Source organism: Panthera tigris, chromosome A2 (genome assembly GCF_018350195.1).
Source record: "Panthera tigris isolate Pti1 chromosome A2, P.tigris_Pti1_mat1.1, whole genome shotgun sequence".
Lineage (NCBI taxonomy): Eukaryota > Metazoa > Chordata > Mammalia > Carnivora > Felidae > Panthera > Panthera tigris.
In genome coordinates, this window is record NC_056661.1 from 6216865 (window position 1) to 6356085 (window position 139221).

At 54.1% G+C, this 139221-nt stretch overlaps 4 protein-coding genes across 9 annotated transcripts; 1 reads left to right on the forward strand and 3 right to left on the reverse strand.

Annotated features, from left to right (window-relative positions):
- Window positions 1–2139: 2139 nt before the first annotated feature.
- Window positions 2140–8345, reverse strand: TEX45 (testis expressed 45). Of its 3 annotated transcripts, none has more exons than XM_042978074.1 (9): window positions 8198–8345; window positions 5930–6515; window positions 4801–4907; window positions 4612–4712; window positions 4249–4361; window positions 4058–4167; window positions 3485–3689; window positions 2894–3036; window positions 2140–2308 (listed from the first exon to the last, which is right to left on the reverse strand). In XM_042978074.1, the coding sequence occupies exons 1-9, from the start codon at window positions 8210–8212 to the stop codon at window positions 2162–2164; spliced, it is 1527 nt and encodes a 508-aa protein (XP_042834008.1). In that variant the 5' UTR covers window positions 8213–8345; the 3' UTR covers window positions 2140–2161. The 3 variants fall into 3 exon arrangements, with proteins under 3 accessions (XP_042834008.1, XP_042834007.1, XP_042834006.1); XM_042978073.1 differs by having other exon boundaries at window positions 2140–2389; window positions 2894–2979; window positions 8198–8344; XM_042978072.1 differs by having other exon boundaries at window positions 2140–2389; window positions 8198–8344.
- A 134-nt stretch (window positions 8346–8479) lies between these two features.
- PEX11G (peroxisomal biogenesis factor 11 gamma) lies at window positions 8480–20141 on the forward strand. Of its 3 annotated transcripts, none has more exons than XM_042978098.1 (5): window positions 8480–8553; window positions 14853–15041; window positions 17760–17938; window positions 18816–18878; window positions 19485–20141. In XM_042978098.1, exons 2-5 carry the CDS (start codon window positions 14997–14999, stop codon window positions 19717–19719), a joined length of 522 nt encoding a protein of 173 aa, XP_042834032.1. In that variant the 5' UTR covers window positions 8480–8553; window positions 14853–14996; the 3' UTR covers window positions 19720–20141. The 3 variants fall into 3 exon arrangements, with proteins under 3 accessions (XP_042834032.1, XP_007090734.1, XP_042834033.1); XM_007090672.2 differs by lacking the exon at window positions 8480–8553 and adding an exon at window positions 13415–13558; XM_042978099.1 differs by lacking the exon at window positions 8480–8553 and adding an exon at window positions 13471–13558 and having other exon boundaries at window positions 14963–15041.
- Window positions 20142–21931: 1790 nt separating this feature from the next.
- Window positions 21932–77313, reverse strand: ARHGEF18 (Rho/Rac guanine nucleotide exchange factor 18). 2 transcript variants are annotated; one of them, XM_042978064.1, is made up of 20 exons: window positions 77016–77313; window positions 42428–42566; window positions 41257–41369; window positions 40986–41126; window positions 38945–39195; window positions 37876–38001; window positions 35563–35680; window positions 34459–34707; window positions 33365–33441; window positions 32079–32257; window positions 31198–31289; window positions 28961–29143; window positions 27607–27744; window positions 27143–27264; window positions 26572–26628; window positions 26431–26478; window positions 25849–26319; window positions 25183–25516; window positions 24204–24329; window positions 21932–24123 (listed from the first exon to the last, which is right to left on the reverse strand). In XM_042978064.1, exons 2-20 carry the CDS (start codon window positions 42493–42495, stop codon window positions 23981–23983), a joined length of 3036 nt encoding a protein of 1011 aa, XP_042833998.1. In that variant the 5' UTR covers window positions 42496–42566; window positions 77016–77313; the 3' UTR covers window positions 21932–23980. The 2 variants fall into 2 exon arrangements, with proteins under 2 accessions (XP_042833998.1, XP_042833997.1); XM_042978063.1 differs by lacking the exon at window positions 77016–77313 and having other exon boundaries at window positions 42428–43162.
- Window positions 77314–77338: 25 nt separating this feature from the next.
- On the reverse strand, window positions 77339–106238 carry LOC122233190 (rho guanine nucleotide exchange factor 18-like; the record flags this gene model as incomplete). The annotated part of the gene is made up of 11 exons (XM_042964855.1): window positions 77339–77537; window positions 81185–81326; window positions 81471–81573; window positions 83088–83165; window positions 83657–83701; window positions 84008–84065; window positions 85006–85120; window positions 85718–85868; window positions 86614–86873; window positions 94488–94609; window positions 105740–106238. Coding segments are annotated over 11 exons (1647 nt in total), but the record flags the coding sequence as incomplete, so codon positions are not given.
- Window positions 106239–139221: the final 32983 nt, after the last annotated feature.

The following is a 139221-nucleotide window of genomic DNA, read 5'->3' on the forward strand; positions in this document are numbered from 1 at the left end:
ACTGAAAATATTTCTAGTGGAGTTCTCATTCTTTCCCAGCAACCCATCCCAGGGCTAGTCAATTCCATTGTTAGAAAATGCTTCAATTTGTGCAGAAATCTGCCTCCTTGTAACTCCTACCCATTATGTTTCATCTGGTGTCTGGGTTGTTGCTTCAAACCACTCCTAGAACTAGGTGGGAGCACAAATAATCCTGCACCCAGAGCTACATGGAAAAGAATACCAAAGTAAGCTTTCTCAGCTTCCTGGTAGGCAAGGCAAAAAGGAATAGCCTTTTTGTTAAGAGTAGTCAAAAAAAGGGGCGCCTGGGTGGCGCAGTCGGTTAAGCGTCCGACTTCAGCAAGGTCACGATCTCGCGGTCCGTGAGTTCGAGCCCCGCGTCGGGCTCTGGGCTGATGGCTCGGAGCCTGGAGCCTGTTTCCGATTCTGTGTCTCCCTCTCTCTCTGCCCCTCCCCCGTTCATGCTCTGTCTCTCTCTGTCCCAAAAAATAAATGAAAAACGTTGAAAAAAAAATTGAAAAAAAAAAAAGAGTAGTCAAAAAAAAAAAAAAAAGAGTAGTCTTGTCAACAAACAGACCAGCTTCATCAGGAGAGCCTGATTTTGTCCTGGGGATCTTTGTAGGCTGGGTTTATTGCAGTGGTTGTCAACCAAGACAACTCTTCCCCCCAGGGGACATTTGGCAATGCCCAGAGATATTTTCGGTTGTCACAACTGGCTGGGGTAGAGGGAGAATGCTGCTGGCCCTTAGCGGGTAGAGGTCAGGGATGATGCTAAACATCCTACGATGCACAAGAGGGCCTCTAACAATAAAAAATGATCCCATCCAAAATGTCAGTAGTACTGGGTTTGAGAAATCCCGGTTCATCAGGAGGTAATTCACAAATGTGTCATGTACATCTTTAGTGAAAGCAAGAAGAGGTGTTTTGCAGCTAGCAGACCCTTGCATGGCTAATATGAGTGCAGCCAAAAGGGCCATCTTATTCTGTAGGACCCAAAGCTGGACTCCTGCCCTTCCTGTGTAAATGACAACCTGGCCTCACAGGATTGCTGCCCATGGGGAGAGGGCTCCTGGTTGGGCTTGAGGTTGGCTCTCAGTGGCTCGTTGGATGGGAGGCCTTGGTCTTTGAAGGTCTGACTACGGAGTCAGGGAGCCATGTTCATTCCCCAAAACCAGATTGGCAGCAGCCCACTGAAGCAGGCCCTGGGCATGGCCACCAATGCCCATTTTTTTTCCAGACAGAGCAATCTCACCACACCCGAGACCTTCAAGATGGGGGCGCTGTCCAAGGTACCATTTGTTGACCTGCTTGTCAAGCCCTGTCAAGGACTGGCTTCAGGGCTCCAACCCAGCCTCCTCCTTTCCACCCTCTTCATTTTGTCCCTGGCTGGACATCTACCCCCTTGAACTTGATCATATCCTGATGGTTTTCGTTCGTCTGTCCCCGGACCCAGCTCTGACCTGGGGGCCAATTGCCCAGCCAGCCAGGGCATTGTGGGTGAACCACAATGGAGAAAATCGCTGGGCCACTCTCAGCTTCCCCACCCCTTCATTGTCCCTCCTCTGAGCCCCACCCAGCCTCTCAACGATTGAAATCTCCTTTCCATACCTTCATCTTCCTCTTTCCTCGTCACCTTCATGCTCAGAAGGGAAGTGCTCTCCCTCCTTGACCCTCAGGCACACGCATGGACACGTGTGCACATTTCTCATTTATAACATTCTAACGAGAGGACTGCCCTGCATCTCCGCGTTACAGATGAGCAAACAGATGAGGCTCACAGGGATGAAGTGACCTGCCCAAGACTACTATCCAGGACAGAAGAGTTAAGATTTGGAGCCTGTCCATTCAGCCCTGGGAGCCTAGGTTCTCAACACTTCACCTCAGTGCCCTGTTCAACACTATGACTCCACTCTCTCCACATAATTCAGATTTGGTGGTGCACCTGACACCTTACACTGAGTCCAACCGCCAAGCCCTTGTACAAGCTAGAGTGGCCTCCCTGCCCAGAATGGGGTGACCTTCAGGGCCCACGGAAGTATGTGTTCAGGTTTTTTTTTTTTTTTTTGATGGAGTCACTCTCTCCTGTACAGTCTCCATCCCACCAAGCATCATCTTTCATGGCTGACTGATGAGGAGGGGTGAGATGTTGCCAAGGTGGTGTTTATTGCTGGCTAGGGCATGGGTAAGTAGGGGGCTGGGGGGTCTGAGGGTCTACCTTCCCAGCCCCACAGACCCACTGGCGGGGGGAGCCCAGAGGCACATGGCTGTCCTGGAGGTTGGCCGATCTCAGCACCGCTGGGCCCTGGAACTTGAAGGCAAACTCATCCTCGTATTGGGTTGAGAAGAAGCGCTGTCCACCCAGCGGGGGCTCAATGTGGTTATACTTGCACTGTGGAGTCAGGGCGGGGAGCCTGGCAGGACAGCCTGAAGGGTGGTTGACCTACCTGGCCCACCCCGTGGTCCCCATATGACCCTGGGAGCAGCAAAGGCTGATGATTGGGCTCTGAGGAGGTAGGCAAAAGGTGTCCCAGTTTGGGCTGCCCCAGGAGCTGGATGGGAAGCTGGAGAGAAAGCGGGGGACCCCTGGAATGACCCCAGGGCTGTGGTGACCTTAGGCAACTCTGAGCTACCCCTCAGCTGAGAGTATACCTGTGGCTGGTGATATAAAGATGTCCTCGAGCTGACCCTGAAATGACCCTGGAGGTGAGCTAGGGATGACCTTGAGGCTGGAGTGACATTAAGATGACCCTGTGCCTGGGGTCACTGTAGAGTGATCCTGAACGAACTTGACACTAATTCTGGGCCTGAGGTCACAGCGTTATCATCCTGGGACAAAACTACACTGCTTTGGGGGGGTTACCGGTCAGGGAGATACCCCTTCCCCCTCCCTCACCCGCTGTAGCATCTCGTCAGTCACGGAGGCGGGAGCTGTTCTATGCGGCTTCAGCATCTTCTGGTTCATGGTTAAAAAATCTGTTTCTGTAGATTTGGGTGGGAGTAGTCGAGCTGAGGGGCTGAGGGAGGAGGGGCAGGGCCCTGGGGCAGGAACAGGTGAGATTAAGCACGGAGTAGGAGTTCAGGCGAAGCCTGAGCCCAAGGTGAAGTTAGAGCGAAGGAAGGACTAGGAGGCGGGGAGAAGGGAGGAGCCAGGTGCGGGGTAAACACAGAGTTGTTGCGGGGGGGGGGGGCAGGAAGGGTAGTCTAGTAGGTCAGGGGGCGGAGCCAGAGTCCGACTGAAGAGCAGGGGTCAGGGTTCAGGTGCGGACAGATACGGGGAGGGGCGGGACTATGGTCATGCAGGGGGCGGTGCCTTGGCGGAGGTGGGGTGGGGGGAGGGGGCAGAATCAGATCCTCGACGGGACGAGGTTGTGGGGGGGCAGAGTTGGGATATCGGTTCAAGAGGTGGAATCCAGCAGCTCAGAAGGCGGAGGTAGAGTGGGGCGGTGGGCGGGGCGAGAACGGCGGGGGCGGGGTTAGAGCTCACCGCCGGTGCCCTGGGGCAGGTTGCTAGGCAGCAAGTGGAGAGTGGGCACTCTCTGCGGCTTCTGGATGGTGCCCGGGGAGCAGTAGTCCGTGCCCGTGGAGGTCTGGAAGAACTGTCCGAGCAGCGAGGACTCCCCTAGGCCCACGTGACTCTGCAGTTTCTCGTGAGGCACGTGGCGGCTGGGTGGCTTGTTCAGGGGCAGTGGCTGTAGGACCACATGGCATCTGGGAAGCTCCCAAATGTGCGGGGTGTCCCAGAACTCGGGCGGGAGAGAAGAGGTGAGCGCTATACGACCTTGGACAGCTCACACCCTCCTTGGGCCCCACGTGCTGGTGCTGGGAGTTGGCATTGTATCTCATTTTGCAGACAGAGCCACTGAGGCTGGGAGTGGTTAACTGACTTAACCTTAGATCCCGCAGACAGATCCAGGAGATCCCCCCCCCCCACCACCCCCCCCACACACACACATGTCCAGCTCACTCTCACCTCAAGGCCTCTGCACTTGCTATCCGTACTGTCTAGGGAACCCTTGTCCCTGATGAGCCCTGTGGCCTTCTCCCCCTTCCTGCTGACCTGGCCGTGGAAGAAGTGCACCGAGGTGGTGAGGCTGCCCGGGCCGGGGCACCGATTTCCTTCCAGGATGTGCGATGCCGGAGTCTGGTCGTGGTGAAGAACAAAACGCTCTGCCAGTGACAGAATAGGTGCTGAGCCAACCTGGGAGGCTGCTGCGGAAGCAGGGGGCAGGGTGGGCAGCAGACTCCCACCTGGCTCTCGGGGGTAGAAGTGTTCAGCCTCGGTGGTCCTGTCACGGAAGAGCCCATCTCCAGGACGAATATTCACATAGTGGATGTGGGCCGAGGCCTGGGCCTTGTCATACCTGCAGGTAAGGGGGGATCCGCTCTATGATCAGATAGATCTGATCTGGGCCCTTGCAACTCCCAGGAAATGGGAGAGGGGCAGACTTCCCAAAGGCCAGGCTGTGGGGTGCTACTGGTGGGAGATCTGGGCAATAGTGGGCCTTGCTTGGAGGTGAGGGGCACCCACAGTACTGGCTCGAGAGCCTCAGGTGGTACACTCCACCTGTCGCTGAGAGGCCTTTGCTCCATCCTGGTGGAAGGCCACAGTACCTGTCTGGGGGCAGACCCTGGGGCCCGTAGGCTTGTTTCTGCTCGGAGCACACGGGCCCATAGCCAATCTTGGAGTCTCCCAGCTCCACACTGGAGGAGGCCTGTGGGTGGACAGAGTTGGGAAGAGGGCGGCACCACCCAGCCCCCATCACTGCCCTCCCCAGCAGCACCAGCCCCACCTCGATTTACCCTCTTACACATCGAGGCAGGTGGGCCTGGCAGGGCCTGAAACTGTCTCTGGTAGGAGGTCCCATCGTCCTGTGTCCTGTGATCCCACTGGAGTGCGTTGCTGCCCCCTGAGGAGGAGCAAGAGAGAGAGAACAACATTGGTTCCACGCAGCCTCGGGCCCACTGGGGTTCGATTCCTTGCCTGGAAAGGGGAGGTGGGCAGTCCTGACTAGCCCCCCCCGCCGAGGGCTGTTGTGGAAAAACAGCCAAAATAATACAAATAATAGTAACAAGAATAGCTACCAACATACCTGACCAGAGCCAGGAATCTAGGCTAAGTGCTTCAAACCTCATTTGAGAGTTAGTAAGATTCTCCCCACTCTACAGCCTTCCTGAGGCCCAGAGAAATCAAGTCACTTGCCAGAAGTCACGGAATTCAAAACCAGAACTGAGTCCAATCCAGATCTGACAATCCCTGACTCCAGCTTGGAGGGACTCTTGCCTAGTGATGTCCACCGGCAGGTCCCCGAGTCACAGAATTGGAAAATCACACAAATGACAGCTAGTCTTTTTTGAGCGCTCACTCTATGCCAGTTGCCTCATGCACTCCGGGCTCTTTTGTCTTCACCAGCTCCTATAAAGTGGGGAGCTGTTGTTGCACCCATTTTGCAGAGGAGGAAAATCGAGACTTGGAGATGTCGACTTGCTCAGACTCACATAACTACTATGGTGGCGGGCCTGGGATGTGTGTGTGTTGGGGGGGGGGCACTTAGCAGATTTGTCCAAACCACCATTCATGCCTTCTGCCCAGGGCACAGCCCCTCGAAAAAATTCAGGAGCTATGCCATTCAGTGAATGTAGAAACTGAGGCTCAGGAAGGTTCTAGGTTTTCTCAGGCTCGGCACTATTGACATTTGGGGCCCCGTAATTCTTTACTAGGGCCAGCTGTGCCGTGCACGGTAGGATATATTCAGCAGCATTCCTGGCCTCCATGCATTCCCTGCTAGGACTACCCCCTTCCGCGGGTCGTGACAACCAAAACGATCTCCAGACTTTGCCAAATGTCCCCTGGGAGAGGGCGCGGAATCCCCGCGGGCCTGGAGAACCTAGGGGTTGGCAAATCGCGCGTGGGGCGCGTGGGCGCGCTCACCGAAGTGGCTGCAGGGCGCGCGGGGCCGCGGGCACGCGTCGTGGGGCGGGAAAAGCGCCTGGTAGGTGGTGGGCGGGATGCGCAGCTTGGCTGGGTCGCCGGGAGGCACCGAGTCGCGGTCGAAGATGAGGCGCGCGCCGCGGATCTGCTCTCTGGCGCGCGCCGGCAGCTCCGGCCAGCCAAAGTCCGCGCGCGCGGTGGAGAGGCCGGTACGGGAGCGCGCGGGCGCGTACACGCGCAAGTTGGTGGCCGGCGTGGCGAGGGTGCGCTCCCGCGTCCCCGACGGCGCGGACGGCTGCGGCGCCAGGGGCGCGAACGCGCGGTGCGCCTCCGACTGGAGCTCCGCGCCTGCGGCGCGGGTGTCCTGTCGGAAGAAGGACCTGACGGGCGGCTCCTGGCACGACAGCGCGCGGGTGACGCCCGGGTAGGCCGGGAAGTCCCGGTGCGACGTGGGTTGCATGGCGTCCACGCGCAGCCGCGGATCCGGCCCTAGTGCAAAGTGCGAGGCCTTGAGGAAGTCCAGCCGGGACATCGGGCATGGCAGGAGGGCGACCGCGGCCATCGCCATCGGGGGACAAGGCGCCACCTGTGAGAGGGCGTAGATAATGAGACTGAGCAAGTGCCCGCCTGAGGACAATGCTGGTTTTACTCCTTCCTGTGCACCAGGCACTGGGCATTGGGGAGGGGGGGGGGGTCTGAGGACTTCCTAAAAAAACAGGCTCAGGGGCGCCTGGGTGGCTCAGTCTGTGGGGCATCCGACTTCGGCTCAGGTCATGATCTTGCCGTTGGTGGGTTCGAGCCATGCGTCCGGCTCTGTGCTGACAGCTTGGAGCCTGGAGCTTGCTTCGGATTCTGTGTCTCCCTCTCTTTCTGCCCCTCCCCTGCTCATTCTCTGTCTCTCTCTGTCTGTCTCTGTCTCTGAATAAAAATTAAACAAACAAAACAGGCCTAGCCCCTGTGCCCCCCGGGGAAAGTAGAGAGCATAGAGATAAAAGCATTCTTTGGGCACTTACCATGTGCCAGGCCCTGTTCTAGGTCCTTGGCAGGGGGAACATCAGGTAACAAAACAGACCAAGAGCCAGTGCTCTTGTGGAGGTGACAATGGGGGGTGACAGACAATGCTGAAAAAATACAACACTACAAATTGCAGCGGCATTAGTAGAAGGAGCTGAGTGCTGTGCCTAAAAACATCACACAGCATAGGAGGGTGGTGGTGAGGGGACGAGGGTTGCAATTTTAAATGGGATGGTGTCACTGAGATGACAGTTGAGAAAAGACCTGGAAAATGTGGGAGAGGAGCATATGGGGACGGGGGCGGGGGGGGAGTAACATTCCAGGCAGAAGGAACAGCAGGTGCCAAGGCCAGTGCAGGGTGGGCCACAAGAAGGACTGCAGAATCAAGCACTGCAGTCTAGTCTCTTTGATACGGGAGCCCCTTCTCCTCACCCTCAGGTAGTGGTCAAGGCCATGGCCCTCCCCTCATGTGGGATCTTCCATCTCTGCTCAGTCCTGGCCACAGTCTCTGCCACCCCTCCCCCCCGTGGGTCTTCCTGCCCTCTGCAATTGTCCTGGGTGCCGATTGTTCTCCCGGATCTCTTCCTATCCTGAAACTCTCAGAGGCATAGACGTCTCTCTCCACTCCTCTGACCTCCAGCTCCAGGCTCCCGGCACCCCATTTAGCTGACCGGGACATTCTTGCCTTTGCTCTGAGCAGGGGAGTCTCCCCGACCCTGCTCCCAGCCCCTCTGAGAGCAGTCCCAGTGTGTGGGGGGGGTACCGCAGGCTCACCCCCGCTCAGACCGAGTCAGCTCAAAACCGGTCATGTCGACCTGTTTAGGAAACAGGGCCCATGGGGCGCCTGGCCGGCTCAGTCGGTTAAGCATCTGACTTCGGCTCAGGTCATGATCTCATGGACTCGGGGCTGACAGCTCAGAGCCCGGAGCCCGCTTCGGATTCTGTGTCTCCCTCTCTCTCTCTGCCCCTCCTCTGCTCACGCTCTGTCTCTCCGTCTCTCAAAAATAAATAAACATTGAAAACAACAATAAAAAATATTTAGAAAACAGGGGCCAAGCATTTTAACCAAACCACAGGTGTTCAGAGTCTTCGTTTGCTTCTTTGATCAGTTTGGCGCCTGAAATAGGTGAGAGCTGAGAAGTCTCCAATAGCCTACGGAGAATCTAACAATTGAAATCAAGGTCACCTCGGAATAAGCAATCGGGTTCCTGTGAGCTTCAGTTTCCACACCAGGGATGAGCATGTGGGACGTACCTCAAGGGGTGGCATGGGGACTGATGAGTCTTAGGAAATGCCCTTGGCCACCGGCCTGACCCTCTGGACTCCCTGTGTCCCCGGTCTCCCAGAAGATGCTCATATGTTCCTTCCGAGGCTGTGTCCCCGCGTGGTCCAGTTCTGCCCATTGTGACCAAAGAGCTTCCCTCACCCAGCGTTGTCACAATGGTCCCCAGCCACTCTGAGGGCAGCTGGGAAGAAGAACGGGAGTGAGGCCAGAGGATCCTGCCTCCGGAGAGCTCAAGAGAGCTAGGCAAGTGACTTGACTTCTCGAAGCCTCAGTTTTGCCATCTGGAAAATGGGGCTTCAGAAAGCAGGAGTGAGGATTGGAGGCAGTATGTTCATTATTATCATTTTCCAGAATTTTCCTGCTTGTCTGCTTCTCAGCACTCCCCACGCAGGACGAGCCAACGTCTTTGGTCGTTGAGTCACTGCACTGCTTAATGTCACTCCAGGGCTCGCAGACCTCCGAGGTGCCCTTAGGGACACCAGTGCCCCCCCCAGCCCAAAGACCGCCAGGAACATACCCGAGGCTGACCAAATCCAAGCTTGTTACTTGTGACCGCGAGCGAGAGCACACCCTCCGGGGAGCTGTGGGTATGAGCTGAGATGGGCTTGTCTTCACCTGGGCTTGTGTCCCTGCTTCTGGGAGGTTCGAGGCAATGGGGGTTCGCGTTGCAGGTTTTTACTGCTGGGAGATTTGGCTTTCTTTGTTGAGATGACCTGACAAATGAAAATAATATACAAAACAATAGGAAAGAGGGAAATGGGGAGTCAGGGTCTCATGGGGACAGAGGTTCGGTTTGGGCAGCTGAAAAGTTCTGAAAGAGGGCAGTGAGGACAGTCTCATGAATGTGCTTAATGCCACTGGGCAGAACATTTAAAAATGGTTAAGATGGTCGATTTTATGTCATGTGTATTTTACCACAATGAATAACATTTAAAAATTAAAAAAAAAATTTAATGTTTATTTTGAGAGAGAGAGAGAGAGAGGCAGAGTGCGAGTGGGGGAGGGGCACAGAGAGGGAGACACAGAATCCCAAGCAGGCTCCAGGCTCCGAGCTGTCAGCACAGAGCCCGACGCGGGGCTCGAACCCACCGAGTGTGAGATCACGACCTGAGCTGAAGTCGGACGCCCAACCGACGGAGCCACCCAGATGCCCCTCAATATAAAACATTTTTTAAATGGAAAAACAATTTCTTAAAAAAACAAACAAACAAAGCAGATGAAGGGGCGCCTGGGTGTTTCAGTCCGTTGAGCATCTGACTTTGGATTTCAGCTCAGGGCATGATCTCACAGCTGGTGAGTTCGAGCCCTGCATCGGCTCTGCCCTGACAGGGCAGAGCCTGCTTGAAATTCTGTCTCCCTCTCTCTCTGCCCCTCTCCCTCCGCCTGCTCTCTATCTCTCTCAAAAAATAAATTAAAAATAAAATGAAATAAATGTATAAATATATTTATATAAATATGTAAATTTATATAAACATATAAATTTATATACATATAAATAAATTATGTAAACATAAATATGTTTATATAAATAAATAAAGTTCATGACCCCGAATCAGCTACTAAATAGGCTCTTTCCTTCCTCCTTCCTTCTTTCTCTTTCTCCCTCTCCCCCCACCTCTCTTCTTGAGATATAGTCGACATATAACATTGCCTATGTTTGAGACACAACATATTGATTTGATACATTTATATTGCAATATGATTGTCAAGGTAACATTAGCTAATACCTCCCCAGGACCTATTCCCCGAGTGGGTTTCTTCTCACTAAATTGAAGCAAATTGTTGCATTGTCCTCTGGGGTGAGGCCCCATCACCGGCTCCCCCACCGGGAGGGTAGGGCAGGGCGTTGGGCACCGGCCAGGCTGATGCAAATACAGTTTCCGCCTGGTCCTTCTGTCTGCTGGGAAAAGGAGGGGGTGGATCCTGGATGCTGTCAGAAAGCAAGGGGGGGCGGGGAGAGAATTCTGTTGTTGAGGATCTTAGTTTTTCCGCAGAAAGTCTCGGGAGAGAACGGCAGCGCTCAGACTCTCCAGGAAGAGCGAACGCCTGGTTGTTGCTGTGGTTTGGACAATGCTCATGTTTTGCCTGCCTTCGGCTTGTTTTGTCTCGTCCCACCACGGTCACGGAGTGGCCTTGTCCAACGCCGGCGTTCTGTGAAATTATTTATGTCTCGCAGGAGCGCACCAGGGCCTAGCTGGGGCTGCCGGGCCAGCTCCTAGCGACCACAAGGCCAGCTGTGAATGCCAGTCTAGCTCCCGTCCCTCTCTCAAAGGTCAAGCTCGGCCCTAACTGATGGTGGAGGACGCTGGGAGGGTTGGCCAGGGCCCCAAAGACTCTCTGCTGTGTGCTTGGGGCCTGGCACGGGGCCGGCCACCCAGCAGGCATTCGGAGAAACGCACTGTGCTGTCACGAAGCAGTCAGGGACAGCCTGCGCTCAAGAGAAGGGACGTAACCACTCATTCAGCAGCAGGCTCCATAGCCCAAGATCCTCGTCCCTCTGCAGGCTTTGGGCTTGGCTTGGCTTTTGTCGGCGGCAGGAACAGTGTCCCGAGTTTTAAGCAAGGAGGGCTGTGGTCAGATGTGGGGTTAAAGAGTGTCCTGAGATGTTGTCGGGGAAGGCAGATCGGGGGAGGCGGGGCTTGGGGTCCAGAGAGAAGGAGGGCTGCCTATGGAGGGGGCCGAGGGCCGGGAGGAAGTGATCCTTTGGTGACTGTTGGGACGTGGGAGGGATGTGTGGGGGGAGAAAGAGGAGACAGTGATGACCGGTCTGTGACTGGGTGGCTCAGTGGCTGGCGGGGGAGCCCTGAGATGGGGACACGGAGAGCAAGACGTTAGGGGATGATGCTATGATGCTACAGTCGGTCTGGGACTTGCCGAGCGTGGGGATGGGGGTTGTGGGATGAGTAGGGACATTGTCCACGGGGCAGGTGGGAACAGGATCAGGTCAGGATTAAAGAGGCATGAGGAAGGGGGCGCCTGGGTGGCTCAGTCGGTTAAGCATCTGACTTCGGCTCAGGTCACCATCTCAAGGTTTGTGAGTTCAAGCCCCGCATCGGGCTCTGTGCTGATGGCTCAGAGCCTGGAGCCTTCTTTGAATTCTCTGTCTCCTTCTCTCTCTGCCCCTCCTCCACTTGTGCTCTGTCTCTCAAAAAATTAATTTAAAAAAAATACTAAAAAAAAAAAAAGAGTCACGAGGGAGAGGTGGCCAGGGAACTCGTGGGAGTGGACAGGGTTTCCTGGGATAGTGTGGATGGAGCGCACACACAGAGCTTTGGGCAGGGAGCTGAGCCCTGCAAGCTATGGCATTTATTCAGAACCTATTTTGTGCCAGGCTGTGGGGACGTAGCTGTGACCAAGACAGATCAAATTTCTCACATTCTTTTGAGGCACAAATAGACAGCCAGACAAAGACACAATATAGTTATGTTAGTACTACAAGCTAAGGAGAAAAATAAGGCATCAGGACATGTGGGTGGGAAGTGCCCAGGACGGTGTGAGGGGAGGTCCCATGAGAAGACAGATGATGTTCTAGTAAACATGAGGAAGAGGTGAGGGAGGGATCCATATGGGAATCTGGAGGGAGAACATTCCAGGCAGAGGGCACACCGATGCAAAGGCCCTGGGGCAGGAGTGCACTGTAATTTCAAGGACCAGGAGGAAGGCAAAACCGCCAAAATGTGGAAATAACCCAAGTGTCTGTCGATGGCTGAACAGATACACAAAATGTGGTCAGTCCATACAGTGGAATAGTACTCAGCCACGGAAGGAATGAGGTACCGATATAAGCTACAATTTGGATGAACCTCGAAAACATTACGCTAAGTGAACGAAGCCAGATATGTGACCAGATATGGTCACAAATCGCATTATTCCCTTTATATGAAATATCCAGAATAGGTAAACCCACAGAGACAAAGCAGAGGGTGGTTGTTAGGGGCCGGGGTAGGGAGGAACAGACGAACTGCTTGCCAGAATTACAGGGTCTCCTCTGGGAGTGATGAAATTATTTTAAAGCTAGAAAGGGGTGATGTTTGTACAACATGGGAGTGTCCTAAATGCCACTTAAAATGGTGAATCTTTAAAAAAATTTTTTTTTCATGTTTATTTACTTTGAGAGAAAGAGAGAGGGAGAGAGAGAGAGAAAGAGCTTGAGAAGGGTAGGGACAAAGAGAGGAGAGAGAGTCCCAAGCAGGCTCCACACTGTCAGCACAGAGCCCAACAAGGGGCTTGATCTCAGGAACTGTGAGATCATAACCTGAGCCGAAATCAAGAGTCAGAGGCTTAACCGACTGAGCCACCCAGGCGCCCCTTAAAATGGTGAATCTGAGATGAATTTTACCTCAATTAAAGCCTGGGTGGCTCAGTCGGTTAAGCCTCCCACTCTTGACTTCGGCTCAGGTCGTGATCTCACCATCAATCGAATCCTGTGTCAGGCTCTGAGCTGGGCATGAAGCCTGCTTGGGACTGTCTCTCTCCCTCTCTCTCTCTCTGCCTCTGCCCCTCTTCCCCACTCACTCTCTCGCTCGAAAAACAAACAAAAAAAGGAAATGAATCATGTTCTTTTTGAAAAATGTCATCTTTTTGATGAGATTATACATGCATGTCGCACAAAATTCAAAAGCTACACAATTACAGATGACTGTTAACTAAACTCACTGTAATCATTTCACTGTATCCGTGGCTCAGGCCTTTAGGCCCTACACCTGAAACTCCTACAGTGCCGTCGACCAAACTGGGGGGCGGAAGGAAAGCTACAAACTGGTACAATGTGAATAATTTAATACCTTCTTCCCGGTCACGCAGTTAATTACGCCCCTTGGAGCAACTCCAGTCACCAGACTATCGCCTTGTCTAGAACGGTTGCAGTTTCCTTGACTTTCTAGCAATGCCTTCTCTGATATTACACCAGCTGCACACGGTCGCTATAGACCAGCAGACAACAGGCGAAAGGGTGAAGCACAGAAATTATAAAGAAAAACCCCTTCTTGAACCAGGGCAACTTGGACATTTTTGTGGGCAGCTGGTTAGCTCGGAAAAGACCAGCCGTCGCGGGGCAGAAGGCAGCGGGTTCCGAGCCATCCGGGGACACACGCGGCCGTCACTCAGCTGCCAACTCCGACGCTCCCTGATGCAGACAAAGGGCCGGACCGGGGACAAAGGGTCGCGGCCGCGCCTGCGCACAGCGTCCCCCCGGGGGCGTGGCCTCGCGCCTCGCCCCCGCCCCCTGGCGCTGCGCGCTCACGTCACGGTGGCGTCACGGCGGAGTTGCCATGGCGGCGCTGAGCGGCCTGGCGTCGGCGCTGGAGTCTTACAGGGGCCGCGACCGCCTGGTGAGGCTGGGGCGGAGCGCGCTCGGAGGTCTCGGGCCAGGGCCAGGGCTCAGAGACGGGAAACTGAGGCCGGAGAGGGGCGGGGTCGCTCAGGATCCTCCGTCGCAGAGGCCCTCCCCGGGCTGGGCTCCGACCCTGTCCCCTAGCGGCGATCGTTAGGTTGTTCCTGCTAACCCGTCATGGCTGGATTATTTTCACTACCAACCAAATCCGCACATTTGGACGTTTGGGGTCCGACCAGACCACTGAAGATGGTCACTGGGTTGTCCCAGTCATAGCACTTAGGATTTAGGACCAGATCCCCTATAACTGGGCATTGAGGTTGTTCCAGCCATTTCAACCTGGCTGGACATTTACAAGGCAACCAAGTCCACGTTTGAACATTTAGGGTCTGACTAGGCCGCTGCAGTTGGTCCCTGGGTTGTCCCTAACAATCTTCTACGGGGATTTAGGATTTTTGTAGGGCTTTCCCTGTGTTTGGATGTTTAGGTTCCTACCACATACCCTCTGGTTGGGCATTTAGGGTCCATCCAGGCCCTTGAGGGCAGAGTCTCTGCGTGTTCCTATAGAAGCTTCCTTCTTTTATAGGTAGGAATTTAGGTTGTACCAGGAAATGTACCAGTGGTTGGGCAGTTGGGTTCCAACCAAATCCCTTATGATCGGGCATTCAGGTTTTAATCAATTCCCAAGCTGGACGTTTTACACTGCAGAGTTTTGCTGTTAAAAGGGACTGAAAAGAAATCAGTAACAATAATATATAAAACAGGAAAAAGCAATTTCTGAAAACCAGATGAAACACAGGTAGAAGGTATAAAGCCGACCCAGTTCTCAATGGCCCCAGTCAGCCACTGAGTTCCTTTGATCACTGAAGTAATTCAAGCATATGACCCTTTTGCTCACTGGGCTGAGGCCGGATCACTTCTCCCCTCCCCAGCCCGGCTACAGACTTTGGTCCAGCTGGGTAGATGCAGGTATACACGTCCGCCTCGTCCTCCAGCTTGCTGGGAAATGGTTTCATTTTCTTGTTCCCATCACATCTGTCTCCAAAGGGAGGGTGACACGAGCCAGCCCTCCCTTCGAGTGTCCACAGTGACTTTTGGACAAGGATGCCATGTTTCTCCATTTGGCCCACGTGCAAGATGGGCCAGCACATGTTCAGCTCTTATTGGAAGTGTGTTGATCTAGTCTACCGACCCTCCCCACCCAACTTGGTCCCGTGGGATCCACGGCCACGGGGGCTGATCCAGCCTAGTCCGGGAACGCGGCCGTGCTGACTGCTTCTGGTGTCCTGCAGATCCGAACGCTGGGGTACTGTTGCCAACTGGTTGGTGGGGTCCTGGTGGAGCAGTGTCCAGCCAGGTCAGAAGTGGGGACGCGCCTGCTGACACTGTCCTCCCAACTCAGCCACTGTAGGACTGTCCTGCGACTCTTTGACGACATGGCCATGTTTATCTACACGAAGCAGTACGGCCTGGGGGCAGAGGTAAAGGGGCCGTAGAGAGGGAGGCACAGACTCTGGGCAAAAACTGGTGTTTTCTGGACTTGTCTGAAGGCTGTTGTGTGGGCAGTTTATTGTTTTGTTTTTTAAAGTTTATTTATTTTGAGAGAGACAGGGAGAGTGGGCAGGGGAGGGGCAGAGAGAGAGGGAGAGAGAGAACCCCAAGCAGGCTCCACACTGTCAGCACAGAGCCCGATGGTGGACTTGAACTCATGAACCTCGAGATCATGACCTGAGCTGAAACCAAGGATCAGATGCTCAACCGACTGAGCCACCCAGGAGCCCCGGCAGTTTAATGTTTTTTTAAAAAAACTTTTGCTTTCTTTTTTGAGATAATCATATGTTCTCGTTTTAATTTAAATTAAAAAATAAGTGGGGCGCCTGGGTGGCTCAGTCAGTTAAGCGTCCGACTCTTGATTTTGGCTCAGGTCATGAGCTCATGGTTCGTGGGATCGAGCCCTGCGTCGGGCTCTGTGCTCTCTCTCAAAATAAATAAATAAATCTAAAAAAACAGCTTCTACATTCATACATTCCAAAAGGCTATATAGGCTGTATGTAGACTAAAAAGTCTCCCTCCTTCCTGATCCCCCTTCCCCAGTTTTCCTCCTCAGAGGCAGCTGTTGTCGGCTTTCTGTGATTGCTTCATGAGATCTGTACACGCACAGGCAAATACGCATTGTTTATATAATGAGCTGTGTGCCATTTTCACCGTCCCGCCACTTGCTTTTTTCGCTTAAACAGCACAACTTGGAGGGCACTCCACATAGGTCCAAACAGAGCTCCCTCCTTCGTTGTGGCCACCTAGCACTTGCTATGCAGCTGGCTGGTCCCCTGTTGAGGGACATGGAGGTTTGGCTGTTATAAGGGGACTGCAGCATTCTGCAGGAAGGCGCGTCACCTAGAGCAGTGTTCCCTTGCCTGGGGCCATCTTGTCCCCCCAGGGGACATTTCCCCAGGGGATGGGCTCAGAAGCTGCCTGGGGCCAGCCTGGCCAAGTCATGCCCCTCCCTGGGTGTCCTGCCCAACCCCTCTCCTGTCCCCTCTCTGAGCCACTCCATGTTCGCTCCCATCCTCGCTCCACCCCAGTGCCCCATGGCCCAGTCACCCCAACTTCAGGTGCTTTCCTGGACCGTCCCCCTGTTTTGACGCCCATGTCCTATCTTCTTCTTTGATTAGGGCATGCTTCCCATGTGCCCCCTGAGGACCCCTCCCCCCACATCTCTGCGTCCCTAGACCAGGGGCCCTGTGCACCTTGTCTCTCCCTTGGCCAGAACAGGAACTCCTTTGTTGGGTCCAGTGTTTCTGTGTCTGTGCCCCCTGCCCAGTGAGCATCTCCTCCCCGGTGTAGGGCCTTGACCTTGCTGCTTCTCTGGAGACACTGTGGAATGAGCACACTGGGGAGGGGCGAGGAGGGGCGGGGAGGGCTCTGTTCTCATGGAGGAGTGGAATGTGCCAGCACACCAGAAGGTCCCAGGCAGGATAGGGGAGCTGGAGTGGGGTTCAAACCCAGAGGGAGGCAGGGTCACAGCTGGCTAGTGGGAAGGAAGGGGGCATTGGTGGGACTCATGAGGGGGATCCTGGGAAGATGGAGAGGAGGGAGGGGGTATGGCGGGCAGCTTGGAGGCCCCCAGGGGCCCGGATCCTGGGGGGTGGGGCCCAGGCTCCTGCAGCCTCAACTGGATACAGGCGGTGGCTCAGAACTCAGGCTTGAAGAGCGTGGGTTCTGCTGTTTGAAGGCCTGAGGCCTGTCCTTGTATGAGAAGGGGCACACGGCAGCTCACCCCAGGCACCCCCAGTTTGCCTGTTTGTGGGGATGTGCCCCCTCTCTGGTCTGGGGAGGCGACCCGAGCCTTGCAGCCTCGTGCCCACTTACTGTCAGCACTGAGTGCGGAAGCCTGGTGGTACCATAGCACCCTGCCTGTGGGGTCACGGTTCCCTCATGGGAGTCATCTGCGAACTTGAAAGACATTTCTGGGGGCGCCTGTGTGGGTGAGGCTGTTGATCGTCCGACTTTGGCTCAGGCCATGATCCCGCTGGATTTGAGCCCCGAGTAGGGCTTTCTGCTGCCAGCTCGGAGCCCGCTTCGGATCCCCTGTCGCTCTCTCTGTGTCCCTCCCTGGCTCACGTTCTCTCTCAAAAATAAATATATATGTATATAAAAAAACATTCCTGGTGCCAGTGCCCACCCCAGACCTAGTGAGGCAGAAACCCTGGGGATAGGGTTTTTTTAATTTATTGTTTATTTATTATTGTTTTATTTATTGTTTAATGTTTTACTTATTTTTGAGACACAAAGAGAGACCAAGCATGAGCAGGGGAGGGCCAGAGAGACAGGGAGACACAGAATCCGAAGCAGGCTGTGCTGACAGCTCAGAGCCCAGTGTGGGGCTCAAACTCACGAACCGTGAGATCACGACCTGAGCTGAAGTCAGAAGCTTAACTGACCGAGCCACGCAGGCACCCCTAGAGGTGGGGGTTTTGAAGCTCCCTGGGGACTCCCGACACCTTCTGTTCCACTGGGCGATGACCACACTGTTGGGAAGCAGAAATCAGGCCTTTCTCCTGCAGTGGCCCAGCCAATGGGCCAGCCTGCTGGGCCTGGACATTGCCCTGTGACTGCCACCTGGCCTGGTCTGGGTCCCTAAAGTGGACCTGGGTAGGTCTGACTCCAGGCCCATCCCCCGCTCTCTCCTGGTCCTGCAGGAGGAAGACCTCTTTGTCCGCTGCGTATCCGTCCTGGGCAACCTGGCAGATCAGCTCTACTACCCCTGTGAGCACATCGCCTGGGCTGCCGATGCCAAGATCCTCCGTGTGGACTCTGCCCGGTGGTGGACACTGAGCACGGCCTTCTGGGGCCTCTCCCTGCTGCTGGGCATCGCCAGGTAAGTGGTGTTAGCACGCACCGGCAGGCTGTATGGGTGCCCCGAGACCCGGGCCGATGGGCAGACAGGCTGGAGGTGCGAGCGTCTTGGCCTCTTCCCACAGTCCTCCTCTTGTTGCCCCCTCCCTGGATCCATCCAACGGCCGCCCTAACAGATGCCCACAAAGCCGGTGACTTCAAACATCACACGCTGACCGTCTCGCTGTGCTGGAGGGCGGACGTCCAGTAGGGACTCCCCGGGCTAGAAATCCGGAGGCTGCAGGGGACAATTTGTTCCTGCCTTTTCCGGCTTCTAGAGGCCACTGCCCTGCTCGGCTCGTGGCCCCTCCTTCCATCTCAGAGCCTGTCCCTCCAGCCTGTGTCCCTTGTCACATCTTCTCTAACTCCAACCCCATGCGTCCTTCTTCTGGGTGTCATCCCAGGGCCACCTCGGTCACCTCCCATTTCAAGACCCTTAACTCGGTCACATCTGCAGAGTTTTTGAGCATGTAAGGGAGCACACTCACAGGTCCTAGGGACTAGGATGTGGACATCTTTGGCACGTGCGTGATTGTTCCCGCCGGAGCCAGGAAGAATAAGTCCAGGCCTGGACCCGGTCTCTCCGTGTGCGTGGTCATCGGCGCACATCCCCGGACAAAACAGCCAGGGGTTTCCTGTCTGGCTGTGTGCTTCTGAAACCCGTATCGTTTCTAGAACTGTGAAAGAATGGTTTCCTCCCAAACATTTTCCTCTCTACAGAGAGTCTGCTGAGTGGGTTTGTTCAGAGTCCTCTGCCCAGAAAACACAGGCAGAGCGTCCCCGCCCCCCGCCCCGTACTGGCGTTTCCCGGCAGATGGGAATGCCCCTCTGGTGGCACATCCCCCCCTCTGTTGATGCAGGTCATTGTGGATGGTCCTGAAACTGAGACAGAGGCTGAGGGACCCCACGGTGGCCTTTACCAGGTATGACATCCAGGGACATCCGGGGTTTGGTCGGGAGAAGGCTGACTTCGTCCTGCACGCTGGGGACCCGGGTGGGAGCCAGGAAGCTGCTTCCAGTTGCACCAGTTACGAGCCTCGTCCTCTGCAGGCCTGGGCTGGGGCGGCCGCGTGTGCTAGATCATGGGGCCTACGGCAGCTCCAGGGACTGGCACAGGTGGGGAAACTGAGGCCTGCTTGAGGCCCCGTAGACAGGAAGTGGCTGAGCCTTCATGGCGGCGCCCCCAGCAGGGAGACTGATCTGGGACAGTCGTTTCTTGAGGACTGTGCTCACCGTCCATGTTTCATCCGGGCTGGGAGGGAATGTGGGGCAAAGCCGCACCCCGGCAGGCCCAGAAGCTGGGCCCCCACCGGTCCCCCCACCCGTCTCCAGTGGCCAGACGACCGAGGTGTGGATTTGAGACTTTTCCTGCCAGTCTGTGCCCTTTTCGTGCCATGAGCTCCCTGTCGGGGGGTGTGACAGGGACCCAGTCCCACATTTCCCTCCCTGTGCTGTCACCTCTTCCGGCCTGTTTGGGGGAGTGAAGACACTCGTGGGTCGTCCCCAGCACCTTCTCTCTGCTCCCACAGCCGGCTGCCGCGGAGCAAGAGGAGGGCCTTGGAGGCCCAGGTTCAGTCGGAGGTGCTGACTCTCCTGAGCAACCTGGCCGATCTGGCCAACGCCGTGCACTGGCTGCCTCCGGGCGTCCTGTGGGCCGGCCGCTTCCCCCCGTGGCTGGTGGGCCTCCTGGGCACCGTCTCCTCCCTCCTCAGTGTGTACCAGGCCGTCCGGGCCGGTGACTGGACCGAGGCCACCGCCCCCTGACGTGGCCCGGGAGGTGTGGATGCAGCCGGAACCCCACCGGAGGGCCCCCTCCCACAAGGCAGAAATCACCGGGGCTGGGGCTGGGTCTTTAATTGAGCGAGTCAATGCCAGGTGTAGGGAGGTACGGCCCAGAGAACGCTCGAGCAGCCTTGGGGACAAGGCCAGGGTGGGGCAGGATGTAGGCAGGGGTGAGGTCCCCTGAGTGCTGAGGGCTAGGGCCTTTCGGGCTCAGTGGGGGAGGCTGCTCTCAGGTCCAGAGTAGGGGTCTCCAGGCCTCACGTGCAGAGGAACCTCAGCAGACCCTCGCGCGGCCTGTGGCCTGCGTTCCAATCAAGGCGAGCAGGAGAGCCCGGGCGGCGTGTGCCAGGCGGGCCTTCGGACAACGGAAACGAGGATCAATTAAAGGGTGTGCTGGTGCCAGGCCCACGTGTGAGCTCATTCCTGTCTTGCTGGCTCCTGCCCCTCCCGCCCGCAGGCCCCCTGGCTCACACCAGGCCCCTGGGCCTTATTTTCCGGGGTGTGTAAGCGCTGCATGGATGTGGTGGGTGCCTGGAAACCACACCTCCCCGGCCTGCCTCCTGGAACGTGCTTGGCTCAGTGGGTCCTCTCGGACTCTGTGAGCACAGCCCACCCGGCCCGGAGCAGCCCTTGGCCGAGGCGGGCGGCTGTCCCGCCCCCACGCCTGGGTCTTGTCCTCCTGGGTATCGCTGGGGTGCTTGTGGCAGCTGAAGCATTTCACGCTCCGACACGGCCAGGACCCAGGGCCGGTCTGAGCGTGTCGTGGGCGCCAAGCTAGGGCTGGGCCACGCAGGCTCCTGTCTCCCTCCTCGTGGGGATCAGGGTGCAGTGGGATGCATTTACTGTTCAGGCTGACATTTGAGAGCCACCGCCCCCCTGTGGCCTCAGGCAGGCACCTGCAGGTGGTGGCCAGCCCACACCTGCCCCTCCCCGTGACAGGTGTCCTGGTGGGAAGGCAGAGGGGATCATGCTGTCTCTCTGGAAAGATCTAACAAAAATGGCAGTTTGCGGCCCCTGGGGCTTCAGGGGACACCCACTGCATCTTGTTTCCCAAGGAAGGGACGTGGTGGGAAGAGCTGGGGTGGAGGCCACTTTGGGTGGACACGGGGCACAGGAGAGACCCCCCTTGGAGCACCCTGCCCCACCTGTCTGTCCCTGGGGTTCACAGGTGGGGGGTGGGCCAGGCTCTGGGCCCTTAGCAGAGGCCCCCTTCCCAGCACTCGGGGCCACCAGGGAGATTGGGGGGGGCGGTCACAGCAGCACCCACTCACCTGCCTGGAGACTCAGTTAATACTCACAAGGCACCCAGGGCAGGGTGTCTGTGGGCAAACCACGTGAGCACCTGGATGCTAACGTGTCAGGTCACGGGTGCCCCAACAGGCTGGTGTCCCTGTGGGCCTGGGCTGTGTGGGAACACTGCTGGGTGGTCAAGGAGAAACCCCACCTGCAGTGTGGCCACACCCCCTGCTCAGCCTCTTCAGGTCTTTGTTCCCAGGAGCTGGGCCTCAACGGGCTCTCTCGGGACCCAGGGAGTACACATGGCAGCAAACTGGGGAGCAGGGAGGTTGGTGGGCCTGGAGGATGGCCCAGAGGCCAGCCATGGCTCCTTGTCAAGAAGGCTGACGCCCCAAGACCACGGGGACAGGCCTGAACGGAAGGGGGCCGCGCTGGAGCGGGGAGGACTGGCGGTGCTCCCACACCTCAGTCCCCTGCGGAGGGCTGCTTCTCCCCGGGCCACGGGCGCCCTGGCCTCGCCACCGCCCCCAGTGTGATCATCATCTGGACCATCCTCAGAGGGGACCAGGGCGGGCTTGTGGGCTGGGCTCCTCTGTGCGGGGCCACATTGCTTGCCCAGGAGGAGCCTCAGCATCCCTGAAGCCACCACCCCAGCTGCGGGGAAGGGGAGTGTCCTGCACTCTTCCACAGGCCTGACCCCTGCACGCAGCAGGTGGGAACATCAGCTCGGGGGGCTCCTACGGCATCCCGGCCACGCAGGCCCTGTGGAGGGGAGTCTGCGGGGCCCTGAGCGTGGCGTCCAGGCCTCCCCCAGGTCCTACTGCCGCAGGGGGTGTGGCGGGGGGGCCCCGCCTGGGGAGGGTTGCCACGGGAGTCTCCCCGTAATCCACCATCACAGCACCGGCGTTGGGCAGATGATCCTCAAACAAAACCCCAAACCCTCAATACGAACACTCCGTCCGCTCACCTCCGAAGCTTTTATTGCTGGAATCAGGTCTTCAGTTCTAAGACGGTTCTGAAAGATCCCGCGGTGAGGAAACACAATCATCGTAAAAGCAATTGTCGGGTGGACTAAGATTATGGTCACGATTAACAAAGACGCGCACAGATTCCACAGAAATAGTATCTGTTCAGCCACCGACCACACAAGGAGAACTGGGCTCTACCCAGGGGTGACCTCCTGCTGGCCAGACATGTACTGGCACTGCCCCGCTGTGTGGCACGACCGAGAAATGCTCTCGGCCCCGTGGCGGGGAGCCCCGACTCCTGCCACGTGGCTGAGCAGAAACTCCTCACCGCGAGGGGCACCTGGCGGTCACATCGCCCAGCACAAGGGCCCAGGAATGTTCTCTTTACGACAGGACAGGGACCTAAAGTCAACTTTTCTAAAGTGCTCCGATACGTCTCGGTACGACACGAACACTGATTAGAGACGTGGCACAGGTCAGCTCCGCTGTGTCACAGGACCGAGGGAGACCGCTTTTCCTTGCTCCTCGAGGAGGAGGACACGGTCAAGAGCAGGGGAGAGGAGGGAGCAGGCGGGGCTTCTCGGAGAGGCCCGGGAACGTCACACCATTTCCTGTGCTTGGGAGAGGTTCACAACCGCTGCTTTCGGTTCCTCCGTCAGGAATGCCTGTGTCGCTCCACCCTGCAGCGCCCCCGCTCCTTGGTCAGCGAGGGACCCAAGTCCTCCCGCCAATGCCTTGGAAGGGACTGGGCTCTGGGCTCGGTGGCAGAGCCAGGGGTGCAAAGGCTGCGGGATCCCCACTCACCCACCTGGCACCCAGAGTTCCTCCAGAGCTGAAGTGTGGCTCCGACCCATTTGCCACCCCTGACCGTTCCTGGACATCTAACACCCCCCCCCTGCCCTCCACAGCTGTGCGGCTGGACTGTGGGGTGGGGGGGAGCTGCCCTCCAGGGAAAGTGGACAGTAAGCTAGCATGGCTCACTGGGCATGAGGCACCCACGGCCATCTGGCCACCTAAGGTCTCCTGGCCACACGTGACCCCTCTAGCATCTGACCCTTGTCTGCCAGGGCAGGGCAGCCCCACCACTCCATTCCCTAAACCAGCACCTGCCCCTCAGTGAGGGACACCTGTCCTGGGGGCTTCCTCCCTGTGGCCCCAGGAACACCAGCCCATCTCATGGGGGCTGGGGACCCTCTGCTAGGAGCGGGACCCTCAGGAGTGCACTAGTCCTGCCTAAAGCTCTCGATTTGCCTTCTCCGGACAGGCTGAATGCTCAGAGAACAGCTGGTGCCCTTGAACCCCACAGAATCATGCCAACTGGGTGAGGTTCCTCTGGGAAGCACAAAGTTGAATAACAGCAGGTTTTAAAAATCTCTGTCAAATTAAAATGAGTTATGGCCCACCCCTTCCAGAACCTATAGAACCTGTCTACGGTGCCACTGGCCATCCCCTTCATACGCCCTGCCCTGTGGCCCTCTGTCCCCAGGCGGGCTGTGTGCCACCCCTGGTCTGAGCTCACGCCCTCGGCCTTGAGGTTCACCGTGAACACATGTAGGTTTCTGCTTTGGAAGCTGTTCTGCTGACACCACCCACCCCTCCTGGTGCCCTAATGACACGTTCCAGCGTCTCCTGGGGGCTGCGGAGCCTGGCCAACGGCCAGCACCTCCTCCTTAGACTGGGGTCTGGCCTGTCACCAGGCTTCTTGCGTTGGGCAGTCCCTGGGAACGATGGCGTGGAGTTGCTCTCTCCCTATTCACATGGGGTGCTACAACTGAACACAGCTCCTTAGGTCAGCTCTGGCTCACCCTTCGATTACAAACTTTCCTTTCTGTATCAAAAAAAGAAGTTTAGAAAGTTACCCAGGCACCATTGCTAATCCTACAGAAAGAGCCTCGAGACGACAGGCCCGCCCCGGCCCAGACCCCAGCCCCAGCCATGCGGTCGCTGGTGTTGGTCTGCTAGGGAAGGGGGGAGGGACAACTGGGCTGCTCCCCAGAGAGCAGGACAGGGAGGGGTCTGCACCTGGAGCCACAGCCCCTCTAGAAGAAGATGACGTCTTCCTTGCCGGCTTCTTCCTTGTCCAATGGCGTGGTGGGCAGTGGCAAGAAGGATGGGGGCACGGGCGCGCCCCCGGGCTTGGAGCCCTCAGGGGGCACGTCGGCTGGGGCTGAGCCGCAGGGGTCTGGAAGAGAGGGGGGGTGGCGGGTGTCGGCAGCTGCCGGGCATCACGGCGGCCCCGCTGTCCCAGGGGGCCGGGCTCACCTGGGAGAGGCGTGGAGCCGTGGCTGCCTGGCAGGACGGGGCTCAGCGACCGGCGGTTCCGAGAGGCGCCCTCGTCCTTGCCCATGAGCTTGCCGAGAAGCAGCTGCTGCTTCAGGTCGAAGGAGGCTGAGGGCAGAAGGGCACGGCCCCGGGGTGTCTGGCCTCGCTCCAGGCACACAAGCAGCCCCCCTCCAACCCCTCCTTGGCTCTTCCCCCAGACGGCCGAGGGAGGATGCCGGCACCCATGCCCAAGGACGGCCCCAGGGACAGCGAGGCCTGACCACAGTGCACCGCTGGAGAGAGACCCCGTGACCCCCGAGCCCCAGCCGTCCTGGGACACAGGCCCTGCTCCTCAGGGAACACCCCAGGGCTGGCTCACCTTAGTCAGAGCCTGCATGCTGACAGCACCCAAGGGAGCCCCCCCGGGCTTTCCCTACCGGGGACCATTTGCTGCAGAGTGCTCTGTGTGAGGACCTCAGTGTCCCCTCTGTGGACCGAGGACCCCGTAGAGATGTGGGTGCTAGTGTCGGCACTGGCTGGGGGCTCGGTGGGAGTGTTAGCACTGCTTGCCTCGACGTCCCTCAGTGACCCAGGCTCTCTGACCTCTCCTCCTTGGTCACCCCTTTGCAGGGCCCCTCTTTCTGAACTGCCAAGAGGTTCCCTCATCCCCAGTCCCAGTGTGAGGGCCGGGGTAGGAAAAGGACATGGGGTTTGATGTTTTAATTTTGCTTCTTGGGCCGGAAGACCACACGGGGACAGGTCGTCTCTGTAGCCTGGTGTCACCAGCTGTGCCTTCTAGTTTCCTCCTGGTGCCCCTTCCAGGGAACAGCCCTGGGGTCCCATTTTGGTTTGCTCCCAAGAAGCCGCTTTAGTCTCAACAAACGGTGGTGACTGGACCGGGTGGGCACCTGAGATCACCCATCACCTAGAGCCCACCAGGACTCCGCGGCCTCAGCTCCGCCCCCCACTCCGGGCTCACCCGAGCTGTCCCAGCGCTGGGAGCCCCTGCTCTTGCTGCCCTTGTCCTTGCCGCCCTTGGTGGAGGCGGCCAGCTTGGTGGGGATTTGCTGCTGCACCGCCGCCTGCCTCTGGATCTGGTTGGTGGCGCTGAGCAGCTGGATGGGCACGTCGCTCTTGGCCGGCCGACCCTCCGCCGGGGTGCTGTCTCGGCGAGCCACCTCGGGGCGCTCTGGGAACTCGGGGCCCGAGCTGGACAGCAGCAGGCTCGCCCGGGGTCCTGGCGCTTTGGCGAGGCCGGTGGGCCCTTCCAGCCCTTCCCCGTTGAAGCTGGGAGCGTGGCTTGGGGGCTGGGCCTGAAAGAGGGACAGACGCCACATCCCAGAGCTGTCCCTCCTGCTGGAGATCACGTCCCACCCCCCAATCCCCCCAAAGCCGCTGTCCCCAGATCTGCAGTGTCCAGGGCCGGCCTCGCCCACTTGCCCCACCCAACCTCCTCTGGGTCCCGGGGTCACCTAAGCGTGCGCGGCTGGGAGGTTCTGTTTGAGGGCGGGGCCGGCGCCGGCCCCGGCCCCCGGGGGTCGCCACTTACTGCTGCAGGCGCACGCACCCAGGGTTACACTTAGTCGCGCCCGCGCGCAGACACGCGCCGGGGTTCACGCGCCCGGCGCCCCGCCCCGCCCCTCACCTCGGCCTGCGCGTCGGGCGGCAGCGCCCCGGGCGCCGTGTTCTGCTTCTTGAGGCGCCGCTGCTGCTCCAGCTGCTCGCGCTCCCGCTCCACGGCGCGCTGCGCCTCCCGCAGCCGCTCCAGGTCGTGCTGGTAGGCGCGCCGCTGCCGCTCTAGCTGCTCGCGCTCCTGGCCCAGCCGCTCCTGCAGCTGCAGCGACTCTTCCTCGCGCTGCCGCAGCCGCGCCGAAGCCACGTCGAGCTCCTGCCGCTGGCGCTCCCGCTCGCGCTCCCAGCGCTGCTGCTCCAGCCGCAGCCGGCCCTGCTGCTTCTGCACGCCCGCCAGCTCCTCCCGCTGCTTCTCGAAGTTGCGCTGGCGCTCCTGCTCCAGCAGCAGGTTCCCGCGCGTGGACTGCAGCCGCAGCTGCTTCTCGCGCTCCTGGAGGGCGGCCCTCTGCATCTCCACGTAGCTGTCCTGCTGGGCGATGACGGCCTGCGGGGGGCGAGGCGGGGCGTGGGGGGAGGCCCCGATGTTAGGAGGCGGCTGGCCCTTCCCCAGACCCTAGCCTCCCGCAGGAAAAGGGCCCGGGCACAGCCCCTGTACCTGGAGGCTTAGCAGCAGCTGGGACAGCGTCTGGATCCGCTGCACGAGCTGTGGAGAAGGAGAGAGACGCGGGCTCCCTGCACGGAGCGGCGCGGGGCGTGCATGCCGACCCCCGGGGAGACAGACGAGCCCCGAGCCTACCTCCAGCTCCAGGACGGCGGGCAGACGGGGGCCAGACTCCGCACCTGGCACTGTGACCTGTGGAGGCAACAGAGTCAGACTTGAAGAGCTAAGGACCTGCTGATTAGTGACCAACAGGCCCTTCCCCTCCCAGCCACGCCTGGTCCTGTGACTCGCGTTGAGTCTTGGCGTCTGGAAAACGACTGCACAGGGCAGCCTGCCTGGAGGCGGGAAGGCGGCTGTCGTGGGCTCACCCTGCGGAGGCTGGGGGCACACAGCGGGCAGTAGAGGGAGCCTCAGCCGCAGCCCTGCTCGGGCCCCAGTGCACCCCAGCCTCCGGGCACCAGGACACTTGTACAGACCCAACGCTGGCGGGCCCCGCAGGGTCTCTCCTCTGCTGATGCGGCTACAGCTACTGCCCTGGGCCTGTCCCCTCTCTCATCCCATTCCCGGCCACCGTGGGCCACTCCCAGGGACAGCGTGTTGCCGCTAGATGGAAAAACCAGACCACGCAAGCACAGGCTGTTCACACTTGGCAACGGTAACGGAAAGGGCTTGGGCGGCCCTGGACCTGGCTACGGGAGCGACATACCCCAGGTGGTGGCTCCTCAGAGGCCCCCGGGGTGTCGCCGGGCCTGGAGTCTGGGCTGCTCACTGGGCCTTGCCAGTCTCGGGGGCCAGGGTCGTTGCTGCAGACCTTCTTAAAACTGCCGTCTGAAAACCCCAAGCCAGGTGCGTGAGGGGGCTGGACGTCCCCCAGGAGTCCGGATGGGGCACCACAACCCCGGAACCCAGGTAGGAAATTGTGGCCAGGCCGCTACCCTTGGGCTTGTGCCAAAATGGCAGCATCGGAGACACACGCCAGCAGGAAAGGGAGGGGCTGGTCTGTGTGCCGCTGTCGGAGCATGACCGACAACACCCTGAAGGTTCCAGAACCTCACCACAGAGGGTTTATAATCGTTGAGGGGAAGCAGCAGCAGAGACACCCAGCAATAAATGCCTTGGCTTTGCAATGCAAAGGGAACGTTCCAAGCTGTCCCGAGAAGCCCCACTCACTCTTGCCAGGGCTGCTCACGGTGTCGCCGCCCCCGAAGGTGTCTGCCCTGCGGGGCAGGCCCGCGGAGCCTCCCCCGTCTTCTGCCTGACCGTTGGCGCTGGCCAGCTGCCTGCAGAGCAGGTTCTGGATGTCCTCAACTGTGGAAGGAGATGGGAGGAAGCGAGTCGCCCTGTGGAACCACGAGGGGCACGGGGATCGGGGCCTAGAAGCTTGCAGGGCCTGGGTCACGGTCTTCTAATTCCTGTTGTGGGACTTCAGCCCCCCGCTCTATGCATTCCCCTAACTTCAGGTACTGCAGCCAGGACAGGCCAATGCATGTCTGCAGGTCAGGCTGGACCTCGGGGCAGCCTGTGGGAGGGGCCGGGGAAGAACTCGGGTGTGCGCTTGTGTGTGAGGGGTGCACACAGAAGGTCGGAGGCCACGGGAGGGTGGCCTCTGGGGGCAGGTCTGGTCACACAAAGTGCTTTAGGACAAACAAGCTTTGGCCAGTGAGGCGGTGGGGAGAACATTCCAGGCCCAGGCACAGGATATGAGAGGGTCCTCAGGGGGCCAAGAACAATGGCCCCTGAAGAAATGTGAGGAAGCAGAAGGTCGGTGTGGCCGGAGGACACGAGGCGGAGCAGAAGTGGAGTCCACAAGGGACCCCTCTGGTCTCCGTTCCCTTCACTCTGAAGGAAAGGTCTGGAGGGCAGCTGTCTCTCTCGTTTGTCGTTGAGAGAGCAGTTGCCAGCTGTCCGTCTGGACCCAGTGAGCACTGGCTGGCTGGCCTGACCCAGGCTGGGCCTCGTGCAGAGCTGGCCTAGCAGCTGTGTGGGGGCCACCGGGGGCTCCAGCAAGGACCCTGACAGCTCCACGAGGCGGGCCTGGCAGCAGAGTGCTCACGGAGGGCAGGAGACTGGCCAGCGCCCCCCTGTGGTCGCTGTGTTCAGAAGCCTCCTCCCCCCAGAGGTGGGGTTCCAGGCCCAGGGGCAGGAGCCCTCTGAAATGACCCACCAAATGTGGATATGTGCGTGATCTCTGGGGAGATCACTGGTGCCCCACTTCTCAGAGAGGAGGGCCCCTTGAGGGTGGGGAACCCATCTCAGTCGACTTCAGATCCCAGGGGCCTGGCATGGTGCCTCGTGTAGCAGGTGCTCGGGAGAAGGTGCTGAGTCTGCCGGGTGTCAGCGCTGCTCCTGGGAGAACGCCCGCCCCAGCCAGACAGAAGTGCGTCCCAGCCAGGGTGGCGAGTTGGCCACACTGGGTCAAGTGCCGTCCTGGGGTCCCCCCGAGAACCATCCCCCACCCCGGGTGGAACTGTGGCGGCAGCAGCAGCCGGGTGCCCAGTGAGGGCCCCCAGGCTCGGCTCCTTACTCTCACTCATGGCCGACTTGAGAATCAGCTCCCCCTGCACGGTCTCGGAGGGGTCCCCTCCTCGGAAGAGGAGCCGTGGCGGAGCGACGTCTTCCAGCCCGCTCGTCTCGGCCATCTCCAGGTAGATCTGCTGCTTCTCGCTGAGGCTCTGCGCAATCTGCTGGTCTTTCAGGTTCAGTCGCTCTGCAAAGGGATGGGGGGCGGGGGGGGGGGGGGCAGCGGTCGGCCTTCCAGGATCGTTTCTCCCAGGAGTGGGCTCTGGGAGGCCCCTGCGGGGGGGGGGGGGGGGGGGGGCTGGACTCTGGGGACCCCGGCTGACCCGCGGCCCACCCTTCCAACAGCCCACGGGGAAGGTAAGGGCACGGGCCTGCCTTCTGATTGTTTGCCCCAGCTATGAAAAGCTAAACACCATGGGGTACACGCGAGGACTTTCACGGGCCGATTTATTAGTTTGGGCCAAAGTGAGAATCTTCAAAGACTTAGTTTTCCTATCCTGAGCGTGTTCTGTCGGGCATTTAGGACAAACTCCTTGCAGGTCTCTGGGTTTTATGCCTTTTTTGTAGTTGCGGCCACAGCACAGCTCTCACTGGTGACTGCTAGAATACACGTGTCACGTTCAGCTGCATCTCACAGCCTCCCATAGTTTTCTAGTTGATTCTATTAGATTTTCTAGGCAAATAATCATGTCACACGTGAAACACGATTCTGTCCCTTCCCTTCCAGTCGTGATCTGACTTCTGCTCCTCCCCTTACCACCTAGGCTGGAGCTTGCAGGATAAAGGTAATAATGGTGACAGGGGCTGGCCCAGCCTTGCTTCTGATTTTGAGGAGTGTCCCTGAGATCCCAGTGTTAAAGATGAGATCAGCTTTTGATCCAAGATGGGAACGAATATCTCCATAAAGAAAGCACCTATTTCTAACGCAATCTTGTCACGAACGTGTAAGGAATAGATATCGTTGTAGGACTGTGGCATCCACAGAGGTGTGTCCACGGAGATGTGCCTAGTACAGGGTGTGTATTACATAACCATCCCGCAGAAATAAAGAGTCTGAATGAATACGGCATTAGAATTGTGCTCCGGGGGTCAGTGGGATTCTCCACCCCTTTCTTCTGGACATTTTTATTAATCAGTGCCCTCAAACGTATGCCTCTCCCTACAAAAAGAAATAAAATATAAACTGCCTAATTTTACGTGCTTACTGTCTAAATGCTACCTAATTTAAAAATAAGTGACTCAGTGAGAGGAAGGAGAGAAGCCGATTGAGACCACAAAGCACTGGGAACCGTTGTTGGCAGTGACCTCACTTCAGTCCCACAGGAGTCTGTTAAAGCCGGGAGAAGAATGGATAAGCACATAGGTGCATCTGTACAACCCAACAGTATTCAGCCTTAGGAAGGAAGGGAACACACACCCTACAACACGGCTGAACCCTGAAGCATCGTGGTCCGTGGAATCAGCCAGACACAAGAGGGGAGAGATCGCAGGACTCTCTATACACAAGATCCCCACGACAGGCCAATTCATAGAAACAGAAAGCAGAGCAGAGGTTACCAGGGGCAAAGGGAAGAAGGAGCAGGGAGTGACAGCTAATGGGCACGGGGTTTTTTTTGTGGAGAGCTGAAAATGGTCTGAAATTGTGGTGACAGTTGCACAATCTTGTGATATACACCCAAAGCCACTGCATGGTATGCTTTAAGTGGGTGAACTGTGTAGTGTGTGAATTATGTCTCAATGAAGTAGCTGGGAAAAAAATTAAAACAGGGCGGGGGGAGCCGAGGTCCCCAACCACAAAGCCAGGGCTGGTCTCGGTCTGCCAGGCTCCAGAAGGAGGCTGTGGGGTCCTGTGCTATTCCAAGTCCCCTTGGGGCTTTTGTGTATGTGACCTGGGACACCCACAGCGAGCTCCTTCCTGGACAGGGACGGAGGGAGAGGGCAGTGTGTGTGGCGAAGCGCGCATGTCTCGAGGTGGCTCAGGGGCCCCGAGCGCCACCCTCTTCCTTTCTCATACCCCCTCCTGCCGATCGCCAGCTCGTGACAAATCCTCACTGCAAAGGCCCCACAGAGCTGTAGGACACGAGACAGCCCACGGGAGTCACTCCGTGGCCAATCCCAGTGGGAAGGAACAGAGATGCCGCTCATGGCCCCTGGCCCACTGCCTCAAGACGGTGCTGTGGAGCCTTCTGACCACACGAGGGACACATGGTGGGAGTCAGAGGTCCAGACTGACTCCCTTACCTTGGAAGTCCCTCAGCCTCAGGGCGCGGGCCTCGACCACCTTCCTCTCCTCTTCGGCCTCGCTGAAGGGCCCCTCCTCCTCGTCCGGACAGCTGCAGGGAAAATGGGCAGATGGGTGAGAATGCCTCACGGGCAGGCTGGCCTCAGTGACGGGCCCTAAGAGCTCTGTCTGCAGAACCGGCTGCCGAGAATGTCTCGTTCTGTGGGTGACTTAGCTTGCTAACGGTGTGGGAGAAAAATGAGGGAGGAGAGAACGGCAGCCACCGGCATTCATCCTGTCTCTCAGGGTCCACACGTAACCAGCCACGGGTTTACGTGCCCGGTCACGACGCGGGAGAGGAGGAGACTGAGGACAGCTCACTTCCGGGGGACCTGCAGAACCGGCATTGGGTATGGAGGGAGCTCTGGGCAGGCTAAGGGTCCGGGAAGCTGCCAGGTGCAAAGAGAGGGAGCCGCAGGCTGGCTGGGTCCTGAGGGGTCCCCTGGCCTGAGGAAGAAGGACGGGACGCCACAACCTGCTCCAACAGGCCCGGCCCCCTGTCGGGTGTCATTCGTCGCATCCCACCAACACCCAAAGTTAGAACCACCTGGGCCCGCACCCCCCGGCCAGCAACGTCGCGGCCCCTTTAGCAACTGACAGGTTGGGCTGTTGTCGGAAGGTGCCAGAATGGTGCCACGTGTCCCTTTTAGACGAGGGGGATGGACAAAGCACCGAGGCGGAATGAGGGAGAGGAAAGGAAGAGGGGTCTCCGGCCGACCTGTGACCTCTAGTGCTCTCTCAGGCCCTTCAAGGCCACAGCTGACTGGGTGGCTGTCAAAGCCCAAGGCTACACGGCTGGGGGCTCGGGTCGGGAGGGCGCGCACACACGGGCACTTCTCACTTCTCAACGGCCCTTCTGATGTGAGCCATCCAGGTGTTCCTCTCCTCTTTGGAGCTGGTGTAGATCTCGTACATCTCCGGGCCTCGCAGGGAGACGCTGATCAGGAACATGGCTTTCTCCTCGTTGGCCACTTCCCTCACGATGAGCTTTTGTAATGAGATGACCGGGCGCTTGGAGTCCTGTGTGGGTGCAATGCGGTGCCTCGTGAGGGGGTAGCTTCACCCTGCCGTATCTGAATGGCTGTCGCGCGCCTGTCTGAGGGGGAGGGGACGGGGGGCGGCAGGTGCCCCATCTATTTTCAAACAATGGAAAGCAGAGATATTTTGCCACGTGGGGAAAAAAGACACGACTGCAACGATCTCCTCGTATGCTCTGTTTATCATGCTTAAACATGTGTTTTATAACCAGTGATGCATGCCACTGGGCAAAACTCAAGAGATACAAGGGTAGGTAGTGTATGATCACAAATGAATCTTCCTCCTGACTCTGTGCCCCAAACCGCCACAGCCAGGCAGTATTTCTGTGATCCTACGAGAGACGACGCTCTGACACAGCCCGGTAAAATGCACGCTAACTGGCGGTGATGGGCTGAACTGTGCCCCCCAAATCCTGATGTTAAAGCCCTAACCCTCCTGGCGCCTCAGAATGTGATTCTGTAGAGGTGGGGCCTTTACAGAGGTGCTTAAGGTAAGATGAAGTCATTAAGGGAGGGGGTCCCAACCAGTAGGACTGGGCTCCTACTAAGGAGAGGGGACGGTGCACACAGTCACACGGAGGGGACGCCATATGAAGATACGGGGAGAGGATGGCAAGCCAATGAGAGAGGCCCCAGGAGAAACCAGCCCTATGCAGGCCAGGCTTGGCTCCCGTGACAAGGGTATCCCGGGATCAGAGCGCCATGGGGCCAAGATGCTCACAGCTCCCAGGGAGCAGCTGCCTGAGCTGGGGTCTTTGGTAGGGAAGGAAGGAGGGGATCTCCTGGCAAGGATGCGGGAGCCCCCGAACCCCCAAGCCCCTGAGAGAGGAAGAGTCACGGAGACAAGGAGGCTAAGACCAGACAGGATGTCAGCCCAAGGCCCTGAGGCCTCCTCAGGCAATCAGACAGGACCCTGGGTCTCGGAAAATTCTACTCCTGCCCTGTTGGAACCTCCTGGCCCCTGGGAGGACGTGGGACAGCGGGTGAACTTTTGGATGTGTCTTCCTGGCCGCCCTCCGATTCAGCTTCACAGCCACCCCCTAACGTCCCAGAGGGCAGGACCCAACATCTGACGAGATGGGATACGTACCACGGAGGCAAAGACGTATTTTTGATCCTTTTCTTGTAGCAGCAAAAGCACATCAGTCAGAAGGACAACGAGAACATCTAATGAGAAAGCACAGAAGGAAATGTCTCACAGGGTCGCAGGGCCACATGGGTCCTGCCAGGCAGACCCATGCGTCCAGGGAAGGCTCTAGCCCCAGGGCAGGGGGGCTGGTCGCTCAGCCTGGTGCCATGATGCTTCTGCAGGAGCCTGAGGGTTTCCGTCTACCTCACGGCTCTCCATCACCTCCTGGGTTCCAACATTTGGCACAGATCAGTGGCTGGAGTCTCCTCCTGCAGGTTGTTGAACCTGCCATTCGGTCCCTGTTGTGATGGCACCTGCAGGCCTGGCCTCTGAGATTCTCTGGCTGATTCCTCAAACATGAATTGTGTCGTCCCCCCCCCCCCCCCCCCCCCCCCCGCTCCCAGGTCAGTGGGGACTTGAGCCAGGGACGTCGTGGCCTGCCCTCAGGCCCCTTGTCCCTGCGGGGACATCTGACAGCAGAGCCCTGGAACATCCTGCACGGCGTGTCCAGCCGGAGCCCGTGTGTCTCAGCAAGCAGGAGCAGTACCCTCTCCAGACACCCAGACCAGACGCCTCTCCCCAAGAGTCCTCTCGCCTGAGGCCTGCGCGCTCCTCCTCGCAAGCATTTACTGCACTTCTCGCTACTTTTGGCTTCCTTCCTTCTTTCCCCCTTTCTGCCCACTGGCTGGAGCCCCCGAGGGCACAGCCCTCCCACCACCCACCTGGGTGTCGTGGACCCAGGAGGCGCTAAATTGCCTGCCGGATGCTCGCCCGTGCGAGCTACGAACAAGCACATCTGATCCCTGGCCACCTCAAGCACTCCCCACCAACGATCTTGAAAGATGCTGGCGTCAACAGACAGGTTAGGAGGTTTCCAGAAGCTCGTGGTTTGGCCCGGGAAAACGCGGGCCGGAGGCCAGCGTGCTCTCTGGTCTGGAAGTGCACTGTGGGTTTTGGAGGCGGGGCCCACAGTAGCCCCCGGGCAGTGAGCGGGAGGCTCGGGGACGCGGGGGCCCTTCCGCGGCTGCCCCCCGGAGGCGGGGGCCCAGCCTTACCTTTCAGGCGCCCCGACGTGGTCTTCCAGCACAGCGTGCCCTCCAGATGCAGCTGCCGCTGTAACATGTCCTCCTTGCGGAAGGTCAGGCCGTTCTTGAGCTTGCTGGAGGACTTCAGGTCCACCCTCCCCGCGATCTCCCGGAGGCGCTGGCCTCTCTCGAACTCGCTGACCTTGGCGTCCACTTGCGAGATGATGTCTCTGATGAGCTTCAGGGCCTGGCTCAGGTCTCTGTGGTCCTCGCTGCCGGCTGCCACACACCGCAGGGTTAGCGCCTTCCTGTGTCCCCGTTCACAAACACGACAGAGGCGGACGTGCTATGGGCTCTACGAGGTGCGCTCCCTGAAGCCACTGCTCAGAGGACCCTCAAGAATCACCTCCCAACCAGCGCCTGAATGTAAATGCTTCTCCAGACAAAGGCGGCGGCATCTGGTTCCCGCTGAGACAGCCTCCGCTGAACGTGGAAGCCGACGCGTGACTGAGAGACAGAAGCGGCCCTGCCTAGCCCTGCTGCCTGCCCCTCCTCGGTGAATGCCCCCCGCCCCCCCGGCCCCAACCCCGTGCCCACCAGCTCTGCCCAGAAGACTCCCTCCACCTCCCGCCATCACCCAGAGCTGGCCCCTGTAGCTCCAAGAATCTGCTCGTTCTCACAGGGCCCGAGTCTCCTGGGGGTGGGGCTCGTGTGGTCAGGCCCTGGCCTCTGAGAACCCCGGGCTGGCCCGTGGGCCCTTTCTCCTCCGCCCGCCCAGGTTCCAGGCACGTGACACGAAGGCCATCTCTGTGCCTGTCGGGACCAACATTCATCCGCTCCCTGGATGACGACCCAGGGCCTTCTGTGGCCCAGCCTGTGCCAGGGGCTGCGGGGTGACAGCGGGCAAGTAAGACCGGCACCCCATCTTTCTTGAGTCGGAAACCCCACAACCCAGCACGGCGGATTCGGCATGGTGGCAGCTCGGCTAATGACTGCTGAGCCGCGATGGCTCCAGAGAACCAGGGAGGGAGCACAGAGGGGGTGCTTCTCCAACCCACTGCTAAAACGGGGCAGGAAGACCGAGATCGCCCCTCCAAGCGGCAGTGGGCGAGGCCGCGAGGAGAGCTACTGTACCTTCTGTGTTCTGAATAATGCGCTCCACCAGCACCGGGTACTTGGTTATGCGCTGCGTGACCAGGAGGATACATTCCTGCACACCAAGCCGCCGCACGATGGAAAAGTTGCCGATTTTCTAGGCAATGGGAAACAAAATGCCCCGCTGGCACCCTGGCTCCTGCCAAATCAGCTGGGGGCACCTTCCTTTTTCAGGTCGCCAAGGCCTTTTCTCTCTGTTGCTTCACTGAGTACTTGAAAGGGGGGCTCATCTGCTGTGCGCAGAAAGGCCGCCGAAGCAAAGGCAGTGTCCCCTCTTGTAAAGGAGGGCCTCTGTAAAACCCAGGAAGAAGAAACCAGAACCAGGGTGCCTGGGTGGCTCCGTGCGTTGAACATCCAACTCTTGATTTTGCCTCAGGTCATAATCTCAAGGTTCCTGAGTTCGAGCCCTGCGTTGAGCTCTGAAAGCACAGAGCCTGCTTGGGACTCTTTCTCTCCTTCTCTCTCTCTCTGTCCCTCAAAATAAATAAATAAACTTTAAAAAAAAAAAAAAAAAAGAGGGGCACTTGGGTGGCTCCGTCGGTTAAAGCGTCTGACTTCGGCTCAGGTCATGATCTCGTGGTTCGGGAGTCTGAGCCCCGCCTCGGGTTCTCTGCTGTCAGCACAGAGCCTGGAGCCTGCTTTGGATCCGCTGTCCCCTTCTCTCTCCCTGCCTCTCCCCCCCTCCCCCCCCGGCTTGTGCTCTCTCTCTCAAAAATACAGGGGGCGGTAGGGAATCACCCAGAGAGCTGTATATCACACATGCCCACATACACATGCGTGCATATACACACAAGGACCCCGACTGACGGCTGCCAGAACCATCTGGAACTACCCTGAGCCTGTGCCTCTGAGGCAGCCGCCTGCTGGCACCCGACGCACACCTCTGGCTAAGAACCCAAGAAGCAGTCACCGGAAGCCAGCTCCTGGCAGGGCGGAGCACGGTTGCTGGTGCCCTCCAGAGCATACCACACATTCTGCTTCTCTGCTCCCTCGACACTCAAGCACTCCAGGAATGCAGCCATTGTGGAGCCACTTTTGAGGAGGACCAGAGGAGGACTCTGGGGTTTGTGAAGTTCCAGGGACAACCTCAAACGGACCCTCTGCCTTTCCCGTCTACATCCACTGCAACTGCAATGGGGCGGAATTTAAAAACCTGTCATTCTTTTTTTTTAAAGTTTATTTATTTTGAGAGAGAGAGAGAGCATGCGAAGGAGGGGCAGAGAGACAGGGAGAGAGAATGAGAGGGAGAGAAAATCCTAAGTAGGCTCCACACTGCCAGCTTAGAGCCTGACTCGGGGCTCGAACTCACGAGTCATGAGCTTGTGACGCGAGCAGAACTCCAGAAACGGATGCTTAACGACTGAGCCACCCAGGTGCCCCCAAAACCTGTCATTCTTAACTCTAGACCATTAGTTATTGGCTATCACTTCCAACTAAAGTCCTCGGGGACCAAGCTACAGAAGGCATGCTGACAGCCAAGTGACCTTAACCCAGGTGCACTTGCAAGGATGCGGGAGACAGGGGCTTGCCCCTCCCCGGGGACTCAGGTTGGATGTTGCATTTTTGGTTCTGGGCTGTGAGCACCTGCACGTGACTAGGCAGAAGGCAGGTGTGGGTCATTTCCCAGGCCTCAAGGGACAAATGGGACCAGAGAGGGAAGGAGGCGAGGTGGGGGGGCAAAGGTGTGGAGTAAGTTATGAAGGCCGAATGGGTGGCTCCAGAGGGGTGGTTCCCAGGACGAGGGAATGACACTTGTGTCCCCTCAGCAGTCTGAGGAGTGGTGGTCAGCAGGTTCCACGCCGTGGCCTGCTGGTGTGGCCAGGAACAAAGCCCTGGGTGTGCTTTGCTTTGTTTTACATCTCGCAATTCTCCAGATTTCACTGACGTGCTCCGAACAGGTTTGTGGTTAAAATGAAAGAAAAACTTGGGGTGCCTGGGTGGCTCAGTGGGTTAAGCGTCCAGGACTCTTGGTTTCGGCTCAGGTCATGATCTCACGGTTTCGTGAGTTCGAGCCCCGCATCAGGCTCCAAGCTGACAGTGCAGAGCCTGCTTGGGATTCTCTGTCTTCCCCTCTCTCTGCCCCTTCCCCACTTGCACTGTCTCTGTCTCTTTCAAAATAAATAAATAAACTTGAAAATCCCTGGTTTATAACAGGTACCTTATAACCTTAAGCTCTTCAAAGATTACGGTCCTGTGGAAAACAATCCAGAGCAAAGAGGATGCATTTTTTAATTAAAAAAAAAAAAAAAAAAAAAAAAAAAAAAAAAAAAAAAAATTTTTTTTTTTTTTTACCTTGATCAAGCTTTGAAATTTCTTGTTTTGCTGCAGCAGCAACTTATAATGACTGACCGCCTCGTTGTGGCCGCTACAAAAGACACCGTATTTTTCTTTCATTCTGTCCCCATTTTCGCCTGAAAACTGCAGAAAGACAACGGAGACGTTACTGAAAGGGAGGGTGCAAACCACCAGGGCGTGTTCTCGTCTGGCTCAGTTGATTCCGTGAAAATGTGTCTCGAGTTGACTTGGGATTCCCCTTTCTTGTCTAACATACACGCAGGCAGAGAAACGCTTCAGTACGGGGGCCTCCACGCAAGGTGCAGTGAGGCAAAAGGAGAAAACCTTCGAATGGGCTTTACTACGTCACAGTGCTGTAACATTTCCTGAAATCCAAGAAGGGAGCATCAATTTGAGCTGCAGCACGTTAGACAGATTTCCAAGCAAAAGGGGTATTCTTCTAATTAGCTCTTGATTCGCGGACTCGGGATGCTTCGAGCACCCCGAGGGCAGACGGGGACTGACGGGTCCCCTCTGTCAATCCTGGCTGAGGCTCACAAGTCGACTCAGGAGTCAGGTTAGGCTTGGGGCCCTTTACCACAGATACGCTTCTTTTTTTTTTTTTTTTAATTTTTTTTTTTACCATTTATTTATTTTTGAGACAGAGAGAGACACAGCATGAACGGGGGAGGGGCAGAGAGAGAGGGAGACACAGAATCGGAAGCAGGCTCCAGGCTCTGAGCCATCAGCCCAGAGCCCGACGCGGGGCTCGAGCTCACGGACCGCGAGATCGTGACCTGAGCCGAAGTCAGATGCTCAACCGACTGAGCCACCCAGGCGCCCCATACCACAGATACGCTTCTAACAGCCGGAGACACGGAGGTCAAAACCGGAAAACAAGACACAACACAACACAACCCAGCCAGCGAACCAGACCAAAGCCCCGCCTGCAAGGGCGGACATGTTCGCACAAGCGCGCTTGGCACGCAGGCGCCTGCTTCTGACCACGAGCTGCACGCACACCCGTGACGGCCCAGGGCCACGGCCTCTCAGTGAGCAGAGACTGGCCCGGCCCGGCCGTGCCCACCTGCTGCACCAGGAGGTCCCCGATCTTCTGGATGACGTAGTTCCGGTCACTGCCCTCCTCCAGGGACTCCCGGCGGCGCTCCTTCAGCCGAGACAGGAAGTGGCTGTGCAAGTCCAGCAGGTCGTCCACTCCCGGGAAGAGGCGGCTGACGGCCTGGCTGCTGAACTGTAGCTCCTCCTGCAGGGCCCTGGAGTAGACCTTCAGCATGATCTTGAGCGTCCGTACGTGGTGCACCTCCGTCTGCACCAGCTCTGCGGGGACACGGACCAGGGGACTCACCCGCGCCGGGAGGGCGCCCACGGTGGCATCACGCGGGCCGCCGGCCCACCGCGTGCCCGGCCGGCTGCTTCCAGCTCGGCACCGGGGCCCTGGCCCTGGGGGTCTCCCCGCCTGGGGGCAGGCTTCCCCTCCCCCCGCCCCGGGGCCCAGCGCTGCGGAGGTCCTAATGTAAGGGAGCAGCCAGGGCTGGGGTGATATCAGGAAAGAGAGGACCCGGGACGTGTGCTGGGACCCCAAATTCACAGGAGGATTTCACGCCCGAAGACATTTCAAGGCTGTTTTAGGCAGGAAGATTGTTCTGTGTTCTTTTTTTTTTTTTTTGATTTTTAATGTTTATTTTTGAGAGAGAGACAGTGAGTGAGCGAGTGAGCGAGTGAGCGGGGGAGGGGCAGAGAGAGGGAGACAATCCAAAGCGGGCTCCAGGCTCGAAGCTGTCAGTGCAGAGCCCGACTCGGAGCTCGAACCCACGAACTGTGAGATCATGACCTGAGCCGAAGTCGGACACTTAACCAACTTGAGCCACCCAGCCGCCCTATCAGGAAGACTGTTCTGATGAACACTATTCCTTCGGATGTGAAACTCACACGTCTGTGCACGTCACTGACCAGACCCAGACTACAACTGACAAGAAAGCAGAGCTCAGGTGAGGAATTTAATTCTCTGTGAAAAGGCAAAGAAAGATCAGGTTCTGTGTTGGAGTTTACCTGTTGTTTAAATCACGGCCTTGATGCTGTTAGGAGACCAAAGGTCAACACAGCCCGGCCCAGAGCTGCCGGCCATGGGGGCTGGACGCAGACTGTGTTTGCCCAGAGGGTGAGACAATGTGGCAAAGGGCTGCCTGGATGGAAGCATCCAGACTGGTCCTCTCTGCACCTCCCTGCATAGTCTCTGCCCTGCTCTGGAGTCCTGAGGCGAAGCATCTATCAGGGTCCCCTCCTGCCCACACCCCAACCCCCTCCAGCCTGGGCAGAAAGCTCAGTGTGTGACACGGGAGGGACCCAGGTGTCAGGGGACACCACCACCAGCCGGACACCAGCGAACGGTGAAGACCCGTGTGTGCCAGAATCTCCTCACAGAACCCCGACGAGGGGCAGAAAATGCCTCCTCGGACGACATAACGGTGTCAGTCCTGGTGAATGATTCCCATGGAGGGAGAATCGTTAAGAACAAGCGAGGGCTTTGGGGAGAGAAGGGCCTCAGATTCCAGTGTGGCTGTCTTGGGTTTTTGTCATCCTGCTTATAGAAAGTCCAGAGGCCCAAAGGGACCTACGTAGGGCACCCAATGCGGCACCTGGCCTGGGGACGGGCTCTTGTTTGAGAGCCACGCTTTGCACAGTGACCTGTAACCTCCCATCTCAGGACAGCGGCTGTCCACAGCCAGGTCCTCCAATGGCCAGCGGGAAGGGGTGTCCCAACCGGGAGCCAGTGCTACGTCACATGTCTCCCAACCCCCTGGGGGGGGGGTGTTGTCTGTGGTCACCAGGGATGGCTGGGACAGGCCTGGGGGAGTCTTCTCTCTCAGGGTCACCAGCAGGGTCAGGATGAGTCAGGACTGGGCACTCGGCCACGCTCGTCCTCAGGGATGCGTTCCCACAAAGCCCTCCCTGGCCACCTCTTCCCTGACTGGGAGAGCAGGGCTGCCCTGGGGGAGCAGACGGAGCCGGAGGTCCCAGCGGAGCCCAGACTCCCAGGCGCAATCAATCAAAACAAAGATGGAAAAGAAGGAGGTAGAAGGTCAGCGTGATGGTGCAGAACTTCTCACCATAGAGCACATCCTGCCTCTTTACCACCTCTCTCTTTTGTTTCTTTGCATACGCGGCATCCACAGAGAGGCTCCAGGACTCGGCCTCGAACTCGCGGGCATCTGACTCGATCTCACTCCTCAGCGAGGCCGTGCAAGGGTCTGAGGGAAGAAAAAGCGGCCACTGCTCCACTGGCTCTGGGCCGCCCCAGGCCGTGTCCCGTGGACACAAGGATAGGGGTCCCGGCACTTTCCCAGCGTGGCACCTGGGAAAGACGCAAGAGGGCCGTACCTTCTACAAAAATGGGCTCGGCACTCGAAGATGTAAGCGAAAGAGAGTCATCAGCTGCCTGCTTAAATTTTAAAAATACGGAGTCGGCTTCATCCATCTCTCCTGTGACTGGTCTAAATAAAAATCATAAAAACCATTATTCAAAAAATCTCAATTAAATACACATACACACCCTTTCTAGGAAGGCAAATCTATTTGAGAACTTTCCAGATTTCTATATGCACTTAAACTTTGTCACAGATCTTTTTGTTTTTAAAAGAATTGATTTTACCTTTTTTTTTTTTGAAGTTTACTGAGAGAGGGAGAGAGAGAAGGAGGGAGGGAGGGAGAGCGAGTGAGCAGGGGAGGGGCAGAGAGAAAAGGAGAGAGAGGATCCCAAGCAGACTTTATACACTCTCAGCGCGGAGCCCGACATGGGGCTTGAACCCACGAACCGCGAGACCATGACCCGAGCCGAAACCAAGAGTCGGACGCTTAACCGGGACAGAGTCACCCAAGCTCCCCACAGATCCTTTGTAAAAATCATATCATTAGGACGTCCCCCCATCATAACTGACTTCAATTCAATGTGCCGGTATGTTCTCAGGGTGAGTTGGATTGTACGCTTCCTTTAATGGCCACTGGAGCCCACGGAGCCCCCGCAATTCTTTCGAGTGAGAGTTAGGTGGACACAGCCACACTCACAGGTGAGGGTGGAGAACCCTTCTTAACGGAAAAAGATAATCAGCCCCCTTCCCCGCCAACCCGTGCAAGGACCACCGTGATGACATCTGTTAGCATTAGGTTTTCAACCGAAACGCCGCTGAACGGAGAAATATGGGAACCACCTTGAGTCCACGGAGGACAGGGTTAAGGCGTTAGTAACGGGATGCCACCTCCACGGCAACCTCAGTGGGACTTCTACCATCATCTCAGGCTCGGACAGAAACCCCGCCCAAGGGCCCTTCAAGGGTATGAACCCAGCTGGCTGCAAGAGGCCAAGTACACCCAGAATCTCGGAAGCAAGTGTGAATAGGAATTTCACCGTGTGGCTGGGGGCCTACGATCAGATTCACACGGACCTGAGGGTCTCCTTTCTGAGAGGCCATCTGCGGGGTCCCAGGGGAATGTCCCATCCTGCTCCCTCCCTTCACCTGTAGCTGCCCCTGGCGCAGAGACGGACCCGACTTACCCGAGCTGCGTCCCCGTTCCCGCCGGGCTGGGTGCTGGCTGTGGCCCCCCCTTCTGTGAGACCGTCATGCCGACATTCCTGGACAGGGCCGGGCTGCCATCGGACAAGAGGGTGGCCCTCGGGTGCTCCTTTAAGGACGCTGCGACAGAGGCAAACACAGAGTTGGTGCTGAGAAAGCGGGCAGGGTAGTGGAGCTGGCCCGTCCGGAAGCCCCGTTCCGACTGTGGCCGCAGCACGGACAGGATCTTGGAGGTCAGCAGCTCGTTATCCAGAAAGACGTTCTCGCTCCATTTCCGAGGAAAAGAGCTGTAGAAAGACAGCTCGGGGCGGCCACGGAGCGCGTCGTCTCGGTCACTGCTTTTGGAATGCGTGTTCCCCATGCTCACGGTCCGGGCTCCAGGACCCGGCGTGGTGCGAGGCCGGGCTGCGTCGCTTTTATGCCTCCGTGTGATCCTTCTAGAAATGTAAAGCCGCGTCTTCTCCTACTGTATTGGCTGAGACAGCGGGTCTGGAGGGCAGGAAATTGGTCCCCACTGTGACCATTTAGTGTGGAAATCGCACAATATCTTCTCCTTTGGTAAAATAACAACAAAAAAACCCCGACACCCCTTCCATCTTGGCAGGAGGTAAAAGGTGGAGAGTAGTTTATATTCACTGTAAATAATCTAAAATCACCAAGAGCTCTGCGCTTGGCGTGGCTCGTGCCGACATCACACACACACACACACACACACACACACACACACACACACACACACACGGCTGTAATTAACCCGAGATCGGATGTCAGGATGACTCCGAGACCCAGAGACTGCAGGGCACGATGTGTGGCCACACGCGCCCCTGACCGTAAAAGCACTCTGATAGAATGTGAGCAGCAGAGCGGACAGACGAGAGGTGCCAATCCTATTTTACGCTACGACTGCAAACCAACCTGACACTCGACAGGGGCTCCAAAGGGTTCTTCACACTCATCTGCTCGTTAATGTAGGAAACGAGATGATAGGATGTGTGTAATTCTCTGGTCACCTTTCCCACTGATGGAAAGATGAAATTCAGAAGGCCAAACTCTCACCCTCTTCTATTTGACAAATCAAGTTGAGCTGAGATGGGCTGCTTGGCTAATTCATTCTCAGGGTGAAAACCACACTGAAAGCTCTATTCCAGGCGAGGACAAAGAGCAACGTTAGGAAGAAATCTGGAGGCGACTGTGGGCGCCTGGGTGGCTCAGTCAGTTGAGTATCTGACTTTGGCTCAAGCCATGATCTCACAGTTCGTGAGTTCAAGCCCTGTGTCGGGCTTTCTGCTGTCAGCACAGAGCCCACTTCAGATCCCGTCCCCCTCTCTCTCTTTTCCTCCCAGTTTGCTCACGCACTCTCTCTCAAAAAAAAAAAAATAAATAAATAAATAAAATAAAATAAAATAAAATAAAATAAAAATTTTTTTTAAAAAAGGAAGAAATCTGTCCACTAGCCTTTCTGACCTGGCTCCTGGGTCCCCCCGGGCACCCAAGCTTCATTTTCTGTTTTTGTTTGTTTTTTTTAGTTTATTTTGTTTATTTTTGAGACAGAGAGAGAGAGAGAGAGAGAGCGAGCAGGGGAAGGGCAGAGACAGAGAGAGAGAATCCCAAGCAGGCTCCACACTGTCAGCATGGAGCCCAATGTGGGGCCCGAATTCAGGAACCATGAGATCATGACCTGAGCCAAAACTGAGAATTGGACGCTTAAACCCACTGAGCCACCCAGGTGCCCCCACCCCAAGCTTCGTTTTTTGTCACACAGGGAAGTAGTGGGGACCGTGGTTCTCTGCCGCACGCAGACCATGACGTTTGGGGTGGCTAAGGGACCAGCACTAGAGGAACATGTACTTAAGAGCTTTTCTGCACAGTGGGATTCTGCATTCTGAAAGTTTTAACTTAGATGGAAATTCAGGGTGGTTGGAAACATGCAGTTGGGTACATGTCGGAGAGAAAACTGGTCCAGGAGTAATGAACAGAGCTTATCAGCTGAGACTTAAGCACTAGGCGGCGTGATGCCATATTCCACACGGAACATGTATCCGTAGCCGTTCATTCTGTAACACAGCTCTGTATGGTGGGGGTGACATTTGCCCAGTGACCCCAAACACCCCAGCGTCATGATACTAACTGGCTTACCACTGCTATTATCATAAAGACAAAGGTGATGAGGCTCTCTCTCATATATGAACACCCATTCACCAAGGTGAAAGTCATAAATTGAGGCCTCTGTGGTCCAGGGCAGGCATTTCCTGCCATTTCGACACCACTGTAAACCCCACCTAGGCAATTATGATTCAAATATACAAATATGGGACCAACCTTGAAATGTGTCCTTTGCCTGGCTGACTGATTGTTCCTGTGACCCGACATCTCACCTGAAGTGAGATACATTCTGCTTTAAAAATATTTTTAATGTTTATTTCTGAGAGAGAGAGAGGGAGACACAGAATCTGAGGCAGGCTCCAGGCTCTGAGCTGTCAGCACGGAGCCCAGTGCAGGGCTCGAACTTGTGAACTGCCGAGATCATGACCTGAGCCAAAGTTGGATGCTTAACCGACTGGGCCACCCAGGTGTCCCACATTCTGCTTTAACCAAAGAGTCTGCAAGAGAAAAAGTCACCATAAACATCTTCTGAGCATCACTAGTCCCCAAGAAGTTTAATAAATGATGGACACACTAAATCTACAGTAACTTAAATCTTCCCTTGATAATTGAGAAGATACTTTGAGGTATTCATGGCTAAGCGTCATGACTAGGGACACCAGGTACTCAAAGGGGTACAAGGGACAGAATTTCAGCTGAAAGAACAGTAAGGTGGTCTCTCTCACATATGATACAACTTACTTATTTATTCTGATCGCTGTTTCCCGAGTAGAATGGAGGGCAGTGCCTCCCGCAAAACGGGTCAAGAAATCATTGTTTTATGGAATATTTTTCAGCCATAAAGAGGAAGGAAATCCTGATGCTTGCTACAGCACGGACAAAACTTGAGGACATCATGCTAAGCAAAATAAGCCATACACAAAAGGATGAATACTGCCCGAATCCACTCACAGGACGTCCCTAGAGGAGTCCCGTCCAGAGACAGAGAGTAGATGGTGGGAGCCAGGGGCTGGGAGTCCATGTTTCATGGGGACAGAATCTCAGTTTGGGGAGATGAGAAAGTTCTGGAGACAGAGGTGGGGGTGGTTGCACAACAGTGCGAATGTAGCTAATGTTACTGGAATATACTCTTAAAAATGGCTAAAATGGGGGTGCCTGGGTGGCTCAATTGGTTAAGCGTCTGACTTCGGCTCAGGTCATGATCTCGCAGTCTGAGTTCGAGCCCCGCATCGGACTCTGTGCTGACAGCTCAGAGCTTGGAGCCCGTTTTGGATTCTGTGTCTCCCTCCCTCTCCCTCTCTGCTCTTCCCCCACTCATGCTGTCTCTCTCTCAAAAATAAACATTAAAAAATTAAAAAAAATTTTTTTAAACGGTTAAAATGGTCAATATTATGTTTACGTATTTTTTTTTTTTAAGGAGTCACTGTTTCCTTGGGATGGAACACTTCTGCCCTTTGACAGTGGAGTTGGGTTACTCAGATCTCTACATACAAAGGATAAAATTTCCTAGAACTATTCACTCCCTTTCCCTCACCAAAGAGTGCAGGTAACAACTGGCAAAACCCAAACAGGGTCTGTCCCCGAGTTAACAATACTGTACAGATGCCAGTGATCTGGTTTTGACCACGGGCTGAGGTCATGTCAGATTACCATCCCTGGGGGATGCTTGGTGAAGGACACCTGAGACTCTGTACTAGTTTTGCAACTTCCTGTGAATTTTAAGCTATTTCAAGACAAAAAGCTGCAGCGGCCTCTCATTATTCCCCGTAGTGATGTTCCATAAAGTTGCAGCGAAGCCTGCTTTAGCCAATACCGAATCGCCGCTCCTGGGGAAGCTACAGGGCTAGGTTCCCGGGACCTTCTGCCCACGCCCGTCATCAGCCCATCAATACGCAACCTTGCTTTATGTGTGTTTCTCTTGAAGGATACCTTATTTCATACATGCTGTTGATTTATTACCATTGAACTCATGGTCAGGAGGACTACAACTCATGGCTGAAGGGAGCGGAGTGTACCTAACACACGTAATTCCTCCTCCGAAAGACGCATCACAGCCTTTTTGCACTCAGTAATGCCCGACAGCACCCCAGCACGATGCCCGGGGGCCATTTTATGCGTGTATGTATGTATGTATTTACAGCTTATTTTTATTTGAGAGAGAGAGAGACAGAGAGCAAGCAGGGGAGGGACAGAGAGAGGGATACGGAATCCCAAGCAGGCTCTGCACTGCCAGCACAGAGCCCCACGCGGGGCTCGAACTCACAGACCACAAGATCATGACCTGAGCCGAAGTCACGAGTGGGACCAACTGAGCCACCCACGCGCCCCACCGGGGGGCCATTTTAAACAGCCAAATCACCGACGGAGAGCACAAAAATGTGAAAAACATGGCATTAAGCACACTGCAAAAAGGACGCTTGTTCAAGGACGAGATGAAGTAAGGAGGCAGAAGGTCACGTCACCTTGTTGGATAGGAACACGCGTGCTGGGGGACTTGTATTTTCACTGGACACGTCTGCTGCACGTGACTGTGAACGCCCCACAGGTACTGATTTGGGAGTTACGTATAAGATTTTTTTTTAATGTTTATTTACTTTTGAGAGAGGGACAGAGACAGAACGTGAGCAGGGGAGGGGCAGAGAGAGAGGGAGACACAGAATCCAAAGCAGGCTCCAGGCTCTGAGCTGTCAGCACAGAGCCCGACGCGGGGTTCAAACTCACAAACCGCGAGATCATGACCTGAGCCGAAGTCGGACGCTTAACCCACTGAGCCATCCAGGCGCCCCCAGGTTACTTATACGTTTCAGCGAGGAAGTTAAGTTTGCAAATACAGAATCCGGGAATAAATGAGGGCAGGCTGTACGTAAGAACCCTGTTGACTGAGAAATTACTATTACATTGCAGAACACCCTTGTTTGCTCAGACACACACGCTATTTCTTGAGAGCTCACACTCCCCAAAAGTCTCCGAGCTGGGGGGACTTCTTACAGAAAAACAGAATGCTGTACATCTGACAGCAATATGGCCTCTGGAGATAAATCATTCTTTTTCCTCTGGAGGAACTAACCACGACTGCCCCTCTCACGCCACTTAAGACTTTTAAAGTAAGGGGTGGACAATCACTAATCAAGTCTTTCTAGAACATGTGCAGCCACGGAAATGAGTGCCTGATCAAGACACGAGTGGGGGGCTCTGCGACAGACCAGCTGCTTCAATCATGTCGTTTTATTCTGTATTTTTTTTTAAGTTTATTCATTTATTATTTCTGAGAGAGAGAGAGAGTATGTGCACAAGCTGAGGAGGGGCAGAGAGAGAGAGAGGGAGACACAGGATCCGAAACAGGCTCCAGGCTCCGAGCTGGGGCCTCGAACTCATGAACTGCAAGATCACGACCTGAGCGGAAGTCAGACACTTAACCGACGGAGCCACCCAGGCGTCCCTTACTCCGTATTTCTGACGATCTGACAGGTGGCACCTTGCCGACCCAGGAAAGCCTGCCCCTGCCAGGGCTGGCAGGTTCCTAGAGACAGGAAACGACTCGCTGTGTAAGAGCACCTTTCACATGCACACCCAGCAACCCAGAGCCCACGCTTCAGCCTCCTCGTCCGTCGGGCTTTCACTCGGGGCCACCGTCCCCCTGCCCCGATTACCCCAGGGCCCGGGGCCGGACAACCAGGGCCAGCGCCTGCACCCCAGAGCCCGCTGGGGTTTTCAATCCAGCCAGTCTTAAGCCTGTTCACCCCGCCCCGACCATTCCTTCCCACGGAAACCACCGTGAAGGCTCTTGCCCACATCTTCCACTCATGCCCGCCCTCTGGCTCCTGACCGACCCTGGGGCATCCGGCAGCCCCCTGCGGCCCTGTGAGGCGTGCCCCGCCTCCTGCTCCTGGGGGCCGTGAGTACAAACTTGTCTCATGGCAGTCATTTCCAGGTCTGCTGTCTTCCCATACCTGCTTCAAACAAATCCTGCAGACCCTGAAAACACCAGCCACCCAGGGGCCCGGGGGCGTGCCTGCCAGGGCCGGGGCCTCCAACATTCTCAAACACACGCAAAACCGCGGGGCTGCTGGTGGGAACGCAAGGCGGTAGAGCGCTTTGGAAAACTGGTGCTTCTCCAAACGGTTAAACGTGGAGGTGCCATTCCCTCCAGGTACACGACCGAGAGAGGCGACAACGGGCACCCGCACAAACACTTGTACGTAAATGTTCACGCAGCACTCTTCGCAACAGCCAGAAGCGGAATCGGCCCCAGAGGTCTGTCGACTGATGGCTGGAAAAACACAACAGGGTCCATTCACACGATGGGCTATTACTCGGCCCTACAAGGAACCAGGCGCTGCTTCAGGCTGGATCCTGGATGAACCTGGAAAATATGCTGAGTGAAAGAGGTCAGACCCAAGTGACCACATACTGTAGGCGTCCGTCTCCAGGAAAATGGGCAGAAGAGGCAAGTCCATGGAGACAGAAAGGAGACTGACGGCCGTGTGGGACTGGGGGAGAACAGAGGGCGACAGCTAAGGGGTATACGCTTTCTCTGTGGGGTTCTAACACTGACTGTGGTGACTGGGACCCCACTTACGTGGGGGAGCCGTATGGTACGTGAGTTATAGCTCAGTAAAGCTTTCATTTTTTATTTTTAAAGTTTATTTATTTAGAGAGAGAAAGAGAACGAGTGGGAGAGGGGCGGAGGGAGAGGGAGACAGAGAATCCCAAGCAGGCTCCGAGCTGTCGGCACAGAGCCCCATGTGGGGCTCGAACCCATGAACCGCGAGATCACGACACGAGCTGAAACCCAGAGTCGGACGCCCTTCCGTAGAGCCTTTGAACCAACCAATAAACTCGTTGAGGTACAGCCATCTTTCTGCAGGAGCAGAACAGATGTTGTGGGTCAGTCACTCTGCCCTTGGCAGAGAGAGGCAGGAATGGGCGTTCGTCCTGCCCTCGTGTCTTCCTAAACCAGACAGCCATGGTGGGACGGAGGGGGTGGCGGTGCGGTGCTGGGATCGGGGCCACGGAGCAGAGGTGAGCACCCGGCCGCCTAGCGCTGTCTGCACACCGCCACGACCGCCACGACCGCTGCTTCGGGGCCTAATTAGCACCGTCTGCCCACTGCTGAGAGGGGCCATCGATCGGCGTGCACCGGGCCCGCTGCAGAGACTGTACCACAGAGCCGTTTGTGCGCGGGGACCTGGGGAAGAGGCAGGGGCAAAGACAGGAGGCCAACAGGGAAAATGTGAAAAGTTCTTTGCCCAGAGGAAAAAAATACACGCTGTTCTCAGCAACAAATTGCAGCCTGTTCTCATGATGATTGTTTTTTAAACGTTTATTTATTTTTGAGAGACAGAGAGAGCGAGCGAGCGAGCAAGTGGACGAGGGGCAGAGAGAGAGAGAGGGAGACAGAAGATCCAAGGCAGGCTCTGTGCTGACAGCAGAGAGCCCAATGTGGGGCTCGAACTCGCGAACCGTGAGATCATGACCCGAGCCGAAATCGAGACTTGGACACTTAACCGACTAAGCCACCTAGGCGCCCCGTGATGATTATTTTTTAAAACCTGTTTTGTCTTGGTGGCTTGAAGAGCGGTCTCTGTGAGCAAATCAGACGACTAAGTTGTGTGACGGATATCACGACCCTACTTACTTACACACCTCGGAGATACTGTGCGTTCGGTTCCAGACCTACCACAATAAAGCGGGTCAAGTGAGTGTTCTGGTTTCCCAGCGCATATAAAAGCTATGTTCACACTACGCTGTAGACTATTAAGTGTGCAACTGCATTATGTCTGAAAATTCAGTACCCATCCCTTAATTTAAAAACTTTTTTTTAGTTGGGGAATTGGAGTAACTTACAGATGAACACAGGGGAAGGGAAGGAAAAATCAGATAAAAACAGAAAGGGAAGCAAGCAAACCATAAGAGACTCTTTTTTTTTTTTAAATACTAAAGGTACTTCTTTTTAAACTTTTTTTTTTTAAGTTTATTTATTATTGAGAGAGAGAGAAAGAGAGAGCACAAGCTGGGGAGAGGCAGAGAGGGAGGGAGACACAGAATCGGAAGCAGGGTCCAGGCTCTGAACTGTCAGCACAGAGCCCGATGCGGGGCTTGAACTCACGAACCGTGAGATCATGACCTGAGCCGAAGTCAGACACTTAACTGACTGAGCCACCCAGGTGCCCCCATAAGAGACTCTTTCTTAAATACAGAGAACAAACGGGGGGTTGCTGGAGGGGGGCTGGGGGCTGGGTTAAGTGGGTGGGGGGCATTAAGGAGGCCCTTGTTGGGATGAGCACTGGGTGTCCATATGTAAGAGATGAATCACTGGGTTCTACTCCTGAAGCCAAGACTACAGTGCATGTTAACTAACCTGAATATAAATAAAACAAAAAGGAAAAAAAACCCTTTTTTAAAAAAGTTTACTTATTTTGAGAGAGTGAGTGAGTGAGCGAGCAGGGGAGGGGCAGAGAGAGAGGGAGAGGGAATCCTAAGCAGGCTCTGCTAACAGCATGAAGCCCGATGCGGGGCTTGATCCCACGACCCTGGGATCATGACCTGAGTCGAAATCAAGAGTCGGACACTCAACCAGCTCGAGCCACCCAGCACGAATTTTATGTTCTCAATAGCAGATCCCTCCAGCTGCTCAAAGGCAACCGGGAACAGCTTGGGAAGGCAGATGGGCCCTGGCACAGAAGTCCCCCCAGTTTTCTGGAAAGGGTCGCATAAAGGGACCAGCCAAGTGACATCATTAGGCGGGAACAGCCGCCCCCTGTTGCACAGCGGTTTCAAAAGCTTGGCTTCAAAATGACTGTCACTTTTCTCATCTTTACTGAGGTCCTGCGTCCCGTCCCTGTCCCTGCCCCCACTCTTTGTCTCAGTGCAGACTTTCCCTGCAGGCTGAGATTGGCGTCTGTCTCTGGAGAGTTCTGGCAAGCACGCGCTTTGGGCGAGTGTTCGAGAGACAATTAAGAAAATCTGAGACAAGATGAAGTTTTCAGTTCACAGTTCCTGGCTCTTCAGCCACCTGAGAATAGACTAAATCAAACTAAATCGATGCCAAGACAGCTCATTGATTTCTCTGCCCTGCTTCATTTCGATGTTACACAAGTAAGACAGTATAAAGAATAAGCCTAAAGAAGGAAAAAAAGGCAAAACACAACAGAAAACCTTAACCCCGTGCCTAAGGGGCAAAGGGGGAAAAAACAAGCATCTTGGGGCTTAGAAGTAAGTGTGTGCCAGAAAGAATACTCTTCCTGAACCTGATTATTACCCAATAAAAATAATTCACAACCCTCTACTCCCAAATTACGTCAAACCTAGCAAACACTATTAAAACAAATTGTGGGTATCTTCTTGACTACGTGTGTAGAAAACTTAGAAATCACGAAAAGCCATAAAAGTAGAAATAATCCATAATGCCACCACCCACAGTGAGTTGCTCCTGGATAGAAAATGGTTGAGAAATAATGTTTAAAGTGAGTAAGATCATGGGGCGCCTGGGTGGCTGAGTCGGTTAAGCGTCCTACTCTTGATTTTGGCTCCGGTCATGATCCCAGGGTTCTGGGATCCAGCCCCAAGTTGGGCTCCACACTGAGCGTGGAGAGAAGATTCTCTCTCTCCGTCTGTCTGTCTGTCTGTCTCTCTCTGCCCCTTGCCCTGTTCATGTTCTCTCTCTCTTAAAAAAAAAAAAAAAAAAAAAAGCAACTGATCCTAAGATCCATGTTCAAAAAAATCCCTTCCACAAAGCAAAAGAATGTTAATATCAAATATATGCTTTTAGCATGAATACCATACAGGATGTGCGGGTTATGACACTACAAAATATTCTGTATTACTCTGTCGATCATTCAGGAAGTTAAAAACAGGACAATAATGCCTATGTGTGCCTGGAGAATAAAAATGAACCTTGACCTGAACTTTCACACCCAAGAACTCCAAGTGGATCAGACTGAAACGGAAAACGTCACATTATAAAACATTTCACAGGTAACAAGGGATACAATCTTCAGGAACTAGGGCTTGGTTCATGAAGAGTTCTTTGATAAGACACCAAAAGTCTGATCCACAAAAGACAGGGGGAAAAAAAATCTCTAAATTGACCTCAGCCTAATTGGAAACTTTGGCTCCTTAAGCTAGAGAATGCGAGAAAATACCCGCAAGCCACCAGCTCACGGAGCATTAGCATGCAGAATATGTAACGAGCTATCAAAACTCCACAGTAAAAACACAAACAACCCATTCAGAAAATTAGCAAAAGAGCTGAAGATGCACATCATCAAAGAAAATATACAGATGGTAAAAAAGCACACGAAAAAGTGCTCCTCCTCACAAGCCACGAGAGAGATGCAGGTCCTGGGGGAGGGTGCTCTCTCCAGCTGGCAGTCAGCCAGCCCAGGTCTCCCGTGTGTGTTCCAGGGGTGGGGACAGGGTGAGCAAGCTCTCTGGGCCTCCTCTTACAAGGACTTAACCTCGTCCTGGGGGCCCCACCCTCGTGACCCTGTCTGAACCTAATTACCTCCCAAAGGTTCCACCTCCAGATCCCATCACTATGGGGGCGAGGGCTTCAGCATGAGAATTTGAGGGGGGACACAATTCAGCAGCTCAGAGCACCCAACAACGAATAAAACCATGTTTCCTAAGAACGCATTTAGATATAGAACTCTTGGGGCACCTGGGTGGCTCAGTCAGTAAAGTGTCTGACTTTGGCTCATGTTGTGATCTCACAGCTCCGGGGTTCGAGCCCCGCGTTGGGCTCTGGGCTGACAGCTTGGAGCCTGGAGCCTGCTTCGGATTCTGTCTCCCTCTCTCTCTGTCCCTCCCCTGCTCATGCACTGTCTCTCTCTGTCTTTCTCTGTCTCTCTCAAAGATAACTAAACATAAAAATCAATCAATACGTATAGAACTCCTACTGCTCCCCGGATGCCTCAGCAGAAAGAACAAGCACCTGTCTCTTCCTTCCCCTCACCTCTCGGAGGGAAGGCCAGAGGGCATGGCCTCCCAGACAGGATCACTGGAGAAGGTGCCGGACACCATGGAACCAAGACTTCAGAAAGCAGTTCTGATGGCCAAGCAGAAGGTCGGCTTCAAAACACTCAGAGAGGGTTACTGCGGAAAAGAGACATGGCCAGAGGGCCTCACGGCAAATTACCTTAATCTGGGGAGACAAACGTGACTGTGACGGGTTCTAAAACTCGAAGAGAAAACATGAGAAGATAAAGTCAGTGATCCACAGGATGTGGGGCCACCCTACAGAGAGCTGGGCCCAGCCGGCAAGGCCTCCTGGGTGGGAACCTGGGGACTTTGTGCAGCGGCCCCTCCAGGGGGCCACCGTGTAAAACAAAGGGGCAAACGCGGGGACCTAGGGAGTGATCCTGGTCGAGAGAGTTACCAGATGGCCCTGGGCTCGGTTCAGTAGGCTCGCAACCAAGGACCCTGGTCTGGGCTGTCACGTTCTGTCCCCTCCTGCTGGTGCAAGACACCTGTGGCCAAGAACCCCTGGGCCCACCTGGCCTCTCACAGCAGTGCTGCTCTTTGCCAGCCTGGGGGTCTCTCCTGGACCCGAGGGGGCTGGGACTGTAGGCGCTCCTGTTTTCTTTCTCTTCTTTATTAATTACTATCATTATTTTGTACTGTGGTAAAACGTACAGAACACTTATCTTCTTGACCATCTGTAAGCGTACAATCCAGCAGCACTAAACACACTCACAATGTGTGTAACCACTGGCACTGTCTCTAGCCAAGACTTGTCCCCAACAAAAACCTTGTACCTGCTAAACAAGAACGCCCCTCCCCCAGCCCCGCACCCACCACCCTCCTCCCTTCTCTCTACGGGTCTGTCCTCACATATGTGGAATCACACAGCGTTCATCTTTCCGCATCTGGCTTATTTCACTTAGCACAACGTTTTCAAGGTTCATCCATGTTATGGACTGAATGTTTTGTGTTTGTGTCCCTCCAAAGTGTGTCTGTTGGAGCCCTAACCCCAGCGTGGCTGTGTCTGGAGACGGCGTCTCCAAGAAAGTAATCACAGTTAAGGGGGGACATAAGGGTGAGGCCCCGATTTGGTAGCATCAGTGTCCTCATAGAAGAGACACAGAGAGCCAGATGCCTCCCTCCTTCCACCCCCTCTCTTGGCATAAAGACAGCGCTCACCAGAAACCAAATTTGCTGGCACCTTGACCTTGAACCGCCAGCCTCCAGGATTGTGCGAAATGAGTTTCTGTTATGTAAGCACCCCACCTTTCACGGGGAAGGGTCAGAGATATGTGCGTAGAAGGGCAGGAAGGAAGGTAAAAGGGGGGAGAGAAGGACACGTAGCTAACCTTGGCTGCTCAGTGCTCAGCCCATGCCAGCCGCTCAACGCCACACTGCGCAAGTTAAAGCCGCCGGATCAGAAGTTCATCTCATCTCAGACATGAAGACAGTTCTAGGTGAGACTGTGTGTGCCTGTATGTGGCAACTCTGGGGAGCTGGGGAGGACAGAAGCGACGAAGGTGGCAGGAGGGCGAAGCGACCGTGGATGGCAAAAGAAGAAATTAATCTTAAAAACTCAATGTTCAACTGTGGCCCCCCCGCAAAAAAAAAAAAAAGAAAGAAAAAAGAAAAAGGCCTGTGAGCCATGAATCTGAGAAACAGGCCAGGAATCCGGGCAGCCCAAGCGTGGAGCAGACCGAGGTGTTTACAGCCATCACAGTGAGTGGGTGGCCTGTCCTGGCAGGTGCTGGCCATGGTAGGGGCACGGAGCATACGCCAGCTCCTGGGGTACCAGCAAGGTGCCGGCTGGATCCCACAGGACGCCCGTGTAAATCTGAGGGAGAAGGAAGAACCGGATGAGGACAGGTTGGGCGACTTTGAAACTGACTGAGCACGCACACCCGAGCTTGGTAACGGCCCCACCTCAGGTAGAAAGAGGATGGCCAGCGGAGCACCCACTGGCTCCGGCCTCCGTCTTGCCTGAGATGGGAATGCAGACGGCTTGCTTACCAAAGTCACCTGGAGTAGACGAGTTGCTTCAAGTTACGTGTGGAAACAAAGGCAGGGAGAGGAGTTAACACAAAGCTAACTGGACAGGCTACAGTAAAGGAAACATCAAGAGACTCCGCAAAGACGGCCGGGGTGGGGGGCAGGGGGGGGCAGCAGCGGGCTCAGAAAATCAGCAGTGTGGTGCTCACAGGGCTGGGTCATCTTAGGCCGCATCAACATCAGTGTGATGACAAGAGTCATGAGGGCTGAGCCACTGGCCAGCCACGCCTGCCCGGGGGTTCATCTCAGGCCCAGGCCGAGCTCAGTGCGTGGGTGGCTGGTGGTGACACCGGCCAGGAGGGCATCCGGAAAGCCGTATTCTGACAAGTCCCGCGGAGGGTCAGAGGCAGGAGGGCCAAGGAGCCCGTCCGGGCCAAACGCCGGCCAGGAGGGGCACGCCCGGAGGCTGACTGAACAACGGAGATCCCAGCTGCGACCTGGGAGGAAGAGCGTCAGAGCGGGGACACTGGCCAGAGAAGACGACCCAAGGATGGTCCTCTGGAAGGGCTGGCCTACTGGCAGGCCTGGAAGCAAGCAGGCTCTCCCTCGAGGCTCACAGCACAAGGGGTGGGGTTACTGCAGGGGAGGAATTTCTAGCTTTAAGTACGAATGAAACAGCAACCACCCAGTATTTCACAAACCAGAGAAAACCGCTACTCCTGTTTGAGCACATTCCATCCCATTCTTATTTCTACTAGTTCCATTTAATGGGACCCTTGCTAATAATCAACCATTCACAGCCTACAGAAGGGTCCACCTAACACATGGGTGCAGACACAATTTTGCATCTTGCCTTTCTGTCCAAGGTCATGCCATGAACATTTCACTCTACTGCGAAGTACATTTCAGGAGCCGCTTACAATTCCTTTCAAGCTTCTTCCATCGGCACGTTCCTGGGTTGCTTCCAAGGTCTCACCGAGTTCATAACTAAGACTGACGGACACATGCATGAAATACTTCATCTGTGGGGCGCCTGGGTGGCTCAGTCGGTTGGGCAGCCGACTTCGGCTCAGGTCATGATCTCGCGGTCCGTGAGTTCGAGCCCCGCATCGGGCTCTGTGCTGACAGCTCGGAGCCTGGAGCCTGTTTCGGATTCTGTGTCTCCCTCTCTCTGACCCTCCCCTGTTCATGCTCTGTCTCTGTCTCAAAAATAAATACACGTTAAAAAAAAAAAAAAATTAAAAAAAAAAAATACTTCATCTGCACTGGATACGTTCTTGGGCTAAATTCGTACTAGTAGCTGGGTCCCCTGCCCCGTGTTTCCTCAGTCTCATTACCCCTGCCACTGCACAGGGGGTCAGTGTTCCCCCCAGCCGGAAGCTTCCTGAGAGCAGGCCAGTCAGTGTCTGCCTGGCCAAGCACCGTATCTCCAGCTTACTGGAGAGTGCACCGGATTGCGCTCTGCAAGTGGGGCCGAGGGTCCTGATCCTCAGATCCTTCAGCATGTGTTTGACGGATTCCTACCAAGCACTCCTGGTGCACAGGTCCCCTCCCCCACCCCCCCGCCAGGGAACTTGACCTGGACGCTCACTTCCCAGGAGAGGCGCCCTCCCTGCTCTGTATATGATTCTCTCCATTTTCACTGAGGCCCCTGCCCATGCTCGTCTGGAACCTCCTTCATCTTCCTAACACCTTCCCCACATGCACCAGCTCCTGAGTGGGGGGGTCTCTGCAGTACAGCCTTCTGCACCCCCCAAGTCCAATGGGTCACTGACCCTGCCTTCTATGTAACGGGCCTCATGCCTGTTCCCTGACCAGTAGGCCCAAGCTGCAGCCCCTCTGGGTGGCCGGCTGTCCGCTCCCTCGCTGTCCGCCCTGCTGCGTGTCTCACCACACACTGGTTAGCATCTCCACGGCTCTGGCTGGGACCCGCTGGCCTGCTCCTGCACCCCAACCATGCTGACACGTGGCACTGGAAAGCCTCAGAGCCCTGGGTGGCTTGGCCCAGGCACCCCTTAGCCTGGCCGGCTTTGGGGCCCAGCCAGAGTCCCTCTGGGTCGCCCTACCTGTTTCCCAGCTCCCCCAACAGCCTAGGCCCTCCCGTGCCCTTCCTCTACCCCTGTGCACACTGCTGGTTATGCCTTTTAACACACTGCCTCATGCCTCACTGAACCTTGACCTCTTGGAGGGCAAGGGTCAGGTGTCACTTGTCTCTGGGTGCCAGCACTGCTTTGATCTATGTGTTGGGACAGGCCACTCCCAGCACAGGTACGCAGACCTCATCACTGCTGGAAGGACGCAGGTGGGGAGGGCAGTGGGTGGACAGAGGAGAGGCAGGGGGAGGGCACCCCAAGGCGAGGCCTGCTATCTCACGGTGAGGGCGGCCTGCTGCCTTCGGGATATTACCTCTGGTGGGATTTTTAAAAAAGCTCCACGTAACAGGCTGCATGGTGCCTGGATTCTGCCGGAAGGTGTGGGAAGGACACGGTCAGGAAGGGAGTGACTGTCCCCACGGTGCTCATATCTTAATGGGCTCCTCTGCCTCTGGGACTTCATGTGCTGCTTCACCCTCAGAGACGCCTCGGCAGATCGAGCTCCCGCCCCGACAGCATGGCCCTCTGCCCCCCACACTCTGCAGCGGACCTTTCCCTGCCCACTCTTCTCCTTGGGTCTCCATGGGACTCTGGCTCCCTGGCGGACTTCACAAGGACAGTCTTCCGCCTCCTCCCGGCACCCAGAGCGTCCTCATCCTTGGGTGCTGCACACGTGAGCCTGGCCCTGACCCCAGCACGTGGGCTTTCCTGTCGGGTTTTTGTGTCGTGTGACTGCAGGAAGGCCAGGCAGAATATTATTTGCCTGGAGGCGGGGTTACGGGGTTACAGACCTTGTGGCCGCCAGCCTGTCAAGGGATCAATGAGGGCAGGGTGGTTGGTGTTCTCATCCCCAACCCCCCAAGAGCAGGACCCGATCTCCCTCGGCCTCCTCAAGCCCTGGATTTCTCTGAGTTGCGTTCCTCTGAGACGCAGAAGGCTCTTCAGGACCTTTCAACACCGCTAGGTGACCCATGATCAAAGTGTTTTGCCAGCACACTACAGAAAATCTCACGGTCCATGGTAAAGAAACCCCACAAGTCTAAGCTGCTTCTCCTTCTGGAATGTCTAAGAGTCAGGGATGCTTCATGGTATGTTGCTTACCAGAAATATTAACGCGAGGCCTCTATCCCGGCAGAAGTGGCCTGTTCTGCTCTAATGCTCCCTCAGTCTAGCATCATTTCTGCGACAGGTGCAGGAGAGTGTCACTCTGATTTTGCATAAGAGGGAAAATGAGGCTGAGATGGGAAAGGCAGGCAGAGAGCTAGGTTTTAGGATCCAAACAGCCAGATGTTAATTAAGTACCCGCTATCCCGCCTGGGGGTGAATTTTTATTCTTAATAAACTTAATTTCAAAGGGATTTTTTTTGGGGGGGGGGAGAACTGCCAGCTTATTTATTCTATTGGTAAATAAGGCATTTCTGCAAAGTAATGTCTAATACTGAGATGGCATTTCTCTAAATGGTTGTTGTTTAATAAAGATAAGAACTAAGGCAGGTGAGTCATCTCAGGGGAAGGAAAAAAAGCGAACAAAGGAGAACATGCTGGGGCCTACATCCAGCCGGCTGCATGTTAAGGTCTGGAGGCACAGAATGACGTAGGAACTCGTCACCTGCAAAGATTCCTGGCTGATGAGAAACGGTCCTCAATGAACACTGATAAGGGCACATGAGAAAAACGTCACCTATGTCACTGTTACCTGAAGGTGATCCCTCTTAATGAACAGTCCAAGAGTGAACTTGAATGTTTAAAAAGAAAAAAAAAAAGAGAGAAATTAAAACGGAAACGAATCAATATTCTCTCCACCACTCACCAGTGCCTCCGCACCCTGGCCTGTATCACGTGGGCGTTCACGTTCATTAACCACAGCAATCAGACACACGTGTCGCTTTCTCACGTTGCTCTGGTTCTCGTAAGTTCTGCTTTTCCGACTTTGCTGTGGTCAGACCTTTGACCCATCCCAATTTTGGACGCGTGTCTCAAAGAGACAGCAAAGAGTTCTCAAAGAGGAAAAGGTTAGATACGTTTTGCGATGTTAGATTGGTATCACTAAACTGCTTTCCCAAAGGACTGCACCACCGAGGACAACCTCGCGGGACATCACGGACAGAGACAGAAAATCCTGGAAGGCGACGAGACAGAAGGATGGCTTACTGTAGTTGTGTGGGTGTTTCCCTCGTTTCTCTAGCTTCCAAATTTGCTGCAATGCTCGCGTGACTTTTATCATAATAATGAAGAAAAGTCAGCATTAGGAGGAAGCTGGGTGCAGGGTGCGTACAGGAACTCTCTGTACACTCTCTTTAAAACTCTTCCATAAATCTAAATTTATTTCAAAAGGCAAGTTTGAGAAAAAGCTCAAAGCAGATGGTGACAATTTCTGACGCCTGCTTCTATTAGGTTATGTAAGATCCACAACTTTAGTTTCTTTCCCCAAGTGTGGGCTTGCAGAATTAGGGACATTCTGGGACATGACTGTTCTCTTCCAAAACATCAGTTCTGGAGTCAGGAAGAACGGGGGTTTGAATCTGGACTCTGTCACCTGCTCTTACTGCTGCTGCGATCTTGGCTAATTACTTAGTGCCCTTGAGGTTGCTCGATCATCTGTGCAGAACGGTAAATGGCGCCGACCTCACAGGGCTCTGGGGAGGACTCGGTGAGGAAATGAATCTGAAGAGCGTAGCTGGCAAGGAGGCCAGCTGGTGGCTGCCTCATGCCTGTCCCTAATGTCCAAGCACCTAATTAAAGAAAGACTGACAGCATCTTCCTGAACAGACAACACGTGGGACGGGGCTCGATACCAGAATGCACGAAATCTTCACACACCGGCAACTGGGGAAACTGGGGCTTGGCTCCTCCCACAGAGCCCTGCGCTGTCCAGTCACACCCCACAAAGTAATAATAGTAAAAAGTTTGCAGATCTGTTTAAAAAGCATAAAACACAGCTTTCCACGGGAATAATGGTGTCTGAGTGAGACAGATCCCCAGCCCCAAGGAGCCCAGGTGATCAAGGAGGTGACATGTTAGCAAATAATTATGGGATGTCTAGTGCTGGGAGTGTCCCAGAGAGGAAGATGAGTCATTCTTCCCGGTGGGGGCAGGGAGGGGAGGAAGATTATGGGGTCATCTGCCCTGGGTTTCGAAGGATGAGTAGGAGGTCGTTAGGAGAAAAGAAGGGAAGGGGAAGGCCACTGCAGGAGAGGCGGTGGGGGTCTGTGCAGGGTGGGCAGGCAGGGGGCATGAGAGTGTGTGGTGTTTCCTGTGTCCCTCTAGGGCCCTGTGACTTCCTGATGGGGAATCACAGGGGATTTCAAAGACATGCAGGATGAGACGTGCGTTCCTAGAGAGGATGGTGGGCGACCAGAGGAAGCAGAGGGATGGAACCAGTTCAGCAGTCTGCGTGCCAGGGACGATGTCCTTACAGCAGGCAGAGGGTGGGTGGGAGGCAGGCCAGGGCAGGGGGTGGCTGTAGGAGCCTGGGAAGATAGAGACACCTGGTTTGGGCCACTGGGTGGTGCCCTCATGGGCCGGGACTGGAAGAAGCCAGGGAGCAGGTGCAGCGGAGAGGAAGGCGGGAGCTGTCAATGCCCCCAGGACACTAGGTCACGAGTCCTGAAGGCAGCTGAAAATCCAGGGTGACAGTCAAACCTGGGAATATGGACTCGGGGGCAATCCATGTGTAGAAATAGCCAGAACGTTCAAGGGGGAAACAAGATGAGAGTAGCTGAAGACAGAGATTCTGAAGAACGATATTCAGTAAAAACCACGTTTTGCTACTAGCAGTCTGCTCTTCGTCCTGGGTGAACAGGTACACTCTTAAGCAAGTTGCATTTAACGGGTCCACCCTGACAACAGAAGCCTCTTCTCCATCCAGGTACACAACTCAGGACGAGGCAAATGAGGCAGACGGGACGCTCTGCGGCCATCTGCCTGCAAACGTCTGCTTAACTAGAGCCATTTCTAGTCGTTTCCGGAGGTTTGTTGTTGTTGTTGTTGTTTTTTTTTTTAACATTTATTTATTTTTGAGAGACAGAGAGAGACAGAGCATGAGCAGGGGAGGGGCAGAGAGAGAGAGGGAGACAGAATCCGAAGCAGGCTCCAGGCTGTGAGCTGTCAGCACAGAGCCAGAGGCGGGGCTTGAACTCACTGGGAGACCATGACCTGAGCAGAAGTCGGACGCTCAACCGACTGAGCCACCCAAGCGCCCCTCGGAGCTTTTACAGATGCATTCTTTAACAACACAGTGCTATTTAAACTCTTGAACCACCAGTGCAAAAGAGTTATTAGTGTTCCTAAAACTTACAAGCAAGTCCTTTAAAAACAAGCAAACCAAAATGCCATCTGATGAGAAGGTGATCGTTCTAACAACCCCCACCCTCCAGCCCAAATGAGGGGAAACCCATCAAACCAATCACAGAATCTAGGCTTCGGGTTTTCTTTGGATTTTAAAGTAATCTTTATACCCAACGTGGGGCTTGAACCTCAGTCCTGAGATGAAGAGTTGCACGCTCTATGGACTGAGCCAGTCACACATCCCTCTCCAGGCCTGGTTTGAAGCAAGAAAGATGACAGGGATTTCTATTCTCAAAGGAAAGGCTGTCGGGCACCAAAAGATCAACAAATAAAAGTACATTTATTGGGGTGCCTGGCTGGCTCAGTAGGGGGACTCTTGATTTCATGGTCGTGAGTTTGAGTCCCATGTTGGGTGGAGAGATAACTTTAAAAAAATCTCAAGGGGCGCCTGGGTGGCTCAGTCAGTTAAACGTTAAGCGTCCGACTTCAGCTCAGGTCACGATCTCGCGGTCTGTGAGTTCGAGCCCCGCGTCGGGCTCTGGGCTGATGGCTCAGAGCCTGGAGCCTGCTTCTGATTCTGTGTCTCCCTCTCTCTCTGCCCCTCCCCCGTTCATGCTCTGTCTCTCTCTGTCTCAAAAATAAATAAACGTTAAAAAAAAAAAATTTAAAAAATCTCAAAAAAACCCACACTTATCTACTTTAAGTTAAATAAAGTATTTAAGGCTTATAACTTAAAAATTGCTGGCCTTTTTCAGTCAGGTGACTATCTCAGAGCGTGCACAGACTGCAGCCGGGGCCTGGGGCTGGCTGGGCTCACTCCTGCAGACAGCCACCTGCCTTAGAGCACGTGTGGTCCAAAAACCGCTGACTCGGTAAAGCCACCTGGGCAGGCTCCAGGCTGAAAAGCCTGTACCCAGAGAAGAGGGCCCTGCCCAGACTGCCCGTGTGCCTCGTTCACACGTGACTAGAACCTGTCCCTGAGCTGGCTGGTCCAGAGCCTGCGGAACAGCGCTCCTCCGGGAGGCCCTGTGCACAAGGGCTCCTCAGAATGAGTCTCAAGTGAAAAGGGGCTCGGGGGTGGGGGATCGGAGAAGTCCTGGGGTGTGCTCCCAAGACAGGCTGGGGACAGGCCGTTCCTTTACTAGGGATGGGGCTCCACGGGCTGCCATGGCGGGGGGGGGGGGCAGGGACAAGTGTGGGTTGGAGGGAGGACACACGGGCAGTGCAGAAGTGACGGGAATTGGGCTGAGCCCAAGCTGAGGGGTCTCTCTATCACCAGTGCTGGGAGAGGCCCCCAGACACAGGTATTTGGGGAAGCGCAAAAGACCCACACCCCACGGTCTCCACTTCCTCTCCTTCCCATGTCCTGGGAGCCACAAGGATCAGATCACCTCGGTCCTAACATCGTTAGGGTCTCGCGCGCTACGGACAACCGACACTCTGGATTTGTGGCAGATACATCTAGAAAGGCTGTCGACACTGAGTTAGAATTCTAGGGAATTCGGATTTTATTTTCATCAGCGCATCAACACAGAACCCTGTTTTCTGTGTGTTTCAGTCAGAAGACACCTTAGTTAACATACACTGCTGCACCATAGACGTCGTCTGGATGAAGTCCGCCTGATACGCGTATTTTCTCCTGTAAGGCTCAGCACGGCCTTCCTGTGCTCAGGAACTCTACGCAGCACTTTGACACAATGCTTGGGGGCCATTTCAACAGAAATAGAATGAGCTCAAACAAGAAGGCGGCGTGGGAATACGCACTTTGTTTTGCCACTCCCCGTGTTGTCTAACGTCCAAGAAAGCACTCTGAGTATCGACTTGGGGGTTACGGATGAATTTCAGTCAGTGGGTGACTTTGTAACTATGGAATCCACCAACAGTGAACTGTGCTGTTTCCTTAGATAGGAAACGCCACACGCCAGGGGAGCTCTATTTGTTGTTTACTGTTGGCACAAGGCCCGGGACAGGGTGGATGCTCAGTAAATATTTGCTGAAGGAAGGGGCAGAGGGAGACATGGTCTGGGGTAGGTCAGAGGAGAGATGAGACATGGAACAGGCAGAGAGGCAGGTGGAGGGGACGGCTCGTGTGTGAGGGTTCCACAGGTTCCAAGGCCTTTGGGATCCTTGGGGTTTATACTTTATCTTGGAAACTAAAGCCACCGGCAGCTTTATGCACAGAGTGGTCCATCACATTTGCCTCCGGAAGCAGTGGCTGTGGTGGGGGATGCAGGTGGATGCAGGGAGACGGGTGAGAAGGGTGTCGGGACTGGACACGGGCGACCCAGGAAGGGCAGAGATGGGGGCCGGGAGCGGGGAGAGGTGATGGGTTTGCCTTCTGTGGGGAGTCACCCAAGCTGCCCCAGAGGGCTCAAGGTGATGGCAGGTGGCAGCTGACGCAGGAGGCTGGCGCTCAGGACAGAGGTCTGAACAGGGAAGGGAAATCTGCGTGAGACCTGAAGGCAGGCTTAGGGAGAGTGCTTCGCAGAGCTCCTTGGATAAGACACGGAATTAACTGTCTTAGGGCCCTGGCTTTGACTGTCTTGGTACCAGAAGGGCCTAACTTAATTACATTAGTTTCCTTTTGGGGGGTGGGGAGAAGAGGGTAGGACTGCGGTATCACAAACGCTGGCCCAAACGATTACTATTCACTGAAATCCCTGAGCTGTCCACCTAGGCTGTCATTCAGCTCTAATTCCCCACCCTGTTTCTGTTTCTGTAGTTGCTTATTCAGACTGGTGGTGCTCAACCGGGGTGGTGGGGGGGGGGGGCGCGGGGTGTTTCCCAGGGGACATTGGGCATTGTCTGCAAATATTTTCAATGGTCGCGATGGCGGGGGTGCTCCTCGTATCGAGTCCCCCAAGCACAGGATGGCCCCACCACAGAGAATCACCGGGCCCCAAAGGTCCACAGCGCCAAGGCCGGAAGCGATGTTAGAGGCAGGCACAGGAAGTGAAATGTTCTTCGCGCTCATGTTTTACCTCGTTTCCGTCGCTGAGATCTCTGGGTCCTGACTCCATGACACTGTGACGACGCCCCCCCCCCCCCGCCCTCCAGCTGTCACCTCCAGCTTTGATAACTAAACCTTACACACCTTTATCTTTCTAAATGACACAGTAAATGACAGGGCAGAGCAGAGGATGGAACCCAGGAGTGGCCTCCCTCTAGGCTGACCGCGGTGCTCTAATTAACACCCTTTGGGAACTTTCATCTCGCTAGTTATGAGTCTGGCTGCAGGACGGCTAGCTCAGAATTACCCTGACCGCCCCCCCCCCCCCCCCCCGCCCGAGCACTTCTCATCCTGCCCCAAGAACATCGTGGGGGACCCGCTTAGATGCCTCTTGCTTCCACACCTTCCCCCTGGTCTCCCTGCTCAACCGGGCTACCTATCTGTCATCAGAAGAGGGAAGGAGGTTGATGGGGCCCGACCTCCTCCTAATGATTCACGCTGCCTCTTTAATAAACCCACCCTTCAGATGGGGAGTCGGCTGGTCTGCGGCTGGCAGGCCCTGCGATGCCAGTGTTCCCGCCTCCTTCCCAGATGCCAGCCCTCTGGTGGCAGGCCCCAGGATGTCCAAGGTGGCAGGTAACTGAAGCTGGCTTTTCAGTTTGTGCAAGGCTCCACGGTGTCAGACGCAATGAGCACAGAGGACCCTCAAGACTCAATGAGGAAGGAAACACCCCAATTCAAAAGTCGGCAAAGGACTTGAACAGACATTTCTCCAAAGAAGATAACACGGATGGTCGACAGTCACCCGAGAAGATGTGCAACAGCACTCATCCTTGGGGACATGCAAATCAGAACCACGACGAGCAGCCACTTCAGAAGCAATAGGACGATTTAATTTTTTAAAATAGGAAATAACAAGGGACACCTGGGTGGCTCAGTTGGTTAAGTGTCTGACTCTTGATTTCTGCTCAGGTCATGATCTCACGGTTCCTGAGATTGAGCCTTGCGTCGGGCTCTGCGCTGACAGTGTGGAGCCTGCTTGGGATTCTGTCTCCCTCCCTCTCTCCCTCCACCCTCTCACTGAATAAACAAATGAATAAGGTTTAACAAATAAAAAGTAAAATAAAAAGGAAGGCTGTGCCGACAACTGCTACAACGTGGATGAACCTTGAGGGCATTATGCTCAGTGAAATAAACCCGGCTCGAGGAGACACGCTGTGTCTGACTCCACCTCTGTGAGGTCCCTAGAGAAATCCATCCCTAGAGACAGAAAGTAGATGGTGGGAGCCAGGGGCTGGGAGCGTGTGTGTGGGGGGGTCAGTGTTTAACAGGGACACAGTTCCAGTTCAGGAAGATGAACAGGTTCTGGAGACGGATGGTAGCACGACGTGAATGTACCGAATGCCACTGAACTGGACACTGAAAATGGTTAAAATGTTTTGTTGTTGTTTGTTTTTTAAAGGCACAACTAGGGCTGCAGAAGACTTGACTTTCAGAGCAGCTGCTACTCAATCCTCCTGGATGTAGATTTTCTCCCTGGAACCTGGCATTCCCCAAGACGGAAGATAAACCCAGGCAGCACTTAGGAACTTCTGTCCTCTTTCACTACTGGCAGCTCTTGGCCCGACAGGACCTACTAGCTTCATCAGGAGACTGGCTCCAGTAGGCAGGCGACTCCGCAGCGCTCCGCAGCGCTCCCCAGCGCTCCCCGGGTGGTCTGGGAGGGGCCCGCCTCTGCCTCTGGGCGCCCACTCCTCAAAACGCCCTTCGCAATTAACGAGGATGGTTAATGAAAATGCGGGAACAAAAAACCCTCTCCACCGGGTGTTCTGACTCATTCTGATGAACAAGTTTAGCCAGTACACAGGGGCCAGCTGCCTGCAGGTGGGTCTGGAACATTTCACCACGAGAGAACTAGGAAGGATCACTCCTAAAGGATGACATGGACATGAGCGGTGTGGGGTTAAGAAGGGGCCAATCTGGTCAGACGGACAGAGGGGTCAGGGCTGGAAGGTGACTGCTTAAAGAGAGAACTAGATCTGACAAAGAGTGTGCGAAACCAAGGATGTGGGGAGGATGCCCTGCGCGACTCCCAGCTCCCCTTTGCTCGGTGGAACTTCGGCATCATCCATGGGTGACTGTTCAGACCCTGAAAAGCCATGTGCCACGTGAGTGTTTCTTGTGACCTGGGTCCAAGGCCAGGTGCTGAACTGTAGGGGCCCCAGCAAAACAATGCCTCCCACTCCCCCAGGCCTGGCCAGGAAGGGCAGCCTGGTTTCCTCTTTGGTGTTTTAAACAATCACGTTAATTCAACGGACTGTACAGAAGTCAACATGACGTGGGTTGCAAAACATTTCAATGAAAACAAAGGATTTTGAAAAGATTAATTCAGGTGTTGCCACTGCACCTCTGAAATCTTCCAGAAGATTTCTGGATAACTAACATTATTATTAGCTATTAAAAAAAAAAAAAACACTTTTATTCAGGGGATGAAGAACAAATGTTAGCAGAGGTGGCTATAAGGAGGACAGAGGAAATCAAACACTGGACCGAGCCCAGTGGGTTTCTCTTTCACCAGATAAAAAGCATTCTGTTAAAGGCGGAAGGCAGGAAAGAAAAACATGCAAATACCATGCCAGAAAAAACCTGTTTGCTTTCAGTGGCTTGGGGAATTATTCAAGGGCACTGCATCTCTGTAAAAAGGACAACAGAAATGGTGTCAGGGGTGTTGAAGGAGTTCCCAGTGCAAACTTGCAGCTGAGAAGATGCCCTGTCCCCTTCACTTGTGTCCCTCACCAAATGTACAAAATCAGAGTCGCAACCCTAGAACCAGAATGGTAAAAGTCACGAGTCTTCTGCAGTAGTGGGCAAACTCCAGCCTGAGGGCCAGCCACCTATGTTTGTGAATAAAGTTTTATTGGAACGTAGCCATGCCCATCTTGTCTCCCTGTTGCCTGGGGCTGCTCTTGGGAGCAGCCGAGACAGAGGCTGTGTGGTCGAAAATATTTACTATTGGGCTCTTTAGAGTTAAAGTCTGCTGATCCCCGGTCTACCTTATCTGTTTGGATTGTTCTGGAAGGGAAGGCCTATTCCAACAACCCAGCAGGGCTCACTCATGTGGCATAAGAAGCACCCATTTTTAATCCCTGACACACAGAAGGGAATGGAATAAAGGAAGCAATGAAGCAGATTAACTGCGTGAAGTCATTACTGAATTCCAGAGCCCTGAAGCAGCCTATGTTGGTAGCAAACAGGTACGAGGTTGGTTTCTGAGCATCTCAAGATCTCCACACTGCTAAGAGCGCCGGCTAGAACTATTAACGTTAAGTCAGCAACCTGCTCGTGTATTAGGAAAATTCCAAAACCTTGCAAAGACCTTCATTAGTATTCCTTTTAGTACTGCAACGGTGTGAGCTTGAATATATTTTAATGTATTTCATGTCTCAAGGTCGGGAAGAAAGCAATCACACATACTTATGTCAGCCAGGTGCAGGGCCAGGCAGAGGGAACTGTTTTTTCCTCTCCAAATTGACAAGACTTTTGTATTTGATGCAGGTGGTTTTTGAACGCATGGGGAAAGACGAGGGTATATGGAGACAGGCACACAAGCAAACAGTGACATACTGTAGTCTCAGGCACCTGTTTATGCCGTATAGCAAATGATATTCACAGGAGATTCAGATTTGGAAGCTTTTCAAGCAAGAAACTAGCTCCCCTTAAGATCTCTTATTTCCTCTCTTCACTTACTGGGTTCCCAAGAGTGGGCCGAAGTTCAACGCTTACTTTTCACTTTACGATACCTGAAGTTACTGTGTTGTAAAGAATCTAAGAAATGAGTATCTGTAGCTCTCATTTACGACTCACTAGAAATAGGAGGCCCTGTGGTGGGGTAAATATGGTCCCCTCAAAATGCATGGCCACCCAGAACCTCACAGAACGTGCTCTCCTTTGGAAAGAGGGTCTTTGCAAATGGAATTAACTTAAGGATCTCGAGATGCCATCAGCCCGGATTAAGGGTGGACCCTAGATCCAAAGACTGGAGTCTGTACAAGGCAATGAGGGAGATTTGGATGCAGAGGGAGACGCAGACACAGAAACACACACAGAGGTGAAGGCCAAGTGAATATAAAGGCAGAGACTGGTGTGATGCAGCCGTGAGCCAAGGAAGTCTGGCCTGGGCAGCCTTCTAGGACCCTTCCCTAGAGCCTTCAGAGGGAGTGCGGCCTTGCAGACACCTTGACTTCAGAGTTTTAGCCCCCAGAACTGTGACAGCATACATTCGTTATTTTAAGCCAGTCAGGTTGTAGCAATCTGTCACAGTGGTCCTGAGAAACTAGTACAGTTCTTAAAAGTCACAGCCATTAATTGTGTCGCCAAGTGCCACACCCTTCGCTGAACATTTTCCTCCCGTATGTGTTGGGATCTGAAGGCAGCGTTCTGACACTGAGGATCATGACCCCTTAGCGAGCTGGGGAAACAGCTTCCTGCAAAATACAACAGGAGGGGCGCCTGGGGGGGCTCAGTCGGTTGAGCGTCCGGCTTCAGCTCAGGTCATGATCTCATGGTCCATGAGTTCAAGCCCTGCGTGGGGCTCTGTGCTGACAGCTCAGAGCCTACAGCCTGCTTGGGGTTCTGTGTCTCCCTCCCCTGCTCTCTCTTTCCCTCTCAAAAATAAACATTAAAAAATTTTAAAAAGAAATAAAAACTAAAAACATAAAACAACAGAATATGCCAGTTTATCATGACTAATAAAGATGAGTATTTAGTAAAACTTTGGATCCCGTCGCACATGCACATATGTATGTGTGTGTGTGCACGCTTGCTTACCCATGCTTACAAGGTTACAACGTAAAACATTAGTTTTCATTGTGGTCATGGTCAAAACCAAACATACTATAGAGTCCCAGAAGCCCCTATCTTTGGGCCCATCTACGTGGTGAACCTTCTAGACCAATGGAAAGCTACCTACTTTGGCAAATCTTCAAGGACAAAGTTACTCGGTGTTTGGTTAGTTTTACCAACTAGAAGGCCATCAGATTTCACTCTACCTCTTGTCTCTGCTTATTTTGACTGTAGATCAGTTGTTCAATTGACTTAAGTATTTATGGGACAGTGTAAGGACGATCCAGATGGGGAGGCAGTGGCCAAGAAGCCCCCAGAGCATGGAGCCAACCACATCACCAGAGACAGGGCAGAAAACACTCCCATCAGGTCAACAGATTAAAACAGGCCAGTGTCCCTGGGGCAGTCTGTGCACACAGTGGCGTGGCCCATATCACCATTCTTCTAATGCTCATGTTGCCACAGATTAAAAAACAGATTCAGGCTACAACACAGATGAACCTTAAAAACATTTATATATGAGGGGCACCTGGGTGGCTCGGTCGGTTGGGCGTTAGGACTTCGGCTCAGGGCATGATCTTGCAGTCTGTGGGTTCGAGCCCCACATCGGGCTCTGGGCTGAGAGCTCAGAGCCTGGAGGCTGCTTTGGATTCTGTGTCTCCCTGCCTCTCTCTCAAAAATAAACAAACATTAAAGACCCCCCCCCCCCGAAAAAACCCCACATTTATATACGAAACGTCCAGAACAGGCAAATCTAGAGACAGGAAGTAGAGTCGAGGTCGCCAGAAGCTTGGGAAAAGGAAATGCGGAGTGACAGCTAATAGGTACTTGATTTCCTTCTGGGGTGATGAGAATGTGTGGGGTGATGAGTGGTGATGGTTGCACAACTCTGTAAATATACTGAAAACCACTGAATCATCCACATTAAAGGGATGTATGTTATGGTATGTGAATTATAATATCCCTGTTTTCAAAAGCAGCAGCAGAACGGACGACTCTGTGAACAGCAGGGAGGTCCCAGCAAGCAGGGGACCAGAGGGCCTTCCCTGGGATCAGACCTTTGGGAACATTCTAGAAGAGGGAGGTTTTAGCTTCCTGCTAATAAGCCGGGTGGAGCTAATGACACTGGTGAAAGCACTAACTTTCAAGATGTGACTTATAATTAACCCTCAAACTTCCAGAGCCGGCCGCGGTGGCTGCCCTCCACTTTTAAAAATTGTTTCTGTTTATTTATGTGTATTTTCTGCACTGTTAATGAAGTATATATATTTCTGAGATTAAGAAGGAGGAGGAGGAGGAGGAGGAAAGAGCTAAGTTGTGTTCACTCTTGCCACCCCGGAAGCTGGTACCGAATGACACTGCTGAGCCCCTCACGACAGTTCCAACCCTACAAACTAAGGAGGCTGTTAAGCTTCTAGTTTGACAGACAGGGAGCTGAGGATCAGAGTGTTCACGGAGCATCTCTGATGCCTCGGAAGCCGACGTGAGCCCTCTGCTGCCACCCTCCTGCTCTGGGCGCTCACGTGTGTACATGTGCGTGCGTGAAGTGGAAACCAGAGTGGCCTGAGGGAGGCCTGCAGAACGCTGAGTAAAGCCCGGAGCGCCAGAAACTTCCATAGTAGAAGGAAGTGCTGGAAAGGGCTGGGGGCGGGTCCCGAGTCAAATGAGAAGCTTGGGCTCTCAAGCAACGGAGATGGACACTGGGCGTAGGGGGTCCCCCACGGCTGCTGTACCAAAGGACCGGGAACCCTGGCCTGGCCGAGATCAGCACAAACTATTCCCCGAGGGCGCTGGAGGGCAGAAGGCGGAGGGCGGCCGCCTTCTGGAGGCTCCAGGGGAGAACCCGTTCCCGGCTTCGAGTGGCACCTGCACGACCTGGCTTCCCGCCCCTCCTCCATCTTCCAGGGCAGCAGCGAGTCCCTTCCAACCTCCCTCTGACCCCTGCTTCCACCGTCACACCTCCTTCTCTCACCCCGACCCTCCTGGGTAACCCGGGCTCATCCATCTCCAGATCCTCAGTCACACCTGCAAAGTTCCTTTTGCCACAGAGGGTCACATATTTGCCATCTCGGGGGTGACCCGGGGGCCCTCGTCCTGCCTACCGCACCTAGGACGTTTTCGGGACATCGGCGTGGGGGGAGAGGTGGGCTATAAATCACCTAACGGAGGAGAGACGCAGGCGGCCCTCCGGTCCCCCAGGCCACAACTCTCCACCCAGAACATACAGCGGGGAGGCCGAGGGCGGCTGATTCCTGCTCAGAGCGGACAGAAAAGCACCAGAATTCCCAGGGCTTCCACCTCTGGTCCCACGAGCACACTAATCAGACCACGGCTCTCCAGTCACACTTGATCTCTGATGGGTTTTGCATCACTCAGCTGCCAGGCTGTCTGCCTCTCTCCCTCTTACCTCCAACCTCGGGCAGGGAGTGAGTACTGCCCCCCCCCGCCCCCACTCCATCTCACAGGAGTGCAGCCTCAGGGCCCCTGATGCTCATCAAGGCCTACTTTTCTTACCGTCCTTAGACCCTGGAAGCCTTGGGATGGGGTGGATGTGGGTGGTGGGGGGGGAGAGGCTCTGATTGGAGGGCAGGGCACACGGCTTCCCCCTCTCCAGCACAAGATATACTTGAGAGAGGGCCAGACTGGTCATACCAACAGCACCTACAAGCCTCGGGTGCCCCGGCTGCGTTAGAAGAGTTCCCCTAGCTGATGACCTCAGGGCCCGCTGCCCGCCTAGTCACCTACATCACACTCTCTCCCACACCGCCACATGAGCCCTGACACACCCACCTTTGAGCAGACCCGAGTCTGACCTCTTCCCCACTGTCCCTGCTTAGGCCAAGGTCATTTCCCAACGTGCCTCCCCGTCTCCAGCCTTGGCCTCTTCCAAGCTAGCCTCCACCCACTGACAAGCAAGGGCCATAAAGTCCTCCAGGGTAACACCCCAGCCTGCAAAATGCCCATCTCAGCGCTTCCTGGCTAGCACGTCTTTCCCGACTCTGCCTTTCACACATGCCGTCCCCCTCTGTCACTGCTGCTGAGTCTCGGCCTAACCCCCGCCCCTCAGGAGAGAGAGGACTTTCCTGCCCGTTCTGACCCCACATCTCTGCCTCAACCCTCGTCACAACGGATGGCACACGGGACTCAGTGACAGGGAGCGGTCTGTAATCAACTTTAGGAAAGCAAGAATCTATTAGCGTCAACAATCCAACCCAAGCTATTTGTGTTGGAGCGATGTTCCCTTTTTCTTTAGGGTTTTCTGATCCTGCCCCGTTGGATTTCTAGCCACCTAGTCTCAAACCACTCCTTACAATTCTGTCCCGTGACCATTTCCGCTGTGCTTCTAGTTCTTATCCCGTGGCTTTTCCTTTTTCTCTTATGCCACAGCTTTACTGCGATGGAATTCATGTACCACACAACTCACCCTTTTAGAGGGTAAGGCTGGATGGCTATTAGTATATTCAGTATTGTGTATCTATCACCACGGTTTTAGAACATTCTCATCATCCCCGCAAGAAACCCTGCGCCCCTTGGCTGTCACTCCCGGTGCTCCTCTTTCCGGCCCCCCCCCCCCCCCCGCAACCACTGCTCTATGTTTGGTCTCTACAGATTTGCCCATTCTGGATAGTTCACATAAATGGAACCATAAGACACGCAGCCTTTGGGGACTGGCTTCTTTCCCTCAGCATGCCGTTTTCAAGGCTCATCCGTGTTGTCACCTGTAGCCGAATGTCATTCTTTTGTTGTGGGTGAAAAATATTCCACTGAATGGATGGATCACATTTCACATTTCCGTTCAGGGGACGGCCATCTGGGTTGGCTGTTGTGAATAACGCTCCTGTGAGTGTGCCTGTTCTGTGCGGGCCTATATAGTCACCTCCCTTAGGCGCAGATTCCCTAGGGGTGGAATTTGGAGATCATATGGTAATTCTGTGTGACTTTTGGAGGAACTGCTAGACGGTTTTTCCACAGTGGCTGCCCCATTCTACAGCCCCGTCAACAGTACATAGGAGGGTCTCAATTTTTCCACCTCCCCATCTCTCTTTCATTTCTCTGATGAGAAGCCTCCAAATGGCCACTGCAAAAGATCGCAAGGACCGTCACTGACCATATCCTGGGGTCATGAGTGCCACAGAGCTGGCTCCCTCACTGCTTTGTAACCCACCGGTCCACCACTGGTTTTTTGCTCTACAATATGTCCGGTCAGTTACTATCCATTTCGGTCTTGTGTGGGGACCGGTGAGCACACTGGCCCCTGCTGCGGACGACTTCACGATTTATTATTCTTTCTAAATTCACTTGTGCTCTGCAAGGTCATCTCGGCAAACTAAGAGTTATCCATAAACAGTGCCTAGTTGTCCTTATGCACAGGAACATGCTGGATTCCAGCCAAGTAATTTGATGTGGTCCTTCCTTCCCTCTGTCCCATGTGGCAATGGAGTCATGGAGCCCCTGCGTAGGCCACCTCTTTCTTTTGCCTTTCTCTCCTCCTGAAACTCACCCACAAGAATAACCAGATGATAAAACGTTCTGAATTAGATAGTGGTGACAGTTGCACAATTCTGGGAAAGTACTAAGAATCACTGAAGGGGGCAGCTGGGTGGGTGGCTCGGTCAGTTAAGCACCCGACTCTGGATTTCTGCTCAGGTCATGATCTCAAGGTTCACAATTTTGAGCCCCACAATGGGCTCCACGCTGATGGTGCAGAGCTTGTTTGGGATTCTCTCTCTCTCTCTGCCCCTCACCCGTGCACTCTCTCTTTCTCTCTCAAAATAAACTTAAAAAAAAAAAAACCACTAAATAATTTACCACACATTAAAAGGGTGAATTTTATGGTAGGCGAATTCCATCTCAATAAAGCTGTTACATAAAGAAAAAGGGGGCACCTGGGTGGCTCAGTCAGTTAAGCATCTGACTTTGGCTCAATTCATGATCTCGAAGTTGTGTGAGTTCGAGCCCCGCATCAGGCTCTGTGCTGACAACTCAGAGCCTGGAGCCTGCTTCAGAGTTTGTGTCTCCCTCTCTCTGCCCCTCCCCTGCTCGTGTTATCTCTCTCTCTCAAAAAATAAATAAACATTAAAAAATTAAAAAAAAAAAGTGATAGGAGTTTAAAATGTAACCACACAGGATACGTTAAATCTTTAGAATATTGATTTCAAGATATGATGTAAATCAGCTGGTGTGTTTGCTACTTTGAACATAACCAACTGCAACTTTATACTCAGTTGAAAACTAAGCAAAAACAGAGAAGCAAGCGGGCTGAGTTTTACACTCACGGGCAATTTTAACAACAAACACGAAGCACAGCAGCAGGGGTCCCTCCACTGAGGACATTATTTTAATCACTTTGCTCCCTCCCCCCAACAGTCACATTCCTCCTCCAGAAAATTCCTACGGGCAGCTGCGGAGCTGTGACCGGAATTGTTCTGCACCTGGAGAAAGGGTTTTCAAAACACGGCAGGCAGCTCTCCACCGCTTTCAGGGGAGAAGTAAAACCCAACTAATAAATAACAAAGAAACAAACTATTTGGACTTCATAAAGGTCTCTGAGTTTTAAATTACTTGAGAGAGCCGAGATGAAAACGTTTTCAAAGTCTTGAAGAAATGGAAACGGGACTTAGGATGAATGAGGAAGAAAGGAGACCTTGACACAAGGATCAGAAATATGCTAAACATGTGGTAGGTAAACACCCAGGGAGGCACAGCTGGTGACCACAGCCCTAGTCCCAGGGGCTGGTGACAAGGGTAATGGCCCTGCGGCCAGCGGTAATTGCTACTGTGTGACAAGAATGAAAATTATAACACAGCTTACACCAGAAACAATGTACATGCCACTTCAGCTTTCAAAGTGAGGGCATTGTAAAGTCAATTTAGGGAAAAAAGAGAGAGAGAGAGAAAGAAAAGAATCAAAGAATCGCTTTTTCCATTTCTCTGTGCATGCCATTTAAAAATGAAATAAGCTATTCAAACCCCCAAATTATGTTTACAAGAACTGCATTTATTATGCCTTCTGGCACTATGCTCCTATTCCCTTTAGAACAACCTTTTTCTCAAAAGGGCTTGACCCAGAGAATAGCCAACTACTGATAAAGTATACACTTTGACCCAGTCCAAACAACAACTGAGATGCTCGCGTTTTCCAGGCTCTTTATTATCGTCAACCTCAAAATACAAGTCTGGGGGCATGCACATATACACGGCATAAATAACATTTACTGAATATTCACCATAAGCCAGGCACTCTGCTATGCACTTTACCCGTATTGTCTGGTCAAATCGCTAACCAATACTTATTCCCATTTTAAAGATGGGGAGACTGAGGCTTAGCAACGTTACAGGGCTAAAATGTGACGGCCCTGGGACCACAGCCCAGATCTGACTTCACACTCAGGCCCGCGCTCTTGGCACTTCTCCACACAATTTCAGGGTTAACCATTCACCCAGCCAGATATGCAATGTATCACCTGTAAAATCATCTCCAAATTGCCCGAGGCCATGGGGCTGTTTATGCTGTCCTGAACTCTCTCTCCTCGACCAGAAAAAGGCCCTTTAAGGCTTTTGGCTGGATGGAGTTCCACTCTCCCCAAATGAGGCGAAGGGGGTAGAGCTATGTCCTTCACTTCTCGGTAAAACTTAAAGAGGACCCCCCGCCCACCAAGAAAACTTTTTACGCTCTGCGCCAGCCATCTCTTCTAAGGCTTCCATCCCAACAGAGCAACAGGTAAAAAAGATCGGGGGACGGTAACGACCACAGACCATGCAAAGATCAAGGGCCTCTCGTTCATCCCTGCAAAGAAAGCAGCACCGCAACATCTAAAATTCTTCCATAAGGAACTGGAGGATGATCCAAAGCACACATTCTTGGTATAGTTTTGTTGCCCAGACGCTCTCTAGCTCGGAGGGCGTCCGCCCCACGGAGGGAGTTCTGCACAGAGGCCTGAAGCACCACAGAGCTGGTCACTGTTTATGCTTATCACTATATCCCCAGTCCCGCCCCGGGCGCTCCAGAACCTGGACCCCGGAGACCTGAGCTGGGGGGAGGCTGCACCGCCCGAGGGCTGGAGCTCGGATGGCGCCGGCGGGCACCGTCTGCACCTCTGCCTTCGCCAGCTGGAGCCCACATGCACTGAAGGGGCAGCCTGAACGGCAGGACCCGCCCTCCGGTTTGGAAGACTCCAGGGGGGCCCAACCCGAGGCTGAAGCAGCTCCGGGGGTCCGGCGCCCCAGGCCATCCCCGGGGCTCGACGGCGCGTTCCCGGGGCCCGAGGCCTCCCTCCCGAGCTCCGTTCTCCTCGGGCCCGGCCCGCTGCCCTCACCTGGCCCGGTCCCCGCTGCCCTCACCTGGCCCGGTCCCCGCAGGCCGTTCGCCGCCGCCTCCGCCGCCGCCGCCGCCGCCGCTGCCGCCCGGCCTCCTAGGATCCACCGCAGCCCGCCGCACGGGGCCGGAAGTGGGAAGCCGCGCGGGAGAGCTGCGCACGCGCGTGCCCGCCCCGGGGGGCGGGTCAGAGGGCGTGGGCCCGGAAGGGGGCGTGGCTCGCGCGGACTTTGCTTCAGGCTGAGGCTGGAGCTGCGGGGAGGGTCCTCCGCCGGCACCCCGGGACCGAACAGGGAGGGGGGACCCCGGGACCGAACAGGGAGGGGGGACCCCGGGACCGAACAGGGAGGGGGGACCCCGGGACCGAACAGGGAGGGGGGACCCCGGGACCGAACAGGGAGGGTCCCTGCGGTGAGGGTGAGGGCGATCCTTGTGGGGGCGGGTCAGCGGGGCTGGGGGGGCATCTTGAGGGAATCAGGGGTGCCTGGAACCGGGGATCGGCGGGCGCCGGGGGACGTCGCAGGGGACCGAGGCCCAGGGCGAGGAGTCTAAGGACAGGGTACAAGAAATGGACCGAACAGGTCTGTCACCTGCGAAGAAGGGGCAGCGTGGATTGCAGAAAGCTAGACAAGTCTGGGAAAAAGCCATATGGCTCTCAAGTCGTTCCAGACACCCCTACATGGGTCTGTCCAGATACCCAAAACTCATACTAGACACCCAGGCAGGTGCCATCAGATACTCAAAACATGCTTTCGGGTACCCCAAATAGGTCGGACACCCTACCTAGATCTGTTAGTTACCCCCCCCCCAAACGACTCAGAATCTGAAAAACATGCCAAATCACCCCCAAAGTACCAGACATCTTCACCCAGGAGCCATCAGACACCCCCAGATAGAAACGTGTCAAAAACCCTACTCAGAAACTTCTAGAGGCTCCCCCCACATACCAGATACCTCTGACACAGATACTAGTAGATACCCCCATACAAGTGTCCAGAGTCTAAAATACAAGCCAGACCGCCCCCCCCCCCAACACACACAGGTGTTCGTAGACACCAGAAAAAAATGCCAGATGCCTCCCCTCCCCCAGTGTCAGCACTCCCCCGGGCACGATCAGACATCCGGGCTCTGAGGCTGCCCCACCCCTTCCCAGGCCCACCCCTGGTGTGGCAGTGGGGCAGTAACCAGGAGAGGAGCCAAGCACCTCTTTCGCCCAAGGTTCTAGCTGGCCAACCAAGCCGAGATCGTTCCAAGCCAAACCCACTTCAAAACACCCACAATCTGTGGTCGAGAGCCCTCAGTTCAGAAACAGGGTAGCAGAGTCCCCAAGCGACCTGCCTGCAGTTGAAGTCTATTGCATCATGGTCAAGAGAGGGAGCACGTCCAGGAAATTGGAGGTTCCGGAAGCACGGGGACGTGCTTCCTCAGAGGTCAGAAGCCCTGACACAGGTGCTTTTGAGGTCTCAATGGATGTGTAAATGCTCACTCTCAGAGTTCCTATGACTTTGGGACTTTATTCCAAAGGCAATGGGGAGCCATTGACGATTTTAAGCAGGAAAAGTGGCAGGATCCTTATTTCTATAGCTACCTTGGATATAGAAACCTTCAGGTTGATACAGTTCTCCCCTAAACGTAGACACCAACTTCCTCAAGAGCCTGGCAAAAAGGAAAGGTATCTCTTATCTTTCTTCTATGTATCCAACCGCTCTGCATTTATGAAGTCCTTGTCATGGGCCAGGGACTCTGCTAAGAGCTAAGGAGACGTTGGGAACATGAGTCTGTGGCAGTGTTTCTCAGTCTTGGAGCTATTGGCAATTGGGGCTGGATGGTTCTCTGTTGTCGGGGGGTGTTCTATGTGTTGGAGGATGTTGAACAGCACCCCTGGCCCGTATCCACTAGATGCAAGTAGCACCCCAGTTCTGATGACCAAAAAAAAAAAAAAAGGCCTCCAGATATTGCCAATGTCCTCTCGGCTAACAGCAACTGCCCTAAGAGACACTCGGACACGGATACAGTCGCCTAATCCACAATCCAGGCCTCCTGGGGGACGTGGCCGTGGCTTTGGGTTAAAGGGTGAGTAAGAGTTATGCGGCCGAGGGAGTTCCGGGAACAGCACTGAATGAGCAAGGTGCAGGTGGTGTATGTGGGCAAAAGTGGAGAGGTAGGCGGGGTCAGGCCATGGGGAACCTCAGAGGTCAAGGCTATTAACAAGACTGTCCGGAATGGTGTTCTGTCGGCGGGGCTGGTCTCTGGGAAAGCATCTCCGCTTTACCCCTGGAGACCTGCCCTCCGTAATTACCTGGAGCGTGACTCATTCCCTGTTCTGCGGAACTTCCTGTGGGGCTGTTTCCTCTAAGGGACAGATAGTAACATCTGGCTTTGAATGCCTCCAGCGGTAGGTAGGTTTGTGGCTCGTTAAACCTGGCGGGGGCGGGTACTCTCAGCCTGCTGGGAGCGAGTCACGGCCGTTGTGGCCCCACAGGCCTCCTTACACAGGCATGGGGGTATGGTTGGGGGTCTGTGGTTTCGACGCTAGCTTTAACTCGACGATACAGGGTGATGATGATGGACGCTACGTACCCCTACGTACCAGGCACCATGCTAAGGGCACCCCACATATTTTCCTTTACACAAACTCGAATCTTCTGTGATCTCAAAGATCTGTCCTAAAAATTGTCTCCAGGAGGCAGACCTTGATTCCCGCCATCGTGAGAGTATGCTGCATTGAGTTACTTCTTGCCAAAGCACAGAGTAGGGAAAGGGAAAAGACGGTCACCTGGCAGGTGTAACCTTAACCAGGGGGTGAAGGTTAATATCCTCAGGGGTGTTGTGTCGCTAGCACTTATCCCCTGATAGGAGGAGGCAAGAAGGTTCCTGAGCCTATAACCCTAATTATGAGAAAGCATGGGACACACCCAGATGGGGGACATCATACTAGAAACCCAGCTGATACTTCTCAAGACCGTGAAGGTCACGAGCAATACAGAAAGACTGAGGAAACTTCACAGGCCAGAGAAACTAGGGAGACAGGATGACTAAAGATAATACAGTATTCTGAGTTGGGTCCTGAAACAGAGAGAACCTGAGTGGAAGAAGAAATCTGGTGAAATCTGAGGAAAATCTAGTTTGATGAATAATACTGCCCCCGGGGAGCCCAGGTGGCTCAGTCGGTTAAGCGTCCGACTTCAGCTCAGGCCATGATCTCCTGGTTCATGGGTTCAAGCCCCACATCCGGCTCTGTGCTGACAGCTCAGAGCCCGGAGCCTGCTTCCGATTCTGTCTCCCTCTCTCTCTGCCCCTCCCCCACTCATGCTCTGTCTCTCTCTCTCTCTCTCTTTCAAAAATAAATAAACATTTTTTAAAAAAACTTAAAAACTTACTGCACCAATGTTGGTTCCTAAGTTATGACAAATGTACTGTGGTCACAGGTGATGCTAACATGGCAGGAACCGGGAGGAAAGTTAGAAAGCGACCCTCTCTGCTCTCTCCACTTTTCTGTGATTCTAAAATTAAAAGTCTAGGGGCACCTGGAGGGCTCAGTTGCTTGAGCGTTGGACTTAGGCTCAGGTCATGATCTAGAGGTTCGTGAGTTCGAGCCCCGCATCGGGCTCTCTGCTGTCAGTGCGGAGCCCGCTTCGGATCCTCTGTCCCCCTCTCTGATCCTCCCCCGCTCGCACACACACTCTCTCCCTCTCAAAAATAAATGAAGATTTAAAAATTAATAGAAAATTAAACTGAAAGTCCAGGGGGGGAAAGGGGGGCTACTCACCCCCTCGGGAGGGGTAGGAGGAGTTAGTTTGTTGTGCCAAAATACTGCTAAGAGTTGTATATAGACTCTGCAGAGTGGGGGTGGGGTGGGATGGTCAGCGTCCCTAACTCCCACGTTGTTCAAGCGTCTGCTGTACAATTCTGTTTGTTCGAACCATCCAGATCGTGGTATTTTGTCAGGCAGCCCTAGCTAACCCACCGCCTGAGTCAGAATTTTGCCAGAGGATTTTTGCAACGACAAAAAACCGAGGTAACCATAGGTCCCTGCCCCTAGGCCCCCGGTGCTCTCCAGGGAGCCTCCACTTGGCAGGGGTGAAGTGGGCTGAGGGAGTAACCAGCACAGGAGGCCACGAGAGAGAGATTTAGAGGCAGTAAAGTTGAGAGACTGGCTGCCATCCGGAGGGTTTGGCGGGGCCACCGGACTCACCAGAGCTCAGGAAGGGTTTGCCGCACAGGGGACAGCTGGAGTGGCCGACGAACGTCCCCTGGGCCAGCTGGTGCCCATGGATGCATTCCTTCCTCTCTCTAGCATCCTGACCCTTGTCCTTTGGTTGTGCTGGGCTCTTCCCCTGTGGGGGACAGAAGCGAACCTCAGAACGCCCCGCGCATTCGGATCTCCCTGGCGTCACAGGGCTCCAGGGCCAGGGGCAACCTGACAATGTGGAGAAGGTGGACGGGGTACCCACCCCCACCCCGGTCCGGCACCCCCTGACCTTCTCCTTCTGCCTGGTGACTCTACAGCGGAGGGAGCTCAGTCTGCGTTTCACCCTGGTGCTCCTGTCACTCCGCTCAATCTTGCTGGCACTGTCTTCGCTCCTAAGGGGTGGAAAGATGAACAGGGAGGGGCGGCAGGCCCAGGTCGCTCCTGGACCCCACGTGGAATTTGTCCCCCGCGGCCCCCTCGTCCTGTTTCGCTTCTTCTGTGGTCCCCGCACTCTCTCCTCCCTCCTCTCAATCACTTATTCACTCAACAAACACAGATGGTTACCAAGTTCCAGGAGATGGGGGTGCCGGGTTCACAGAGGGGACTGCAACATGGTCTCAAGCTTGGGGTCCCTCAGCGGGCCCAGGCTGGAAATCTTGGCTCTGTCCAGTTCTGCCTCCTCCCTGCTATTCACCCGCGGCCCCACCTTCTGATCAGCCTACGAATCCTGCCCATTTTTCCTTTGGGGTATCTCTCAAATCCTGCTCTCCTCTTCCCCCTTACATCCCAGCCCCGGTTCACTGTCATGCCTCTCCTGGATTACCGGCACCCCCTCATTTGATGAATACAGTTGACCCTTGAACAACGCAGAGGTTGGGGCGCCAACCCCCTGCACAGTCAGAAATCCGTATATAACTTCTGACTCCCCCACAACTTAGCTACTGAAAACGTAAACTGTCAATTAACACATTTTTTATGTGTTATGGGTATTGGGTACTGTGTGCTAACAATAAGGCAAGCTAGAGAAAAGAAGATGTTACTACAAAAATCACAAGGAAGAGGGGCGCCTGGGTGGCTCAGTCGGTTAAGCGTCCGACTCTTGATTTCAGTTCAAGTCATGATCTTGCGGTTCGCGGGTTCGAGCCCTGCGTGGGGCTCTGCGCGGATTCCCCGTCTCCCTCTCTATCTCTGCCCTTCCCCACTCGCTCTCTCTCTCTCGAAAATAAATAAACGTTTTTTTTTTAAAAGAAAATCATAAGGAAGAGAAAATACATTTCGGGTCCTGTACAAGTATTTATTGAAAAAAATCCACGGATAAGTGGACCCGCGCAGTTCAAACCCGTGTTGTTCAAGGATCAACGGTAATTATTGAGTCAGCAGCAAACACACCCAGCCCCTGCGGAATCTATCCACTGGAGGGAGATCCACACCTCCAGTCTGCAGACCCTGCCCTCCCCTCAGCCCAGTCTGTGCTCGCCATTACCAATCACCAGAGAGCGGTGCTCCAGAGTCTCAGAGGTGATCTGACCCCTGCTGACTTCCCTCACCTTCCCTCTTCCCAGCCCCACCCTGACACCATTCCTTAGGCCTTTCCGTTCCCCGGGAAGGCACCCCTTTCTTGCCCCCGTCCTCCTCCCCATGTGTTGGTGAACCCCTACTCTTCCATCGGAAGCCAGCTCAAGCCGTCGCCTCCTCCCGGAAGTCCTCCTCTGCCCTCCAAGGTGTATGAGGCGCCTCCCCAGCCCCTACCTCCATCGTTGCCCTGGCAGTTCCAGTGAGAGGATGGCGGGGGGGGGGGGGACCCCACCTCCCGCCCGCAGCTTAGGGTCCTGCACAGAGGGCCACTGGTAGATGTGCGCAAAGCCAGGACGGGGCCCCAGCCTGAAACTCCCACTTGCAAACTTACTCAGACAGGAACTCAAACCAGGTGAGGTTTGAGTGGGCTTCTCCAGGGCTCACTGACAAGCGAGCCCTCTGTCGGGCCCTGCAGGGTCAGAGGGGACAGATGAGTGGGTCGGCAGCCCCTCCTTCCCCAGATGTCCCATCTCCTGCCTCTCCCCCCACCCCCACCTTCCGGTGCCCTGGAGCCACATCCAGGACCCCACCATCCCTCCCACTGTGGGCTCTATCCACGGTCACTGTGACTGGTTTCCCAGCAGAGGGGGGGGTAACGCCTCTCGGCCAAACAAAATCAGCACGTCAGGAAGACTTTCTAGCAAATGGCAGTGTCTTGGGAAAGAGGCATCGTTTCTCATTTGTGTACAGGTACCTTCTGGGCTGGGTCCCCCCGCCCCCCACATGTCCCCTGTCCTTTCCCACGTGCATTCCTCCCCCCACCTCTCCCATCCCTGTTTTCTCCCCTATCTCCCCGTCTTGTCCACACCCGTCCCCGCAGGCTTTCTCCCCACACTGTCCTTCACGTCTGGTCTGTCTTCCCAGCCCCGTTCCCTCACGCGTGTCCCCCTTCCCACTCACCCGTGGTACTGTCGAAGTTCCTGAAGCACCTTCTGGACAATCAGCCTGGGGTAGGGGGCGGGGGAAGTGTGTAAAAACAGCGCACCGTCGCCCTGGTTGTAGACACATCCCTCAAGACGCGCTGTGACTGCCCAGCCGGTCCCCAGGTCCCCATCCAGCCCCTGCCCGGGGGGCTCAGCCCCTCCCCCGATGCCACAGTGAGAACCTTTCTGAGGGGCCTGGGTCTCTCCTCTGGGAGAGGGATGGGGTGGGAGAGAAGACCGAGGTCACGGGGGGCTTGGGAGGGACCCCCGCCTTGGCCCCTTGGCGGTCCACTGGGGGTCCCCTCCCCACCGCGAGGCAGACACTCACACGTGATCCGGTTCCACGTGGTCCTTTTCCATGCACTCCAGCACCGGCGGCTCCAGGCCTGGAAGCGGCCCCCACCCCAGGAGGCATAGGTGTCAGGGGGCTCTGGGGCAGGCCGGCCCTGTGTGGACCCCCTCTGACCCATCCCTGCGGAACTGGAGACCGTCCAGAGGGGGCTTGCCACTCGGGGAGGGGAGGCACCAAGGGGGCAGAGATCCAGTGTTGGAAGCGCACCCCTGTCCCTCCCTCGCCCCCCCCCCCCGCCCCCGCCCCGTGTCTCAGGAGTGCTTACTGTATGCCAAGTGCTGTGCACAGGTGTGCTCAGTGAAGCCCCAGGTAGCCCCCCGGAGATACGCTCATTGCTCCCTTCTTACAGAGAAAGCCACAAGGGCTCAGAGATTTCTAGCAAGTGGTAGATCTTGCGGTTTGTGGGTTCGAGCCCCGCGTCGGGCTCTGAGCTGCCAGCTCAGAGCCTGGAGCCCGCTTCGGTTTCTGTGTCTCCCTCTCTCTCTGCCCCTCCCCTGCTTGTGCTCTGTCTCTTTCTGTCTCTGTCTCTGTCTCTCTCCCCAAAATAAATAAACATTACAAAAAATAAATTAAAATTAAAAAAAAAAAGAAAAGTGGTAGTTTTGGGTTTAGACTTTGGGTCTATCCGACAGCAGAGAGACACAGGCTCTTAGGACAGAGATTCAGAGATAACGAGGGAGACGAAGGAGGGGACAGAGGCAGAGACAGAAGAGCCCTAGGTGAGCGAGGGCATTGAGGTGGTGCGGTCCACTCTGGCTGGAGGCCCAGAAGGATGGGGCAGATGCCGGAGGCCTCTCCCCCTCTGCCCCACCCCCCACAAGGAGTAGGGCCCCAGTTCCTGCCCCTAAGCCCCCTCCACCAGCAGCCCTTTCCCAAACTCTCAGGCCCAACTGGGGTCCCATCCAGGGAGTCCCCCAGCAGAACTCCCCTACCCTTCTTGGTTTGAATGAGGGAACCCCCCCAGGCTGGGCTACCTTGAACAGCAGGAGTGGGCACCTCCAAAGCCGGAGAGATTTCCAGGGAGCTGATCTCATCAAAGGACACGGGAACCGACCGTGACCTCACTCTTTTCTCAGGGCTGTCACATTCCTGTGGGGAATAGGCATCTCGATAAGCCAGGGAGGCAGCCCGGACTGCAGGCCAGCTCCCCAGATAGAGGGTCCCTAGCCCCATCCTCCAGCCGTGGGCGGGGGCTTGCCTCGGCCACCGGGCACAGGGATAGATCCCCGCAGCAGCAGCCGAGGGCTGGAGCCCCGAAATCTGAGCTCCGGATGTCAGCCCATCAGGGATTTCTCCCCAGGTCATGGTCCTGGCCAAAGATGCCTCAGCCACAGGCTACAGCCCTGAGGCTGGAGTCCCAGACCTGAGACGAGATCTACCCGGTCACCAACGGGGCTTCCTTCCAGCTGCAGAGATGCAGAGACATCCCCCCAGCGTCCCAGACCATGGGTTAGACTTGTGACCGAGGATCCCCTACTGTGGACCCCACCCCAATGAAGAACGCTCAGGCCTGGGCTGGAATCTCAGGACTCAGTGACTCCCCGGTTATGGGCGGCCCCATGAACAACCCCGCTGTGACAGGTAAGTCCCACTAGCTGCAGGTAAGGAACCTCTTCCCTCCCACCCGCCGCGCTGGCTCCTGGGTCCCAAGCTGTGGTCCCGAGGGTGGTCATGGGTTGCACCCACCTTGCCTGGGTGCTCTGCTGGGGTCGCACCCCCAGACAGACACTGTTGGGTCCAGGCCTGCAGATCCTCTCCCGGCAAGTTCAGAGCAAGGCTAGCCAGCGTCCGAGGGAGACAGGGCCCCTCGTTCACAGCCGCGGCCTGGAGGCTGAGCCTGGCGGAAGAAGAGAGGAAGGCAGGGCTTCAGTGTGTCTTCTCCACAGGGCTGTTTCCCCAGCTCCACATCCAGGGGCTTGGGGGGACCTGTGGGCCATCCTTCCCGGGGGGCAGGGAGGAGTGGTCAGGGTATAGGGGGGTGTTCAGTCTCCCCATATGGGAGGAGAGGTCGGGGGAGCCTTGCTGGGGACTCTGCAGGTAGGTCCACACCTTTGCACGGAGGACACATCATGTTTACCCAGACCGGATGTCTGTTTGCGGTGACTTGGGAGGGGTTGAGGGAGGCAGGTGCGGGGTGGGGGGGGGGGGTCAAACCCCCCTCCACTGTGTGGGGCTGCTGCTGTGTGTGGAGTCGAGCACACGTCTGTGTTCTAATCACGAGTGCATCCGTGGCTCGGTGCGTACATGCGCGACCAGACACCTCACACATTTAGGCTTTTATGTAGGGGCTGGAGCGGGGCGAGCACGGACGCCTGCGGGCGGGTACGCTCGCTCGGTGCGCACGGGCCCGTGTGTGCACCTGCCGCGCGAGCCTACGGTCTTCGTCTCGGGGTCGTGCGTGCTTATTCAGCGGGCACGCGGGCTCGTCCGCCCTCACAGGCTGTGTGTGCGGGACGCATGTGTGTCTGGGGAGCTGGTCTTTGGGGCTTCCTCCGCCAACACTGCAGACACCGCCCCGCCCCCTTGCAGATTGCAGGGGCGAGGCCCCGCCCTGTCCTGGGGGCGCGTCGCGGAAGCCTGACCTCTGCCAGCTCTCGGAGCAGCTCCGAGACCTTTCCCAGCTGCGTCTCCGAGGCCCGCCCTGGGACTCTGCCGAGCTGGAGAAGGGCGAATCTCCTCCGGCCTCTTCACTGGGGGGGCCGCTGTCCCTGGCCTCCCCAGGCTGGCTGTGGGAAAAGGCCCCAAGGCCCAGGTCCTGGAGATACTCGCTGCCCTGAAGGGCCCCCAAGTCCAAGCTGAGGTCCTCGGCGCTGTCGCTGAGCTGTCCTAGAAGGCCATCCTCCTGGAGACCCGTGTGGGAGGGGAAGAGGGCGTTGACTGCGGGTGCCAGAGGCCCCTGCCCATCACCCCCCCCCCCCAGGTGGGGTGGAATGTCCCCCAGGCGATCTGTCTAACCTGGGCCTTCACGGCCTCATCCCAAAAAAGGGGGCTGGAAGTCGGGACCTCTAGCCCTGACTCCACCTTGCCCGCTGGGTTTCCCTCCCATGGGCTTATAAAAGGGGGTAATAATCTCTGCTCTGCCTGCCCCCCCCCCCACCCCCCGCCGCCTTGTTTAATGTCTTCGAAATCAGTTTGTAAAAGCTCAGCACACAGATAAGTCATCCTTGGCGCTAAGGGCAGAATTTCATGCAGCGCTGGGGCTCCCTGCCTTGTCCCTGGGGTGCTTGGTACATTTCCTCATGGGTCTGTTGGACCCCAAGTGTCCGTCCCAGGCCCAGGCTAGGGTGCAGCAGGTGAGGACCTTGCCTCAGGCACAAAATCAAAGCGGGGGGGGGGGACCCTCAAACTCAGGAATCCAGAAAAATCAGGTTAGTATAATACATATATTTTTAAAGTCAAGAGTCAGGGGCGCCTGGGTGGCTCAGCATCTGACTTCGGCTCAGGTCATGATCCCTCGGTTCGTGGGTTCGAGCCCCATGTTGGGCTCTGGGCTGACAGCTCGGAGCCTGGAGCCTGCTTGGGATTCCGTGTCTCCCTCTCTCTCTCTCTCTCTCTGCCCCTCCTCTGTTCACACTCGGTGTGTGTGTGCGTCTCTCAAAAAATAAATACACAATAAAAATAATAAAAATAAATAAAATGTCAAGAGTCATGCAAAGAGAGTCACGATGAACAGATGATCAAAATGTTAAATCATGACAGTACTGGACCCTGTGCTAGTACGACTCACCTCACTCCCGTCCCCTATTTCTGGCCCTGCTCCCTCATGGCCTGGAGTGCTCCAGCCAACACCTTCCCCTCTCTGACAGGGAGAAGCCCAGGGGGCACATTACAAAAGGCTCTGGGGCCAGCCCCCTCGGCAGCCTCAAGCTGCCACCCACCCACCTGCGAGGCAGCGGCGTGCCAGGCCCCGTGAGACGCAGAAGATACACAGAAGTGGACCACGATGTGCCAGCCGCTAGTGCTCCCCACACAGTCATCCCGAACTAAACCGCATTGTCGCTAATCCCACAGCAGCTCCACCAGGGGGCACTGTTGTCCCACTTTCCAGATCAGGAGACTGAGGCTCAGGGAGGAACAAAGACTCACCCTGGATCACACACAGCCAGACTCAAACTCAGGTCTGTTTGGATCCAAGCCCTCTGCTCTGTCTTACGCTTCTCTCTCCTTGCCCTATTCCTTTTTCTCTTCTCTCTCTCCTTCCCAATCATTCTGCCATCTTTTCCCCCAGCCAGGGAACTTGCCTTTCCTCTCCTTGGAAAACCTGTTCTCCTAGTCCACCTATGGTTGGCCTGGCAAACTCCTATTCATCCTTCAAAAGCCAGCTTGGGCATGACCTGTGGCACAGAGACTTTCCTTGTCCAGACTTTTGTTAGGAGTGTCCTCAGACCGGGTTTGGTGGGTAGGTGGGTGGATGGGTGGGCTTCTCCCCACTGCCTCCTGCAAAGCCAATGCTGAGCATGGCCCCAGGCACCTATGTGGTCTCAGGCAGCCTGTGAGACACTGTCCCAGCTGGTGGCCTGAAGGGGCCACGAGGGAACATGGCCCCCTTCATGGACCCTACACAAGTCCCCCAGGAGGGCGCCCGGCTGGCTCAGTTGGTAAAGCATGTGCCTCTTGATCTCAGGGTTGTGAGTTCAAGCCCCAGGTTGGGCATAGAGATCACTTTAAAATAAACAAACAAACAAACAAACAAATAAAAAGATGGATGGAGATGTTAATAGATGTGCTTAAAAAGAAGAGGTCCCCAAGGATAGTATTGCCACATAAAATACAAGGCACTCAGTTATATTTGAATCTCAGATAAACCCCAAGTATTTTTTTAGGATAAGTATATTCCAAAGCATCGTAATATTTGACACTCAAATCTAACTGGGTGTCCTCTGATTTGGTTTCCTCAGTCTCGCAACCCTAACTCTGGACCATTTGGTCAGGCAGGGCCAGTCCTCTACCAGGAGAGGGAGAGCAGGGGGGCCCCTGCTATTGCCTGGTTTGGGGTATTTTCGGGGAAGCTTCCAATTCAAAATTGAAAGTACCTGGAAAGAGGAGCTTTGCAGGGTCTGGCTTTTCCCGCCGACCTCCCCTGCCTGGAGCTCTCCACGGTTTTTACCCCTTCCTCCTTCTTTTTCTTGTGGTAAGGTAGACATGACGTAAAATTTGCCATTGTCATCATTTTTAAGTGTGCAGCTCGGTGGCACTAAGGTACCGGGTAGCTTCTAATCTGCTGCCTGTCTATGAATCTGCCTAGCCTGGGGACCTCAAGTAAGTGGAATCGTACAATATTTGTCCTTTCGTGTCTGGTTTATTTCACTTAGCCTAATGTTTTCAAGTGTATCCGTATTCTAGCATGTATCAGAATTTCATTCCTTTTTAAGGCTGAATAACATTCTGTTGTCTGGGGCACCTGGGTGGCTCAGTCAGTTAAACAGTCAGCTCTTGGTTTCGGCTCAGGTCGTGATCTCACGGTTCGTGAGTTTGAGCCCCGTGTCGGGCCCTGGGCCGACAGTGTGGAGACTGCTTGGGATTCTCTCTCCCTCTCTCTCTGTCCCTCCCCTGCTGGCATGCACTCTCTCTCTCTCTCTAAATAAATAAACTTAAAAAAAAAAAAAAACCCTTCCATTGTTTGGAAGGACAGCCCTGTATGGGTATCGGCAAAACCACATGTTGTGTCCCATTCATCCCGCGATGGACACCCGGTTGTCTCCACCATCTGGCTGTTGTGGGGCACGCTGCTGGGAACGCGGGCGTGCAGATCTGTTGGAGCCCCTGTCCCTGCTTTTAATTCTTTTGGGAGCAGGAGGTATCCTGGGTTTGACTTCTGGAACACCCTCCATACGGCTCGCACGGCCTCCCTTTTCCTTGAATCTTCCCTTTGGACCCGCTGATCTTTGTCCTCCCCTCCCTGGCCGCTCCTTCTCTGCCTCCACTTCCTCCCTCTGTCCTTCATACGCCAGGCTCCCTCTTCTCCCGCTTCTCCCCCGTCTCTGGCTGCGGCTGGCCCCGGGCGCCCCTCCCCTTCCTGTGACCTCCTCACGGGTCTCCCCTTTCCCCAAATCACTCCAGTCCCATCCCTGGTGGCTGGACAACCTCTACGGACTCCCATCTCCCCTGCCACTGCCCGAAAGGTTTCCTCGTGTCTCTGGTTTTTCTCCTTCTGTAAACATAAACATGTCAGGACAGCCTCTTGGCCTGGGCCGGGCCCCCTCCCCCTCCTCTGCATCTGGCCTCCCTCACCGGAGGCAGAAGTGGGATTGTGGCCAGGGCTGGGGGTGGCAGGGGTGATGGGCAGTTGTGGCACAGGCTGTCCTAGCTCCCAGCAGCAGGTACCCTGAGGGAGACGGTGGGGAGGGGGGTGCCTCATCCTTTGCTTCGAAACCTCTTTCCTCCAACATTGCCCGGGTGAGAAAAGGTGGGAGCCAGCCCAATGGGGGCCTTTCCAGGCATCCGACTGAACAGTGTATGCTGGGCCTGACGCCCCAGAGAGGAGGCGATAAATCCAGGCTCTTGCTCATGGCCCCTGAGGAGCCTGGGCCTCCGGCCACCGGGGGGATGTGGGGGGGGGGGATGAGCTCCCCCAGTCAGACTCAGAGGCGAGATGTCCCCGGAATGCCCACTCTGCAGAAGGGCTTACAAGGTGCAGATTTGGATCGTACACGGATAAACTTCAAAATGTGAATAGTTCCTTATCTTGTATCGTTAGTAAGCCACGGCCTGCCAGAGCAACTTTAAGCGTGTGGTTTCTCCGGTTCCATTTCATCAGGTAGGAAAGGAGACGGGCATCAAACAAAGTACAAATAAATGGCAGGGCAGATGGCCCCTGAGTAGAAAAGCCTTAGTCAGAGGGTTGCCTCCCTGGTATGACTTGTATTAGCTCAGTGTGACCTCGGGCAAGTTCCAGCCCCTCTCGTGGCCTCAGTTTTCTCATCTGTAAAATGGGTGTAATGCTGTCTTCTTGTAGGATTACTTGCTGTGTGGGTACGAGGTGGTGTGGACACATCGCAAACCCTGGATCAGTGGAAGCGATCTCACGTTAGTGGTTGTTTTCCTATTTCGGGACTCAGGGCTCTTCCTCTGGGGGGGAAGATGGTTGTGTTAGATGCAGTCACACAGTCCGTCCCTGCCCTCCCGGAGCTAGTTGGATAGGAGGGATGGTTTAACCCAGCCATTAGAATCAAGGGTGATAGAATGTTTCAGGAAACAGGCTGAAGAACTGAGGGAGGCCAGCTGGCCCTGTCTGGAGGGACAGGAATTCTGGATCGGAATTTTACTTAGAAAATCCCCTCGGGGTGCCCGGCTGGCTCAGCAGGTGGAGTGTGTGGGCTCCTGATCTCAGGATTGAGAGTTTGAGCCCCACATTGGGGATGGAGATTACTAGAAAGAAAGAAAGAAAGAAAGAAAGAAAGAAAGAAAGAAAATCCCCTCTACTTTCTTTTTTTTTTATTTTTTAACGTTTATTCATTTTTGAGACAGAGAGAGACAGAGCATGAATGGGGGAAGGTCAGAGAGAGGGAGACACAGAATCTGAAACAGGCTCCAGGTTCTGAGCTGTCAGCACAGAGCCTGACGTGGGGCTTGAACTCACGGACCGCGAGATCGTGACCTGAGCCGAAGTCAGACGCCCAACAGACCGGAGCCACCCAGGCGCCCCTCCCCTCTACTTTCAAGTACAAAACCAATGTAATCGTTTGTGTAAACAAACCTATTAAGTCTTCTGCAGACCCCTCTGCCAGGCCAGGGGATGACCAGCTCAGCTGGAGTTACTGGGCTGGACATAAGGGAGCTTTTCCAGAGCCAGGCTCGAGGTCTGCTCTAAACATTTAAAGGCTCCCAGAGACTGGAGCCAGAAGGCCCCTGCCCCGATGCCCTGGTCAAGACCACCTCAAAGTGTGTGATCAGCACTGTTGGGTCTGAGTTCACCCCAACCCATCCCTGCACCTACTAATTCTGGTCTCCCTGCCCTTTCCTCCAACAAAAGTATTGAATGCTGTCTCCAGTTGGTATCTCAAGGAGGCTTCTGAGACAGTTGTAGAAGGCTCAAGATGGAGGCGGGCCATTCAGCTGCAAGCCTGATGAGGTCTGTGTTTCCCTGACCAGAGGTGTGAACCCTCAGGGCCCAGCAGGCCCCTCCCAGGACCTCCTTGCAGCAAGCTGAGACCTTGGGAAACAGAGTTAAACGGAATATTTTTGTACCCGATGTTTACAGATGCTGATGGGAAGTTATCAATAAAAAGACTCTGTTACTAAAAGGGGGGGGGGGAAACCTGGGGCACCTGGGTGGCTCAGTCGGTTGAGCGTCCGACTTCGGCTCAGGTCATGATTTCACGGTTCGTGGGTTCAGGCCCCCACATCAGGCTCTGCTGAACACTTGCTCAGAGCCTGGAGCCTGCTTTGGATTCTGTGTCTCCTCCCTCCTCTGCTCGCGCTCCGTCTCTCAAAAATAAATAAAAGTAAAAAAATAAAAATAAAAAAACTATTAAGTACAACCCAATTAGGAAAATTTAGACAATCTTTAGATACCTTCCAGAGCTCATCCCAAACCAAAAAAACCCTATATCCAACCACATAAAATAGTGTCCATATGACATGTAAATGATCTCTCGAACTGGTCAAGTTTCACATATTGGTCAAGTTTCATGTATTTTAAAAAGGTCTACATCTTACCAATTAGTAGACAGGAGACTTTCAAGAAGTGTCCTATTAAATGTAAAAAAGAAGGAGAAGAAGAAGAAGAAGAAGAAGAAGAAGAAGAAGAAGAAGAAGAAGAAGAAATAGAAGAAGAAAAAGAAAGAAAGAAAGAGAGAAAGAAAGAAAGAAAGAAAGAAAGAAAGAAATCAGGGGGTCTTCCCGGAGGAGGTGATAGCGAAGGAACAAATAAGAGTTGGTGAGGCAGAGGCCACAGGTGAGGGCATTCCAGGCATCAAAAGAACAGGATATTCAGAAGCCTGCAGGTTTAAGGGATCCCGCTGCCTTCCAACAACTGGCGTTCCTTCTGTCTGGAGGTGTGGAGGGGGGAGATGGGGCCGGATCAGCAGGCCTGGTAGATCACGTAAGAACTTAATCTCTAAGTTCCAAATAGCGGTGGTAGGGAGTTCAGGCAGGGTGGGGGTGGGGGGGGGGGCGACTGTGGTTTGTCTTCGGAAAGATCAGAAAGACCAAAGATGGTGTGCAAGATGCAGAGTTGAGATGGGCCGGGAGGGGGGAGTGGGGAGGGGAAGCCTGGTGGAGTGAGAAGGACCCCTGGGGGGGGGAGTGATCCTGGTGGCCTCCACCGGGGCAGCGGAGAAGAAAGGAGAAACACGGACAGGGGTGCAGGTGCAGCGTTCACAGGGCTCGGGTGAGAGAGCAGGAGGGAAGGGACAGGGAAGTACCTTCCACTGGCCTCCAACTCTGGTGACCAAGTAGATGACAATGACAGGGACGCGGGGGAGGGGTCCCCGCATTACCACCTCATCTGCCCAACTGCCTGCAGCTGACAGTTCCTATGGGAAGAGGTCCAGAGCCCTGAACTGCACTTGGGTCCTGCTCCTGTCTTTGTGCACACTGGATCCTTGCTGACCCTTGGGCCGATTTTTTTCTTTTTTTCTAGAGAATGAGAGAGACTGAGAGAGAGAGAGAGAGAGAGAGAGAGAGAATCGCAAGCACGCTCCGTGCCAGCAGCACTAAGCCCGATGTGGGGCTCGAACCCAGGAACCGTGAGAACATGACCTGGGCCGAAACCAACAGTCAGACACTTGGGACACTTAACTGACTGAGCCACCCAGGCTCCCCCACTTGGGCCGATTCTTACCCTGCTGGGCCCTAGTCTCTCCTCCTACAAAATGAAGGGACGGATACGCAGGACGCCTCGTGTGCTTTAACGGTAATGGACCCTCCTTTAGTGTGGGGGGGTGGTGTAAAATGCCACCCAGACCCCCCTTCGGCAAAGATGTGCCAACCCAGATGCTGGGAAGGATGTCAGCAGGTGACTGTCGGCTGTCAGACCCCTTCCAGGAAGCCACACCTCTTCCTGAGCCGCCCACAGGCCACGCCTGATTGATGTGGGGACACAGCAGATGTGTGGTCTGCCCACCTCAGCCTGACTTGGGACCACTCTGCAAGGCTGCTCTGGCCCGGAGCTCCCCGGGGAAGCTTTCTCCTCCTTTTTCCTCCATCTGTCTACCCACCCACCCTTCCTTCCTTCTTCCCATCCGTCCGTCCGTCCGTGTACCCCTCCCTCTGTCAGTCCCTCCTTCTTCCGTGCACGCATTCGTCTCCACATCCCTCCCTCCCTCTCCTTGCCCCAGGAAGGATTCCAGCCTCCTCGTCGCTGGTCAAACGGGACGGTCACTACCTTGCCAGGTTTTAATGAGAGTTCTCGGAAATAATGCACGCCGAGTGCCTGGTACAGAGCACGCCTAAAAGTGTATGTGCCGCCCCTGCTGTCGTCGGCTCCCGCCCGTCTCAGCCACCAGACACCTGCCTGCTCATCCTCCATGGTGGGAAAGTCTGGGCACCCAGGCCTCCAGGGGCCGCCGCTGCTCCCGGTGGCTGATGCTGCTGCTTCAGAGTCAAAGGGCTGGACACATGGCTTGGGTTCAGAACCTGTAGAGAAACGAGGGACGAGGTGTCAGGGCCAAGTGCGACGGGCTGAGGGGAGAGGACTCTTGAGTCCTGCAGCTGCTGCTGCTCTCCCGGGGCCTCGGTTGCCTCATCTATAAGATGGGCTGGTGGAAGGAGATGGTCTCAAAGATCTTGAAGCGAAGACACGTGCGTGCCGTCACCTCCCCATCCTGCCTCCTGAGCCTGTGGCAGACGTTTGTATTCACACGGGAGGCTCTTTCCTGCTGACTGATCATTCAGCCCCTCGGACTCCCACCCCCCTGCCCCCTCCCCCGCCCCGGGACCATTTCTAGCAGCTCCTTAGAGTTCATCAGAGCGGACTCGTGAGATGAAATTGATTTGTCATACCTGCTCTGGCAAAAAGCCCTCATTCGAGAGAATGGCTCCTTAAGACCGAGCACAAGCGCCCAATGCCCACATTGGGAGGGTCTCTGATGGGGGGACCCCAGGCTACCCCTGCCTTTGGGTCGTATTTGAAGTTTCAGGGTTTTCTGGTTGCCATGGCAGAGAGGAGAAAACAAGGACTTTAGGGTCAACCAGACCGTGTCCTTGCCTGGACTTGCCTCTAATGGTTGCACACCTTTGGGGAAAGTACCTCTTTGAGCCTCAGTTTCCTCACCTGGGAGGTGGGCGTGACAATGCCTGCCTTTCAGAGCTGTGGGGAGGATGCAGGGGCCCTAGTGTGTGGAGCGTAGTCCTGGGGCACTTGGCCAGTCTTGGCCACCTTCCTTGCCCTCTAGGTCAGGAGGGCGCCCTGCCTTGATGTCAGGTCTTGGGCTGAGCCCCTTGCTGTGGGAAGGGGGGGTGTACCCACTTTTTCTCTCCCTGCCCTTTACAATGCAGCCAGCACAGTCCCCCTACCTATTCGAATCCCCGCGGAGGCTCCTGATCGCTCGCAGGAGGAATATTGAGACTCTTAGCCCGGCCACTGATGTCCACCAGGATATTCCTTCTGTGCCTGGTCCCCGCCCCTGTGGGACCTGCTGCTTGAGACCCTCCCCTTCCGTTCCTGCTCTGAGGCTGCCTGCCTGAAGACCTCACCCTGTTCCTTCCAGAAATCTCTGTCCGCCCCCGACCTGTGGTGCCTCTCTCATGCGCGTTTCATTTCCTTGCATTGCCTCGACATCGTCCCTGCTCCAACCCCCCTCCAAAGACATCCCTGACTCTGCCAAAACCAGGGAGGAGGCCAGCGCGTCCTAAGTGACAGCAATGGCGGTCTCAGGTGGGGCCGAGATGGGGTGGGGAGTGGGAGGTCAGATGCCTTTGGAAAGTGCCGAGTTAGGTCCGCAGCTTGGGTCCCCTGTGGCCGGGTGACCCCATGGACCGTCCTAGTTAATGCTGAGCCAGGATAATTACGAGCCAACATCTGCTGTCATTCTCCAAAGGGTCTAGCTAGGGTGATATGTTTGTGGCCACCTGGCCTGCGACCATTGTTGCTGGCACAGGGGAAGGCTGGTGATGTCCCCAACCCAAATAGGCACCAGTGGACGAATAGATACACAAGAGTGACGGAGGCACACGGAGTAGTAGGATTCAGCCACTAAAGGGAAGGGAGTTTGGACACTGTTACAACGTGAGGATTGACCTTGAAGACCTTACAAGCGAAGAAGCCAGTTGACAAAGACCACATGCTACGCGAGCGCATTTATAGAAAATGCCTGCAGCAGGTGAAATCTGTAGAGACAGAAGGCAGATTAGTGGTTGCCTAGGGCTTTGGGGGAAATAGAGGGCTATGGGGTGATGGCTGAAAGATACGGTTTCTGTTGGGGTGATGAACATGTTCTAAAGTTGTCGCAATGGCTGCATAATACTGCGGATGTAGTTAAAGTTATCGAACTGAACATGTTGGATGGGTAAACCGGCTGGTGTGTGAATTACATCTCAATGAAACTGTTGCTCCCGACATTCCCGGGGCCCCTTGTAGAACTTTGATGGGGCAGGTGCACGCGGGCCTTCAAGGTGAATGAGCCTTTGATGCTCCGGGCCTGCCACAGTGTGTGAGCACGTCACTGCTTCCACCACGCCTGTGCTCCCGTCGCCCTCCTGGGCTGACGGAGGGCCTCTGCTCTGCTGTCCTCCTTAAGTCTCGCCTCTCCCGCCTTCCCCACCCTGAAGCCAGGGCCGCATCTATGACTCAGAGAAATGTCGGAATAAAACAAGCAGGCTGTGAGGGAGAAAAACCAGATGTGGGGCGGGGGGGGGGTGTCTGGGAGGCTGATGGGAGTCTGGGAGGGGAGGTGGAGCTGGCCCAAGGGTCAGTCCCACCCCCTGCTCAGACTGAAGGGTCTGCCTGCTTCACTGGGCAGGGGCCTCATGGAGGCCTGAGGCCTCGACAGCCTGTAGAGGCCAAAGGCAGAACCTCAGACGTTGGGTTCTGCGATCCACAGGCTGAAAGTGAAAGGCCAGGGATGAGTTTACCTTTTCTATGGAAGCTTCTGAGCCAAGAATAGGCTGGACTTGACTTTGATGACAGACTCAACTCTGATCCTGGTATAACATGCTGAACCCCAATCTTTGTATCACAGACTATAAGTCCTGATGCCAAAGGTCATAGACTGAACTTTGATCCTGGTGTCATAGACTGAGCCCCATCCTGGTGTCATGGACTGAGCCCCCACCCAACATCATAGACTGAGTCCTGATCATGGTGTCATAGACTGAGCCCCATCCTGGTGTCATGGACTGAGCCCCCACCCAACATCATAGACTGAACCCCATCCTGGTGTCATGGACTGAGCCCCAACCCAACATCATAGACTGAGTCCTGATCATGGTGTCATAGACTGAGCCCCATCCTGGTGTCATGGACTGAGCCCCAACCCAACATCATAGACTGAGTCCTGATCATGGTGTCATAGACTGAGCCCCATCCTGGTGTCATGGACTGAGCCCCCACCCAACATCATAGACTGAGCCCCATCCTGGTGTCATGGACTGAGCCCCCACCCAACATCATAGACTGAGTCCTGATCCTGGTGTCATAGACTGAGCCCCATCCTGGTGTCATGGACTGAGCCCCCACCCAACATCATAGACTGAGACCTGATCCTGGTGTCATAGACTGAGCCTGATCCTGGTGTCATGGACTGAGCCCCCACCCAACATCATAGACTGAGTCTTGATCCTGGTGTCATGGACTGAGCCCCCACTCAACATCATAGACTGAGTCCTGATCCTGGTGTCATAGACTGAGCCCCATCCTGGTGTCATGGACTGAGCCCCCACCCAACATCATAGACTGAGCCCCATCCTGGTGTCATGGACTGAGCCCCCACCCAACATCATAGACTGAGCCCGATCCTGGTGTCATGGACTGAGCCCCCACCCAACATCATAGACTGAGTCCTGATCCTGGTGTCATAGACTGAGTTTCCATCCTAGTGCCACAAGCTGAATCCTGACCCTGCTTACAGACTGAGCCTTGACTCTGATGTTGCACACTGAACTCTGATTTTGATGGCAGATTCCCTTCCCCCAGACTCCAGACATTGTCTCCAGGGGACTCTGGTCATTGCTGCCTAGTATTCCCATCCATACTCCAACCTCCAGCTGCCAAGACCAAACTCATTGTTTTCTTTCCTCCTCCTATGTCCCTGTGGCAGGGTGACCATACTATCTTCCCGGTGACCTGGCCAGAAACCTGGAGACCAGCCTTCCCTCCTCACTACCCCTCAGGACACCAAGCCCCGTCAATTTCATCTCCCTGACATTTCTCCACTCTATCATCTTTTCTTTTCTCTGCCATTGTTTGAATTTCAGCCCCCGTCTCTCCATGCCCAACCACAATTCTTGTTGGGGTTTTCTCACACAAACAATGGTCAACCACAATTTCTACCCCGCCATTGCACTGTAACTGGTTTACTTGTTCCCTTCTCTCTTTTTTTAATGTTTATTTTTGAGACAGAGAGACAGAGAGTGAGTGGGGGAATGGCAGAGAGAGAGGGAGACACAGAATCTGAAGCAGGCTCCAGGCTCTGAGCTGTTAGCACAGAGCCCGACACAGGGCTTGAACCCACAAACCGTGAGATCATGACCTGAGCCGAAGTCAGATGGTTACTCGACTGAGCCACCCATGTGCCCCATTTACTTGTTCCCTTCTAAGCCAGGAGTTCCATGGGCTATATCTGGTTCAACATCTGATTTTATAAATAAAGTTTTATTAGCACAAGTCACGTCCATTTGTGTATGTATTATCTACGACTGCTTTCATGCTGTAACAGCCGAGTTTAATAGTTGCATCAGAGACCACGTGACCTGCAAAGTCAAAAATATTTACTCTCTGGCACTTCAGAAAAAAAGCTTGTTGACCCCTGCTGTAGCCCATGAGGTTCATGAGGGCAGGTACTATATCTGACCTGCTTTCACATCCCCAAGCCCCAAGTGGTAAAATCTTATGTGAATTGATCAGCTCCTGTATACCTTGCCTAGTGCTAAGCCTATCAGGTACTTTGCGTTCTTCTATCCTCATAAGCCCTCAAGTGCTCCCTTTACAAAAGAGGAAACTGAGGCTTAGAGAACTTGTCGTAGGTCATACCATACTGGTAAGAGGCAGAGTTGGATGTGAACCCAGGAATTTCCACCTCCAAAGCAGGGGTTTATAACCACCAGGCTATCCTGTGGTAAGCTGATGAAAGTATGGATGAGTGAATAAATGATTGGAAGGGTGGATGGTTGGATGGATGAGTGAATACGTTGTTGGATAGGTGGACGGATGGTTAGATAGTTGGCTAGCTGGCTGGATGGCTGGATGAATGGATAGTTGGTTGGCTGGATGGTTGGCTGGATGGGTGGTTAGATGGTTATATAAATGGATTGATGGATGCTGGGATGCATGAATGAATGGATCCTTGGCTTCCTGGCTGTTTGGATGGATGGGTGGGTATATGATTAGATGGGTGAATGGTTAGATGGTAAGATAGGTGGATGGTTATGTGGTTGGATGGATGGATGGATGGATGGATGGATGGCTAGTTGAATGGATGGATGATAAGGTGGATGGACAAATGGGTGGATGGTTAGGTGAATGCATGCATGGATAGATGCATGGTGGCATGAATGGATAGTTGGCTAGCTGGCTGGTTGGGTGGCTGGATACATGCATGCACAAATACATGGATGCATGGGCGGGTAGTTGGGTGGCTGGCTGATTGGATGGATGGATGATTAGATGGATGGATAGATCATTGGTTAGATGAATGTATGCATGGATGGATGCATAGTTGCATGGATGGATAGTTGGCTAGCTGGCTGGTTGGATGGATGCATGGATATGTGGATGGATGGATAGTTGGGATAGATGGGGTGGCAGTGTCCAGAGACAGTGAGGCATTCGTTACATTAAGGAAATGGCATTCTGAGGGGATGAGTGGGGGAGGGGGAAGATGTAGATAGAAGGGGGGCAGGACAGAGTCAGAGAACCCAGGCAAGAGGGAAACCCAGTTAAGGCACAGAATGTACTCATTACGGATTCGGTGAGGCAACTTCCCTGCAGGTCCTAACTACCCTTTCCCCAGCCTTGTTTCATTCCCCAAATCCAACCCTATCATTTTCCCAGGAAGTCCCATTAGGTGTCCAGATGGCCAGTTACAGAGCTTGAGAGGGGCACACAAAAAAGCCCTCTTCCTATGTATCTCCCTACTCCTCCCAGGGCTAAAGCCTGGAAGGACACTGTTAGGAAAGACTCTACTCCCCAGCACCATGCTTCTCGCTAAGGAGCCTGGATTCAGGTTCCACCATTAGCCCCTGGAGCCCCAGCCATAAAAGGGTGTAAGAGTGACTGCTGGTGTCCTCAGCTCACTCCCCCACCTGCCAGCCTGTGAATCAGTCTCAATGTGCCTGGGCAGGAAGATGGGGTGGGCGGAGAGGCCAGGAGCGGGTGGAACTTCATAAGGGTCTGGGTCCCAGACAGGGACTTTGGGGGTCCATGGTTGATGCACTTGTTCTCTGGTATTGCCATCCACTGGTGGATTTAAAAGCCCTCCCCAGACCCTCCGGCTGCCCACACTGGCAGCTTCGTTTACCAGTCAGAACACAGCACAGAGGTAGCTTTGGGATGGAACTGTTACCAGATCCTGGCCCCTCCAGCATGCGCTTGCTATGTGACCTCGAGCAAAAGTCACTCAGCCTCTCTCAACATCACGAGGGTTCAACAACCGGCGAGCAGCTTCTACCTTTCTGGCTATTCTTTTCTCGCGTCCCAATCTCCGGGCCTCCCTCTGTCTCCCCGGCCCCAGCCTCCAGGTCCTCTGATACTCCTGTCTCCTTCTTGACCCAAGCAGGGTGCCTGGTACACATTAGGCCCTCAACCAGTCTGCGGAATGAATGAGCTAATGAATCTTCTCCCTGGCTTCCCCCCTGCATGAACACTCACTGTCACCCTGGACAGGCACTTGGCTCATGCAGGTGACAGTGGAGGCTAAGCAGTGGACTGGAGTGGGCGAGGGTCGGGCAAAGGTGGGAGGCACGGGAGGAAGGACATCCAGGAGGCTCCTATCACACTGTCCCCCAAACCCTGTGGCCCCTGATACTGGCTGGTTATCTTCAAGGGAAAACTCATCCTGAGATTTAAGGAGAAGCGTCTTTTTGCCAAAGCGATTCGCCCAGGCCTCGGGGGATATAATACAAGGGGCCTCTCCAGCCCCCACAGAAGTAAACTGAGGCCCCAGGACCCGGGAGGGGACCGCCACCAACCCCTTTCGTGTGTTGTGTTTGAGGGAGATGTCTGCCAGAACCCCTCTGAGTCTCAAACCTCCTCTCTTTGGCTGCCTCCTTAGCTTCCATCCTGCCATCACCCAGGAGCAAACAGCAGCAGGAACCCCCAGCCAGTCACCAGGGTGCCCCAAGGGAGTTCTGGGGTGGATTCTCATTCTGCAAATTTACCTCCTGACACAAGGTCCTGGCTGAGCCTGGGGAGACGGTTCCTCTGAAGTGACAAGGACCCCATAAGTCTGTGATGTTCTGTTGGGCCCCGGGGGACTAGGGATCATGGAATTTGGGGCCGGATCAGGCAGAGCCTGTGCCCCAGGCAAAGGAAAGGCTCCAGGCTGTCCAGGGAGCCCTGCTGGGGGCGGGGGGACATGGCTGCTGGCCACTGCCCGCCCCCTTACCTCTCTTGAAGGCCCACCGCTTCAGCCACCGCTTGGAGAGGGCTGGCCAGGAGTGGTTGAGCGCTGAGTTAGCCATGGGGGCCCACGCGTGCGAGAGTGGTGGGTGCACAGCAGGGGCTGAAGCAGGAGTTTGGCCGGGAATCCCTGCCAGGATGGGGCTGCCAGCAAGAGGGGCGGAGACTGCCGCCAGGGGCGGCCAGATGCATCAGCTGATGGGAGCTTGGGGCCAGGGCAGGGGGGCAGGGGGGCTGGGGGGCCAGGGACTCCAGCCTGGGGGGGAAGGCCAAGCCCTGAGCACAAGTCCCCCTCACCCCTTCTCCATCTATAGGCATCTCACCCTGACCGGACTAGACATTCCCAGGACGGGCCGAAGAAAACGGCACTGTGACTGGTGGTGACATTGGGGTCCTCAGAAGACAAGTTTAGACTGGGTCCTGAGGTGAGCTTGGGTGTGTGTGAACGTCTGAGTGTGTGTGCGTGCACCACTGGCTGTGATTTTGACTCTGCGTTTGTGAGTCTGCACACAGAGTGTGTATTTTCACATCTGTGCTGTGTGTGTGTGTGTTTAAGTTTTATTTATTCAAGTAATCTGTACACCCCCCGTGGGGCTCGAACCCACGACCCTGAGATCAAAGTCACGCACTCTTCCAGCCGAGCCAGCCAGGCGCCCCTGTGAGTGTGTGTTTGAGGGCAAATCTTGGGTGCCAAGTTGCCCATGTGGGGGTGAATAGGAACATCTGGGTGGTCCTCCCCCCAGCGTTTTGTTTTTTTAAGTTTATTTATTTATTTTGAGAGAAAGCGCGAGAGAGTGTGAGTTGGCGGGGGGGGGGGGGCAGAGAGAGAGAGGGAGAGAGAGAATCCCAAGCAGGCTCTGTGCCATCTCGGGGCTTGAACTCCTGAGCCATGAGATCATGACCTGAGCCGAAATCAGGAGTCGGGCGCTTAAGCGACTGAGCCCCCCAGGCGCCCTTCCCCCCAGTTTTATTGAGATACAATGGACCTACGGCACCGTGTGCTTTTAAGGCACACGGGATAATGACTGGACTTTCATATACTGTGGAATGACCACAACACATTTCGCTAACTTCCATCACCCCATTTAGATGCAAAAAAAAAAAAAAAATCTTTTTTTCCCTTGTGATGAGAACTCTTAGTTTCTACTCTCTTAGCGACTTTTCCAGCACACCACGCAGCGGCGTTAAGGCTGGTCACCACGCTGTGCGCATCACATCTCCAGGACTTACTTGTCACTGGAAGTTGGTCCCTTTTGAGCCCCTTCCTCCAATTCCTCCCCCCACCCCCACCCCCTGCCTCTGGAAGCCAGAAATCCAATCTCTTTTTCTATGGGTTTGGTTGCCGTTTTCAGATTCCACGTTTAAGTGAGATCATACAGCATTTGCCTTTCTCTGTCTGACTTATTCACTTAGCATAGTGTCCTCGGAGTCCATCCATGTTGTCCCAAGTGGCAGGACCTCCTTTTTTATAGCTGAATATTGTTTTTAAAAAAGACCCCTGCGATTCTGTGTGTGTGTCTGAAGGCCGGATGGTATCTGTGGGGTTGGATGTACAAGACTCACCTGGGACCTGGGGAAATCTGCTTCTGTTACCTGGTCCCTGCCCGGGTTCCTGCGTGTCCGCGCGCGGTTGTGTACGTGTGAGTCGGGTGCGTGGGCTTTGCGTGCGAAGTCAGGTGTGCGGGCTCCGGTCAGCGCGCGTGGCCGTGCCGGTGCTGCCCCCTGGTGGTGGGGCCTCCCTACTGCACCCTCGCTCCCTGCGTCTGAAAAATTCTTTGTTCCCTGCTGACCCCCTCCCCCCGCCCCCCAAATCCTTTCTGTGACCTCCCAGCCCCAAACCACTGTCACTGGTGAGAGGACCAAGGCTTTCTTCTTTCTGGAGTCCTGGCCCGCTGCCGCCCTCTCAGAGGAAAAGGCTGTCTGTCCCTCCTTTCTTCAGTGACCCTCTGTCCCCTCCCTTCCCGAAGGGTTATCTGCACGCCTGCCTTTGCCTCCTGACACCCGCTTGAGCCCACAGCCCTTGTAGTCTTATTTCCACCCCCTCCAGTCTTCTAGATCTCTCTGGGGGCTAACTCCAATGGGAGAGTTTCCAGCCTCACCTTTCCTGACCCCTTCTTTCTTGAACGCCCCTCCCCCACCCCACGCCCCAAGCTTCTCCTTCCTGTTTCATCCTCCAGTTTCCCTTCTGCCTTGGCCATCTTCCTTTCTCTGTCTGGCCTTTTTTTTTTTTTTATTTTAAAGTGTATTTATTTATTTTGAGAGAGAGAGAGAGACAGTGCAAGTGGGGGAGAGGCAGAGAGAGAGGGGGAGAGACAGACTCCCAAGCAGGTTCCTCAGGGTCAGCGCAGAACCCGTGAACCGTGAGATCGTGACCGGCGCCAAAGTCGGACACGTAACCCACTGGGCCACCCAGGCGCCCCTCTCTGTCTGACCTTTAAACTCTGCCCTTGGCCATCACGTGCCCTCCTCCCCATCTGCACATCCCTCGGGACGTCAGCTCTCATAGTGTGAGTAGGTGACCCCACATCTTCCGCTAACGGAAAGATACAAAAACACCCACACTTTGCACAGCAGCACCCAGCGCACTCCAGCACACGCGGACAGTGGCGGACACACGCGCACTCAGTTACACGCAGACGGCCAGGCTCGTCCATGGAAACCCGGAGAATAGCCCGCGGAGCCGAGCTGCGGTTTGAATGCCCCGGCTCCCGCCACACACGTTTCCCTGCACGGGCTGCAGACGCCTCGCCTCTCGGGGCTCCCCAACCTCCGGGGGGTGGGCAGGTGGGAGGACTTTCTGTGGGTGCTGAAGCCCCGCCCCGCCCAGGGGCCAGCCAGCCTCAGGAGGCCAAGGCCGGGTTTGCCATTTCTGCTTGGCCCTCTCTCACCAGAGCCCAGCCTGCGGAGATGGCAGACATTGGGGTCCCCCATCAGTCTCTCCCTTTTAGGGGTGACTTAGAAAGTGTCTAGATGCACACCTGTCTGGGCCCGCTCAGGAAAACAAGGCTCTGGGTCCGGCAGGCTGAGCTCCTACTGTGCTTCCTGAACTCCTACTGTGCGCCCGGCACCGTGCTAAGATTCACATGCAAGGCCCGGGACACCCTGGGGAATGCGCCCCCTGAGCGTGGCATTCAAGGCCCTTCCCTTGTGCCCTCAGCCTAACTCACCAGCTCCGTCCTCCCGGACCCCAGCTCTCCCCTCCAGGTTCACCCCCTCCCGGTTCTCCTGGGCCACCAGACCCCACAGTGCGTGAAGACTGAAGCGGCCTGCGGGCTGGGCGGCCGCGGGGCTGGGCGGAAGCGGGCCTGGGTGTGCCCTGCTGGAACCACAGCCCTTTTCCCCCCTCGGCCCCACCCCGAGGCGGGCGGATGTGAGGCTCCCCAAGGTGGGCCTTGCTGGGAGCCAGGGGGCGCCTCCCGGGGTCAGAGCTCTGACCTGGAGGGCGTCCTGGGAGCGGCATCCTCCTCCTCGGAGGAGGAGGACCTGGGAAGACTGGGGTGGGCCCAGCTCACGACTGCCATGGGCCTTAATAGGCAGCGTTTGTTTTGAAAGTCAGATGCCGGAGCCCAATCTTTGGATGCTGCTTCAGGGAGGTCTGTGGGGGCCCCCGCGATCCGGTTTAGGAAGCGAAGTCTGCCCGGGGTGGGGACTCTGCCCCAGGGAGCACCCTCATTCACCCCCTGTCTGTGTCCCTTAAGCAGGCTTTGGCTACAAGGGGGCTCTATCTTCTTGTCGGCTGCACGTGTTGTGGACCCCAGGCCCGGGGGGGGGGGGTGACCTTTCGGGGGCACAGACCTCTGCAGAACAGACAGGCGGGTCAAACGGTCATCCCCGCCCACTCAGGAAGCAGGCTGGCGGGAAGGTGGAGGGAAACAACCTGTGGTGTCTCTGCTGCCCCTCAGGACCCTGCCTCCCCCCCCCCCCCGCCCCCGCCACTGCCACTCTGTCTCTGTTGGTCACCGGTCCCCCAGGCCCCCGTGAAGGTCACTCACCAGAGAGAGGCTTGTCCTCGCTGCCGTGGGTACCCAGCCCGGCTACCAGCTCCTGTGGCCCCCACGACCCATGGCTAAGGCTCCCCGGCGGCCCAGGGGGAGCACTGGCGGGGCCCTCAGGAACCGCAGGGTGACCCAACTCTGCCTCAGCTTCCTCTTTCTCAACCGCCTGCCCGCCTGCCCGGTGCCTCTGTGGACCCCAGCCTTGGGCGGAGGCAGGGGTCTGAGGACAGCCCAGGCCAGGTTCTAGAAGCAGGGAGCCTCCCCGGCCGCACAGCTGGAGCACCCTGAGAAGTGGGGTGGGGAGCAGGGCGGGGAGTCTCAGCAGCCTCGCCCCCACCCCAGCGGCTTCCTGTGGAACCAACTGCTGAAGAGGAACGGGGTGCCAGGGCCTCACCCGGGCACACGGGTGCACAGAGGTGCACAGGGCACACGGATCGTGTATGCACAGAGACACGGGTGCTCCGACCCCCAGGGACCCGCACTGGCTCGTGCGTGGGGACCCACGGGGTCACATGGACACACGGAGCGACCTGGGTCCCCGCGGCGTTCTGGTAAATGTTTAACAACCACCTCTCCGGCAGAGAGAGAGGGAGAAGCCCTGATGTGTATGCAGCATGTGCTGACTCCTGTGGTGTAAATACTCTCCCGCAGCTGATTTCAACACCGACCTGATGCACTGAGCGTCCAGTCGGGAGGAAGCGCTCAGACACGGCTCCAGAGTGCCACTGGAGTGGGTACTCGGGCACGAGGTGTCCTCAGAGACACGGGTCCCCTCGCGCATGGGTGTGTAGATACCCGCAGGTCCGGGGAGACTCGGTGGGGGGTGGAGAGAGAGCAGTGCACCTGCAGAGACCCCTGGGCGCACGCAGGGCTCACCCAGGCTCTTACACGCAGACACCGGGGGGTCCACGGGCACATGCACGGGTGTGATCACAACATGATGAATGGGGCCACGCGGAACCGTGTGCCGGCACGCGAGAGCGCCCACCCGGAGGCCGGAGAGGGGCCCGTGAGGAGACCGGCTCCCAGAGCCCCTTGTTATGTGTTCTGGAAGTTTGCAGGCTGCCTGTTAACTGCTGTCATCCTAAAACATTTAATTATATAAACTTGCAGATACAGAAATCATGTTAAGAATGAAAGTACCGACCACTCAAACCCAGTACCGTGTGCCTGAGGCCACTGGACTGAGCGCTTAGAAATGGTTAAAGTGGGGGCGCCTGGGTGGCCGAAGGCGGCTGAGCATCCGACTCTTGGTTTTGGCTCTGGTCACCATCTCACAGGTTGTGGGTTCGAGCCCCACACCCGGCTCCGCGCTGACAGCTCGGAGCCTGCTTGGGATTCTCTCTCTCTCTCTCTCTCTCTCTCTCTCTCCTTGTCTCTCTGACCCTCCCCGCTCACGCACTCTTTCTCTCTCAAAATAAATACATACATAAATAATCGAAAAAAAGGTTAAAGTGCTAAATTTTACGTCATGTGGGTTTGCTGTAGTAAAATGAAGACATTCAGCCCCTCCCTAATTATCTCGCTTCGTTATTCTCTCATCCGGGGCGGTCGAGGTCGTTTGTGGCCACCGAGCCTCCCTGGGGAAACTGCTGGAGAGCGGCACGCCCTCGTGCGTGTCTTTCTAAGCCCGAGCTCGCCATGCTGGTACCTGGAACCGGGCCACGGTGACAAGGGTGGATGCTGCGGGGACCAGCAAACACAGCCTGGTGCTCTCCAGCTGCCGTCAGACCCTGTCCCGCACACAGGCTGCACACGTGTGGCTCTGCGGGCGCTCGCACGGGGCGCAACAGGCCCGTGGACCCCTAGAAACGTGAAGCTGCTGGGACACGGCCGGAGAGGGCCACCCGTGGAGACACTCACACACCGGTTGCCAGGTGAGTCCCCCAAAGCCCAAACACACAAACCCCGGCTGGCCCAGGGCCCCGCACCCAGCACGCGACCGTCCGCAGAAACATACAAACACGAGACGCACACAGGACACGAGGAGGCAAGGAAGCACACAGAGTCACGTGCACAACACGATCTGTCGCCATCGAGTGTGTACTTAATGCAACACGCATTTATTGAGCGCCTGCTGTATGCTGGGTCTTTTTGTAGGCGGGGGATTACGGGACCGGTCAAGGCAGGCACAACCCTCTGGAGCCCTGGAGGCAGACTGTGAACCAGGAAACAGACACCCACCCCCCCACCCCCCGGCCCCCCAGGTAATTGCAGATGGCATTGATTGCCATGAAAGGAAGCAGACATTGTGATGGGACAGAGGGTGGGTGGGGGAGGTGGCTACAGGAGCCAGGGTGTGTCTGGAAGGCCACAGGAGCTGAGACCTGAGTGCCCAGAAGGGGCCAGGTGGTAAATGAAGATCTGGGGAAAGGACACTCCCCGAGGCAGGAAGCGCAGGGGCAAAGGCTAGGAGGCAGGACTGAGTTTTCTGTGTCGCGAGTGTCTGTGTGGCCAACGTGGGGCCGGAGGGGCACAGGCTGGCAGTGCTCAGACCCCCCCAGACCGTAAGCATGACGGTTGGGCATCATCGGAGGGGCAGGGAAGGAAGCTTGGGGACAAGATGGCTCAGAGGGTGCAGGAGCCCCAGAGACCCACACAGACGCCATCACTGGGTGGTCCTAGGAGGGAAGGTGGGTCTACAGTCCTTTGCCTGGAGGGGAGGGGTCTGCTTTCTCTGTCCCTGCCTCGCTTCTTGTCTCCCTGTCGCTCCTGTCTCTTCTCCACCTCCTTGTCTCTCTGTCTCTCTTCTTGTCTCTCTGCTTCTTCTTCTGGGCTCCCCACCCCCCCCCCGTCAGAATTTCAATTCTCTCAGGCCTCTCTCCCTCCCAGCCTCCTTGTCCTGCTCTCTCTGTGTGGTCCAATCACTAGAGAAAGCTCTCCCCACTCTCAGTGCTCGATCCCTCGCCCCCTGCGCTGGCCACCGTCCTCACTGCCCTCCTCCCACTGCTGAGGTCCCTGGTGGCCTCCTGGACGCTGACCCCTCAGCTGTGTGTCCCTGGCTCTCCTGCCCCTCCACTACCCTGTGTCACCTCCAGGGAGGTCCCCTCTGCTTGCACTACCCTTTTCTGCTGTCTCTGCTGGTAAAATATACATAAAGTAACATTTACTATGGTATCGGCACGAAAACAAGACACAGAGATCAACGGAACAGGACCGAGAATCCAGAAACGGACCCACGAATGTATGGCCGATTCTAACCATCTCTAAGCGCACAGCTCGGTAGCATCGAGCACATTTTCATTCTTTTGCAACCACCCCCACCATCCACCTCCAGAATTTTCTCACCTTCCCAAATTGAGACTCTGTCCCCATGAAACACTAAACTCCCCACCCCCTTCCCGGCCGCTGGTGTCTCGTATTTGACTTTCTGTGTCCCTGAATTTGCCTGGGCTGGGTACCTCGTGAATGGAGTGAAACGCTTTTTGTCCGTGTGTAGCCGGGGTTTTTTTGTTTTTTTTTTTTTCAATTTTTTTAAATGTTTATTTTTGAGAGACAGAGAGAGACAGAGCGTGATCGGGTGAGGGGCAGAGAGAGGGGGAGACACAGAATCCAAAACAGGCTCCAGGCTCCGAGCTGTCAGCACGGAGCCCGACACGGGGCTCGAACGCACGGACTGTGAGATCATGAACGGAGCGAAGTCGGACGCTTAACCAACTGAGCCACCCAGGCGCCCCTTTTGTAGCTGGTTTATTTCCTGGCCCTCAGGGTTCACCCACGTTGTAGCAAGTGCCAGAATGTCCTTTTTTTTTTAAGGCTGAATAATACTGCGTTGTGTGGCTGGACCCATTTTGTTTATCCGTTCATCTGTCCGCGGACATTTAGGAGGTTTCCACCTTTTGGCCATCGTGAATAATGATGCTATGAGCATGCGTGTGCAAATATCTGTTTGGATCCCTCAAAGAGATGAATTCCCCAGTTTTAGGCCGGGGGAAATGAACCCATTCAGGTTTTAGCTTTAGGAGGTGGCTTTCTTCAGACGGTAGCTGCTATCTCTGCAATGACCACCAGAGGAGAGTGCTTCTCCAGGGCTCCTCTGGACAAGCTGGGACCACAGCGAGCGGAAAAAACCCAAACACCAGGCTGGGAATTCAACACCCACTACCGAAGGGCGGGGCCCCAGCCTGAGCCAGTGAGGGATGTGGGTCTGGGACACAGGTGGCTGTCTCCCTTCCCTCCTCTCACTTTTGATAGAGATGTGGTTGACCGAGATAGTTTCTGTGCTGCAAGGAAAAAAAAAAAATCCAGCTGGGCTAGAGAGCAGATGTAAAAAAACAAACAAAAACCTCAAAGTAATAGAAACTGTAGAAGGAACTTATAAGGCAATTTCTACAACTTTGGGTTGAAAAGCTGCTTTTTTCAAAAAAAATTTTTTTAAACTAAGAAAGGAAGCTCAGAAGGCTTGAATAAAATGACAGAAATATCTGGGGTCCCTGGGTGGCTCAATCGGTTGGTCGTCTGGCTTTGGCACAGGTCATGATCTCGCGGTCCGTGAGTTCGAGCCCAGCGTCTGGCTCTGTGCTGACAGCTCAGAGCCTGGAGCGTGCTTCGGATTCTGTGTCTTTCTCTCTCTCTGCTCCTCCCTTGCTAGTCCTCTGTCTCTCAAAAACGAATAAAATCGTTGAAAAAAAAAAGACAGAAATATCTGATTATATATACATAAACACAAATTTAGGGGGAAATGTTATAAACAAAACCAATAAGTAAAGACCAGTAAGTTGTCTGAGAAGGGTTAGTACCTTCACATACAAAGAATTTCTACACATGGATAAGAAAAAAGACAAACAACATAAATAGAAAACTGAGGAATCACATGAACAGGTACTTCTCGGAACCAAAAGCCAAAGAACATATGAAAATATAGTCCTCAGGAACCCAGAGAGTGTGAGTTTCAGTGACAATGAGCTGTTACCTCACACCCAAGAGGGTGTCAACAAAAACAGAAAAGAGTGAGAATGTATGTCTGATTATTATCTTTTTGCAGATGAAATTATAGTGGAAATCAGAAAATTTGTGAAATTCTGTATATTTAATTTATTTATGACTTCCCATATTTTGTACAATTGAACTAAAAATTTCAAGCTGTTATCATAGGGGCACCTGGGTGGCTCAGTTAAGAGTCCGACTTCGGCTCAGGTCATGATCTCGCGGTTCATGAGTTCGAGCCCCGCGTCGGGCTCTGTGCTGACAGTTCAGAGCCTGGACCCTGCTTCGGAATCTGTGTCTCCCTCTCTCCTTGCCCCTCCCCTGCTCACAGTCTCTCTCTCTCTCTCTCTCTCTCTCTCTCTCAGAAATAAACATCACAAAATAAAAATTTCAAGCTGTTGTCATAAAGCACATAAAAAAGTGATAAAAAACATAAAAAAATGATAACACTTACTGCTGGCAGAGATGCAGAGAAAAGAATACTGGTGCATATTGTCATATACAGATATTCCTTGACTTACAATGGGGTTACATCCAGGGGTTACACCAACATCATAAGTTGGAAATATCATAAGTCCAAATGCATTTAATACACCTAATCTATCGAATATCACGGCTTGGCTTAGAGTACCTTGAACATACACAGAACACTTCCATTCACCTACCCTCGGGCAAAATCATCTAACACAAACCTATTTTATAATAAGTCACTGAATAGCTCATACAATGTATTCCACACTGCATTGAACATTAAAACCAGAATGGTTGCCAGTGTATTGATTGTTTAAGCTTGTGGTCTCATGGCTGACTGAGATCTGATTTAAAAATTCGAAGTACGGTTTCTGCTGGACGCATATCGCTTTCACACCATTGCAAAGCTGAAAAACTGTGAGTGGAACCCTTGTTAAGTGAGGGACTGTCTGTATTTGGAAACTCTTCCCCTAACGTGGGGAAGCCATAAATGGTCCCAGCCTTTACAGCCCCCACTCTGTGTCTTCTTTTTTTTAAAAAAGAGATTTTTTAATGTTTTTATTTATTTTTGAGACAGAGAGACACAGAGCATGAGCAGGGGAGGGGCAGAGAGAGAGGGAGACACAGAATCCGAAGCAGGTTCCAGGCTCTCTGAGCCGTCAGCACAGAGCCTGACGTGGGGCTCGAACTCATGGACTGTGAGATCGTGACCCAAGCTGGAGTCGGATACTTAACCAACTGAGCCACCCAAGGCGCCCCGGAACCATACAGATTTTTAACCTTCGAGTCTGAACTTCTTCCGCTCAGCATAATGCATTTCAGATTCATCCACGTTGCTCTGTCTATTTCTTTGAATCACTGTGGAACGTTCCATTGTAAGTTATTCCGCTCACCCACTGACGGTCACCCACTGACGGTCATGTAGACTGTATCTAGTTGTTGGCGATTACGAACAACACCACTGTAAACATTCGTGGGAACACGAGGTTTTTTTCCCTCGGGAAAATATCTAGAAGCGGATTACTGGGTCCTGTGGGAAGCGTTCCAAGATGGTGTTAAAAATGTACCATTTCTTGAAAAAGAAGAAAGATGAGGCAGAGGGCCGAGTGAACCGCTAGCCCGTGCACCTGCAGAGGCCACACGAGCAGAAATAAGGAAAGCCCGAGGCCCGGGACACTGGTACAAACTGTTGGGCAGCACGCCCACTCTCTAGCACTTGACTCAAAGGATCTAGAGCACCCATCGCCACTTGATGGCAATGACCACCTTTGAGAGACCCACCTGGCTTGTACCAAAACAGTCCCTTTTGGTCCTCTGCCCTGGACCTGTGACTTTCAGGACTAATTCTGTTTGCGTTTGTGGCTGAATGTAACACGTGTCCGATAAACCACCTCCTCTGCTATCTTAGCTAAAGAAAAAAAAAAAAAACAAACCCCGATGCATTCCCTGCGGCAACGACAGCACTCGGTCTGTCATTGACACATTTTAGCTCTTCTATTTAGTGCAGAGGGGTAACTCATTGTGTTAGGGCCCCTTGATGACATCAGAAACCCCTGCTGATTGCCCCTGGGGCTTATGCTATCCCTGGATGGGGAAAGGCACCTGTGGTGCCCTCGATTGGAATATTCTTCTGGTCCCTTTCAACAGCATAACTGTGTGTGTGCATGTGTGCGTGTGTGTGTGGGTGGGTGGGTGGGTATGGGCAGAAAGCCAGGGGGAGTTTATTAATGCCTCTAATCGGTTTGTATTCTCTTTAAAAAATTTTAATGTTTATTTATTTTTTGAGATAGAGACGGAGCGTGAGCAGGGGAGGGCCAGAGAGGGAGGGAGATACAGAATCCGAAGCAGGCTCCAGGCTCAGAGCCGTCGGCACAGAGCCCGACATGGGGCTCGAACCCACAAACCGTGAGATCGTGACCTGAGCCGAAGTCGGATGCTTCACCGGCTGAGCCACCCAGGGGCCCCTAATCGGTTTGTATTTTTAAAGCAAAAAGAGCACCTACCTACCTTGCCAAAATAGACCTACACGCAGGGAGGAGATAGTATTTATTCTGTCAGGAGAAGGTCCTTAGCTCACCCGGAGACTCAGGATGGCCAGAGAAAACACAGCCAACTGCACCTCATATGTTTTTATTCGTTAATGGTGGGAGTCTGGCGTAGGGACCCTTTGTGGCAACCCCCAAGGACCCGGGGCTGGTTTCCCAAGTTCAGGCAGCAACCAAAGTGCAGGAGGCCGGACCACCTTCTCCTGCCCACTCCTTGCTGGGGACCTACCTCTTCCCCTGCTGCTGAACCCCCAGAGAACCCACAGGGGATTTCAGAGGCTTGAACAGGAAAACCACATCTTAATATAACCCAAAAAACCAACGTTCTCATAACGAGATGCCCACAGCAGCACAGCCTTGTGTCTTTCCATATTTCCAATTGTTAAGATGCATCCTGAAGCGGCTCCCGGGGCTGGTTAATCATAAGGGAGGGGTCACCGCTCTCTGAGAACTTCCCAAACAGCTTATTTCTCTCATGAAACCTTCACGGCCATCCAGGGAAATGGGTTCCATCGGTCCCATTTTGCAGCTGAGGAAGCTGTGGGCTCAGTGAGGTGAGGCCCTGTGTCACGTGGCCCTGCCCCCCTCCCCCTTTCTGCGGTGTGCAGAAACCTTTAGAACGTCTGCCTGGTTAAGGACATGCTGAGAGGGACAGACCCTGGAAAGCCACTGCAGCCAGGTGCCGACCGTGCACCTCTGTGGCTGGCCCTGCCCGTCTCTGCTAGTGGCCGGGACTCATGTGGCTGGTGGAGTGGACAGCCCCCCCGTGCCCACCACCGCACCCAAGAGAGACACGTCAGGGGACACAGGGCCACCCCCAGCAGTTCCTTTCCCACCTTTGGATGCTTCGTGCACTCCAGCCTTCCTGGAAAACACTGAGCCACTGTTGTCCTTCACCCACGTCTCCCCTCTCTTGGCCCCCAGTCTGGTAGCTTCTTCTTCCAGCCAAAGCTCCCTCTGGGGACTTGCCTGGCGTGGGACAGGGGGTCATTCTCAGCTGCTGGGTGGGGGCACACAGAGGCTGGAGATGGATGGAGCCAAATGCTGCCTTCTAATGATCAGGATAATCACCAGTGAGAGGTAGTGAGCACCCCGACACCAGGGTCATCCAAGGCTCCTGTTAGGGAGAGTCAGGCTTTTTTTTCTTCTTCTTTAAAAAAATTTTTTTTAACATTTATTTATTTTTGAGAGAGAGAGAGTGCACATGTGCGTCTGCAAGTGGGGGAGGGGCAGAGAGAGAGGGAGACCCCAGAATCCAAAGCAGGCTCCAGGCTCCGAGCTGTTGGCACAGAGCTCAATGTGGGGCTTGAGCCCATGAACCACGAGATTATGACCTGAGCCGAAGTGGGATGCCCAACCGACTGAGCCACCCAGGTGCCCCGGGGGAGAGTCAGGCTTTTATCTTTAATTAATTTATTTTTTATTTTAAAATTATTTTTTAAATGTTTATTTATTTTTGAGAATGAGAGAGAGAAAGCGAGCATGAGCAGGGGAGGGGCAGAGAGAGAGGAGGACAGAGGATCTGAAGCGGGATCGGTGCTAACAGCCCAGAGCCCCGATGCGGGGCTTGAACTCACGAACCTCAAGACCATGACCCGATCCAAAGTCAGGTGCTTAACCAATTGAGCCATCCAGGCGCCCAGGCTTTTAACTTTTAGACTCTAATTCTGCCCTGGGCACCACAGGGCTTTCTTTTTTTATTTTTTTTAAAATTTTTTTAAAACATTTATTTATTATTTAGAGACAGAGAGACAGAGTGTGAGCAGGGGAGGGGCTGAGAGAGAGAGGGAGACACAGAATCTGAAGCAGGCTCCAGGCTCTGAGCTGTCAGCACAGAGCCCGACGTGGGACTCGAACCCACGAAAGCTTGAGATCATGACCTGAGCCGAAGTCGGAGGCTTAATCGATGGAGCCACCCGGGCGCCCCAAGAAGGTTTCTTTTTCAGGCTCTGAGTCTTGTCTTGGCTGAGATCGTAGAAGAGGGGATCAGCTGTGCCCACCCCGCAGTGTGAGCCATGAAGGGCTGTTGGTAAGTAACCACCCACCCCGTCAGCCAGCCGCCGAACAGCCTAGCACCGCACGCTGCCCCCGCCCGGCACAGTCAGGCGAAACCCGCCCCCTGCACCTGACATCACCTGACATCACCTGCTCTCTGTGGCGCATCTGTTTGGGACCACGCACCGTGGCAGGCGTGGGAAGCCATTGCAGAGCTCGGGTCTCTTGGGAGGCAGACAAAATCGTACGTACGAAACAGTGTGGCCTGTGCTCCCTGGGGGGAGCCCGGGTGAACTTGGACTTAGAGTCCAGGAGGGTTTCCAGGAAGTGAGGCTCAGCAGATGCCCGCAAGATGGGTGAGGCCGGGGCACCCAGTGGCAAGCCCTGGGCTGCAGGGGGGACCGGAAGCGATTCCACGTGTCTGGGGCAAGGAGAGCCAATGGGCAGGGCGCGGGTGGGGGTGGGGAGGGGCCCTAATAAGGAAGCCAGAGATGGAGGCCGGTGTGGATTGGGTTCCAAGACCTGGGTTTAGAAAGAACTTTAGGTTTCGCTCCATGAGGAGCCATGGGAGGCTATATGGGGAGGTGGGGGTGGTGGCAAGGACTTGGCTTTGTTTCTGGAAGATCTCTCTGGCTGGGCGGGGAGAGAATGGAAACGGGCTGCGCTCCTGGAGGTTGGAAGGCTGGTTAAGGGCGCTGCTGTTATCTGGGCCAGAGGGTGGTGGCCTAGCCCAGGCAGGGGAGGGAGAGCAGTGGGTGCCTTTGAGGGGGATTCGGAAGGAGAACGAGCTTGATTTGGGTCCACACGGGAGGTGGCGAGGGCGAGGATGCCTCCTGGCTCTCGGCCCGGTTCCCTGGTCCACAGGTGCTGGGGGAGGTTCCTTGGGGGGAGGGGGGGCTCCAGGGTCAGCACTTGGGACAAGAGGGCCTCAATGTCTGCTCACCTATGGGTGTGACGTCCCTGCCTGCTTCCCGCCATGTGCCCATTTTCATTTCCTGTGCCCGGAATTTTCCAGCGGCCTCTCGGGTTACCTGGAAGGAAGAGGGAGGGGAAGAAGTCCCCCCACCCCAGCAGCTGGCCCACAGGGCTGCCCCCGGCTGAAGCTCTTCCTTTTCCTCCGGGGGAGCCTGTGTCAGGGCGTCTGGGAACCCCGGAGGAAGGGCAGGGTGTCTCGGCCACGGGAGCCTCTCTTCCCATGCCCTCGTGGACTCAGGGGTCACGCAATCCGGGTCCAGGTGGGGGGGGGGGGCTGGGTCATCCGGTCACGTGTGCCTGCGTCTGTGTGTTCCTTCATTTATTCTTACGGCCGCAGGGTGAGAGCTTCAGAGTGAGCGGAACTTGAAGCACCCGTCCCACCTGCCTGCAGCTGGTTCCTTCTCCTTAATTCTCAGCTGCAGCAGCACCTGCTTGGGGGGGAACTCGGCCTCACCCCTGCCGCTCTGCAAAACTCCCGTTTTATTTTCTCTATTGTCCGTACTTTCTTGCTGTTGTCTGAAATCGTTTCTTGGTTCACACACTTGGAGCCTGCATTTGAAAGCAGATTTGGGGAGAGTAGGGATTTTTGTCTATTCCTTTGCTGCTGGGAACCTAGTAGGTCCTCAATAAACGTTTGTTGACAGAAGGAGAAAGCCCTTGCCCCCAGAGAGACCACAGGGGACCGAGGGACAAATAATAGGCTGATTATAACAGCAATAATGTCTAACATTTACTCAACCTTTAGGGAATATTGAGGGAACACCGACTGTGCAGCTGCGCCATTTGGAACTGGGACTCCAGCAGGGGATGAAGCTCACAGACGTCCCTGTTTGGGGTGGCCTTTTCAAGTGGCAGGGGATCGAAAATAAAAATAAAGACCGGAAGGAGGTAAAGGAGTGAGGTGTGGGCATATCAAGGGGAAGAGCAGTTTGGACAGATGGAACAGCAGGTGCAAAGGTCCTGGGGTAGTACCCCGCCTGGCATGTTGGAGGAGCAGGGAGGAGGCCCCTGTAGCTGGAGCAGAGTGAGTGAGGGGCAGAATGGGAGAGGGCGAGGACAAGGAGGGGACAGGATGGGGTCCTGCACAATCTCGTGTGCCTTGAGACGAGTTGGGCTTTTACCAGGAGGGAGGTGGGCGCCCGGGACGGCCGTGGGCAGGAGGGAGGGGCCTGACTCCCCTTTGGAGGACACTGGGGCGAGGACAGATGGTAGGGGTGCGGGTGGGAGCAGGGGGGCCAGGGGAAGGGGCGGGAGATGAGGGGGCTGACCAGATGAGGCAGCGGGAGGAGGGAAGGCGGTTGAATTCGGGGTATATTTTGCAGACCGGGCACGTGGTGAGATTTGAGATTGGGTGGAGTGGGAGACTGGACAGACTGTGTGGCGAGAGAAAGCTTGTGGGTGAGGATGCCCCGAGGGTGTTGGAGAAGGTGGAGAAGTGGAGGGGTCGCGGGGGGAGGGGAGGGGCAGGTCAGACGCGGGCTGTCACCGCCTGTGTGGGGGAGATGGCTGGATCTGCAGCTCCAGGGAGGGACCTGGAGGTGCCCCCCGGGGAAGCACCAGCTCCCGTGAGTCCTCCTGGCTTCTTCGCATTACTTTGGGGGTAAACGCCTTGTGGGGAAGGTGGGGGGGGGGAAGGGGGGGTGCAAATGTGTGTGTGCCCCTGAGCTCGAGTGCCGGTGTCTGTGGAGGGCTCACTCTGAGGCCACCTTTTCTGACTCCCTAGGCCGAGTTTGAGTCCCCACCCCCGCCCCACGCCCCCACGCTGGTGTCCCTCCCCCGCCGGGTTTGAGGAGCTGGTGTTCCCTCTGGTGTGTGGGGGGGAAAGGCAGAGAGAGAGGCAGGGAGAGTGACCCCCAGACACCGGGCTCGAGCTCGCGAACAGGGAGGTCATGACCTGAGCCGAAATCAAGAGCTGGACGCTTAACCGAGGGAGCCACCCAGGCGCCCCCCGCCCGCCCCCCCCCCCCCGCCGGGGCTGGCTGTTAGTAGCTCCCGTGGGATCCCCGGAGCCGAGCCCAGAGCCCCCCACGTGCGCGAGGTGCTCCGTAGACATCGGCGGACACGGGGCTAAGTGTGTGCGGCGCTGGGGGCCGGGGATACAGGCGGGAGCACCCGAGGATACCGAAGACAGAGGACGCACAGCCACTGCGTGTGGGGGTCGACCACATCTCCGTGTGCGTCACACGTGTGCGCCCGCGGGCTGAGCGTGGCCGTGAGTGTTCCTGCAGCTAAGTGTGCACGTCCGCGTGAATCCCTGTGTGCCCTGAGCACACCTCTGCTTGCCGTCCCGCACGGGTACGCCTGTGCACACGTGGCTCTCTGGGTGTGTCTGCCCAGGGGGCACACGCGCGTGCCTGCACGGGTGTGTTAGAGCATATCCGTGACTGCGGGATCCCGCGGGTGTACCCAGGCTTGTCTGTGTGTGTGTTTGCAGGGGTGTATTTGAATGCCTTCTTGCCTGTGTGCTAGAGACGTGCAAACGTGTGCTTGAACACGTGTGTGCAGGTACCCATATGAATACACGCGTGTCCCCCACCTGCTAATGTACGTACCGCACGGGTGTGTCCAAGGGGGTCCACGCATGGAGCTGAGATGCCTTCAGACCGGGCTAGGCCTGATCCCAGGATCTCCTGACGCCCAGCACTGCTCTATGTCAGACCCAGAGAACAGCTTGGCCCACGGAGACTCCCTTCTCCTCCTAGCCTTGACCCCAGCCCCTCTAGCCTCCCCCCCCTCAAGCCAAATGTGCCTTCAGAGAACCAGGATGCAGTGGAGGAAATTCCTTCTGGCAGCTTCTGGGCCTCTGGGCCATTCCCAGGGAGGAATCCAGAACTGTCTGGAGTGGCTCCCAGGGACAGGAGCTGGGACCGCGCGTGGACAGGGGCTGGGACCGCACATGCTGGGTTGTTCGGAGGCTGGTTCTGCCAGCTGGACCCAGCTCCGTGACTCCCCTGCCAAGTCCAGAGACAGAACTGGATGATGAACCTGCTCTATTGGCCAGCTGGTGTGTACCCGGCAGTGCGTCTGGGAGATAATGGCACCAAATTGTCAGCGTGCCTTGAGGGGCACTATCGATCGGGCCCCGTTTTCTGAGCTAGAGGGACGCAGAGGGGCAGGACGGACCCCAGGCCTGGGTGACTCTACCCCTGTGGCTCTGAAATGAGGGGCAGTCCCCCCGCCCCACCCCCGCCAGGGAACATCTGTCAGTGTCTGAAGCTATTTTTGTTTGCCACACCAGCCAGGGGGATGCGCTTCTGTTATCCAGTGCGTGGATATCAGCACTACATCCTACAAGGCACAGAAGGCCCCCCGCCCCCCTGCAAAGGAGGCTACGACCCCAAATGTCGACAGAGACGAGGCTGAGAAACTCTTGCGAAGCTTTTTGAGAGCGTCATGGGAAGCAGATAGGATCCTGAAGCACCTGGACGTTTAGAGACATAAAAGGTGTCTCAGGTGCAAAAACACCTGACAGATGCTTCAGAACATCAGAACGGATGACTAGCCGGGAGCCCATGAAAAGCTGCTCAGTGTCGTTTCTCATCAGGAAAACGCAAATCGGGACCACCGCGCGATACCCAACTGCACGCCCGCCAGAATGGCCGAAATGGAAAATTCAAACAATACCAAGTGGTAGCACAATTACGGAGCCACTGGAACTCTCTGCTGTTGCCAGTGGGATGTCAGATGGTCCAGCCACGCTCTGTGAGTCAAACCAGGGCGGGAAGTCGCGTGAGCAGCCCAGATTCCAGGCCGGATCTGATCGAGCAGAGGATCGCTTTCCAGGCTCGAGACCAGGGGGCCTGGGGCTCATGGTGCTTCCCACGGGAAGAAGGACCCTAGTTCGAATGATTCAGGATTTTCTGTCCCTGGTGGGTACAAACATCCAGTATAATGTCAGTGGCTTTGGCTTCTTGGGAACCCTGCACTGAGCATAGCTACTGTGTAAAAAAAAAGGAGTCCTTGGGGCACCTGGGGGGCTCAGTCGGTTGGGCGTCCGACTTTGGCTCCGGTCATGATCTCACGGTTCGTGAGTTCGAGCCCCGCGTCGGGCTCTGTGCTGACACCTCGGAGCCTGGAGCCTGCTTCGGATTCTGTGTCTCCTTCTCTCTCTGCCCCTGCCCCGCCTGTGCTCTCTCTCTCTCTCAAACATAAATAAACCTTAAAAAATATTAAAAAAAAAAAAAAAAAGGAGTCCTTGGCATCTGACAGGGGTTACTTGGTGCCGAATCTCCAGGCCTGTTCCCAGCAGGTGGGTGTGGGTGACGGCAGGGCCGTGTCTGAGGACCCAAGGAGGATGACGCACAGACAGGTCAGGGCCTTCCTGAGCGAGGCCCTGCCGAGGTTCCCACGGCCCACGCTTGTACCGCGGCCAGGTCTGAAGGCCAGGGCACATCCGGAAGTTCAGCCTCCGGGGCAGCAAAGGCGCCCCAACCCCCGCTCTTTGCAGCCATCATAACAATTATTACATTTATTGAGCATGGGCCGGGCCCAGGTGCTGAGATGCTACAAATGCCGTTTTATATCCTCCTTCCAAGAAATGGGCTCCTGTCTGCAGCTCACCGCCCTCCCGCCCCACGGGCTGTCTTTCTGGTCTTCCAACAGACCGCTCCAACCTCAGGGCCTTTGCACTTGCTGTTACTTCTGCCTGGTGTCTCTTCCCTCCGAGACCTTCACGGTGGGGACCTTCTCATTCTCCAGGCCTTGGATCAAATGTTATCTCCTCTCTGAAGTGGAACCCCCTTCCCCCCCATACCCTCACTATTCCATCCCTTGGCTTCATTTTTTTTTTTATTACATTCATGACACTCTTTTGAGTTTATCCGTTGTTTCTGTTTCCCCACCTCCTCACTGGCATGGGGTGTGATATTTTGCCAAACTTACAGGCAAGTAATGCAGCTCATTTGAATTTATAAACTTCTGATACCCAAAAAGGTGAATTTTTCATGGGTCTCTCAGCCTTGTGTTTTTCATATTTCTGATATTGATTTCTAGGATTCCCTTCTTCTTTCCTTCCTTCCTTCCATCCTTCCTTCCTTCCTTCCTTCCTTCCTTCCTATGTATGTATGTATGTATGTATGTATTTTTGAGGGAAAGAGAGAGAGAGCCTGAGCAGGGGAGGGGCAGGAGGGGGACACAGAATCGGAAGCAGGCTCCAGGCTCTGAGCTGTCAGCACAGAGCCCGACCTGGGGCTCAAACTCATGAACCGTGAGATCATGACCTGAGCCAAAGTTGGATGCTTAACCGACTGAGCTACCTAGGTGCCCCAATTTCTAAGATTTCTTACATAAAAGGTCATCTTTTGTGGGGCACCTGGGTGGCTTAATTGGTTAAGCATCTGACTCTTGGTTTCAGCTCAGGTCATGATCTCACAGTTTGTGGGTTTGAACCCCTGTGCATTGGCAGTGAGGAGCCTGATTGGGACTCTCTCTCTTCCTCTCTCTCTCTGCCCCTCCCTCACTTGTGCTGTCTCTGTCTCCCTCAAAATAAATAAATAAATTTAAAAATTAAAAAAAATAAAAAGTATCCTTTTGCAAATGTGTTTCAAATATTTTTTAAAGGATTTTTTAAAAAAAAGTTTTTGTTTTTTATTTTGAGAGAGAGAGAGAGAGAGCTCTTTTGACTGGGGTATGGGCAGAAAGAGAGAGTGGAGAGAGCATCCCAAGCAGGCTCCCAACTGTCAGAGCCGAGTCTGATGTGGAGCTCGATCTCACAAACTGAGATCATGACCTCAGCCGAAATCAGGAGTCAGACGCTTAACCAACTGAGCCACCCAGGCGCCCCCTTTTAGCTTTTTAAAAGTGCTTTTTAGTCCCTAGAAGTTTAAATTTTTTATCTAGTCAAATGTACCAGTCTTTTCCTTTGTTATTTATACCATTCGTAAATATTCATCTCATATTTTCTTCTAGTGGTGTTTTACTGCAGTGTTTTTACATTTTACTTCTTTGTCCATCTGGAATTTATTTGGTTGTGAGGGTTGATGTGCGGGTCAGACTTTTTTTTTTTTTTCCCCAAACGATTACTCACTTGTCCCAGGTCCGTTTATTGAATAAGTAGCTGTCTGCGTTCTGGTTTGAAGTTGCTCGTTTATAAATACCAAATAATTACCTTTATTTGGATCTGTGTAAGGATTTTCTGCTCTTTTCTAGAAATCCATCTTTTTTGTTATCTGTACCATAGTGACATCTTCATAATATTCTTCCCACCCAGGAATATCTATTTGTTTAGGTTTTTTTTATCCCTTAAAAATGTAGCGATTTTGAAAAAACAAGTTTAATGATTTGTTCCCGTTAACCCCATATAAACCCATTACGTTTCCTGGTACTTACAGGTCACTTCACATTTATGTTTTTATTTTGTATCCCGTTGCCTTCCTGAATTCTTATTAACGCTAATAGTTTTTTGGCTAGATTTTCTAGGGTCAATAAGGTTATTTCCTGTAGGGAAATATTAATTGATTTCCTTTTCTCTTGATGCTTATTTTTCCCCCCTTATTTTTTCTTGTTCTACTGTGATGGTTAGGGCATCAGAATACTAATAATGGCAACATTCTTTCCTTTAACTGTAACAAGAAAGCTTGTGTTTCCCTATTAAACGTGATGGAGTTGTTGAGATAAAACAATTTCAGTTTAGGAAAGTACTTTATTCTTTTTTCATATTCGACAATTAATAGCAACAGCTACCATTGACTGGGTTCTTAATATTTGCTGGGTACTTTTCTAAGCATTTTTCCAGGGATTGTTTCTTTTAATTCCCAACAACAACCCCTTCTTCAGAAAGAAGCTTCAGCTCAGAAAATTCAAAGAAAATCAGCCAATGGAGGAGTCAGGATTTTAAACACAGGTAATAGATCTCCTGAGCCTGCATGCGTAACTGAACGCTAGGTCGCCCTCCTAGACCATTAAAACCTCCTTCTGTTACTAACTTGCTACATTTTTACATCAGGGCTGGATCAGGTTTGGGCTGTTTATAGAATGATTGGAACGTTTTCCATCTATTTTGGAAATTTTTACCTATTTCTTGAACTTTTAAAGGTGGAATAATGATATAGCCTTTGAGATTGACCATTTTTTGGAGGGGTTATTTATTTTTTTTTTAATTTTTTTTCAACGTTTTTTTATTTATTTTTGGGATAGAGAGAGACAGAGCATGAACGGGGGAGGGGCAGAGAGAGAGGGAGACACAGAATCGGAAACAGGCTCCAGGCTCCGAGCCATCAGCCCAGAGCCTGACGCGGGGCTCGAACTCACAGACCGCGAGATCGTGACCTGGCTGAAGTCGGACGCTTAACCGACTGCGCCACCCAGGCGCCCCTGGAGGGGTTATTTTTGATAATATCTTTCGGGTTTTTCATCATTATTTATTGATTCATTCAGATGTTCTACTCTTTCTCATTGAAAAAAATTTTTTTTTTATTTTTAAGCGATCTCTAACACCCGACATGGGGCTCGAACTCACAACCATGAGATCAAGAGTTGTGTGCTCTAGGGACTGAGCCATCCGGGTGCCCTGGTGTTTTAATCCTTCTTGAGTTAATATTGGTAACATATATATCTGTAGGGACCTCAAATTCCATGGAGATTTTCAAATTTTTCAGCATAGTGTTGTATGCCATATTCTTTTATTGTAAAAAAGCCCCAGTTTGCCTGGGTGGCTCAGTTGGTTAAGCAACCGACTTCGGCTCAGGTCATGATCTCACAGTTTGTGAGTTCGAGCCCCACATCAGGCTCTGTGCTGACAGCTCGGAGCCTGGAGCCTGCTTCCGATTCTGTGTCTCCCTCTCTCTCTGCTCCTCCCCCACTCACGCTCTGTCTCTCTCCCTCTCTCTGTGTCTCAAAAATAAATAAAAACATTTTTAAAAAAGCCCCAGTAGATCTAGTTTTAGAGAATACTGCTTGTTTTCTTTCTATTTCTTGGACAAACTGGCTATTCAGTTCCCAAATCCCTTGTGTGTGTGTGTGTGTGTGTGTGTGTGTGTGTGTTCTAATTGATGAAGGTCTTTGAAACTCATTACAAATTTCTTTCTCAGCTTTTGTTGCTTTTTTACTGACCGCTTGAGTTGCATGCTTCAGAAGTTTATTTCTACAGTAGCACAGTACAGAGAGGTGTTCATGTCATGAAATGTAGGAGGGAGAGGGGTCAGAGGAAGTAAACTTTAAGCTATGTTTTGATGGATGGACAGAAGTTTTCTAGGTGGAGAAGTCCTTTCCAGTTGAGACAGCGGCCACAGAGGGATGAAACTCCTGTGTTTGCTAGAAACGATTATCGGCGGTAATTATTGGCACGGCGCAGTTGAACAAACGGATGAGTGACATTTGTAGCAATATATTGATCTATTGTATTTATAATGTATTATGATGTAATATATTAATACGTTTGTGGGATTGTTTGATTCAACTGTAAGCTCCAGGAGGCTTACAGAGACCACTGTTTTCTGGTGCCAATTCCAGGACCTGGCCCAAAGAGGGCGCTCCAGGGGTGCCTGGGTGGCTCAGTCGGTTAAGCGTCCGACTTCCGCTCAGGTCGTGATCTCACGGTTCGTGGGTTCGAGCCCCGCCCCGAGCTCTGTGCTGACAGCTCAGAGCCTGGAGCCTGCTTCGGATTCTGTGTCTCCCTCTCTCTCTGCCCCACCCCAGCTCGCACTCTGTCTCTGTCTCTCTGTCTCTCTCAAAAATAAATAAACATTTAAATTTTTTTTTAAAAAGAGGGGGCTCCATGAATATTTATTGAAGAAACAATAAATTCCCAAGATGCCTGCAGGGACCCGAGCCTTGTTCCAGGGACTGAGGACACAGTAGTGAAGAGAGCCTTTCTGATGGGTGGTGCTGAAAGATTTCATTTGGCTGAAACATAGGGAGCCAGAGAGTGTGGTGGGAGGTCAGCAGGGGCAACTATGAGGGGCCTTGCCAGTCCACTGAGCCCTGGACACCAGGTGAACTGTATTGTATTGAAGATAAGAAAAGCCCCAGGGCTGCAGTGCTGAGAATGGACTCTAGGGGGCAGGAGTGGAAGCTGGGAGGTCCGGGAGGAGGCGCCGTGCGGGACACAGGTGGGAGGGGAAGGGTCTGCAGAGCCTGAATGGGACCCGGCAGGTGCGTGTGTCCTAGAACTACTTTGGACTCAAAGGGACCACATCGCTTTTATCTTCGGTGGCTTCGTTGAGGTGTAAGTGATCGTGGCCGATATTTTCGTTGGAAGCATCTTTGCTGCAAAGATTTCTGCCCCTTGACTAATTGACCTCGAGGCAATTTTGCCGTAAAACCACAAAAAATCGAAAGGGGACAGTGAAAAGGACGTAATGAAACATGAAAAATGAATAACAAAATTAGAAAGACTTTATTGCGAAATACAACATATTGGAATGCATTCCACACGTGCCGTGTACATTCGTGGGCAAATAAATGAATCAGTTACTTGGGAGAGTAACTGACTTCCTTTTGTGGACGGTACCTAAGGCCTTGTCTCCGAAGTCTTTTGTTCATAGCGTTGTGCACGTACTTGTGGATTCTTTTCTTCATTTGGTATCCCAATTTTCTTTCTTTTCGTGAACATTCCTTCTTTCATTAAGAAAGGTGTCCTGTGCTCAGTCGCTAGAGCATCTGACTGTTGATCTCAGGATCTGGGGTTCGAGTCCCACGTGGGGTGTAGAGATTCCTTAAAAAAAAAAAAAAGAAATGTATCCGTTTCCAAATACTGTCTGCATATTTGTAACAGATTTTTATTGCCCCGTGAGAGCCTTCTCCACTGTTGTTTGTTTCTGCCATATTTCACACGGCCATCCGTTGGTAGATGTTGCAAAGCTCTGTGGGTTACAGGGGCTCAACACTGTGCCACTGTATAGACCGTTGTGAGGGCTAAGACTCATACAGTGTGAATATGAGAGTGCTGTGTCAACGGAGAAATGAAACCAAACTGTTAACCAGTTATTTTTTTAATCTTTTATGGCAAAATTGCCTTATGGCCAATTAGTTAAGGGGCGAAAGTGTTTGCAGTGAAAACGTCTGCGGCGAAGACGTTTATGGCAAAAGTACCTAGAACCAAACTGACACCCGATACGTTGCACATATTTAAAGTAAAACATCTGATGAGTTCTAACGTTTCATACACCTGTAAACCATCATCATAATTAAGATCATGCGTGTATGGTCAACCCCCTAAATTTCTGGGGTGCATGGGTGGCTCAGTTGATTAAGTGTCCGACTTAGGCTCAGGTCATAATCTTGCGGTTTGTAGATTCGAGCCCCTTGTTGGGCTCTGTGCTGACAGCTCAGAGCCTGGAGCCTGCTTCGGATTCTGTGTCTCCCTCTCTCTCTGTTCTTCCCTTGCCTGCACTCTGTCTCTCTCTGTCTCTTGAAAATGAATAAATGTTAAAAATAATTAATTTCCTACTGTCCCCTGCTATTGTTCCCTTCTATCTCACCCCTGCCCCCACATCACCAATAAAAAAAACTGATATGTTTTCTTTTCGTTTTGTTTTCGCTTGTTGGTCTGAGCATGTGATCTCCCTCGACATGATGATTTTGAGATTCATTCAGGTTGTCCTGCGCGTCCAGAGTTTGTTCTCCGTTTCACCAGCAGGCGGATATAGCATAACTTCATTATTTGCCCTCCTGAGAATGGGCGTTGGGTTTGTTTCCATTTTCTGGAGGTTACAGAAAGAGCGGTGGACGTTTCCGTTCAGATCTGCACGTGGACGTGGGCGTTCCCGTCTTCTGGGCGAATACTCAGGAATGCAGAGGCTGGCTGGTATGGGAAGTGCACCTGCGATTTCTCAGGAAACCACCAAACTGCTTCCCCAGTGTCGCTGTCATTTCACGCCCCCGTCAGCAGTGTATCGAATTCTAGTTCCTCCAGCTCCTTGATGGCACCTGGCCTGGCCATTGGTTTTAATTTGGGCCATTCTGGTAGATAAGGAGTGGCATCTCACTCGCGCTCTGTCTCTCGCTCAAAAATAAATAAACATTATAAAAAAATTATAAAACAAAAAAGGATCCAACTTTGGCTCAGGTCGTGATCTCATGATTCATGAGTTCGAGTCTTGGTTCGGGCTCTCAGCTCTCAGCATAGAACCCGCTTTGGATCCCCTCTCTCTCTCTCTGCCCATCCCTGCTTGTGCATGCTCTCTCTCTTTCTCTCTCAAAAATAAATAAAATCATTAAAAAAATAAACAGAGGGGCGTCTGGGTGGCTCAATCGGTTAAGCGTCCGACTTCGGCTCAGGCTGTGGTCTCGTGGTTCGTGAGTTCGAGCCCCGCGTCGGGCTCTGTGCTGACAGCTCAGAGCCCGGAGCCTGCTTCGGATTCTGTGTCTCCCTCTTTCTCTGCTCCTCCCCTCCTCATGCTCTGTCTCAAAAATAAATAAACATTAAAAAAATTTGTTTTGAAAAAAATAAAAATAGCATGGTTTTTGGGGGTAATTTTTACTGTATTTTTTGTACTTAAAATTTTATATAAGTAACATCAGAGTGTAATATCTTTAAAAATACCGTGCTAAAAAAATAACAAAAAATTTGCCATCTTACCATTTCTAAGTGTACACTTCTCAGTGCAACCCAAATCCAGAACCTTCTAATCTCGTACAACTGGAAGTCTATTCTTTTTAAAGAGTTTTTTTTAATTGTGAAAAATGTTAAGCCTACAGAAAACTGCCTAGTTACTTCTAATTCCGTTACTTTATGTTATTCTCTGTCCAGCATTTGTCACTCACACAATCTGAAAATTGTTTATTTATGTGCTTGTGGTCTGTCTTCCTCACTAAAACATAAATTCATGAGAGCGAGGACTGTGCCTGTCTTCGTCCTTACTGTGCTCAGTAAATTTTTCTTTTCTAAAATGTTACCAACGTGTAACGTTCATTTTGCTCAGAACAGAGGATGGTGAGGTTGTATTTCATTTTATTTTATTATTATTTTTTTATTGTTTTAAATGTTTTTTATTTATTTTTGAAGGAGAGAGAGAGACAGAGCATTAGTGGGAGAGGAGCAGAGAGAGAGGGAGACACAGAATCGGAAGCAGGCTCCAGGCTCCGAGCTGTCCGCACAGAGCCTGACGCGGGGCTCGAACCCACAAACCGTGAGATCATGACCTGAGCTGAAGCCGGACGCTCAACCGACTGAGCCACCCAGGCGCCCCAAGATTTCATTTTTTTTTCTTCATTTTTTTTTAAAACGTTTATTTATTTTTGAGACAGAGAGAGACAGAGCATGAACGGGGGAGGGCCAGAGAGAGAGGGAGAATAGAATCCGAAGCAGGCTCCAGGCTCTGAGCTGTCAGCCCAGAGCCCGATGTGGGGCTTGAACCCACAAACCGTGAGATCATGACCTGAGCCGAAGCCGGACGCTCAACAGACTGAGCCACCCAGGCGCCCCAAGAGTTCATTTTAAAAGCCATGTATTGCTGATAGGAATATGAACTCCCGCAGGCCCTGTGGAAAGCAGTATGGTGGTTTCTCAAAAAATTAAAAACAGAATTGCCACGTGATGTAGCAATTGCACTTATGGGTACATAGCCAAAGAAACTGAAGGCTGAGGCTTGAAGAGATACTTGCACACCCATGTTCATGGCGATAGTAGTCACGATAGCTGAAAGGCGGAAGCAGCCCGAGTGTCTGTGCACGGATGAATGGATAAAGAAAGTGTGGTCTGTCCACACAACGGAATAGCATTCAGCAAACCTGCAAGGCCATTCTGACAGCTGCTACAACATGGGTGAAACTTGAAGACCTTATTCTCGGCGAAACAAGCCACTCACAAAAGGACAGATAGTGTGGGATTGCACTCATATGAGGTCCCTACCATCAAATTCATCGAGATAGAATTCATAGATGTGGGGAGCCAGGGGCTGGGGAAGAGGGATGGGAGTTGGTACTTAATGGGGGACGGAAGTTCAGTTTTGCAAGATGAGAATGTTCTGGAGATGGATGGTTGCACAACAATGTGAATGTACTGAATGCCACCGAGCTGTGCACTTAAAAATGGTCGAGATAGGGGCGCCTGGGTGGCTCAGTCGGTTAAGCGTCCGACTTCAACTCAGGTCACGATCTCGCGGTCCGTGAGTTCGAGCCCCACGTCGGGCTCTGTGCTGACAGCTCAGAGCCTGGAGCCTGCTTCGGATTCTGTGTCTCCCTCTCTCTCTGCCCCTTCCCCACTCACGCTCTGTCTCTCTCTGTCTCAGAAATAAATAAACGTTAAAAAAAATTTAAAAAAATGGTCAAGATGGCACATTTTTGTTGTGTGTATTTTGCCACAACACGACTCAACTTTTTTTAATTGCTTAATTGGAAAAGAGTAGTACGTATTGTAAACCAAAACAAAAACAACACAAAAATAGAGAATGTGGAAGTCCCCTGTAGTGATTCCAACCACAATAATTACCATTTGTATGGCCTCCCAGAATGTAATAAACACACATACACATCCGTATATATAATTTCTTATATCCTCCAATAAATAAATAATACCCATCTACTTTGCCAAAATGCAATTATACTATGCATAATTTTCTGCAACTTTTCTTTTGCTGTAATAATAGATCGTGTTCATCCTTCTAGGTCATTATCTGAAAAACAAGACTTTGCATGCTACTTAAAAGTAGCATGGTGGGGGGCGCCTGGGTGGCTCAGTCGGTTGAGCGTCCGACTTTGGCTCAGGTCATGATCTCGCGGTCCATGAGTTCGAGCCCCATGTGGGGCTCTGTGCTGGGCTCTGTGCTGGGCTCTGCGCTGGGCTCTGTGCTGACAGCTCGGAGCCTGGAGCCTGCTTCGAGTCTGTGTCTCCCTGTCTCTGACCCTCCCCCGTTCATGCTCTGTCTCTCTCTGTCTCAAAAATAAATAAAAACATTAAAAAAATTTTTTTTAAAGTAGCATGGTGGTATAATATTCTATATTCTATAATATTCTATGGCAGTGTTTGGCAAACTTTTTCTTAAAGGGCCAGAGAGTAAATATTTAGGTTTTGTAGATCCAATGGTCTCTGTGCCCAAAAAACTTTATTTACAAAAACCAACCCTTGTTCTACGGCGTGAAAGTTCTTTAGTGCTTATTTACTTGGTCCCCTGCAGATGGACAGTTGGGCTGTTTCCTCCCCCTCTTCAAGGATTGCAGCAGCAAACATGGGCAGACATTCCCGGGACGGCAGAGACACACGATGGAAGAAGCTGTCTCCGAATCATCCTTCATCAACTCAGAGCGCCCATTTCACGGATGTGGAAACTGAGGTCCAGAGACATCAATGAGTGAGAAGGGACTGGAGCCTTGGCGTTTATCTTGACTATCCTAACTGACCGAATTCCTCACTTGGGATCATTTTATTCCTTTTTTTCCCCCTGTGCCATTCAGCACGTTCCCACTTTTCAGCCGAGGAGAGAGAAGGGGGGCCAGGCAGGCTGGGTGTAGGAACCTGCTCACAATAGAGTCGTTTAATCAGCCCCTGCTTGTTTTGGCCTTGCCTGATGGGTGGGCAGAGGATGTGACTTCAATACTGACCTTGGGTTCTCCTGGGCTGGGACTGGGCACTGAGGTCTCAGACAGAGCGCCATTCCTTGGACCAGAGGTCAGGCCACATAGAACTGTCAGGCTGAGGCTGAGTTCTAAGGATTTTGTTGGCTGTTGATAGCCTGGTGGTGATGGTGGGAGACAATTATTTTTTAGGGGGACTGTTGATGCGTTCCATTTTTCGTTGCAACTCACAGAAGGTTGCACTTTCTTTTCTGTTGATGGTCTCAAGAAATAGTCGTCGGCTAATCTTTCCTGGACATTTGCTGTATGTTAAGTGCATAGCCTGCCTCGTCTCATTTAATCCTCATTAAATGAATCCGCAGACCCAGGAGTCAGATGTGAAGTTCTTACAAGGGGCTGTGAGCATCACCTCTTACCTGTCTGAACTTAGCCGCCTCTGGCTCTGCTTCAGCCACACCAGCCTCCTGCCATTCTTCCAACAAGCCAGGCATCATCCTGCTTCAGGACCTTTGCACTGCCCCCTCTTGCTAGAATGCCCTTCCTCTAGATGCCCGCATCGCTCCCTCTCTCACTCCTTTCCGATCTCTGCACTGATGTGGCCACATCACAGAGGCTCTCTGGGTCTTCTTATTTAAAAATTTTTTTATGTTTATTTATTTTTTGAAAGACAGAGCGTGAGCACAGGACGGGTAGAGAGAGAGAGAGAGGGAGAGACAGACAGACAGACAGAATCTGAAGCAGGCTCCAGGCTCTGAGCTGTCAGCATGAAGCCCGATGTGGGGCTCAGACTCACGAACCGTGAGATCGTGACCTGAGCCAAAGTCCGACGCTTAACGAACTGAGCCATCCAGGCGCCCCTGGATCTTTCTGTTTAAAGTTTCACTCTTTAAACCACCTCCCTGGCAACACCTGTATTCCTGTTTTATTTTTCTCCATGGTGTACATCCCAGCCCAACGGACTTTGTATATGTCAATTACTCATTTTGTTTATTGGGTGTCTCCCTCCACGGCCGCGTGAGAAAAGGAAGTTTTAACTGCTCTGTTCACCTCTGGACCCCGCCCCCCCCACCTCGGCACCCGATAGACTCAGTAATATTTGCAGAATGAAGGTACAAGGTGGGTGCTGTTTTAAAGATGTTTTAAACGTCTGTGGATTTCAGTGCTGCCCTTGGCCCTGCTCTGGCTCCCCCAGAGGAGAGCTGGAAGCGCCTGGAAGCCTCCCCGCCTCCTTACCCGTCACGGCCCATAGCTAACGACCGACTGCTACAGAAGTACAGGGCTCAGCTCCCTTCCGTGGAGATAGCACAAAGTCTGAGACACAATTCACACGCTGGTGCTCCCCGCAGGATGGGAGCTCCTCTAATACATCCTTGCATCCAAATCCTTGGCTTGGAACCCACCCCACGGGACCCGAATCACCAGAGCCCAGTTAGTGCTGGCATGCGGTCGGTGTTTCACGAACGCAAGTGACCAAGGAGCTGCTGCTTCCAAGGCAAAGCCAGCTTCTCACTCCACACACCCTCCCGGGGGCTGCTCATCCTCTGTCGTGCGTAGGGACAACTCGGTCTCCTGCCTCGCCCTGGGCTCTAATATCTAGCTGCCTCCTGGATATTCCTCCTGGGTATCCCCCCCCCCCCCGCCAGACCCAGCACATCCCCAAACTGAGCCCAACATCGTCACTCACTGGACAGGCTGCAGACGGACGGGGGGAAACACGGAAAGAATCTGAATTCTGATTCTATGGAATTTAGGAGCCCTGGAGCCACCCAGTATTCAAAACTTCCTCGTTCCAAGACATGTTATGTCCCCTTAAGCCTTTCCTTTTTAATGAAGCATAATTGTGTAAATTTAAGGTGTACAACATGTTGATCTGATCTCCAGAACTGGTTTATCCACAGAGTTGCAAGGTTGTGCCCTTCAGTGTTATCCTCCCAATTTCCCCACCCAGCCCCTGGCAATCACCATCCTATTCTGTTTCTAACAGTTTGTTTGTTTGTTTTTAGATTCCACATCTAAGGGAGATCATACAGTACCTATCCCTTAAGATTTAAGCAACTTGTTGGGGCACCCGGGTGGCTCAATCCGTTAAGCATCCGACTCTTGGTTTCAGCTCAGGTCACGAGCTCACGGTTCGTGGGTTCGAGTCCCGCATCGGGCTCCTCACTGGCAGTGAGGAGCCTGCTTGGGATTCTCTCTCTCTCCCTTCTCTCTGCCCCTCTCTTACTCTCTCTCTCTCTCTCTAAATAAATAGGGTTTCTATCACCTGATAGTATCTGAATTCACTCGCACCTCTGCTCTTAGTTTACAATCCCAGTGGATATGCTAATGAAGGAGGTGCACAACGTTGCCGGGACGGAGGGTGAGCATTGGGGTTGCAAGAACAGCGAAGAGGGTCACCTAAACTGCGCTGTGGGTCCGGGGACGGTGGCGGAAGTCTTCTCCCAAGAGGTTAGCATTAGTCGGCAAAGGAGAGTGAGCTGGGCTGAAAAACAGAACTTTGCAGGTAGAAGAAAGAGCACGTGCAGAGGCTCTGAGGCTGTAAGAGTTTGTTCTGTTCCCCCCCCACCCCCCCCCCCGCTGCAAAGCGTTGGGAACGGCCAGAGCAAAGGGGGCCTGTGCTATGGGGGGAGAGGTAAAGATGAGATTCTGAGATTATCAGGAGCCTTGAATGGGGTGCTCAGATTTCAGCCTGGGGGCAGCGGAGAGCCGCGGGAGGTGTCCAGCTGAGGGGTGAGGAGGCCAGAACCCCTGCGGAGGAGGCCATGGCCTCAGCTTACTCATCTGCAGGTTGGGGATAATATCCGCCACATATGGAAATTGGCAGGAATATATATATTAATGCCGGCAAAGGGTCTGATCCCACGCATGGCACGTAGGAAGCCTCCGATAATTTTAATTTTTTTTTAATGCTTATTTATTTTTGAGACAGAGAGAGACAGAGCATGAATGGGGGAGGGTCAGAGAGAGAGGGAGACACAGAATCCGAAACAGGCTCCAGGCTCTGAGCGGTCCGCACAGAGCCCGACGCGGGGCTCGAACCCACGGACCGTGAGATCATGAACTGAGCCGAAGTCGGACGTTTAACGGACCGAGCCCCCCAGGCGCCCCAGCCTCCGATAATTTTAGAACGAAAGTAGCAGGAGAAGAGAAGGGGAAGAAGGACCAGGGTATGGTGGTTCGGCACCTACCCTCCATACTCGCTCACTGGCCGGCTCTGTGGGCTGCACCTCTGTGCCTCGGCTTCCCCATCTGTAAGAGAGGACCAGCAGTAGGATGCTAGAACAGCATGCTGTTCGTGAGGAGTCAAGGTTCTAGCACCTGGGCACTATAAACTCCGGGAGAGTATTTGTTAGGGACCCTTCCCTCCTCGACGGTCACCGTGTGGTCTGCCACCATACCCTTATTTACCCAGTGACGCTTTCCTCACTCGAATTACTTAAACTTACTTCCATCTTTGCCTTGCAGTAAAATATACGTAACAGAAAAGTCACCAGTCAAACCCTTTTCAACTGTGTGGTTCTGTGCACGTTTCAACCGTGCACGTTCACACGGCGGTGCAAAGGTCACCGCCATCCGTCCCCAGAACTTTCTCGTCTCCGCCAACTGAGACTCTGCCCCCACGGAACACTGGCCCTCCACCCCTTCCCCCCCCCCCCGGCCCCTGGCTCCCACCATCTACTCTCTGCGTCTGTGGACGCGACTCCTCAGGGACCTGCTGTGAGCGGAAGCCTGTGGTATCTGTCCTTCTGTGACGGGCTTGTTTCACTGAGCCCAATGTCCTCCAGGTTCACTCTGCCGTATAAGGTGTCAGAACGAGCTTCCTTTTCAAGGCTGATTGATATTCCATTGCATGACGGACGCCTGGGTGGCCCAGTCGGTGGAGCGTCCGACTTCGGCTCAGGTCACGATCTCACAGCTCACGAGTTCGAGCCCCGCGTCGGGCTCTTTGCTGACAGCTCGGAGCCTGGAGTCTGCTTCGGATTCTGTGTCTCCCTCTCTGCCTGACCCTTCCCTGCTTGCACTCCCTCTCCCTGTCTCTCTCTCTCAAAAATAAAATAAACATTAACAAAATATTCCATTGTATGAATGGGCCACGTTTTGTTTGTCCGTTCGCCTACTGACAGACATTTGACGCCTGCTATGAACATGGGTGTGCAGCTAAATCCTCGATCCTTCTGGATCCCAGAAGCGGATTGCTGTGGATCCTACGTTACCTCTGTGTTTAAGTTCTGAGGAGCGTCCAGACTGTTTTCCACGGCGGCTACACCATTTGACCCACGATTCCACTCTTGCCCCGTAGTGCATTCTCCACCAACAGCCAGCCTGGTCTTAGGACAGAAACCGTCCATCCCCCAGGCACAAATACTCCAACTCACCTACTATGCTCTGGGATTAGCGGTGCCCAGCACAGGACACTGGCCTTCCTGTAGTTTATGGTTGAAATCCAGGCAGCAAATGATGTAAAGACACAACTGATAGCAAACTCAGGTGGTGATAACTACAGGGGGGAGAGAGAGAGAGAGAGAGGGTGGCAGAGATCCCTGGGGGTGAGGGTGTGATGCAGATTTTAAAACAGGGTGGCCAGAGAAGTTGTCGCGGAAGTGGACGTTTGAGCAGAGGTCAGAAGGGAGGGGGCCAGGTGGGTATCTGTGGGAAGAGTGTTCTAGGCAGAGGGCACAGCCCTGTGCAAAGGCCCTGGGGCAGCGCTGGGTCTGGTGTGTTGGAGGAACAGGGAGGAAAGTGTGTGTGTGTGTGTGTGTGTGTGTGTGTGTGTGTGTGTTTGAAACGGAGTGAGCCAGAGGACTCAGACCCCTTCCCCCCACTCCCAAGGTGGGAGCCCTGGGGGACCTGACTTGGGTGCTCACCGGCGCCCTCTGGTGGCGTCTTCAGGGAGGGCAACCCGTGGGGTTCAAGAAGGGGGATGGAGGGTGCAGGGGGAAAGGGGGGCGGTGTGGGTACCAGGGTGGACTGTGCTAGTCCCGCTGAGCAATGACAGAGTGAACTAGGATGGGGACCGAGGACTTGGGGAGAAGTGTTCAGATGCCGGATGGACGCTGCACGGAGAACTGAGAGCATCTTCTCGGGCCTGGCGGTGACAGGCAGGGGGCTCCCCGGATTATTTGGGCCTGTGCACTGGCCCAGAAGGCAAAGACGACGCCGAGTCAGACGAAGCGTGGCGCACGGGGCTCTTCCGCGACTCTCCGGCGTGTAGTATTTTCATTCCTATCAGATCCCGCTGCTTTATTTTGTTCACAGCGCTCATTGTTACCTGCAATTATCTTTACGTAACTCCCGCCCTCCCGGCCCAACCGCCGCCCACCCCACCCCCCAGCGTGTTTATGGCTGGTTTTCTACCACTCGACTGTCACCTCTCTAAACGAGGGCAGAGATCTTGTTTGTTTTACTTAAGGCCACATCCGCCACGCAGCAGGCAAGATAAGAGCCCGTCCAAAGATGTTCCCTTCCTCATCCCTGGAACTCTGACTCTGTGAGATTGCATGGCGAGGGGCATTAAGGTTGTTAATCGGCTGACCCGGAGATGGGGAGATTATCCTGGATTATCTGTGTAATCCCAGTGTGATCACAAGTGTCCTTAAATGTGGAGGAGGGAGGCCGGGGAGAGAAAACCAGGGAGAAGGCAGCGGGAGAAGGACTTGGCTTGACGTTGATGGGATGCATAAAGGCGGCCTCTGGAAGCCGAAAGGCAAAGGAAAGGATTTTCTCCTAGAGCCTCCAGAAGGAAGAGGAACTTTGATTTTTGTTTAGCCAGACAGTTTTGGACTTACGACCCCCCAGAACCGTATGATAATAAATGTGTTGTTTTGAGCTACCAAATTCATGGTGATTTGTCACCGTAGCAGGTAGGAGGTGGATACACTCAGCTTGGCACCTAGTAGATGCTCAATAAACATTTGTTAAATGGATGATCGGGAGGTGACTGCAGGGCTCAGAACCGGAGATAGTATAGTCAACCTTAAATTAAAGGGGTTGCCAGGCAGTCAGGAGGGGGCTGGTGATCTTAGAGTCAATGGGGGGGACACCTTTGGGTTGGGCCAGCTCCTCAGCACTGGGCACGAGGGCGTGTGGAGTTCGAGGTCGGAGCTGGCAAAGGCCCTACATGGGAACAGTCCAGAAACAGGAAAGGGGTGGAGGTGGGGGGGCACCTGGGCCTCTCAGTTGGTTGAACGTCTGACTCTTGGTTTCAGCTCAGGTCATGATGTCACTGTTCATGAGTTTGAGCCCGGAGCCCTGCATCAGGCTCTGTGCTGGACAGCTTGGAATACTCTCTCTCTCCCTCTCTCTCTCTGCTCCTTACCTGATCTGCTCTAAATAAATAAATAAAACTCAAAAAAAAAAAAAAAAGTAACAGGAAAGGGGGTTTCTTGATCACCGCCCCGTCCCACAACTGCTGTTTTCACTGCATCCCAGCGGCTAAGGTGTCTGAGGCGTGTTCTTTTACTTCTGTTCCCCTCCCCCCAAACCTTAAAACTTGAAATAATTTCATTGTAAAAAAAATTTTAGGGTGGTTTGAGGTTTACAGAAAAATTGAACAGAAAATACAGGGATTTCCCATATTATGAACATCTTGCATTAGGGTGCTACATTTGTCACGGCTAATGAGCCAACATTGATGCATTATTATAAACGGAAGTCTGTAGTTTACATAAGGTTCACTGTTGGTGTTGTATCATCCTTGGGCTTTGACAATGTATACAGACGTGGATTCACTGTTACAGAATTATGCAGAATAGTTTCACTGCCCCCCAAACCCCTGGGTTCCGCCTGTTCATCCCTTGGTCCCTTCTCCAGAGCCCCTGGCAACCACTGATCTTTTTACTTTCTCTGATTTCGTCTTTTTCAGGACGTCATATAGTTGGGATTATACAGTATGTAGGCTTTTCAGAGTGTGGTTTTGTTTGTTTTACTTAGCAATATGCATTTAAGTTCCCTCCTTTTAAGGTGGTTTTTGTTGCTTTAGAAAAATCATGATAAAATATCTGTAATACAAAACTTTTAACCATTTTTAAAGAGATTTGTTTGACGGTAATCTCCACACCCAACATGGGGTTCGAACCTACAACTCCGAGGTCAAGAGTCCCAGGCTCCACGGACTGAGCTGGCCAGGTGCCCCGGTTTTAACCATATTTAAATGTACAGTTCAGGGGTGCCTGGGTGGCTGAGTCTGTTGGGCGTCCAACTCTTGGTTTCGGCTCAGGTCATGATCTCACGGTTTGTGAGTTTGAGCCCCACGTCAGGGTCTGCCCGGACAGCATGGAGCCTGCTTGGGATTCTCTCTCTCTCTTTCTTCCACTCCCTAGCACGTGGTCACTCTCTCTCTCAAAAATAAATAAAAAAATATTTAAATGCACAGTTCAATGGCACTAAATACATCACAATATTTTTTGTGCAAGCATCACCATTATCCATTTCCAGAAATTTTCCCCCAGCTTTACTGAAGTACAATTGGCAAGCAAATTGTACACACTTAAAGTACACATACATACATTCGACATATGTAAACTTTGTGAAACGGTCGCCAGGATCCGGGTAATTAACACAGCCATCATCGGCTTACGTTTTTTTTGTTTGTTTGTTTTGTTTTTTGTGGGTTTTTTTTTTGTTTTTTTTTGGAGGTGAGAATGCTTACATTCTACTCTCTTAGCGAATTCCCAGACCTTTTTTATCATCCCAAATGGAAACTCTGTACTGTTAAACAGCTCCCCATTATCCCCCCTTCTGCCTCCAGCCCCTGGTAACTTCTAATATACTTTCTGCCCATGCATTTGACTACTGTAGATACTTTGTACAAGCGGAATCATACAATCTTTGTCCTTTCGTGTCTGGCTTCTTTCATTCAGTATGATCTCTTTGAGGGTCATCCCTGTGTCCTGGTTGTAGCCTGAGTCAGAATTTCATTCTTTTCTAAGGCTGAATAATATCACACGTATGGATGGACCACACTGTGTCTTATCCATTTACCCATCCGTGGACACTGGATTACTTTCACCTTTTGGCTACTGTGGACAACACTGCTGTGAAGCTTGGTTAAGACCATCTGTTTGAGGGGCACCTGGGTGGTTTAGTCGGTTAAGCGTCCAGCTTCAGCTCAGGTCATGATCTCGAAGTCTGTGAGTTCCAGCCCCGTGTGGGGCTCTGTGCTGACAGCTCAGAGCCTGGAGCCTGCTTCGGATTCTGTGTCTCCCTCTCTCTCTGACCCTCCCCCGTTCACGCTTTGTCTCTCTCTGTCTCAAAAATAAATAAATGTTTAAAAAAAAAAAAAAAAGACCATCTGTTTGAGTTCCTGCCGTCGACTCTTTTTGGGTATGTATCTCACAGTGGAATTACTTGATCGTACAGGGATCGTGTCTTTTTTGTCTCCTATATTTAAACTGGCGAATTCACTAGGTGAAAAATGGTATCTACGTAAATTATTTTCACTCATGTTTCTTTGGTTAGAAGTAACCCTGAACGCCCGACCCATTGGGGGTTTTATTTTCTCTTGGAAACGGTCTCTTGATACTATTTGCTTGTTATCTAGAAGGTGGAACCTCATCAACTTGAAAACACCCTTTGTATACTAGAGATATGGACCTCTTTTGTGTGCTGCTTGTTGAA

Coding starts and splice junctions, on each gene's coding strand:
- TEX45 (XM_042978072.1), bottom strand. Junction 3,690..4,057: donor TGCACTTCTTCCACGGCCAG/GTCAGCAGGAAG, acceptor GTGGTCCTACAG/CCACTGCCCCTGAACAAGCC. Junction 2,390..2,893: donor CTGACGAGATGCTACAGCGG/GTGAGGGAGGGG, acceptor CTGACTCCACAG/TGCAAGTATAACCACATTGA.
- PEX11G (XM_007090672.2), top strand. CDS start 13,499: ATGGCGGCGCTGAGCGGCCTGGCGTCGGCGCTGGAGTCTTACAGGGGC. Junction 15,042..17,759: donor AGTACGGCCTGGGGGCAGAG/GTAAAGGGGCCG, acceptor CTGGTCCTGCAG/GAGGAAGACCTCTTTGTCCG. Junction 17,939..18,815: donor CTGCTGCTGGGCATCGCCAG/GTAAGTGGTGTT, acceptor CTGTTGATGCAG/GTCATTGTGGATGGTCCTGA.
- ARHGEF18 (XM_042978063.1), bottom strand. CDS start 42,807: ATGGGGAACACGCATTCCAAAAGCAGTGACCGAGACGACGCGCTCCGT. Junction 34,708..35,562: donor CATTATTCAGAACACAGAAG/GTACAGTAGCTC, acceptor GGTGTGTGGCAG/CCGGCAGCGAGGACCACAGA. Junction 27,745..28,960: donor CAAGTCGGCCATGAGTGAGA/GTAAGGAGCCGA, acceptor CTCCTTCCACAG/TTGAGGACATCCAGAACCTG.